Below are 144,179 nucleotides of genomic sequence, written 5' to 3'. Positions count from 1 at the left end.
GCATTCAGATGACCCTCATACTAGAAGATGATAGTTGCATCAGAGAGACTGCTGACTCTCCATGTCTTAAGACATTCCTGTGAAGCCTACTCACCCTCACTCCTCTGAAGTGGCCTGTTCTCTACAATTACGTTATCATCTCCATGCTTCAACCTATTTTCATAATTTTTCCAGAACCCTAATCTCAGTCAGATGTTAGCAGATTTTATTATTAAAATGATATAAAATAAAATCTGGATGACAGGGTATATCTGTATGATTTAAGTAGTCTATTCAGTTTAAATAAGTACTTAGTCACTTAAGTAAAACTTAAGCACTTAGATCCGGGGCTCTTCCCCAACTCACACATTTCCTGGTCCCCAAGAGGACCAGGAACCAGAAGCTTGCTTCCTTATTACAGATATACATTACTATGAGTTTAAAAACAATTGGAATTGATTGAGTTCCCAAGATATTGAAGTAGAAAGACACTTAGCTTACCTTTTCTCATGAGCACACCAAAATTACAACTATTTACAGAACAACTATTCATGAAAAAGGCCAGAACCTACCAGAAATGATCTTCTACAACTAAAGAGATAAAGAAGAAACCACAATGAGATGGGTAAGAGGGGCAGAGTTGTGGTATAGTCAAAACCCAAAACCCCCAACTGGGCAACACATAGATGGGAGAATAATTACCATTGCACAGGTTCTTCCCAAGAAGTGACTGGTCTGAACCCTACATCAGTCTCCCCAGCCTGGGGGTCCTGTGCCAGGAAGATGAGCCCCAGAATGTTTGGTTTTGAAGGTCAGCAGAGCTTACTTTTGGGAGACCCAGAGGGCTGGGGGAAAGAGAGATTCCACTCATAAAGGGTGCACACAAAATCACACACTCTGGGACCCAGAATAGAAGCAGTAATTTGAAAGGAGCCTGGGTCAGACCTACCTGTTGATCTTAGAGTGTCTCCTGGAGGGATAGAAGGCAACTGGAGCTTACCCTGGGGACCTAGACACTGGTCGCAGCCATTTTGGGGAACTCATTCTACCATGTGGACACGGGTGCTGGCAAGCGCCATTTTGAAATCATCCCTCTAGCCTATTAGCCTCAGGACAAAGCCCCATCCCTGTCCACGAGCCTGTAGGCACCAGGACTGGGATGCCTCAGGCCAAGCAATTAACTAGGCTGGGACATAGCTCTCCCAATGAGCAGACAGACTGTCTTAAGATCCCCTGAGCCCACAGTCACCCCTGGCCATGGCCCTGCCCACCAGAGAGCCCAGGACCTGACCCCACATGCCCTGGGCCCTGGCCATGCCTACCAAACCTGATCTAGCTTCAGTACTAGCCTCACCTATCACCAGTCCCAGGACAACCACAGCCCCACAGCCTGCAATGACTGCACCCATCCCAACCACCAACAGGCCAGCACCCAGCTGGTCCACAGCCTTGGTCACCAACAGGCTAACACAAGCTTCAGGGCAACCTGGACCCCCATAGCTAGCTCTTCAGGAACTACCCCAAACCACCAGCAATCCAATACCACCTCTGAGATCTCTGGACCCTGCAGCCAGACTCCAAGACCTAGCTCTGCCAGCCAATGTAACAGCCCGAGCCTCAGGACCCGGCTTCACCCACTGGTAAGCAGGTACCAGATCCAGGATCTTCTGGACCCCAACTCTGCCTACCAGTGAACCAGCACTAGCCCCAGGGACCCCTCATGACCCTTCCCCACCAACCAGTGGCCAGCAGCCTCCACACAAGGCAGGGCTTGGCAACAAACCAAACTGGAGGCCAACCCCACCTGTCAGACCACCTGCTGTAGTTAGCCCAACACAACCGAAGGACCCACATGGCCCACATAAGGACAGTAGCACAATAATAATAGGAGAATTTAATATCCCATTACATCAATGGACAGATCATCCAGACAGAAAAATTAATAAGGAAACACTGACCTTAAATGACACATTAGGCCAGATAGACATAATAGAAATATATAGCACATTCCTTCCAAAAACAGCAGAATACACATTCTTTTCAAGTGCACATGGAACATCCTCTGGGATAGATCACATGCTAAGCCACAAAAGAAGCCTTGGTAAATTTAAGAAAATTGAAAACACATCTAGCATCTTTTCTGGCAAAAACACCATGAGGCTGGAAATCACCTACAAGAAAAAAACTTCAAAAAACACAATATGCTAAAGAGTATGCTGCTAAACAACCAATGGATCACTGAAGAAATAAAAAAAAATACTTGGAGACAAATGAAAACAAAAACACAATGATCCAAAATCTATGTGATTCAGCAAAAGCAGTTCAAATAGGGAAGTTTATAGCTGTATAAGTTTACCTTAGGAAACAAGAAAAATCTCAAATAAACAACCTAACTTTACACCTAAAAGAACTAGAAAGAGAAGAACAAACAAAACCCAAAGTTAGTAGAAAGAAATCATAAAGATCAGAGTAGAAATAAATGAAATAGAAACAACAACAAAAAAGAAAAGATCAATGAAACTAAAAGCTGATTCTTTGAAAAGGTAAACAAAATTGATAAGCCTTTAGCCAGACTCACCACAACAAAAAGACAATAAGATCAGAAATGAAAAAGCAAAAGTTAAAACTGACACCACAGAAATACAAAGATCATAAAAGACTACTATGAACAGCTATATGCCAATAAAATGGACAACCTAGAAGAAATGGACAAATTCTTAGAAAGGCACAACCTCCCAAGACTGAACCAGGAAGAAATATAAAATATGAACAGACCGAATACCAGTAATGAAATTGAATTGGTAATTTTAAAACTCCCAACACAGAAGTCCAGGACCAGATGGCTCCACAAGTGAATTCTACCAAACATTTAGAGAAGATTTAACACTTATGTTTCTGAAACTATTCCAAAAAATTGCAGAGGATGGAATGCTTCTGAATTCATTCTATGAGACCAGCATCACCCTGTTACCAAAACCAGACAAAGCTATCACACACACACAAAATTACAGGCCAATATCAGTGATGAACATAGATACAAAAATCTTCAACAAAAGATGTTAGCAAACCAATTCTAACAATACATTAAAAGGATCATACACCATGATCAAGTGGGATTTATCCCAGGGATGCAAGTATTTTTCAATATCTGCAAATCAATCAGTGTGATACACCACATTAACAAATTGAAGAATAAAAACCATATGATCATCTAAGTAGATGCAGAAAAGTTTTTGACAAAACTTAACACCCATTTGTGAAAAAATCTCTCCAGAACATAGACGTAAAGGGAGCATACCTCAACATAATAAAGGCCACATATGACAAACCCACAGCTAACATCATACTCAATGGTGAAAAGCTGAAAGCATTTCCTCTAAGATCAGGAAGAAGTCAAGGATGCCCATTTTTGCCACTTCTATTCAACATAGTATTGGGAGTCCCAGCACAGTAATCAGGCAAGAAAAAGAAATAAAAGGAATCCAAATTGGAAAGGAAGAAGTAAAACCATCACTGTTTGCAGATGATGTGATACTATCAATAGAAAATCCTGAAGAGGCCACCAAAAAATGACCAGAGCTTATCAATGAATTTGATAAAGTTGCAGAATACAAAATTAATACACAGAAATCTCTTGCATTTCTATACATTAACAATGAACTATGAGAAAGAGAAAATAAGGGGAAAATCCCATTTATAGTTGCATCAAAAAGAATAAAATACCTAGGAATAAACTACCTAGGGAGGCAAAAGACCTGTACTCATAAAACTATAAGACACTGATGAAAGAAACTGAAGATGACACAAACAGAAAGACACATTGTGTTCATGAACTGGAAGAATTAATATTGTTAAAATGATTATACTATCCAAGGCAATCTACAGATTCAATGTAATCCCTATTAAAGTATCAATGGCAGTTTTCACAGAACTAGAACAAAGTTTTTAAAAATTTGTATGCAAATACAAAAGACCCTGAATAGCCAAAACAATCTTGAGAAAGAAGAACAGAGCTGGAGGAATCATGCTCCATGACTTCAGACTATCCTACAAAGCTACAGTAATCAAAATATTATGATACTGGCACAAAAACAGGCACATAGATCAGTGGAACAGAATGTAGAACCCAGAAATAAACCTACACATTTATGGTCAATTAATCTATGACAAAGTAGGCAAGAATATACAATGTCTCTTCAATAAGTGGTGCTAGAAAAACTGGACAGCTACACATAAAAAAATGAAATTAGAACACTTTCTCACACCATATACAAAAATAAACTCAAAATGGTTTAAAGGCCTAAATGTAAGACTGGAAATCATAAAACTCCTAGAAGAAAACATAAGCAGAACATCCTTTGATATAAATCATAGCAATATTTTTTATATCTGTCTCCTAAGGCAGAGGAAACAAAAGCAAAAATAAACAAATGAGACCTAATTAAACTTAAAAGCTTTTGCACAGCAAAGGAAACCATTGACAAAATGAAAAGATAACCTACTGAACGGGAGAAAATATTTGAAAATTACATGACTTATAAGGGGTTAATATCTAAAATACATAAATAGCTCTTAAAACTCATCAAAAAACAAACAACCTGATTTAAAAATGGGCAGAAGACCTGAATAGACTTTTTTCCAAAGAAGACATACAGATGGCACATGAAAAGATGCTCAGCATCACTAATCATCAGTTTTTTTTGCAAATCAAAACCACAGTAAGATATCATCTCACACTTGTCATAATGGCTATCATCAAAAAGACCACAAATAACAAATGTTGGCAAGGATATGGAGAAAAGGGAACCCTTATACACTGTCGGGGGGGGGGATTTGGTTTAGCCACTGTGGAAAACAGTATGGAAGGGTCTCAAAGAACTAAAAATAGAACTACCATATGATTCAGCAATTACACTCCTGGGCATATGTCCAGAGAAACAAAAACACTAATTTGAAAAGTTATATGCATCCCAATGTTCATAGCAGTACAGTAACCAAGATATGGAAGCAATCTAAGTGTCCATCAACAGAAGAATAGATAAAGAATAAGATATATATATATATATATATATATATATATATATATATATATATATATATATATACACAACTGAATACTACTCAACCATAGAAAGGAAAAATATTTGCCATTTGTAGCAACATGGATGGACCTGGGGGGTATTATGCTTAGTGAAATATGTCAGATAGAGAAAGAAAAATACTGTATGTTATCACTTATACATGGAATCTAAAAAACAAAATGAACTATTGATTATAACAAAAAAGAAACAGACTCACAGATACAGAGAGCAAACTAGTGATTACCAGTGGAGAGAAAGACGTGGGGAGGGGCAAAATAGGAAAAGGGGATTAAGAGGTACAAACCACTATGTATAAAGTAAATAAGCAACAAGGTTATATTGTAAAGCACAGGTAATATAGCCAATATTTTCTAACTCTAAATGGAGTATAATCTATAAAAACTTTGAATCGCTATGTGGTACATCTGAAATAATATAATATTCTAAACCAACTACACCTCAATAAAAACAAAACAAAACAAAACAAAACCCTCCTGAACTTCTTGAATGCCAGGGAGAAACACTATTAGAGAATAAAATCTAATGAAGATAAAGTTTTAACTAGTGAGGAAAATATCTTTGTAAAGAGATTATACCAAATTTAATTCTTTCTTTCTTCCTTTCTTTCTTTCTTTCTTTTTTTTTTTTTGCGGTACACGGGCCTCTCACTGTTGTGGCTTCTCCCATTGTGGAGCACAGACTCCAGACGTGCAGGCTCAGAGGCCATGGCTCATGGGCCGAGCCGCTTTGTGGCATGTGGGATCTTCCCAGACAGGGACACGAACCTGTGTCCCCTGCATCAGCAGGCGGACTCTCAACCACTGCGCCACCAGGGAAGCCCCCAAATTTAATTCTTAATGAATTGAATTAAGTCTTTCTTAAGTGAGAATCATTAACTTAAATTATGAAATTAGTTGTGTAAAATCACTTTTTGATCAGAGCATAAAAATAATATATAAAATGATAGAGTGTATAGCATGCAGTTTGGTTACAATGGATTGTACAGCTGCTTCCCCAAGTTGTTTTGCACTGCATTCTGAGGATAACTACATATTGGCTTGGATGGAACTCTGAAAAGAAATGGAAACTCATTCCTATAAAAGGACTACAATTTCCAAGAAAAGTAGTTTGAGTGATTTCCAGTAAATCTTGGGAGAAAACAGAGCAGGGAATATAATCTTAAAATATAATGGGATGGGACACAGGCTTTCAGTAAAGAGGTGGGAAAGTATACTTTTCAAAAAAGAATTCTTTATAAATCCACAAGCTGTGGGGAAAGCAACTTTGAGAATATTTGAAATAAAAAGGATAGAAAACAAATGCTCTAATTGTTGGAGCATATTATGGTCACCTGGATGGATTAAGGGTACAGAGAAGTTATCTTCCATCTCAGAGATTGAATAGAGGAGGAAGAGACTTGAGCTATCCATATAGATGCTGAAAATCTCACCATCTAAGAACAACAACAGGAAATTTCTCGGTTTTATGACTTGCAAACTAAGTCTGTCCACAGGGGAATGCCAATCCATCATCCCTCCATTCATTTACTCACTTAACACCTACTGCGTGCCTACTTTGCTTCAGTAACTGGGAATGTAAGAATAAATAAGAAGAAGCCTCTGAAATTTAACGTAACAAAATATTGCGGCAAGTACACAAATAGAGGTATGCAACAAGTGGCATAAGAGAGCTCTGCAGGATGGGGTCTATGAAGCAGACCACGTGAACACAGAAGAAGGCCAGCTAGGTTGGGACCTGAGAGACAGGGATGCAGGTGTGAAGGAAAAGCATGCTGCCAGAAGAAATCGCATCTCAGAAGCAGAGAGAAGTTTGGTATGGCTGGAACCTCTTAAAGATGGGGTCCTGTAAGACAGGTGGCTGAAGAGGTGAGCATGTGAATTTGAGAAATGAGAAACTCATCCAGTTAGTTAAGAAAAATGCAGCATAATCGGATTTGAATTTTAAGAGGTTTACACAGACTCTAGTGTGAAAAATATATTGGAGGAGAGCAAGACGGGGCTGGTGAGTCATATTGACTTCATTTTCTTTAGTCAAGGTTGCAGAATTGCTAGATCAGGGAAGTCCAGTAGACAAAATGTTTTTAGATTTCATCATGGTATTTTGATGAGCTCTCTTGTCAACAAGTTCTAGAAAGTTCAAGTTCTACTGGATGATAGTACAATTAAGTAGATTAATCTACCTTTCCAGTCTTTTCTTTCCTTGCTCCCCTACACCTCCTCATGCTCCAGTCATTAAATTCCTCATTGATCACTGTACACACCCTGTATGTTCCGACCTCATTGCCTTTGTTCACGATGTTCTCTCCACCTGGAGTGACATCCTTTGATCTCCTAAGCATTGAAACTCTGTCCATTGTTCGGTAGGCCACCTCCCTAATACATGTATTTGTACTTGCCTTATGATCCTTTCCTTATTCTATCTTACATTACAGTCATTTAGTAACTATCTAATACTCCCTACCACATTTTAATGTACTTGAGGGCAGAAATTTTTTCATATTCCTTGACATCATGATAATGAAGCTTATACTAGTACCAACAACAACATCTTCAGTGTTTTTCTGCCAGACTCTATAAAAAACTCCTTTTCATCTTTATTTCTAAGTAGCAGTTTAATATACTAGTTAAAAGCAAAAATATAGCAGTCACCCAGACCCAAGTTAGCTCCTGGCTGTAACACTTATTGACTGTGTGACTTGGGGCAAGTTATGTAACCTCTCGAGCTTAAATTATTTTCTCATCTGTAAACTCTTAAGGTGGTTCTGATGATTGAAGTAGACTAGTCTTTCAAAGGCATTTAGGGGAATTCCCTGGTGGTCTAGTGGATAGGACCTGGTGCTTTCACTGCAGTGGCCTGGGTTTAATCCCTGGTCAGGAAACCCATAAACCACGCAAAAAAAAAAAAAAAAAAAAAAAAAAAAAGTGAAATAAGAGAAAATAAAATAAAAGGCATTTAGTACAATGCTTACCACTTAACAAGAGCTCAGAATACAAATGATCTTTGTGATATCACTGCTAAACCCATTACACAGATACTAGGGAGTCACAAAGATGCACGTGGACTCCTTTCAGGGAGCTCACAATTTAGTGGAGACCAAAACTTGTCAATGACGTTTAATTTTGATAAATACTTATCCTGAATCTAGGAAAATATGAAAATGGCAAAAAAACATTATGAACATTTCACATTCAGATGGTTATTACAGGAAATACTCCATAATGATGAAATCATTTTCCTAATATGACACATTTAGATTATTCCATGTAGTACATTAATATTTTACACAAAAATTGTAATTACCCATACAATTTTTTTAAATGATGGGAAAGAATCATCATGGGAATATATCAAGGAAGAAAGGATAAAAGATGTTGAGAATTTTTTAAAAAGCTCTTTGTTGTAGTAAACAACTGTACTTTTCACCCATTAACTTCCTCTCTTTAAGTAAGACATTTAGAGTTAAGGGAAGTCACTGAATCTTGGAGCTCGGGAAGAGCCCTCCTACACTATGCTTCCACATGGAGATAAAAGAAGGATTGTTTTCATGGGACTGGGTTTTACTCCTTTATTCAAAAATTATATTTTCTTGGAAATATTTTGATAGTTAAGAATTGACTGCAGTTTCAGTCTCTTTTGTGATGACTTTGCAATTTCTTTGTAGAATGGTTCAGAAAAAAGATTGGAATTCTTCCTAGGTGAATTGTTGATAGAACCACATCTCTTCCTTAGTTCTTGTCCTTCCTCTGATGAAAATAAAAAGAGGTATTCTATGAGATATTTGAACCACAAAACAATGAGATAAACTCACAAATAAAATCCATCTTAAGAATAAACCAAAAAAAAAAAAAAAAAGAATAAACCAGAAGTCCATGAATGCAATATTTCAACCCTAACGTAACATAAAGAGAGGGCAGGCCGAAAGAAAAAAGCCAATGGGGATGGGTTTTCTTTATCTATCTTATAATAGTTTTTCTTTTATAAAAGTAATAAAAGAATAGGTGTTGGGGGGGAATTGGTGGGAAGATAAGACACGTATGCCTGGTGCTGAATAAAAGACGGTTTATACCCAGTACATTGTAGTAATTGTTCAAGAACAGTTCAGCCATGTAAAAATATGGCCCTGTAATACTGCCAAGGTCAATCAAACTCATAGTTATTGACTCAGAAATAACTGGCCTTACAGGATACCATTGCTTAAAGCCTGCTAGAATTTATACCCCCAGTTATTAGCATTTGGAAGATATATTTGAATTCTGAGAAATTAATTGTACAAAAATTATAATAAAAAACTCATCCCTTTATTTTTCCTGGTGGATAAGACTTTAAAGAGATGCCATAAAAATCTAAAGTAGCTACCTAGTCACTCTATCACAGCACCATTATTTTCATTATTTGAATAGTAGTTATTGCTATCTGATATTTTTCTAGTTTACATATTTATTTGTTTTGGCTTTATTTTCCTAATAGAATTTAATCCCCATAAGAATAGATATCAGGCTTTTTATTCACTGCTTCTTGAACAAATTAATTAAATATTGACTCTTTCATAAATAATAATCTGCAGAGAGTTACCCATTAAATTTCAAATCCATATACCTCAAAACCAACAATCATAGTGTCCATGTTTGAATAAGTAAAAAATATGTTGAAGAGTATGTTTATTATTATCTCATTTATGCAAAAGAATAAAACAGTTCTTTTTTCAGAAAGGAACCATTTGCATGTGTGTATTATATGTTGAAAATAATGCAAGTATATAAAGAAAAAACTTGCATGTCTAAAAAGTTTTTTAAATTACTGAATTATAAACCATTTTTTCTTCCAGAGAATCAGATTTGGGAAGTTTTACATCTTTTAGACTTCTGCTTTACTTGATTTTGTTATAAGGAACAGGCATTATGTTCATAATTTATAAAAGAAAAAAATAGAGTCATGAGTTCAGATCCTGTAATACAGTTACTTTGGAGACAACTATTGGACCAAGTTAGAATCTGAATTCAAAACGAATTATGATTTTGGTTTTTCTCACTCATTCCCTCTGTGTTTCTGTTACTAGAGTAATGAAATCCCTCCCAGATTTCAGCTCCTATCCCCAACCCACCCCAGTAATATATTTTCCAACCACCTTTCTACCCATTACCATCCACCCTATTAAGATTTTTCTGCCCAATAACATTTCTAGGCTGAGCCAACTTTCAGGCTGTAGTAGATAGCAAAGGAACAATCCTGAGGGACGGGATTAAAAAGATTGAAGATAGTTGGAAGAGGTAGGCTGGGGAAAGAGAGAAGAGCTCTAAAATTTCTTCTGCTTCTTACCTTCCCCCCTAAGCAGAGCACTTAAATGTCTCTGTACACAGATGCAGGCAATATGTCTTAGAGCTAGAAATACTGGAGTGTCAAGTATCCCCACCTCTGAGCTGGCATTTTGCCTACTCGTCCATGAAGTCTCTCATTTGGTATTTTCTGAAGCCTTCTTGGAGATTGAAGGTCATAAATGTGCATGATTAATTGCCTATGTTGAAACCAAAAATAATGTTTCCAGAAAATTCAGAATACAGGGTGAAGCAAGATCCCAGTGGGTGACAGCAGAAATCTCTGTTAGGGAGCCTGACAGTGATGGCTGAAGAAAGATTGTGCTCACTGGGGCAACCTAATAAACATTTCTGGTAGGTAGAATAACAAAAGGATAAGACTAGACGATAGGAATCTGTTACAGATTGTGAAAGACACCTGATAAATTAAAAAGGACACAGGCTATGGGACAGAACCTTAGGTAAGAGAAGAGGAATATGTAAAGCAATTGTCAAGAGAATTTCACAACTTAGCTTCTATATAAAATTAACCCATTGTGATGGGAATGTAGAAGCAGTATGGTGTCTTCCCTATATATAGATCCTTATAGGTATCTACCGCCTATGGGTAAGAACAAATGATTTGTTATTTCCCTCTTCTGGTTTATAAACTGTAATTGCCTCCCTTGGGATTGCAACCGTGTGCACACAAAAACTTGCACTAAATATATTGCAGCAGTTCCGCCCAGAATCAAGTAAAGAGAGCCCAGTGTTTGCTTCATTTGAGGCCATACACTCTTGAAGACCTGCTTCTCACTGTTGAAGACCACCCTACACATTTGGAACAGTGATTGCTAGTCCAGAATACTGCAGCCATTCCACTTCTTCAGTTGTGAGGTTGGCCAAAGGTGGTTCATTTCTGGTTCATAACACCAGAAATTGCTGTTATACAGATACAGACAGTTTCCAAGTACAAGCTAGTTGCCAGGGGCTGGGGAAGATCCAGTCCTGATGTTTACTAGTTCCTGGGCCTTGGTCTCCCATCCCTCCTCCTCCTCAGTGACCTACCCAAGGGAGGAGTAGCTGATCTTGACCTCTTTCCCCACACCATCCAGATTTGTCATACACCCCCCCTTTCTCAAGAGGCAACTTTCAGTGATGTAGCCAAGATGATATACCCTTCTAAGGGAGCTTCTCAAGTAAATCCAAGGTACCATATTTCTACCTTTCTAAATCAGGCTACAGTCTGTTGCTCTAAGGTGATTTTTTAAAAAAATCGTGGTCTAAACTATGTAGTCTCTGGCACTTCTCTCTCTAAAAAAAGGAAAAACACAAATTTTATTTCTGATTGGTCACTAGTGGGTAGAGGACCCCTGTGCATGTGTAACTTCTGCTTTCAAAATTAGAAATAGTGTGGCAAGGTACAAATCACTATCTTTAGATGTTTTGAAAACCTCAGGGCTTCATGATTCTCTGCAAATCAGAACTTTGTACTCATAAAGACTCTTTTGGATGTAAATGACAGAAATATAACAGCATCTATCAAAAGCAAAAAGCTCATTTATTAGCTTACCTAACAGAATTCCAAGTAGGCCTATGTGGTGTTGTCAGGGGTCTCTCATTCTACATCTCAGATCTGCATGAGTCACTTTTTCATTAAGTATTGACCTCAGGTTCTCGCCATGTGGCAGGAAAGGTTGTCAAGCCCATACCCTTACAGGGTATGAGTCAAAAGAAAGAGAGATATACATATATATATTTGAAGTCTTATTCCCATGTATTGAATTGCATGAGTGTTTGGCTTGGCTGTGCTTGGATCACACGCATGCACCCTGTAAATCACTGTAAATAGGGGATTGGGGTTCCATGACTACCCAAGTCTGATTATAATTCCCTTTCGGATGGAGGCAAGTCATGATTGGCAGTTCAGGACAGCCACAGAAACACATGGAAAGAGGAGAGGTATTTCCTCAATGACAAAAGAAAAGCTGAGTTTAAAATCATACTGAGAAAATGTTGTTGCATTGGATCTCCTTAAGCCTGTGACTGGCTGAGTTTGCAAGGTTCTACTGAGAGCCATTGTCTATCCTGTCCTGTACATGGCTTAATCAGGTACTCAGCTAAGCATGAAAGACTCAGTACAAACCTTTGACCTCACGTCCACAGATTTGAACTGGGTCTTTGGGTTAAACTGAAGACTTGTTTGATAAAATGTGCTGTCACTGATGAAAATTGGAATGTCAGTAATAGCCTTATTGACTTTGGTGCCAGAGCATAGGATCTGAAAAGTCATTTGTTCTGCAGTCTTTTAGAAGGACAGAGGCCAGGTAATATGATCTTCTTCTATGGTGGTATTACTGGAAAAAGGATTGGACTTTTGTTCTAGTTTCATTTTCTGCTAATATGTAGTTGTGGCTGAGGGCAGTTTACTTCACCTCGGAACTTGGTTTTCTAATGTGTTAAAGGAGGTGGTTAGACTTCCGTGGTAGCGCAGTGGTTGACAGTCCACCTGCCAATGCAGGGGACATGGGTTAGAGCCTTGGTCTGGGAAGATCCCACATGCCACGGAGTAGCTGGGCCCGTGAGCCACAACTACTGAGCCTGCGTGCCACAAGTACTGAAGCCCGTGCGCCTAGAGCCCAGGCTCCGCAACAAGAGAAGCCACCACAATGAGAAGCCCGGGCACTGCAATGAAGAGTAGCCCCCACTGGCCTCAGCTAGAGAAAGCTTGTGAGCAACAGCAAAGACCAAATGCAGCCAATAAATAAATAAATGTATTAAAAAAAAAAAAAGGTGGTGGTTATGCTGGTTGATCTCCAACATTTTTGAGCTTTCACCTCTGAATTTCTAAGATTTAACTTTTTTCATTGTTTTCCTTCCGACACATGGGTTGGAAAAGATGAGACCAGGGTAAGAGGTGGGCAAGTCATTGTACTAGACAATTGGAAAAGATGTCTAAAAGATCATTAAAAGACAGGGTTATCTTTTATTTTAGTTTCTCTAAAAAGATATCAACTCCAAATGCCATTCTTTGCTTTTGGATTTCAAAAAATCACTCACTTATTTTAAGGAATATTTAAAAGGACTTTATAGAAGTCCAATGAAGCAACTTCAAAAATAAATTAGAAAAAGAGACTTGAATTATAACAAGTAAATTCAATAACTGGACCTTGTTTTGACCCTGGTTTGAACAAAATGGCTGTAAAATATATATTTTTCACAATTTGAATATGGCTTAACTATTAGATGGTATTAAGGAATTACAATTATAATTTTCTTAAAAGTGATAATAATATAGGTATATTGCAAATTATGGGAGAAAGTGGGAAGTTGGCCTTATTTTTCAGTGATGTACAGTTAAATATTTAGGGTTATATGTCATGATAGCTGTGATTCACTTACAAATACTTGAGCAAAAGAAAAAATATTGAAATCAAATGTGACAAAATATTAGCAATGATAAATCTCAATGAAGTTTCTATGGCTATTTCATATGCTATTCTCTCAGTTTTTCTGTAAGCTTGAAAATTAAAAAAAAAAAAACTGGAGACGATTGATTGCCCTTTAAAGTTTCAAGCTGTGCCTACCTTATATTTTTATTTTGAATACAGTTCAAGTTTTCAGATTTCCCAGGTGAAACAGCACTTTAATGCCTTTAAGTCAGCTAAAATACGGCTCCTGGATTTTCAATTTTAGCAGTAAGTTATAAGGTAGCAAAGTGGCAGTCTGTTTCTTAGGAAATAATGACCTTAGAATCTTTAATATTAAACACACCGCCACATACACATAGATAGCTGAATCCTTGTAGTTTTTGTTAATTGTATAGATGAGGCTGACTGATGTAGTGGCTATGCATTCAGACCCTGAAGCCAATTGCCTGGGTTGGGATCCTCTTTGCCCTGCCACTTATCACCTATATTTTGTTATAGGAAAGCCAGGAAAGGTCAAGGTCAATGTTCAAGGAGAAAAACACCTCTTCATTTCAAGTGATGAAAATTTGTTTGCCCTAGTGTGAACAGCACTGTGATAGAGAGATTTTTAAAAACAGAAAGGACAGTATGGAACCGTGGTGTCTCTCCCATCTTAGTAATTTCCCATAACAAGTGGCTTAAAGTTTTCTCAAAAACCTAGAAAACTAGCACAGGGGAAAAAAATGTTTCTCAAGAGTCTCCAAAAATAACTACATTTTCCCAACAATTTTAGGCTGGAAAGATATTTGATAGAAGCTTCATGGTACTTGGCAAACATATTAAAATGATTGTGTGGTTGTTATTACAACATATCCTGCAATTGTTTATAATCAAGTAAGACTACTTCATTAGCTTATGTACCTATTACAAGTTCTTATTGAAAAATAAGGACTTGATCTCTTTGTAATGTGTTAGTTTCCCATTATTTCTGACCTTGTAAAATTAAATATTGCCCAAGAATATGAAAAAAAAATTTTCAATGGAGCTACATCATTATCTTTTTGCTTTCTGGACCTTATTATGAAAATTCAAGGCTATTCAGATTTACCTAATAAAACTTTAGAGAAACTTCCAGAGACTTGGGTTTCATATTTGTGGTCAGTTTTATTTAATAATGATGTCTGCATTTTAACCAAAGTAAGTCTTTTTCTTCTTAGCAAGGTAAGCAGTGGATGACTTCTCTATTGAAGAGTCTTCTGGAACCTTCGACTCCTCTGCCATACCAAACCTAATTCTTTGCACATCACAAAGAACCATTTAAAATAATGTGTATGGATGTTAACCAGACTTCTTGTGGAGATTATTTGGCCATATATACAAATATGAAACCATTATGTTGTACACCTGAAACTAATATAATATTATAATTCAATTACACCCTAATAAAAATAATTTGTATAATTGAAATTGGTGTATTGCTAGAATCTACATGAAGAAATTTTTTAGCGTCTTGGGGCAACTACAAGAAGCTAAGCCCTTCAAGTTCTTTTGTTAAGGAGAAACCAGGTAAAAGAGACTAAGTGACTTAGACTTGAGTCTGTTATCCTTCTGAATTTAACTTAAATCAGGGAAATTTGTTCCTCACAGGGAGCTGTCGATATCCCTTTGGAGAACAAGGTCATTTCACTTAAATCACATCACTCTCTTTGCAAACAAGTCCAGCTGCAGTGTGGCACAAAAGAGGAGATGTCCAGGCAGGAAGGCTCCTTTTGGTCCCAGAGACTCAGTATCTGGTTAGGGTGGAGGAAATGGCTCTTTAACTATGTGGTACACAGCTTTGCTGAGGGCAGAGAAGAGGTCTGGATTCCATCTTCAAAATGGTCATCATGAGCATTTTTTTTTTTTTTTCAGTACGCTGGCCTCTCACTGTTGTGGCCTCTCCCGTTGCGGAGCACAGGCTCTGGATGCGCAGGCTCAGCAGCCATGGCTCACGGGCCCAGCCGCTCCGCAGCATGTGGGATCTTCCCGGACCAGGGCACGAACCCGTGTCCCCTGCATCGGCAGGCGGACTCTTAAGCACTGCGCCACCAGGGAAGCACCCATGAGCATTTTTTTAATAAACAGTATCAAGTTAAGTTAACATGCATACTGGAGCTTCCTAGTAAGTAAAAGTCATGCTGATAATTATGATGAATAAGTCTTATTTACCATTTTCAACTTCTGCTATCACTCTCTTCTAACAACTTCTAAGTTTTCATTTTTTCTGCTCCAGTTTTAGTACTGAGAAAAGTACCTAAATCTTGAAAGTATCTATCTAGCACTATAGAGAGAGGTATGTACACAGTTACGCTGCCAAATACTGGGTCTTTCTAGCTCTCTTTTTCAGCTCCTTGTGATATCATTTTGAACCATCACTACCTACAATATCTACATATTTACCAAAAAAAAAAAATCTACTATACCTGTAAACTTACATGCTTACAAATATTGTGTATTATCATTATTAGCAGATTGTGAATTTGTACCATTTCCTCAATTTCTTTAGGCTCATTTGCTTTCTCTCAATTCTGGCCCTAACTGGCTATGGAAGAAATGTTCAAACCTAGTGAAAATGTGAAATAGCCCTGGATCCAGGTCAGCTTTTACGGGTTGGCTTTCTGTGCCTGTGAGGTCGAACTCGCCCAAACATTTGTTTGGCAGCCCAAGAGCCCTACAGGGAGTGTGACTACGGCCTACACTCTCCAGTGGTGAAGCAGGCAAATTTGGACACTGCAGCTGTCTGCTCCTGAAGACAGCTGGAAATAACCCAGTCTGATAGGATCAGCTGTCAGATGCAGGGCCGAGCTGCTGCGTGTAAACAGCATGCTATCTCCGAGACTCTGAGACAGTGAAACAGACGGCTCCAGGCTCAAGCTGCCCTCAAAATAGCAGTGAAGACACTTCACAGGCAGTCTTGCCCAAGTAGAATGAGAATCACAGGCTTTCGGGCCTGAAAATCCCCGTAGAGTTCACGTCACAGGTCTCTTGTTTTGCAGATTAAAAACAACAACAACAAAAACAAAAACCCGTGGCCAGGAAGACAGGGAGATGTGTGATATTCATAACTGTCACATATGTACCCATGGATATGTAACTAAGCCCTTTAGGGGTCCATGTAGATTCATGTATCATTTGATTGTGCTTAAGTTAGTACATGTGTTTTCTTCCAAAGAGCTAACTCTGTAGATCAACAAAAGTTCCTAAGATTTAGCCTTAGATATAAAAGTAAATATTTGGATTCACCCTCAATCCAAATACACCCTCAGGAGAAGTGATGTCACCAGTTATGTGGTTCCTTCTTGACAGCCTTTGTCTGGGACCAGGCACTGAAACTACAAAGACAAAAGGCACTGTGATCCAAGGGTGTTCACAGTCTAGTGTCAGAAATAGATACATGAGCAAATAATTAAGAGAAGTTACAACACAGAGTCATATAGGAGATTTATACGAGGTGCAATATTAGCATATGAAAAAGAAGCAGTGGGTGGGTAGAAAATCTAGTAAGGCAGTGCAGAAAAACTCATATTTAAGTTAAATCTCTATAGTAACTTTTGAATCCTGGAGAGGAGAGTGGGAAAGATGTAGTGAGGGTAAGGGAGGAAGTGGTGCAGAGAGAAAATTTTAGGCAAGAAGGAGGAGTATTTTATTTAATGTGAATCAGCGTCTGAGTCACCATTTTCTCTCTCATTCTTCTAGTCTACTGTCTAATGCAATTAAAATTTGTGTAAACGACTGTTATAAGGGCCTCCTTTGGAGCAATACTCATAAACTTCATGGTTGCATTTTCCTTCTTTCTTAGGAACCCTTATATCTTATTTCTTGGTTTGTATTTGTGTTCTATTTGATTGATTGATGTTGCCAGAAATATGACCATACAATGGACAAGAGGCATTATGGGTTGGAGGTGACCAGATATCAGCTGGTGTTAATTCTTAAACTAGGGGGAACATTGGGAAATTGGGAAATCATAAAAATCATCCAGAGCAGAAAGACTTTCACTATGATCTCAGATTAAAAGTAAACAAAGAGACAAGACATTCACAAAAAATAAAATAAGAAGGACTAAGCACACATTTTCAAAGTTCAAGTTTTTTGGAGTCAAAGACAGCCAAATTAAGGCAATATGATATCATTGTTTGCTTACAAATTGGCTGGGCTTTAAAAAAATCAAGATGGTAAAGGAAAATAGGTACTTTCACTTATTTCTGGTGGGAGCGAAAATTAGTAAAATTGACATAGTAGCATAGTATCCTGGCAGACAATTTCTCTCTCTCTCTCCCTCTCTCTCTCTGTATATATATATATATATATATATATATATATATATATATACACATACATATATATACACACATACATATATATAACATATAAACAAGTACATACATATGTATGCATATTTTGTATGTATATATATTTTAAAATAAAATATGTATGTATTATATAAATATATAATATATACTTTGTCAAATTACCTTTAAGTTTTATAAGCCCACAAACCCTTATCCCAAGAAGGTAATATGTATGCACTTAGACTATGATATAAAGATGTTCATGGCAGAGGTGTTTTTTAATAACCCCCCCACCAAATGGAGTAAACTAATACTTGGTAATGGGGTACACTTTTAATATCTTATGATATGTCCAGATAATAGAATACAATATAGCCATTAAATACGAGGTTCTTCTAGAAATCATAAGGATTAAGATAGTAGACATAAAGTACTTAATAGTAGACATAAAGAACAGGGCCCAGGGCTTCCCTGGTGGCGCAGTGGTTGAGAGACCACCTGCCGATGCAGGGGACATGGGTTCGTGCCCCGGTCCGGGAAGATCCCACATGCCGCGCGGAGCGGCTGGGCCCGTGAGCCATGGCCACTGAGGCTGTGCGTCCGGAGCCTGTGCTCCGCAACGGGAGAGGCCACAACAGTGAGAGGCCCGCGTACCGCAAAAAAAAAAAAAAAAAAAAGGGCCCAGTATCTAATAAATGCTCATTCCATGTTAACTTTTTCATTATTGTTAGTAGTAGTACTACTACTATTATTATCATATCTTAAGGTGAGGTGAGATGTTCCTATATGTAAAATGAAAAAAGTTACAAAACAGTATGTAAATTATGATACCTATTAAATATGTACACATATGTATTTCCATATATACATATACATGTATATGTGTATACCTTTGTTTATTTGTTTATTTATGCACTTAGCAAAAAGATGGAGCATGTATTAGTTTGCTAAGCTGCCATAACAAAGTACCACAGACTGGGTGGTTTAAACAACAGAAGTTTATTGTCTCTCAGTTCTGGAGGCTAGAGGTCCAAAATCAAAGTGTCAGCATGATTGGTTCTTTCTGAGGGCTGTGAAGGAAGAGTCTGTTCCAGGCCTCTCTCCTTGGCTTGTGGAGGACTGTCTTTTCCCAGTGTCTCCTGACATAGTCTTCCCTCTATGCATGATTGTGTCCAAATATTCCCTATTTATAAGGACACCAGTCATGTTGGATTAGGGCCACACTAATGACCTCACTTTAAGTTGATTACCTCTGTAAAAGCTCTATCTCCAAATAAGGGCACATTCTGAGGGACTGGGATTAGAACCTCAGTGTTGAATAGGGGGGGTAGAATACAAGTCAACCTATAATAGAGAGTATGTACATTAGTAATTCTGGAATTGTAGGTGACATTTATTTTACTCTTTTTGCTTACCTGTTATTTTGTACGATGGACTATTACCATTAATTAAATTTTAAAATATTATTTTTTAAAAATTACATGCTTCAGAAAGCCAGATAGCCTGTTTAAATTTTTAAATGAAAATACTTTTAATTCTCTGTACTTCTCTATTCATTTTTAATATCACCTCCATTTCTACTGGATGGTTAATATTCCTTATGCAAAGGTGAAATTTGGAGACAAACTCTGGATATTCAAATTATGTGTGCTTTATATACTAGAGGTGCTATGGAGTTCAAGGGTACTATTTTCCTTTTGAGTTTTTGTTTCACTGTAAGTTCCTAAACTGCATTGATTTACGGTAAAATAGAATTGCTATGTAGCTTCAAAGTATTGTCATTTTGGAGGGATGCTTACTCACTTGTCAGTTTCAGACCTTATCAAATCTAAAGCCAGTATTGCACATTTTTCCTGAATGGTGTGCATCACTATTAAGTAGGAATCCTGTGTTGAAAAAGTTAGAGCAGAGGTAAAACATGTTTTATACACTAGATAGGCTTCTGAGTAATCAATCACTGTTATAGACATCAGATTATACTTAAATGCAGCAGGATAACTTGTCCTTCTGTGAAACAAAGAATGAATTTGTAAAACAACCAAGTTATAATTAATCTGTGTATATATTTAAACTTTAGTGCTGAATTGGACTTTTTGGAAGACAAGGGTGTGTCTTACACACATAAAATTGCTGGAATTAGAACATGCTACGCAAAGATGAAAAGTTTATATGAGAAGAGCTTACACTCAAAAATTGTTTTGAAATCTATTGTTTGAAAGTGCTAGTCACTTGACTTTGAGCTTCACTGTTCATTTACAGGTAGGGTGCTCTGTCAAATTAATTCATTGTTCATGGTTAATATATATTATCTACATATTATGTTAGGTGGCTCGTATGGCTAATGCTTGCTTAACCAGACATAATTGCTGGTCCAGTTTCATGAAATAAATCAGATACCAAAAAAAAAATTCAGGTTCTTTACTAATATTCCCGGTGATGCTATAGAATTGCAAAATAAATTAAGAAGAATAAATTACTGAAGAAGGGTTGGTGGCTAATACCTCGGAGGGTAAGAAAATTATTACTCATTATGTTAAGTAATGTCTTATATCAGCATGTAAATAACTTAAGTGATTGCTTGGAAAGAAAACTACTCCAAAGAGAAAGTTAATGTATCTGATTTGTTTATTTATTCATCTAATTTAGAGCTGAAAGATTTTTGGACTGATACTATATATGAAAATGTGTCACTAAAATTTATTAGTGCTCAGAGCAAGGGACATTACTTATAAATATAGATTTAAATAGTTGCATGCTTGGTTATCTCTGTTAAGTTAAATCAGATAAGATACCTAATACATAATTCTCCATTGTATGTTAGAAGAGAGTCTACCCATCTCCCTGTCTCTGTCAGTTTGTAGCTTGGATGGGAAATTAAAAGTTAATTTGGTCTTTGTCCTTTTCTCTTTTTCTTATCAGCAGTGCCTGGGAGGCACGGTGAAGTATACTGAAAGTGACCTTCAGTTTACTCATATCATCTTGACACAAGTGAGCCAGGCTCTACACTTGTAATTTTCATTATTAGCCACAAGAAGAGGAGTTTCTCTCAGTAGGAAATACACAACATCCAAAAGTATATAGGTATTTTATATATCTCTTGTATGATTGCTTAAAGAGGGCTGTAAGAGTAGAGAATCAATAGAGAAGGTGATTTGTGAAGGAGGGAAAATTATAGCTGAAACTGCCACCCTGCAGAGGGTGAAGTGATTTACCCAAGGTTAGAAGCAGAACTTCTCTTTAGGGGCACAGTCCAAACTAGAACCCAGGGGTCCTGGTTTCCGGCACAGAATGCCTTCCCTGATTCCTTCCTGCCTGAGTCAATGGAAAAGCAAATGAGTTTTCTTTTTTCCCCAAATCGGTCAAGACAACTGGTTTAGAAACTGCATATCCACATGTCAGTGGGTCATGTTATTTCTTTACCTCTGCCCTATTCATATTTTTGTCTCTCTCAACTGAAATAAAAAAGCACAGCTTGTAAGGACAGAAAATGGCTCCATGTCAACTTTCCCCCTGTAAATTATTTTTATGAGCACGCCAACCAAGGGAATCTCTAAAACACATGATTGCTTTTGGCATCTAACCAACCTTTCTCTTTTTCCCCCCATTTTATGGGTAAAAAAAGACTTTTTCTGGTCATTCTTCTCAGACGGGGTCCTTGAAACTTCTGTAATGTATAATGTAAATACATCAACTGGCAAAGAAAAAAAAAAAGTAGCCCAATGAAAGTAGTCATCTGGGACTTCAGGCTCCTGAAATCTATTTCTTATATATATGTAGCATGTGCCTTACGACTATTCCTGCATCACTTTTCACTCCTCAGTGAAAAGCTGATTTTAGAAGAATGTCCTGGTTAAGAGTTGCTACATTAAAAATGTTAGAACTACAAGTCTCTTGCATTATGTCTGAATAGGTAGGTAGGGCTGCTAATGACTTTGTTGAGTGTTTGGTGAAAGGTGCTATGTCAAGGTCTTAACTGGGATTTACTGGGTAACCACTATGTGTTCAGTCAACACTGTGCAGGACATCTGAATTCAGCAAAGGACACAGAGCTGCAGGCTGTGCCCTTGGGAACCTTCTTTATAAACATGCCAGAGCAGAGACAGTGACCTCATGCTTCCCAGGGTACATCTTCCCTGGGTTGTCCTGAAGTCACCTCAAACTCAACATGTCCAAAATAGAACGCAAGCCTTCTCACACATTCGTGGGGTCACATCATTCCTCCATTTGCTCAGACTAGAAATCACATTTTCATGCCAGTGGGTCTGTGTTGTCTCCTATATCGATACCTTCCATTTCTCTCCTGACATTATTACCTTGGTGTAGGCTGGTGTCACCCCTTGCTCTGACTTTTGTAATGGCTTCAGGGATGGTCTCTGCAAATGCAGACTCTCCCTCACCAGCCCACCTTCATTGCTATTAAAGGGATAACTTCCTAAAACATACTATTATGTTAACCACCTTCCCTAAAACCTTCAGTGGCTCCTTGCAGCCTACAGAATAAATTCTAAAAGTTCTCAGCCTTGAATGCAAAGCACTTCCTTAATAGGGGCCCAGTATGCCTTTTTCAGGCTCACCTAAAACTAGATCATTAATGAAATACATCAATTTCCTCCAAATATGCTCTATATTCTTCAGCCTCAAAGTCTTTTCTCATACGATCCCCCTAATAGAATTCTTTACCCAGTTGAACCACCTTTTAAGATCCTACCAAACTTTTGTAATATTCTTGGGGATACAGAGTAAGTGCCAACATGTGGGTTGCCTTGGGCCACCCCAAGATGGAACCAGAGCCGGTGCCCCTCATTCACATATACAATCAAATCATAAAATGTGTAAAGATTAGAGGGTATGATATGGGAATGGTTGGCTGGATATCCGCAGGCAAGACTACCTTACAATGTGACATATTTTGAAGACAGACTCAAATTGTAGGCCTGACCCATGCATCAGTTGTATTATAGAGAAAAACCACACAAAGAATGTATTACTGTAACCAGGGAGGAGAGTCAAGGGGGATGGGAGGGCAGATATAGATGGTAAACTGAAGATCTTCAGTGTGATCTTTGTTTTACAATTAAGGAGAGATGTTTAGTAAGAGTTTCGTTTTAGTACTCAAAACTCATCACGGTATAGGATGGTTAGATTTATAGAGCAAATTGAACTTTCTGTTTTCTTATACTTTATGTTGTTTCTTCCAAATATATTTATCAAAGCACACTTTAAGGGAGGGGTGGGAAATGCCAGTTACACAAGAATATCTATCCTCTGCCCGACTGAAGAAATTGTTCAAACAGAATGCGTTCTTTCATAAGCACTGCTTCCTAACTCAGCCAGGGTCAGTAAAGTCTTAGGTTATTAGTTATGTAATCCCTAGTTCCTCAAAGTGCAGTTTTGATTTGAACACACGGTTTCAATTAGTTGCTTCAGGTTTTGCCTCTAGATAGATCTCATTTTTAGAATCAAGACAGGCTCAGATAATCATAGCATTTTAGAACCATTCCTGATTTTGCAAATAACACACCTGACTTCTCAGAGGTAGCTTTATCACAACCACAGCTCCAAGCCCAGGGCTCTCTACAAAAAACCATTTGTAGGTTGAATCATGTTTTCCAAAAAGATATGCTGAAGTCCTAACTCATGGTATCTGCGAATGTGACCTTATTTGGAAATGGTTTTTACAGACATGATAAAGATGGAAATTAAGGTGAGGTCATCTTGGAGTAGGTGGGCCCTTAATCCGAGAGGACTGGAGTCCTTTTAAGAAGAGACACGAGATGAGACAGACATACAGGGAAAACACCACATGACCACAGAGGCAAGCTAGAAAGAGGCAAGGAAGGATTCCACCCAGAGTTTCAGAGGAAGCATGGCCCTCTTAACTGCTTGATTTTGAACTTCTACCTTCCAGAACTGTGACAGAATATACATCTGTTGTTTTAAACCACCTGGTTTGTGGTACTTTGTTACAAGCAGATCTCGAAAACTAATACACCACTCTCTCTCTTCTGATGGCTCATTTTAATTTGTATTATATTCTCTTGAGACTCTCAAAACAAAACGACTTGGGTGGCAACTGGGTGCCAGACACTGCCTTGAACTTGATGAAATCATCAAAGCCCCAACCCACATGCTGGTCCTGATGTTCATCTCTTTTGACCTTTGGGGACATTATTATTCACTATGTCACATTGTCTTATGTCTGCCAGCATGTTTAGTCAAATGAGCACTTTAAATTTTGCTCCCCGGATGCCTCTACAAGCTGTAGCATGTTACGGCAGTACATGGGGTCTACCTCTCCAAGTTGCTATTACTATAGTGACATGAAAATTTTATAAGTATAATAGTACTGGCTAACGTTTATTTAATACTAATTCAATGCCCAGAACTGTGCAGATGCTTCCATACCTTGTCTTATTCAATTCCTGAAAAAAGATTCTGAAGATGCTACCATTATCTATGCCCATTTTACAGATAATAGAAGCTGAGGTACAGAAAGGTTAAATAACTAGTCCAGGGTCATATGGCAAGAAAACAATGGAGCTGGGATTTCAAGCTACATCCAAGAGACTCTAAGGTCCATGGATTCCCCTCGATACTATAGTGTAGACAACGACCTTAAACTGTTTACCTTAGAAATTCACCTTGGAAACCCCCCAAATTTCTTAAAAGTCCCTTCAGAATTTAGCTCCAATCTCTCTTCTAGCCTCATCTCTTGTCATCAGGCCCTACCGCACACACACACACACACACACACACACACAAACACACACACACACAAACACACATACACATACACATACCATAGGAGGATTTTCGTATTCCCTGGAACACAAAGGCTCTTTCACCCCTCTGTTTCCTACATTTTCTTCTCTTGACCCCCGATGCCCATCTCCCATGCCCTATGCACATTATGAATATCTCCCCACACCTCATGACCGGAAGAAATATCAGCCTCTCTGAGTCCCCAAAATCCCATAGGTAGTTGTGCCCTTTCTACAACACTTATTCAAGCATATTTTCTGACACTGGGCTGGGACTACGGTGAGGCTCATGAGTCACCCATGCACAACAGTTGAGGAGACACTTGCTGTTGGGGTCTAGGGGCAGAATAATTAGTGGGATATTAATTTGTATTCATTCCCTCAATATGGTATCTCCTGGAGCAGATTCTGTTGTGCTGGGGGCAGAGGAAATACAGAAGAGGGAGAGAGAGGAGATTATCCTCCCAGGCAAGGAAGAGAGTGGAGTTGGGTTGGTCTTATGGGCAGCAGGACCCAGGCAGACCCGACTCTTAGTGGAGCCCTGCAAGGTAGCAGGACCACAGCGTGTGGGGAGAGCTATCCATTTATCTAGGAAACTGGTTTTAGGCATCAGGCTCCTGTGTTCACTAGGAACCACCGGCCCATGTGTGTCATGGAAGTAGTGGGGCTTCCAGACCTCAAGGAACCAGCAGGGCTTGGACCACAGGCATCCCGGAATAGTCGATGTGGACCCCAGATTTTAGAGGGTCTCCTCACATGCTCTGGGCTATGAAAAATCACAGAACCTTTGCATGACACAGGAGCAAAGCAGGAAAGGACCCTCAGTAATGACTGAGATTGAACTTCCCAGATGCCCTGCAGGATGAGAGCTTAGAGTGGCATTTAATCTCCTTTCAAGAAAATAAAGACAAATAACATGTATTGCACACACATTTCAGTTTGTGAGCCATGATTCATACCCAAAACATTTGTTTTCGTGACTGTCTCTATTACTGGACCATGAGCTTCTCCAGGGTAAAAACTCATATCCTTTTGTCTTTGCACTTCTCAGCCTTTGCATGGTGCCTGTTACAAAGCAGGCCCTAAACAAATACCTGCTGAATGGCTGAATGAATAATGAATCACTCAATCAAGCAGTTAATCGGTCTCTAAGGGCTCTTCATGCCATTTTATTCTATGAAGGAAATGAAAAAGTACCAGATCATCCTATTCAATCTTTTATTTCAGAATGGAGCTGAGGTCCAGCCCTCCCCACCAGAAAAAAAAAAAAGAGAAAAAAGAAAAAAGAAAAAAAAAAAAAAAAAGCCAAAGGTAGAGGGAGGAGGGAGAAGGAAAGGATGGTTGCTAACTTGTAAAGCCTTCCTCCTTCTTTAGGTTTTTGAGTCAGGAGGATGAATGAGTGAATTTTCTTCCTCTTTTATTTCGTGTAGCACTAGCTTCCTCCAGGAAATGTGAGAAAACCAAGAGTTAAGCTGAGTACCTACCTCTGAGAATTTGATCAAGGACTGTGGGAAGCCATCAGAGGATGTTGTTAGGGAAACAGTGGTGCCCTTTGGTTTTCTTCACGTGTACTGAAAACTCAGAGCTTTACTAACTGGTTTTTCCAGGTGTGTTCATTCTGGAAGGCCATGACCTGGATAATTTGGCCGAGGGAACTTATGCTCATGATTGTGTAGTTACCTGGTTTCCAGGCACCAAGGACGAGAGGACTCAAAATAATATTCTATGATAGTCAACATTCACAGAGTTTTATGTGATTCCTTTTATGTGCAATTGTTGGGACTTCTCTCCAGAAAATTATATCTAAGAGCCAAATATCTGGAAAATATTCTCGGAGACAATCAGGAAACATGAACAAGCAAACCAAACCTGTCATGGAGTAAGTAAGCCATCAGATTGCTCCCCTTTCTCTTCCAAACCCCTTGAGACAATGCCCCACTACAATGAAGTAAGTTGGTAATTTGATAAAATTACCAGCGTGCGTCACAGGAAGCACTGGTTTCCCAAATTGCCTTAGGAACACTGGCTTTTCATTTTTGCCTTTCCTAGGGCTCCTAAGAGAGCCCTTTTCCTCTCCTATCCAGCCTGGTTTAGCTCTTAATTAAATTCTTTTCTCTTAGGCAAACAAACAGGCTGGCTGTTCATTACCAGTTACAAAGATTCTATCATCTTATTAACCATCTGTAAGAGCAAAAGCATCTTGTCTCTCCCAAGAGGGAAGACATGGAAGCCGGGAACCTCCATCACCCGAGGGCTATTTGGTGGCTTCCCTCTTCCTTCCACACCCCTTTTGGAGGTAAGAGTCATCCCATCCTTGCTCCTTTTAAGTTCCACTGGAGTCCAAAAGATTAGGCAATGGGCATGACTGCAGTGCTCCAGCCCTACCCAGGGGTCAGGGCTCACAGCCAGCCTCTTCACAAGAGGTCACTGTGGCTGGCTGTTCCCAGGCAGCTCAGGCTGAAGCTGTCTGATCTCAGACACACAAGGGCAAAGCCCCAGGGGTCTGTCTTTGTTGGCTGTAGGGCCAGTTTGGCCTGGTGACCAGGTGGATGTTCTGATGACCGGGCAGCTCTCCTCTCTCACATCTGGGTTCAAGTCTGGAGACACAGATTTTGAATTCAAGAGAAGCAGACTTTAGAAACCAAAAGAGAATTAGAGAGAAAAATGCTCTAAACTTTACAGACTAGGAAAAACAATTTTGCCTCTATAAGAATATGTTCTTGATTTCTGATAGAAATACTGCATATTCATTACATTTGTGAGCCAAATACTGACCCGAACATGGCTTTTAATGATAGTGTTAGGACTAAACCTATAATCCTATATCAAGGAATAAAGTTAAGTGAAATTATATAAAAATAAAACTAGTGTCTCTAACCTTAAAATCTTCCTGATGGTTAGGGTTCACTTTAGAAGTTCAACAGCAGTTGGTCTACCTTCATGACCTCCTCTAGATGAGCCTGCTTTCCCTCAAGTGTTAGCAATCATGATGTGTTAAATTTGTTTCTCCTACTTTATTTCTAGGCTTTTCATTTTGTCTAATTATGCGTTTTAAAACTGCACATTGATTGTGAATCTATCTTACTTGATTCTTGACATACCCTGTGTTTTTAAATAGACATTTTGAAAATGTAAGGTTTTATTTACAACGTAAGTTTGGGCAAATTCACCCGCGCATTCAGTTTGAAAGGAGCCTAATCAATTGATTATCTAACTTCCATCACTTCCTCACCATCTTAAGACTCTTAAGTCATGTGGGGAGAGTCTGAAATTGTTTTGTGCTCAAAGCACTTTTTATTTTTTTGTAAAATATTCTTTGGTGCTGATGCACTTCCTTAATATTATCTATAGTAAGATATGCACCAATACCCTGACATAAGTGTGCTTCCAGACAACTTAGAACTTGTCATTTTATTCCATTTTATTCTTTAGTTGCTCCTAGAATCCATTTCAAACGAAAGAGTAAAAGCTATCATATAAATAGGTTAGGTAAGGGGAAAGGAAGACAGAAATGCTTACAAGTTGCAAACAGGAAAAAGAAATTAGGACAACAGGGCTTCGGAAAGGCTGCAAACACATTCGTAAACAAACAAAGACTGCCCTGGAGCAACCGTCATGTTTGTCTTTGCTCTGATGGTGCAATGTGGTCTAGTGGTCTGACCAACTGGGAATCCAGTGCCTGGGTTCTCAGTTTTTTGCTTCAGACTTACTGTTCTGTACTGAATGGCCTTGGACTGGATGGTCTTGGACAGGGTTTCTTGATCTGAGAGATAGGCAGATTTCCCAGCTGAGAGGCTCAATGTTTATAAGCGGAAAGGTTGCTGAGGGGTGAAGATTATTGTTACAAGTAAAGCAAGGCTGTCACAGATGAACCATCAATGCAAAATATTTTATTTTTACTTGTGCATTTGGAAGCAAACTCCAATCTTCTCTGCCCTGTACAGTGTGTTTGTTTGTTGAGGTCCCTGATAATCTAGGCCATTTGGAAAGGGGTGGGGAGTGTGTGTGAGAACAAAAAGAATTACCTATTGGCAGTCCTTGGTATTTTCTGTGATGTGCACCTCCTTCTCTCCCCATCCCCAGCACTGATCTCTTTTTCTTTACTTAAGAATTTATATTGCAGTGTAAGATTTTATAATTAGCATGACTAGTTATTTGTATTTTTCTCCAAATGATTGCATATTTGCATATTATAAAGAAAGATATTCAAACATATCTTAAGTTCTCTTTAAAGGAAACCATGTTTAAAGAAAGCCCCACTTCTATTAAAATTCCATACTCCTTGGAGTGGTTCGGTTTAGTCCAGCTGCTGATCCATGAAATCCATAAATAGTTAAAAGCCTCCAGCCCGTGGTAAAGAGGAATAAAATAGACTTATCTCATGACCCCAAAACACATCAAAAACTGCAAAATAATTAACTTTTTACTTGGTGTTTCAACAAAATATTAGAGAGTGAGAATTTTGTTATTTCCGAATTGGGTTTTCATTTCAATGTTGGAATCAAATAAACTTGGAAATAATTATGCCTTCTTTGATTTCAAAGTGCAGGCTTTAATAAGAAAATTACTGCTTTTGTTTTTTAAATCATGTAATCGCTCAAGAGGAATGGCTTCAAAATTATTGCTATTAAGCCTTATGAACAAGTTACAAAATATAAAAGCTAATTCTTTAAAATATTCCATGCTTAGTAGGTTTTTGTTGTTGTTGTTGTTTTCTTTAATGTTGAGCATTGTTTTTTTTTAGAGCTCATTGCTGGCTTACAGAGTCTAGAAAAATGGTCTGAACCAATAGTAACTTTTTTTCCTCTTCCTTCTTCCTTCTCTTCCCCTTCCTTCCCACCATTTATTTTTTCTCTCCCTTTCCTCCTAACTTTTTTGCCCCCAAACATGTTTCAGTGCCTGCTGCGTACCTGGCACATTGATGTTGAGTGCCTTGGATTTAAAGGTGAAAATAACGCAGGTTCTTCTGAGAGCAGTTCAGGGAGACCTAGGACAGCAAACCCCACTTACCTATGCCAGAAAGTACTGAGATCCCAGGCCAGACACAGAGACAACCGGGATACAGGAGAGAGCTTCTCAGAGGAGGTGAGCTTTGAACTGACACTAAAAGACAGGTAGTGATTAGTTAGGGACTTGAAGAGTATGAATGATGAAAACAGCATACACAAAAGCACAGAAAGAGAAAGCAGACTGATAACATCTAATGTATTGTGAGGTGGAGGGGAAGGGGTAGACGAGTGAGAGGAAGAGATAAATCTGGAATCTGAGGCAGGGGCGGGGGCTTTCCATGTCTGGCTCTGAAATTTGAATTTATTCCTGTGGGTACATGGGAGCCACTGAAGGTAGTTAGCTAGAAGAATGTCATGACCAGATTTACATTTTAGAAAGGTCACCCTGGCGTCCTTCTAGAGGTCTCGAGGGGATAGGGGTTGAAATTAAGGGCTTCTGGGACATACCGTGTCATACGAATGTGAATTTTCTTTCAGGATCATCCAGGTCCATGCATGGATTCATGCAGCGAGCCTTTAATTAAACACCTATTTTCCACGAGGCCCTCAGCTCAGCACTGTGGTGAAGACAAAAAGAGTTAAGACAGAGTCACTGAAAAGCTCTCAGCATCCCTCCTGAGTACCATGTTTTGGTAAAGCAAGCTTGCTGCTGCCTGAATCTCACCAGTGAACTCCCATGCATCATCTAAAACACCCATTTTGTGTATAGCTTAATTCCACTATTATAAAAATTCCCTTTCTTCTGTTTTGGAATGCAACAACTCCAATAAGTTTAATAACATCTATTCTTCCTCTTTCTTAAGAAATATTTTCAGTGACAATGACATCTCCCCTTGTACTAACCATTTACAAAAACAGTAACAAAATAAAGAGCAAAACTTCAGGCTTGTAAATCTGCACAATTCCCTCATCTAGGTGGATGAATTTCCTTCATTTCCAAGAGCGTTCAAAGTGCTACAAGTTAACTTAAAAGAAAAAGAAGCTGGTTGAACGTTCTCACTCTAATTCCACTTGTAGGAAATAAAGAAGGATAGAAATTAACACCTATCTCAGTGGGGTGTTCTGAGAAATCACTGTGTGAAAAGGTAGAGTGTGATCTCAATCAAAAGCTTCTGCAATAAGATTTTGGAACCAAATATAACCCCTATAAGTAGACTTGGCTTATAAGTGGAAACAATCGATCTTACAGTTAAATTTCTGGGGCTTTTGAGAAAAGAAAATCCAAAATAATCTTCATTCATATCTTACACTAATTTCTTGAGGTTTTAGAAATTATAACACTTGAGTATTATACAATCTCTTCTAAGGGCACTTGTATGAAAAAATTCCATTTTCAAAAATTAGAAAAACTTTTTATAATGAAATAGTTTAAGGGAAAAATGAAAAAAAATTGGAAGCACAGGTAGTACTGGAAATAGACCACAAGCTGAACAAAATGGATATCATACAAGGAGCAACAATAGAAAGCTAAATGCAGAAATTGTAGCTTGTATATTAATAATGCAAGAACCATATACATTTATTCATAATAATTGACTGAAGATAATTTGCTGTGGAATGATTGAACCAGAACTAATTGTTGCCCTGTGCATTTTATTTTAACACCATAACCTGATATTATAAAGATTTTCATACTAAAATTTAATGTGGTCAAAATTCAAGCAGTATTAATGTCTGATTATATATTCATACAATAAATGTATTATGGATACTATGAACAAACTGAATACAAAACACTTTTGAAATGGTGTTTGACAAAATATATATGTGTATATGTATACCAATTGGTATACATATATATATATATATATATATATACACCAATTACATAACAAATATTTCAAATCATTTTGGGTCACAAATTTCTATTAGAAGAAGTTTACTCTATGAGGAAAATAGGATTCTGTTTATTTCTTGGAAGAAAGCTTCAAAAATAATAATGGAGCCTGAAGAATCTATAAACATAATATGAAGAGGAGCCTGACAGCTCTTGAGGATACTTCAAACACCTTGAATTTTATTTACTTAACCCACCCACCAGGACAGGGAACATTCATTGCTTTCCAGCTTCTTTTCCACAGGAGATTTGGTGCCACAGGACAAGTGGAACCAAGACAATGCTAAGAACGGAAAATAAAAATCAAGGAAACGGTAGAAACATAAAACCACTGGTGCTGTTCTTGGTATCTAGACACCTGAACTCAAATCTTGCCAGCACTAATAACTAGCTGCCAGACTTTGAAAATGGCAGTCACTTACTCTGGACCTCGAGTTACTTACCTGTTAAAGGTAGGTAATAATATTTGCCCTACACGTTTCACCAATCGTGAATAACAAAGAAAAACAGTGAGATAAGAAACCTATAAGTGCATCTCAAATTGTAAGGTGCTGAAACTTTGCCGGGTAATAAGTACTATTCTTCCTGGATCCTTCTCTCTCCTTCAGTGGTTTCTTTTCTTAGGTACTGAGAAGACACAGGCTTGTTCAAGAATAACTCATCCAGAACATTGTTGAAACAAATATTTCAAAAACAATTCTTTAATCATTAGAAGAGACATTTTAGCCCGGTTGAGAAAGATATCTCTTGGATAGTAGTCTATTCAGATATTAGTCTATTCAGATATTCACGGTTAAGTATGGCCCTTTTCCCATGTTCCAGAAGGCTCAAAGGTTTGTCATTTCAGTAAATCTATAAACCGGTAATTTCTGTTTTATAGAGTTACACTTTATGGTTTGTGGTCTTTGACACCTGCAATGCTGATCTCATATATTACAGGCTCCTTGAGCATACAAACTTTCTGTTAGATCAGGCCTTCCAATGTCTACCCTAGAGCCACTAGTGTTATATTAAAACTGAACACTGATGAAATGGCACTCAACTTAAAAGCTTTGCTCAGTTCAGGTCAGTGCAATTCATCAAACATTTATTTAGGGTTAATTCTGAACTGGGCACTGTTCTAGGTACAGGGCTATTCAACAAGGATTTAGATATAATGTGGGCCCTCCAGGACTCTCACTGTCTATGAGATACTATCCAACTCCACGGGATGGCATTTGGGTTTTAAAAAGAAAATCTGTTGCCAATCTAATAAACTAACCAGGTAAAAAGACAGTTTTTAAATAATGGAGAAATTTAATATGGCTAACGATTAGATGGTACTTAATTAACATCAATTTTGTTTGTGATAATGGCATTGTGATTAGGGTAAGACAATGCCCATTTTTTTAGAGATACATAATGAAGTCAGGAGAGATGAACTGATATATGCCTGAGTATACTTTTTAAAAAACTCAGGAAGAAATGAAAAGAAAACAAGGGAGATGAAACAAATGTACCCAAATTTTGAGAATCATTAAATCTAGGTGACAGGCATTTGAGAAATTATTTATTATTCTTTTTCCTTTTATGAATGTTTGGAATCTTTCACATTAAACGCATTTAAAAAATTGGTTACCCAAGCTTCTTGTCTTTTTTGTTCTCCCCCTTTACCTAGGATAAGCCCTAGTATTTTCAGCATGGGCTGCACACTGGAATGTGCATCTCAAGTGGTATGTTGTGTCTCCAGTCCAGCGTCCTATTCAAGGTCACCCTTGAAGGTCTCAGGTCGCCTCTGCTGAGAAGCCTTTGTTTAGTGGCTCAGACAAAACCGATGATTTCCCCTAGCTCTGGGCACTCCTAGAACTTGACTCATGGTTCTGTTATGGTATTAGAACTATTTCTTGTTCTTTTCTCCTGCTGGAGTGGAAACTCCTTTAGATTAAGCATGTATCTTCATTGGCTTTCTTTCCCTTTACTTATCATGGGGTCTGACACAGAGTCTGCTCTCCATCAAATACGGACCTTAAAAGTGTCTGTGAAATGGGAGAGTTATCAGTCTTCCCAGGACCTAGTGCATACATAACACACAGTCATTTTGTAACCTCAGTAACGATAACTCCAAAAGTACATTTGGGCAGCTAACCTGTGCAAATTATACTTTGACTGTAGAAATATGGACTTACGCAAAACTTAAGTGTATTTGTTTAGCATAACCTAGTTACTGGAGCAATTTAGGAAGCCCCCTCATTCATTTCAGGTATGAGGCATTTGACTTGACCCGAGCCAGCAGGGACTCATTTTGGAGAACACTGCATAACTAGGTCTCATTTTGGTGCAACGCACACTATTACTATCCACAAAGTGCTTTTGATTTACCAGTAAATCTTTTGACAAAGCTCTTCTCCCTTCAGGGAAGTGTGGATGGCGGTGTTGGTGGTGCAGGACAGAGAAGCAAAAAAAGAGATGCTCTCAAAGGAGTAAAATTCTTCTGTGCTGTTATAATGTGATCTAATTAGATTAAGGAGATTTGCTCTTTATATTTACTTTCACAGAGATTGATTCTACAAATTTTTGTAAAAATGTTCTAGGGGCAAAACAAACATGTGACACTTTCGAGAGGTGAGCTCTCTGTATAAATTTAGACTTTGCTAAAATGACTAGTTATCATGTGATCCAATCTTAATGGGCTTTTAAAAATCAGCAAGAAAAATATATTTTATGAGCTTAACTTGGTTGTTAGAGCCCAATCTTTGTACATGATTTACTTGGGCACGTGGCATGTGTTTTGAAAAATCAACCTTCTTTGGGAATTGTGCTCTTAAGATATTTGTTCAGAGATGTTCAAGCTGTCAGTTACAAGATGCTTGAACCAGAAATGGGACAGTCTGGGTAAAGTGCAGCTGTTATGTAGCCTTTCTGTGTGTGTATGTTTGACAGTTGTGGTCAAGTATATAGGTGTCATCTCCCTCAAGTAATCATTACCATCTATTACCTCAGCTCATCTTAGAGTTCATAATAGTGTTATTTCTCTTAGGAGCAAGTTGAGAGTATAAAGTTAAGCTTAATATAGGCTTGTTAGCAGGGCTTTTTTTGGTTGTTCTTTTCTGTAGTCTAACCATGTGTGCTTGTCCAAAGAAGGTTAGACAGTATTTTATAGTATTTGATCCCAAATTGCGATTTCCAACTTTGCTTGTTTCCTTTTTTCCTTTGCCTACACTGCATCTCCTTTGTTTCTTTTTTTTCTTTTCTTTTTTTTTTTTTTTTTTTTTTTGCGGTACATGGGCCTCTCACCGTTGCGGCCTCTCCCGTTGCGGAGCACAGGCTCCGCACGCGCAGGCTCAGCGGCCATGGTTCACGGGGCCCAGCCACTCCGCGGCATGTGGGATCCTCCCGGACCGGGGCACGAACCCGTGTCCCTTGCATCGGCAGGCGGACTCCCAACCACTGCACCACCAGGGAAGACCTCCTTTGTTTCTTTAATCTTCAAAGTAATGATGGTGGCTGATGACATTTGATAAAGAATTGACCTTTTATGGAACAATTTTTTAAAGGAGGATTTTTAAAATTATTATTATAAAACCCAAGGAAAATTACACTATATACATAATTTTTTTTCCAGGCAAAAGCCATTAGTCATGATCAAGAATTCCTTCATACTAAAGACTGAACACGCATAATAAATATACTTGGGGGTTAATTTGCTTTAGGGTAGGAATGAAGCCTTGAGCTCCTGGATGGAATAATGTACCTTTGAGTTTGGAGTCCTTGAGCACCACTATGGGTGTAAGGCAGTTGAATCCTTTTGTTGCATTTAAGCCCCATTTTCTCAGGAATATAAACTGTATATTTGTTATGAGACTTATTTATGGATTTGAATAGTAGGTAATCTTGATTATTCAAATCACTCTTCCTTACTTTTATGGGAAGTACTGTTGGCTGTGCTCTACTTGGTTATGTAAGTTGTGGAATTAAACAGCAGAATTAGCAGTCACACTCTCCGTTCATGAATAGCATTCTTTTAATAACCATGCATTTAGACCCAGATAGACAGGAGTTTAAATTATTGTTCAAGTTTCTTTTATTGAACAGAATAACATGGAGTGCTCTTTCAAAATTCAATGAAAATCTTAGGAAATATGCTCTCTCTTTTTTATTTATAATTTTATTTATTTGTTTTTATTTTTTGGCTACGTTGGGTCTTCACTGCTGCGCACAGGCTTTCTCTAGTTGTGGCGAGCGGGGATTACTCTTTGTTGCAGTGTGTGCGCTTCTCACTGTGGTGACTTCTCTTGCTGTGGAGCACAGGCTCTAGGTGTGCAGGCTTCAGTAGCTGTGACATGCGGGCTCAGTACTTGTGGCTCGTGGGCTCTAGAGTACAGGCTCAGTGGTTGTGGCACTCGGTCTTATTTGCTCTGGGACATGTGGGATCTTCCAAGACCAGGGCTCGAACCTATGTCCCCTGCACTGGCAGGTGGATTCTTAACCACTGTGCCACCAGGGAAGTCCAGGAAGTATGGTATTAATATATGATGTAAACTCTGTGTATGGCATCCTTGAGACTATGCAATGAAAATAGTGACAAGTAAACAATAAACCAATGATCAATCAATTTAGCAAAACCAGAAAGCTGAAAGCATTTGATGAAACACAACTCCACCAAGAAACTGTGAAGTGCTGACAGAACTCTTATATAAACTTCAATGCTGGAAAGGCAGTTGTCATAGCTGTTCCTGGAAATCTTTTTGAGGTTTCCAGGATGTGTTACCACTAATTTTTTTTTTTTAAATCACCTACTATATTGTGCAACCTGTAACTAGCATTGACTAATTTATATTTTGTTTCCTCTTAAGGCTGACTCAGGTTCAGTTCTTCTCAAAGAGGTTCAATGGAGCAGCAGGTAGGAGTCCTATGCAAAGAAGCTTCTAGATGCAGGGCAGAGCACAGCCTCAGGAAGGTCACACGGGTCAAGCTGATTACCTCCTCCAGCTCTGGCAAGCAGGGGCTCAGCTGGGTTACCCAAGTTCACAGGAGTTATTGACACTCAGCTGCAGCTCTCACTCATTACTGATCTGCAGGAGACTGTCTGGGCCTCAGGTTAACTCTTCCCTGCCCTGTTTCAAGATTGCAGTGAGATCAAAAAAGAAATTGTAACTTCATCTCAGCTTATTCCTGGTTGTATTGAAGAAATGAACCTTTTAAACCAATACCTAATATACCTCTGACAAGGGAAGGGAAGGATCCATTTAATCATTTTAAAGGTGCTGGATAAAACATAAGTAAATATGTTTGTCCCATCTTTGTTCATTATGCAGTGAATGTTTATTTCTGGGGAGGGTGGAGGTAGGATATGTTTTACCCTCTTATCAAGAAGAATTTCCACTTTATCTTTAATAAAGAAAGCTCCATATGATTTTGAAAAAGATAATAGCGGCATTGGTAATTCTGTGTCACTTAAAAGTGAATGTTTCCCCCGAGTGGCTCATGTAAAACAATCTCAGGGAAAAACTTCATACCTCATCATCCAAGACGTGAAGTTTCGGGGAAGTTTGGAATCTCTCTGTTAGGTTACAGACTAGGAGCTCTGTGCTAAGCCAGTTCCTTCAGGCTCTGATCTCCTGCTGACACAATATGGTCTTCTAGAAGTGACTTAACCTGTCTGTCTCTACAAACTCATCTGTAAATTGAGAATAACAGTTAATTAATCCATGAAGCATGTCTTTCTGGTAGCAATGGGAAGACTGCCTTACCGTTCAATCCTAGGGCCTCTAAATCAACTTTATCACTGGTAGCCCTCTGTTCACCAGCATTCTACTGGCCATGGAACACATGTTATACTAAATCCTTGGTTCTCTGTTATTCCTAATTACTCCTGCAAATGGTTGAGGATCTATATACAACTGAGGCCTATTTTCATTCAACTACTATATTTAACAAAAAAGTATTAAGCTTCCTTTAAGGGCCAAGCATTTGTAAGGGCAAAGCCCTACCCTTAAGGAGCATATTGTTAGCCAGAAGACACAGTGTTACAACACAATGAAGTCAATTCTAGAAAATCCAAATGAATGATTCAGACTCCAGGTGGATTGGGGGAGTTAGGAGTTATCCAGTCTGATTTCTAACTCTGTCAGATGACCTAGCTAACTGCCAAATCTACACTTGACCTGAGGAAATACAAAAGACTACTTATATAGATTTTCTATCTTTCTGTAACATTTGACGTTGTTGACCATTCTCTCTATTATGGAAGTTCTGGGAGCTGTGTCAGTTTTAGTGTTTGAATTTAGTGTGAATGAAGTAATTTGGGTGATGCTAGTCCTGAATAATTATTAGCTTTCTACATTTCTATCCCCAGACTCTTTCACTTGATTTCAGTCACCCCCCCAAGGCTTTAACCATTTTCCAAATCTTTAACAATACCCAGCCATCTTTTGAGCTTCAGCTCCGTCTTTGCATTTGCCTGCTCTGTATTTCCCCTCCTGTATCCCAGCAGCATTTTTAACTTAACAAGTCTGCAGCAACATGTTTCCCCAAATAAGCTGCTTCTTCTGACTTCCCTTTTGCTGCATATAGAGTGATCATTCACCCAGTTAATTAACCTCTCAACTTCAGATTTATCTTGGATTTCTCCTTCAGCTTGACCCACACAATTTCTCTCCCATCAATAGCTCATAAATCTGATTTTCAGACTTTCCTTAATTTATTTGTACACTCCTGTGATCAGGCAGTCTTCTTAAAACAAAACTATCATTCTTTCACTCATCTGTCACACCCTTAAAGACCACAAGGTAAACTCCAAACTCCTGAATGTTACATGTAGACTTTTATAATTTGGTACCCATTTGCCTTTTGTCAGCCTTATCACTAATGATACCCTCCACTGTCTTTATAACCATTCTCCAAAGTTATTCCACCCCTGAAATGCTCTGTATAGTACCGCCTCCTCCCAACTCCACTTGCCTTCTCTATAATCAATATTCTATACTTCTTCAAGAACTCGTTCAGATGGCCATGAAACTGTCACTGATTCCTCTTTCAAATAATCTATCTTCTGATATGTAGCTTTTAAGTTCTATTTTTCTTAAGGAACTTAACATTTACTATGTTATAAAACAAAATTCAACTGAGTAAATTTTAAAGATCTTTTTGGGTTTTTTCAATGATCCACAATTGGGCAGAATTCCATCTAGCAAATAGAAAGGAGCTCTGAGGAACTGAAAGACTTTTATAGGCAGAAGTGGGTGGAAGTTACTAGCAAAGAGTAGATTATTTGTGGCAAGGTCACCTTCCTTTAGGAGATGGCAGGAGTTTATCAGAAAGAATACCTCACTTGTGCTGACCAGGTCATTTCAGAATGACTGGTTTAATATTCCACTCCTGGGAGAGGGTGAAACTGTAATTAAGTTAGGTATTAAGTCCTGATTTGGTGATGTGGACTTAGCACAAGTGACTCCATTTAGGACCTCTTGTCTCTTTTATTTTTTTATTTTTGTAGTACATGGGCCTCTCACTCTTGTGGCCTCTCCTGTTGCAGAGCACAGGCTCCGGCTGCGCAGGCTCAGCAGCCATGGCTCACGGGCCCAGCTGCTCCGGGGCATGTGGGATCCTCCCAGACCGGGGCACAAACCCATGTCCCCTGCATCGGCAGGCGGACTCTCAACCACTGCGCCACCAGGGAAGCCCTCTTGTCTCTTTTTTAAACAACTATCAGGACCATAACTACTTATTAATTCACCTTACTTCTAAGTTCTATGAAGACAGAGGAGATCGTGTCTTTTTGATGTTCGAGTCTTCCTCAGCACCTAGCACAATGCTTTGTAAATAATCGGTAGTTAATAATATCTACTGTAAAAACAATATGAGGGAATTCCCTGGTGGCGCAGTGGTTGAGAATCCGCCTGCCAATGCAGGGGACATAGGTTCGATCCCTGGTCCAGGAAGATCTTACATGCTGCAGAGCAACTAAGCTCGTGCGCCACAACTACTGAGCCTGTGCTCTAGAACCTGTGAGCCACAACTCCTGAACCCACATGCCACAACTACTGAAGCCTGCATGCCTAGAGCCCGTGCTCCTCAACAAGAGAAGCCACCGCAATGAGAAGCCTGCGCACCTCAACGAAGAGTAGCCCCCGCTCACCGCAACTAGAGAAAGCCTGTGCTCAGCAACGAAGACCCAACACAGCAAAAAATAAATAAATAAAATAAACAATTTTTTAAAAAATTAAAAAAAAATATGAATAAAATAGAATTAAAGGCTACCTTTTCCTTAGTAATTTGAAATATTAAAAAATTCTGAACAACAAAACTGTATAAAATTCATTTTAGTTCTTCATTTCCCGCATTCAAATTTCCTCAAGAGGGTCAAGAAAAATCTAAATTTATTTTTTGACCTATAGAGTTAAGGACAACAGATGGCTTATAAATGAGGATGGAAATTTAAATGTGAAAAGTTAATAATGTCAAGAGTGAATATCCCATTGGATTGCAAGTAGAATGGGAAAAATCAAATAGGATAATCAGACCATTCTCATTTGACTCTCAATAACTAGCAGTAACAAAGTTCTGCTCAGGAATATTAATAGCAATGTTCAAGCAGGACTTTCTATGATTTGATCTATGCAAAAAAAAAAAAAAAAAACTAAGAGAAACAAATGAAATAGCAAAAGTTTCTGGAAAACATGGATAATTTATTATCATATTATGGTGAGACAATTAACAAATTAAATATTAATAAGTTAAACTGTAAAATGAAAATGTTTTATATCTTTATATATATAAAGAAAGACTAGTTTGTGTGGCTTGTGGTAGAGGGTATGAGAAGGATATGAAGTTATTGAAGAGGATACAAAACTGCCTTTTCTAAAAAGAACAGGGACAAATTTGGCAATATGGTAAAATCACTGTTGTGAAAAATACTGTAGAAAGACCTACTACATAGATGCACATTTTTCATATCTGAAAAGAGAAAAGAAGAAAATTGAATTTTGTCTAATAGCTGCTTTTAACCTCTAGGGTTGGGTCTGTCACTCCTCAGTCTTTAGAAATGCATTCTTTTTCTGCCAATGCTTTTAACATAAAATTGTGGGATTCCTATTGGGTATTTTTCTTCCTCTGGAAGTTAACTTTTTATTATTGCTTCTATTCAGAAATGAAGAGTTCCTATTTAAAACTGTTAGAGATCGACATAGAGGTGTGAGATAGTGGTACTTATCATGACTCCATGACATGACTTTCCCATGATGGCACTGAACCATTGTTTGTAGTGTCTGGTTGTTTTCTCTCCTATACTTTCACCTGCAGTCTGACCCATGATTTTTCTCAACAGGGGTGACCTCAGAGGAGGCTGATCTGTCTGCCCTCTGATTTCCTAGAAGATGATAATCATGCTGCAATTGAAATTATGCTTCAAGGTAACTTGAAGTCATCACTTTCTGGACTGCTTGTAGTCACCTCAGTGATGATAAATGCACCTTTAGGTTACATCTTGGAAATCTGGCATCACCCATTCTTCCTACATCTTCATTTCAGCACAGTCAAGTTACAATAAGCATGGCTTCAATGCTGGTATGCAGGAGACTTAATATTAAATCACCTGTGAGCAATTTGTGTTTCAACAAGCCCTCCTGGTGATTTTGAAACATGCTAAGTTTGAGAGCCACTGTTTTAGGTAATTAACAATAAGTGCTGGAACAGACAATCCCCAAATCTCACAACAAAGGCTTATTTCTTACTCACACCACAGTCCAATATGGGAAAGATAGGCACCCTGTGTCTTGCAGCTAAGACATCTTGAAAACTTAGCTTCCAAATTGCTGAGGGAGGGAAAGAAATATGAAAGGTTGCTTGGGAAGGGTTTATGGGTCAAGCTTGGGATTGGCTTACATCACATCTGCCCACATCTTTTCTGCTGGAGTCTAGTCACTTAATTGCAACATCCAACCAGGAAGGGTGGGAAATGTAGAGGAGCACGTGGTTATTTGTGAGAGTTAACAGTTGGCCACAAGCAGGAGCAGAGAAACGTTATATCAATATTACATCCACCAGCAGATAAGTTGTTCTGACTTTTTGTTTTATTATTTTTTTAGCATCCATGGACCCCTGGCACTGAACCATTGCTTTGAAAGCCATCTTCCAAGTTGTATTTGACACTAGTACTAGAATAGGGTCTCTTTATTCCTTCCTGAGCTTTATCTCTGAATCAGTTTGTGACCAGGCTAGAGCCAGGTAAGACATAAACATAGACATTGACATACATAGAATAGACAAACAGACATAAAAACAAAAGGGCTGATTCAAACAGTACTGAAGGGTAGAAATGAAAGAGCATTATCTCTCAAACTACACTCTTCCCACACCCTTGATCCCATTTCCCCAGAGGTACCAATTTTGAACCACATGTGGTTCTTCTGATGTTTAACTTCATAACTCTCAATGGGATCATAAACTCCAATCTTACAGAGGACAAGCAGGTAAAGTAAACAAATAAAGCAGGGCGTAAGGAACACAGGTGGAGGATTGGGGAATGTGGCCAACGGTGTAGCACAGGCTCCATCTAAGGGAAACCTGTTTGTCAGCTCTGGCCAATTGCTCCCACGCAGGAATGCAACTTCAGTGTTGCTAGATGCTTCTTCCACTATTTTTTCCCAGAAAAACTGGAAATATGAATGTTTGGGTTAAGTTTTTAAATTTTTATAAACATTATATAGGAAATAAGCAAAAAAAGATCTCTTTTGCAGAATTAGCTTGTGGGCTACCAATTTGCAATTCCTGCACTAAACCATATATTCATACCTCAATTTTACATTAACACCCATGTTTAACAATTGTAACCCACCAAATTTACAACTTAAAATATCTCTCTACTTTTTCATATGGAAAGTGATGAATGTGCTGCTATACTCTCTCTTTATTTCCGGTTGATTTTCACCCCCTTAATTTTTGATTAGTCACGTCATTACCAAACTTTGTGTTTATTCATCAAAGTTGACATTCATTAGCTCCTTATGTCCCATTATTAAGATAAGAAAATTAGTTCTTCTCCATGTCTTTCCTCCTCCTTTTCCTGATATTTACTTGGCTCTGTTAGCTGTGCCATTATTTTTACATTGACCAGATTCATACTATTTAAATTGTGTATGACCATTATAATTTATTTATTTTATTTATTTTTTTACATCTTTATTGGAGTATAATTGTGAAGCAATGGTGTGTTAGTTTCTGCTTTATAACAAAGTAAATCAATTATACATATACATACATCCCCATATCTCCTCCCTCTTGCATCTCCCTCATACCCTCCCTATCCCACCCCTCTAGGTGGTCACAAAGCACTGAGCTGATCTACCTGTGCTATGCAGCTTCTTCCCACTAGCTATTTTACATTTGGTAGTATATATAATTCCATGCCAATCTCTCACTTTATCTCAGCTTACCCTTCCGCCTCCCAGTGTCCTCAAGTCCATTCTCTAGGTCTGTGTCTTTATTCCTGTCCTGCCCCTAGGTTCTTCAGACCCCCCCCTTTTTTTTTTTTAGATTCCATATATATGTGTTAGCATATGGTACTTGTTTTTCTCTTTCTGACTTACTTCGCTATGTATGACAGACTCTAAGTCCATCCACCTCACTATGAATAACTCAATTTCATTTCTTTTTATGGCTGAGTAATATTCCATTGTGTATAGGTACCACATCTTCTTTATCCATTCATCTGTCGATGGACACTTAGGTTGCTTAAATGTCCTGGCTGTTGTAAATAGAGCTGCAATGAACATTGTGGTACATGACTCTTTTTGTATTATGGTTTTCTCATGGTATATGCCCAATAGTGGGATTGCTGGGTCATATGGTAGCTCTATTTTGAGTTTTTTAAGAAACTTCCATACTGTTCTCCATAGTGGCTGTATCAATTTACATTCCCAGCAACAGTGGAAGAGGGTTTCCTTTTCTCCACACCCTCTCCAGCATGTATCATTTGTAGATTTTTTGATGATGGCCATTCTGACTGGTGTGAGGTGATAGTTCATTGTAGTTTTGATTTGCATTTCTCTAATAATTAGTGATTTTGAGCATCCTTTCATGGGTTTGTTGGATATCTGTTTATCTTCTTTGGAGAAATGTCTATTTAGGTCTTCTGCCCATTTTTGGATTGGGTTGTTTGTGTTTTTGATATTGAGCTGCATGAGCTCCTTGTAAATTTTGGAGATTAATCCTTTGTCAGTTGCCTCATTTATTAATATTTTCACTTATTCTGAAGCTTGCCTTTTCATCTTGTTTATGGTTTCCTTTGCTCTGAAAAAGCTTTTAAGTTTCATTAGGTCCCATTTGTATATTTTTGTTTTTATTTCCATTTCTCTAAGAGGTGGGTCAAAAGGGATCTTCCTGTGATTTATGTCACAGAGTGTTCTGCCTATGTGTTTCTTTGAGAGTTTTATAGTGTCTGGCCTTACATTTAGTTCCTTAATGCATTTTGAGTCTATTTTTGAGTATGGTGTTAGGGAGTGTTCCAATTTCATGCTTTTACATGTAGCTGTCCAGTTTTCCCATCACCACTTACTGAAGAGGCTGTCTTTTCTCCATTGTATATTCTTGCCTCCTTTATCAAAAATAAAGTGACCTTATGTGCGTGGGTTTATTTGTGGGCTTTCTATCCTGTTCCATTGACCTATATTTCTGTTTTTTGCCAGTACCATATTGTCTTGACTACTATAGCTTTGTAGTATAGTTTGAAGTCCGGGAGCCTAATTTCTCCAGATTTGTTTTTCCTTCTCAAGTTTGCTTTGACTATTTGGGGTCTTTTGTGTTTCCATACAAATTGTGAAATTTTTTGTTCTAGTTCTGTGAAAAATGCCATTGGTAGCTTGATAAGGATTGCATTGAATGTGTAGATTGCTTTGGGTAGTAGAGTCATTTGCAAAATGTTGATTCTTCCAATCCAAGAACATGTTATATCTCTCCATCTGTTTGTATCATCTTTAATTTCTTTCATCAGTGTCTTATAGTTTTCTGCATACAGGTCTTCTGTCTCCTTAGGTAGGTTTATTCCTAGGTATTTTATTCTTTTTGTGGTAGTGGTAAATGGGAGTGTTTCCTTAATTTCTCTTTCAGGTTTTTCATCATTAGTGCATAGGACTACAAGAGATTTCTGTGCATTAATTTTGTATCCTGCTACTTTACCAAATTCATTGATTAGCTCTAGTAGTTTTCTGGTAACATCTTTAGGATTCTCTATGTATAGTATCATGTCATCTGCAAACAGTGACAGCTTTACTTCTTCTTTTCTGATTTGGATTCCTTTTATTTCTTTTTCTTCTCTGATTGCTGTGGTTAAAACTTCCAAAACTATGTTGAATAATAGTGGTAAGAGTGGACAACCTTGTCCTGTCCCTGATCCTAGAGGAAATGGTTTCAGTTTTTTACCATTGAGAATGATGTTGGCTGTGGATTTGTCATATATTGCCTTTATTATGTTGAGGTAAGTTCCCTCTGTGCCTACTTTCTAGAGGGTTTTTATCATAAATGGGTGCTGAATTTTGTCGAAAGCTTTTTCTGCATCTATTGAGATGATCATATGGTTTTTATCCTTCAGTTTGTTAATATGGTGTATCATATTGGTTGATTTGTGTATATTGAAGAATCCTTGCATTCCTGGGATAAACGCCACTTGATCATGGTGTATGATCCTTTTAGTGTGCTGCTGGATTCTGTATGCTAGTATTTTGTTGAGGATTTTTACATCTATGTTCATCAGTGATATTGGCCTATAGTTTTCTTTCTTTGTGACATCTTTGGTTTTAATGTCAGGGTGATGGTGACCTCGTAGAATGAGTTTGGGAGTGTTCCTTCCTCTGCTATATTTTGGAAGAGTTTGAGAAGGATAGGTGTTAACTCTTCTCTAAATGTTTGATAGAGTTCGGCTGTGAAGCCATCTGGTCCTGGGCTTTTGTTTGTTGCAAGATTTTTAATCACAGTTTGAATTTCCGTGCTTGTGATTGGTCTGTTTCTATTTTCTATTTATTCATGATTCAGTCTCGGAAGGTTGAGCTTTTCTAAAAATTTGTCCATTTCTTGCAGGTTGTCCACTTTATCGGCATATAGTTGCTTATAGTAATCTCTCATGATCATTTGTATTTCTGCAGGGTCAGTTGTTACTTCTCCTTTTTCATTTCTAATTCTACTGATTTGAGCCTTCTCCCTTTTGTTCTTGATGAGTCTGGCTAGTGGTTTATCAATTTTGTTTATTTTCTCAAAGGACCAGCTTTTACTTTTATTGCTCTTTGCTATTTTTTCCTTCATTTCTTTTTTTTCATTTATTTCTGATCTGATCTTTATGATTTCTTCTGCTAACTTTGGGGTTTTTTTTTTGTTGTTGTTCTTCTTTCTCTAATTGCTTTAGGTGAAAGGTTACGTTGTTTATTTGAGATGTTTCTTGTTTCTTGTGGTAAGAGTGTATTGCTATAAACTTCCCTCTTAGAAGTGCTTTTTCTGCATCCCATAGGTTTTGGGTTATTGTGTTTTCATTGTCATTTGTTTCTAGGTATTTTTTGATTTCCTCTTTGATTTCTTCAGTGACCTCTTAGTTCCTTACTAGTGTATTGTTTAGCCTCCATGTATTTGTATTTTTTACAGATTTTCCTGTAATTGATATCTAGTCTCATAGCATTGTGGTTGGAAAAGATACTTGATATGATTTCAATTTTCTTAAAGTTACCAAGGCTTGATTTGTGAGCCAAGATATGATCTCTCCTGGAGAATGTTCCATGAGCACTTGAGAAGAAAGTGTATTCTGTTGTTTTTGAAAGGAATGTCCTATAAATATCAATTAAGTCTATCTTGTTTAATGTATCATTTAATGCTTGTGCTTCCTTATATATTTTCATTTTGGATGACCTGTCCATTGGTGAAAGTGGGGTGTTAAAGTCCCCTACTATGATTGTGTTACTGTCGATTTCCCCTTTTATGGTTGTGAGCATTTGCCTTATGTATTGAGGTGTTCCTATGTTAGGTGCATAAATATTTACAATAGTTTTATCTTCTTCTTGGATTGATCCCTTGATCATTATGTAGTGTCCTTCTTTGTCTCTTGTAATAGTCTTTATTTTAAAGTCTATTTTGTCTGATATGAGAATTGCTATGCCAGCTTTCTTTTGATTTCCATTTGCATGGAATATCTTTTTCCATCCCCTCACTTTCAGTCTGTATGTGTTCCTAGGTCTGAAGTGGGTCTCTTGTAGACAGCATATATACAGGTCTTGTTTTTGTATCCATTCAGCCAGTCTATGTCTTTTGGTTGGAGCATTTAATCCATTTACATTTAAGGTAATTATCAATATGTATGTTCCTATTCCCATTTTCTTAACTGTTTTGGGTTTTGTTATTGTAGGTCTTTTCCTTCTGTTGTGTTTCTTGCCTAGAGAAGTTCCTTTAGCATTTGTTGTAAAGCTGGTTTGGTGGTGCTGAATTTTCTTAGCTTTCGCTTGTCTGTTAAGGTTTTAATTTCTCCATTGAATCTGAATGAGATCCTTGCTGGGTAGAGTAATCTTGGTTGTAGATTTTTCCCTTTCATCACTTTAAATGTGTCCTGCCACTCCCTTCCGGCTTGTAGTTACTGTTGAAAGATCAGCTGTTAACTTTATGGTGATTCCCTTCTATGTTACTTGTTGCTTTTCCCTTGCTGCTTTTAATATTTTTTCTTTGTATTTAATTTTTGATAGTTTGATTAATATGTGTCTTGGCATGTTTCTCCTTGGATTTATCCTGTATGGGACTCTATGCACTTCCTGGACTTGTTTGACTATTTCCTTTCCCATATTAGGGAAGTTTTCAAATATAATCTCTTCAAATATTTTCTCATTCCCTCTCTTTTCTCTTCTTCTGGGACCCCTATATTTCGAATGTTGGTGCGTTTAATGTTGTCCCAGAGGTCTGTGAGACTGTCCTCAATTCTTTTCATTCTTTTTTCTTTATTCTGCTCTGTGGAAGTTATTTCCACTATTTTATCTTCCAAGTCACTTATCCGTTCTTCTGCCTCAGTTATTCTGCTACTGATTCCTTCTAGAGAATTTTTAATCTCATTTATTGTGTATTGTTCATCATTGTTTGTTTGCTCATTATTTCTTCTAGGTCCTTGTTAAATGTTTCTTGTATTTTCTCCATCCTATTTCCAAGATTTTGGATCATCTTTACTATCATTAGTCTGAATTCTTTTTCAGGTAGACTGCTTATTTCCTCTTCGTTTGCTTGCTCTGGGTTTTCTTTACCTTGCTCCTTCATCTGCTGTGTGTTTCTCTGTCTTCTCATTTTTCTTAACTTACTGTGTTTGGGGTCTCCTTTTCACAGCCTGTGCAAGTTTGTAGTTCCCTTTGTTTTTGGTGTCTGCCCCCAGTAGCTAATGTTGATTCAGTGGGCTGTGGCAGTTTCCTGGTGGAGGGGACTAGTGCCTGTGTTTTGGTGGGTGAAGATGGATCTTGTCTTTCTGGTGGCAGGACCGCATCTGGTGGTGTGTTTTGGGGTGTCTGTGACCTTATTATGATTTTAAGCAGCCTTTCTGCTAATGGGTGGGGTTGTGTTCCTGTCTTGCTAGTTGTTTGGCATAGGGTGTGCAGCACTGTAATTTGCTGGTCATTGAGTGGAGCTGGGTCTTAGAGTTGAGATGGAGATCTCTGATAGAGCTTTCACTGTTTGATATTATGTGGAGCCAAGAGGTCTCTTGTCAACCAATGTCCTGAACTCAGCTCTCCCACCTCAGAGGCACAGGCCTGGTACCCAGCCAGAGCACCAAGACCCTGTCAGTCACAAGGTTATTTGGTCAGTAGAAGATAGAATGTGGAATCCAGACATTGTATCTTCTAGATGGAGGTGATGGTAAAGAGGTCCCCAGTGTCTTTTTCATTCACCCCCTTTTCAGCTTCCTTCTCTTACCATTAAAATTAAGTATATATTTAGCACTTTATCTATATTTTATATTCTAAAATTCAGAACAAATAAATGTTTTCAATATTATAATTACAGTAATTATTAATCACCATAGAACTAGGTAGAATATTATAATCCTACTTCACTAAACCTTGTCCACGTGTCAAGTGACACTCCAAGAGTGGAAGTTATGGAGCTCTCTTTCCTTCCACACCACGAGGAGCTCAAAATCATCCCACACTGCACTTTTCTTCATATTTGGTCAATGCTTCGTCATGTAAGTCTTTGCTTTTTGATGAGTTTCCAATCTTCTTTCAATTGTCTTTTTTGGAAGAAGCAGCTTAGGCTTTTATTTTAGCCTCAGGATAATCCTGCCTTTTAAGTATACTATATGTGGAGGTTAATCCATTTGTTCTTGAAAACATTGTGGTTAGAACCCTCGATATTTGCATTTCAGTTTTGACCATTTTTCTTCTCACATGCCACAGAGCCCACTCCTCTTGGGTACACTCTTTCTTAGATCCTATGGCTTCTCTTTCTTCAATGCCTTTTTTGTTGGTTTGAAGAGAAACCACAATTTTTTTAAAGAAGTGGTAAGTAAAGATAACTCATTGTGTGTTTGAAAATGTCTTTATTTTATACCCTCACATTTTTGTTACCCTCAGACTGAGAACTCTAAAGGAGATATCTAGTTCTTGTTGGTGTCTAGATATGAATCTCTCATCATGTACCCAGTTGGCATTTGGGCATTTCTATAACTCCCATGACTTTGCTTCTCCTCCTTCCCCTCTGACTTCTCCCATTTTCTCCTGCTGAATTTATGTTTCTTTTTTTTTTTTTCTTTTTCGGGACTTTCAGATAGGAATATTGACACTCCTGATCAATTCTCCGTGTCTCTTAATTTTTCTTTAATATATATATTAAAGTAATGATATATTAAATATATATAATATAAAGTATCCTATATTAAAGTTATAATTATATTTTATATAAATTAATTGTTTTCTTTTATATTTATGTAAATATATTTTATACATATATAAATTTATATATAAAGTTATATATATTAATTACATATATATTTAATTAAACAAGGTCATTAGACTGAGGTGGTTTTAACACCTTGGTGGCCTCTGTAAGCAAACCAAAACCTAAGCCAGAGTCAATGCTCTCGAATCTGAGAAAAGGAAACTTGAGAACAGTTAATGACAAACATCCAACTAGGCTTTCCCAAATAAGGCAACTCCTTAAGGTATAGCCAATCAAATAATTTCTTTGCTCTACTTTTCTGTCTTCTCTATGAAGGCCTTTCCCCAGCTTGTCAGTGGAGTGTTCTTAACTCCTTTCTGTCTGGTGCTGCCCAGATTGAATTGATGTTTGCCCAAATAAAGTCTTGTAAACTATAATGTGGTCAGTTTATCCTTTAACATATATACTTAATCTTTAGGGGTCTGGCTTTATGTTCTCGATTAAGATTATTTTTACTCATATTATACCACTTTAATAAATTTCTAAAAATTTGCCAGTCATATCTAATTTCCAAGAATGCTCATTTTCTAATTGCTCCTTTTTCACAGTAATTTCTTCCTGAATGTGAGATTTTTTTTGTGGACAACATTTTTTTAAATTAATTTATTTAATTTATTTACTTTTGGCTGCATTGGGTCTTCATTGCTGTGCATGGGCTTTCTCTATTTGCAGCGAGCGGAGGCTACTCTTTGTTGTGGTGCATGGGCTTCTCATTGTGGTGGCTCCTCTTGTTGTGGAGCATGGGCTCTAGATGCATGGGCTTCATTAGTTGTGGCGCACGGGCTCAGTAGCTGTGGCGCATGGGCTTAGTTGTTCTGTGGCACATGGGAGCTTCCTGGACCAGGGCTCAAACCCGTGTCCCCTGCATTAGCAGGAGGATTCTTAACCACTGTGCCACCAGGGAAGCCCCTGTGTGTAACATACTTTTGAATGTCTCTGAAGAGACGAATTATAATTCTGTTTAGTAAATTATTTGTGTTCTCTGTTATCACTTGTTCTATTTGTTCATCTTATTACTTTTTTTGACCCTCTAGTTTTCTTCAAGTGAATGACATTCTTTTGTTGTCTACTTAATGTTGTGAATAAAAGACTCCATTAATGAGTGTAAATAACAGGGATGGGTTTTCTCTGACAGGAACTGCATGTGTAAAGAACAGCAGATGCACTTTACTGTGTAGAGGAGAGGGGTAGGCAGGCAGACCTTCTCCTCCCCACTCCTAGAAAAAAAAGTAATGAGAATTAGGGGAGTAACTCCCACTGAAGACTCTAGTTCTCTCTTTTTTTTTTATTTTTCTTTTTGCGGTATGCGGGCCTCTCACTGTTGTGGCCTCTCCCGTTGCAGAGCATAGTCTCTGGACGCACAGGCTCAGCGGCCATGGCTCACGGGCCCAGCTGCTCCACGGCATGTAGAATCCTCCCGGATGGGGGCACAAACCCGCATCCCCTTCATCGGCAGGCAGACTCTCAACCACTGCGCCACCAGGGAAGCCTCACTAGTTCTCTCTTGTCAGAGTTAGTTTCCATAGAAAGTATTTCCCTGACGACTGTCTCTTGATTGTCCTATGGCTGTATAATCTCAGATGTAATCCCAACCTCTGTGTGCCTTGTTCCATGGAGCAGAAACCTTATTTCTCAGCTTCCCTTGACAATTGGCCAGGTTCAGCCAATGGGAAGCACAGGGAGAAGACTGGAGTGAGGGAAGAAGAGAGAAGCCAGGGTAGTTCTCCCTGTCTTGTGTCCCAGGCCACATCAGTGTCTTGGGCTGCATTTCGAGAAGTGTAGTGTTTCCTCCATACCTCTCCTGCCAATCCATCCTTTCCTCTGTGGTCTCAGTTTCTATTGGGCAGGCTTACCACTGTTTCATCTGATGCTGAACAGCTGTGACTTTGAGCTCTGGTAACACTAAATGTCCTTTGGTCCCTCTAGCCCTTAGGGGTGATAGAAGCTTACTGCTATTGCTAATCTTTGGGTTGCATCACCATGTCAAGTCCTCGGACATCCCCAGTTCTCCCCATCATTAGGATAACACATTCTCAATAGTGATTGGTTTCTTCTGGTTTGGGATACCTATAAAGGTTTTTGTTTTCCCAGTTGGACCCTGTCTGACACCGTTCCACTGCCCATTCCTTCTCTTTAATTTGCTGATTCTTAGCTTCGAGTTTCTCCATATTTTCTCCTAGAAGAAGGGTCTTCCCTGAATTGACACATTCTTCAGTGAGTGTACATTCTGTTGAGTGTATGATTTCCTCCATCCTAAGGGTGCACTTCCTTGTGACCCCCATCTGCTTTCATTTTCTTCTTTGTCCACCCTCTTACCCTCCATCATCTCCTTTTATGATGTTGTTATATTCTCTTTTGAACACTTTTTTGAACACTTTTCTTTTGAACACTTATTCTCTTTTGAACACTTTTACTGTCATTTCAATGGCATTTTGGAAGAAGAAGAAGATGAATGTGTACACTCAGTTTATTGCCTAGTCACAGGAGTTTTTGGTCAGCTACTTTTGAGGGGTTGTCTTAAGAAAAAAGGAAACTTGGCAAATTTTGAGAGTGATTTTATTTCTACAAATGTATTTATATTAAAAAACAATGAGTCAAAAAGAAACGAAATTGAGCTGTTTGTGATGAGGTGGATAGACCTAGAGTCTGTCATACAGAGTGAAGTAAGTCAGAAAGAGAAAGGCAACTACTGTATGCTGACACATATATGTGGAATTTAAGAAAAAAAATGTCATGAGGAACATAGGGGTAAGGCGGGAATAAAGACACAGACCTGCTGGAGAGTGGACTTGAGGATGTGGGGAGGGGGAAGGGTAAGCTGTGACAAAGCGAAAGAGAGGCATGGACATATATACACTACCAAACGTAAGGTAGATAGCTAGTGGGAAGCAGCCGCATGCACAGGGAGATCAGATCGGTGCTTTGTGACCGCCTGGAGGGGTGGGATAAGGAGGGTGGGAGGGAGACGCAAAAGGGAGGGGATATGGGAACATATGTATATGTATAACTGATTAAATTTGTTATAAAGCAGAAGAAAAAAACAATGAGTCAATAAATGTTATTTCTGTCTTTAAAGGCTGCAGGCTAATTATTTTGAACTAGGCAATATTAGGGAAGAATTTGGTAAGCATTTTCTGATTTACCCATTCATCCACGTCCAATTACATCCTTAGATCAGCGGCTCCTCCAATGTGGCGTTTCTGTGTATTGGAGACTGCTCTCTCGAGGTTACAGGGTCTAATCATTTATTCTGTGAACACACCAAAATTATTCGATTTGCTAATTTGGTCCTGCAGTGATATGGGTATGTCCCTTTCATTTAACTGTTCTGTTATGACCCAAACATGACTATAATGTAATAAGAAAAGACATTTCCTCTGCTGATTTTCTTTAGTTTTAGTTACATTGAGCTGAAAGCATATCTCTATTTGGGAAAGTGGAGATAATTACATAACAGTCAGGTAAGGTGTGGATTCAATCATCTGTAGTGATTTTATAGTGGCTAGGAAATAATGGTCTAAATTTTTAGGATTGAATCTACCACAAATTCTTGAGAAATCGACTCCTCAATATTGTGTTTTGAATATCTAATAAAAACATAACATACAGACACTCTGACTGGCTTAAATGTAAGGAAAAATATGGATAAGAATATGTGTGAAATGGACAATTATTGGGGTATCTGCTCAATTGACACTCCACCCCTTCTCTGAGAAATTCACCCCTACATATCTCTAGCTTCTTTTTGTTTGTTGCAAGACCTTTGTCTATTGCAAAAGTAGTAGACTTTGACTACTACTATTGAATTGTCCAGAGTTTACACCTGATCACACTGAGCCAATCAGATTCCTTCTCCAAGGAATTGATACTCAGAGTCATCTAGTTCATCTCTAAACATGGCTAGAGATGTACAACATGAAAAAAGTCCCTGGATGTTGGACAGCTACCCATCTCCCACCATGTAGAAACAGAAACAGATAACAAAGAAGAATGATGGAAACAGGCAGAGAATCATTGAGATGAAAGACTATGTACAGAAAGGTTGAGAGAAGTTTTGAGAGAGAGAGACAGAGATAAAGGGAGAGAGAGATTGAGAGTCACTGCCAGGGTTTCTAACAGCTTTTATTAATGATTCCAATCCCTTTAAAGGTATGGAGTTGATGAGACACTCTTCAATTCCTATAGCAAAATCTCCTTTTTGCTTAAGCTGGGCTGAAATGGTCTGCTACTTGCCACCAAAGAGCCTAAAATAAAACAGAACACACAGCAGAATGGAGAGACTGTTTACTGCCAAGTGCATGAATAGAAGAGATGCAAAGACTGTTGGGTTTACATCTGTGGAAAAAGAACGAATTAGCTGTGTTTAACTATTTTGCTTTGATTCTGAGTTGGGTTCCACTGATATTTTTTTTTCTTTATTAATACATAAGAAATGCCTCTTCAATAATTCTCATAATAAGTCTTCAGCAAGCACCTAATTCCTGAATGTTTAGAAGATTTACTTCATTTGGTTAAAGTGCTATAAAGTTGTTATATTTTCTGTAATATAAATCAGCTTTGATAAAAACAGGGAGTTTTGATAAAACTCATTAAATAAATTTGAATGAGCTTTGTAGAATCTAGCACAATGTCTGGTAAATTGTATAGAAGCTTGTTAAAAGTTAGCTCGTGCTCCCTTCCTTTCTTAAACTAAAAACAAAATTTCATTGACACATTGTTTCATTTACTCAGGAGACATTTGAATACCAAGAACCATACCAAGTCCTGGGGCTATAGAAACCTTAAACTCAGGGGAAAAATCCAGTTAGAAATGCAGAGGAGACACACTGAGACAAATATTTTCAGTACTACCTGCTAAGGACTGTAATAGAGGGATGACTAGAAATCTACAGGGGCACAGAGAAGGAGCAACTGCTTGGCTGTCAAGGCAATGGTGGCAAAGATGTCAGTTCTGCCCTCAAAGAAATTCTTTAAATTCTATAGCCCTCAATTTATTACTTGTAGCATGAGGTTTATAAGGATTTTCTCCTTTGTTTTTGTCATGGTTAAAGGAGGTTACAAAAAAAATAGTACTTCAGGAGTACCAGTATTATCTGCAGAAGTTAAGGAAAAGCCACAACAAAGAGGTGAGATATAAACTGAGTCAAAAAATGTTTAGTTAGAGGTACAAGTTTTCCCAGGGAAAGGTATTGTAGAAAGAGAAAACAATACATATAAGAGAATGTCCTACCCAGGTCCTGGGTAACTTGTCTTCAAGCAGTAGGGAAAAACTTTTGTGTGGACCAGTAGAGAATGTTTTGGAAAGGAGTGGTTGGAGAAACCGGTTGGGGCTCAGTTTGGAAGAGCCATCTGTGGAGATGGAATTTTATTCTGTAGGTATTTAAGAAGTCACCAGAAGTTTTAAAACATGAACATGGTAATCTGGGGGAGGAAAACTGTTTTCCTTCTTCTTATCTTAGGTTCATTGGCTGATACCTTGTAAATCAGACTCACAAAAGCCGATTAATAAGAGAATAACAGACAGAAGTTTTTAACATGTGCATATTACATACACATAGAAGTACTCAGTGATGATTAACACATAAGGGTGATTAGAACTTGGGCTTAAATGTCACCTTAAGGAAAGAATAATAAATTTTTAGAGAAATGGTAAGACAGAGGAAAAGGACATTGAGTATCTGGGGGCAAATTATGAAGATAAATATATGGGGGAAACTAATGGAAGATAAGGACTATTTAGTAAAAATTTGTTACATAGGTTTCTCTGGTGCTGTCTCTGGACTGATAAGGGTCTAGAGTTGTCTCTGGTGATTAACTTCTGTCTTTCTGGTAGAGAGGGGAGGGGAGACACCTTTACAAATTTATGTCCTGCTTAGACAAATAGGGGGAGGGTAGAGAGCTTTTTCTTAATTGTCTTTAGCTCAAAATAATCATTATGCCAAAGTGGCATATTCTGTTACAATTTGACAATCAAATTTGTTTTTAGCATGATAAGCTGCAGGATTTGTGGAGAAAGCACTAAAAGGAGGAAGGGAAGAAGTCCAGTATGGAATTAAGATAATAATGCGTCTATACTTTGTGTTTGTTTCTTAGGGACCATTCATTCTCAAGACTGCAAAGGCTAATGATGATTGCTGTGGGAAAATGAAACAGAGCAGGACTCTGTGGAACCCCCCGCCCCAGTACAAATCCTTTCCATGTCCCTGTTTCTTGTTTGTAGGAAATAGGTCTCATTCAGTCTCCTTGACCTTTCCTGAGTTCCAAAGTGTGGATTCAAACAGTTGTTAATCAGGAAAGAGAGAGAATGCAGAAACAAGGGAGAAGCAGTCAAGAAACAATAGTACAATCATGGGGGCCTCCCTGGTGGCGCAGTGGTTGAGAGTCCGCCTGCCGATGCAGGGGACACGGGTTCGTGCCCCGATCCCGGAGGATCCCACATGCCGCGGAGCGGCTGGGCCCGCGAGCCATGGCCGCGGGGCCTGTGTGTCCGGAGCCTGTGCTCCGCAACGGGAGAGGCCACAGCAGTGAGAGGCCCGCGTACAGAAAAAAAAAAAAAAAAAATAGTACAATCATGGGGCAGGGTCCTGGTTCCTCCTCAAGGAATATACATAACAATATCTTTGAATTCTTCTGCAGGAACTAAGGCCCCCACCCAAGTGAAGGATGGTAACTTCAGACTGGGTACAAGATTCCTGGAGTACCACTCTGTTACCTCACAACCAACAAATCAGAAGACAGTCACACACCCTGCAGCCCTCATCCCAGATTTTGTCTATAAAAACTCGTCCCCCAAAAACCATCAGGGACTTCCGGTTTTTTTTTTTTTTTTTTTTTTTTTTTGAGCATGAACTGCACATTCTCCTTGCTTGGCCTTGCAATAAACCTTTCTCTGCTCCAAATTCCAGCGTTTAGGTTTGTTTGGCCTCACTGTGTTTTGGGCACATGAACTTGTGTTTGGTAACAAAAATATTCCCTTCTCAAAAATGTTCATGGATCTAAAGATTATCTTGAAGACAGAGAAGCAGAAACCTGTGGGATAAAATATAAAGCAAGAAAGAGAAATATTAAGTATTTTTAAATATGTAGGAAAATTATAATACAGATGGATAATGTTACTCAATGAATGTGAAGCAGGAAGAGGGCAGGGCACAACTTTTAAAAGAATGACAGCCGGGTTTCTCTGGTGGTGCGGTGGTTGAGAGTCCGCCTGCTGATGCAGGGGACACGGGTTCGTGCCCCGGTCTGGGAAGATCTCACATGCCATGGAGTGGCTGGGCCCGTGAGCCATGGCTGCTGAGCCTGCGTGTCCGGAGCCTGTGCTCTGCAACGGGAGAGGCCACAATAGTGAGAGGCCTGTGTACCACAAAAATAAATAAATAAATAAATAAATAAAGAATGACAGCCATTGAAGACATGACATAAACTGGTTAGAACCAACTAGGTCCAAGATGGCAGACGAGTCAACTTCCACTAGACCTTGAGCCTCAGTATACACTCGTTGTAATACATCAACAAGCTAAATGACATACTCACAGGCACCATGACAGTTCTGAGGCTGACCATAAAAGGCCAAAAAATGGGCATTGGCCCAATTCCTGGAAATCCCCACTCCTTCCCCAAAATAGCTGGAATACTCCTCCTACTCATTAGCCTATGAAATTACTCACCCCAGTAAAAACTGACAATCCCATACCCTGGTGCCTCTTGCCTTCTTGGATGGCACACACTCTGCCTATGGAGTGTGTATCTCCCTGAATAAACCTTCTTTCACTTTATTATGGCTTGTTCTTGAATTCTTTCCTACACGAAGCCAAGAACCTACACTTCATGGCTGTCCCAGGGAATCACCTGAGACCTGGGATGTGACCTTCCTCTCATGCTCCACTTTCTTTTCCCGCAACAAATGCAGCTGTTTAAGGCTGATTGAACAGATTCATTGATTGCTGCTTGGTGGAGCCTAGTGCTTAAAGCTATTTAGCCAACAGTGAGCACCAGTACACTACTATAACTATTTGTATCTGTAAATTTTCTTCCCACACTTTATAATAAATCTTAGTCATGCACTTAACTTAGGTAATGGTTATAAAACCATGGGCCATGTGGTCCAGTCTCAGAGTTATAGACTTGGAACCAAAATATTATTTCCAAATAGCTAAACTTCTCTCCTTCTATTTCTAGAATGCCACAAAGAGAACACAGGCCCAATGTATTGCCTCTTAAATCCCTTTTTGCTCTTGTTTCACACACTGTAGTTGCTCCCATGCTTCTTAATTCCAAAACTCTCTGAGACTCTTTCCCCTGACCCAGTCTGAGTACTATTTCTTTTGTGGTTGTTTGGTTGGATTTTTGTTTCTTTTTTATTCCCACCACTTTCCTTTTGAGTTTGCGTCACAGAAGATCAGAGAAACCAATCTGCAAAGGAAGATTCTCAGTAGACAGCCAGGGATGGGAAGAAACTAAGAGAGCAATGGCAAATCCTCTTTAGCAAGCAGGGCGAGGGGAATGGCTGGACCATTCATGTATGAGTGAGGTATCTCTAACAGCAAATTGGGCCAGGGTGAACAAAATATGAGAAAAGGGTATACTAAAGAAGAGGGAAAAGGTGAAATATGGGAAAAGTTGGAATATATAAGTCTGATCTTTGGTCTGATAAACTATGCCCCATTCTGGTTTTCACACTGTAATGAGAGTGAAGATAGAGTCTGAGGTATCTATTACATTTTCTCTCAGACATTTGAATAGACTGTGATTTATTTTTCTTAAGTTCTTAGATGGGGAAATGGGTAAGGACAAGTTATAAGTAATAATGAAATAATAGTTAATGTTTACTGGATACTTACTAAGGGCCAGTTATTTTAGAAACATTATCTCATTTAGTTCTCACAGATACCTATGAGATATATTCTGTATTCTCTACTTTATAGGTAAAGAATTTTAGAAAGTTTGAATAACTTGCTCAAGTTGGTGGAGCCAAAATTTGAACACAGGTGTTTTTAGTCTAGAGTTCATAATTTAACCACTGGATTGAGAACGTGCTATAACATTTTCCTTCCACATTAAATCCCTAGAAGGGATGGAGGGGAGAGTAAGAGACTTTATAAAACACATTAAATTGAAGTTCTTGTCTTACCTCATGATACTTCCTCTGAATTTTTAGTTTTTATAAAAACGAGAAAAATTCTCACGAATATGAAAATTAGCTAATCTTAGAGAGAAAGATCTTTACTAATGGTTAATAGAATTAACTAGCAATAATAGCATCTATGGGAGGAAATGACTTTAACACTATTTTTCAAATAAACAAGTATGCTTTGAACACCAGTTGTGTCCTATTTTGGAAGTCAAACAAGAAGTATAAAACTTTGATCTTGTATGTGAAATAATTGCCTGGGGTACATATCAAATGCTTGGTTTTACTCCAAGAAAACCTCAGAGTCTGGTTAAAGTGAAGTATTTTAAACATGTTTCTTAGGATAACAGCCCAGGTTTTAGGGCTCTTCCTAGTCATTTGGAGAAGGGACTGTCACAATAAGAACATCATCTTCAGGACTAACTCATGAAGTATTAATTTGCCCTTACAAATGTCAACTTTTCTTCTTACTGTAAAATACTAAATTAACCATCACATGCAACTTTCAGTACTCAATATACTACATTGGAAGTCATCTACACATCAGAATATACAGTTTGAAAGTGATTAATGAAGCATCACTTTATTATAAGATAACAGTTTTGTCCATAGCCACACATTTTTGTTATTTTACAGTCTTGGTGCTTCTTGTGTATTTTTAATGGAATAATTTTACAAAATGAAAGTCTAAATCTTGGGAGTGACTCTTTGGTTTAGAAGGGAAAATTGGATCTTGCTAAAGTTGAGATGTATAGTCGTTAGTCCTACTGCAGTATATCTTGAAAAGACAACAGAATTACATCTCAAAATTTATATTGTTGTTCTGTATTATGTAAACTTTCCACATTCTGCATGGTGGCTGGTACAGTCCAGAGAAGAAGGAAACCAAAGATGATAACATTTTAATAATATTAAGTCATATGAATTTATTTTTGATACAGTTCACATGGAATGAAATACATAATCTTATTTGAGCTAATTGAAATCACATGCCAAAAATGGAAATATGATCCATTGTCTTTAATATGTCCAGCTGCCATTTAATACCAAAAATATCTCACAATTAACTTGATTACTTATATATGGTATATTGTGTCTAGTGGCCATCAAATGGAGTAATATATTTTAAAATATTCTGTGAATTACAAAGCATCCTAAAATGTAAGTTTTCATAATAATAGCTGTCTTTCACCAATGTATTTTAAAAAAATAACGTGGCACATATCTAATATGTTTTATTGTGAACCTCCATTTGGCTATTTTGTTAATGACTGATTCCAAATTATTGGCCCTGTCAAATCTATTGTGCTATAAATTTCAGAATAAAAATATGAAATGAAATAAACTAGACCTAAAGTTGAGACACTTCATTTTTTTTTCTAGAAAAGTAGTAGTTAAAATTTTAGACAAAAACTGTTTAAAATGCATTTGATACATATTTAAAGATAATGTCTTAAGTAATTAATGCCTCATTTTGGTCTCTGCAGATATATGGAATACAATGTTAAGAAACTGTCGGCACTTGAATCTTAATGTCATCATTTTCAGATTCAACTTCTAAAGAATATAATCACTTCTAAGCACAACACACAGAAAATGGCACTAGTGGGTTAGGTCTTGACTGTATGCAACAAACAATGAAATTGACACCTTGGGCCTTATATGGAGACAAGCACACTTTCATTGCTCTGAAATATGTCAAATTCTTATTAACGCAATTTAAATTTACAAGTCTGTTTCCAAACACAGTTAGGTTTGCCAGATTTCATGGCCCATATTTCTTTAACCCTGCCAGATAAGCCTATTTATCTTTCTCTTGCTTCACCCTCACCCACAGGTTTCTTCCAGTTCTACAATCTGGTTGAAATCTTGTTGTCAGGGCATTCTGACCCTTGTGACCCAGTCCTGAGCATCCTGACCTTAGTGATCTGACCTCTTTGTGAAGAGACTTTTCACCTTTGGATCCCAATCTTTCAGGACAGTCATGAGGCACTTCACAAATGAATTCTGATACCTGCTGATTTTACAACCCCTGGGTGAAGATCATTAGGCTCCAGGTGGGCAGTATTTTTGCTCAATTAATAACATTCCAGCTGCGTCATTTTCTAAGAGGAAGAACAGCTATATTGCTCTGAATGCAACTCCTGACTATTTGTAATTCTCCACTTACAGGAACTTCTCCTGTCCTTAAATTCAAGGACTTAGTTAAAGGGGTAAGCAAACCCAGTGGGAAGCCCTCTTTGATGTGCAGGAGCTCAGATATGCAAAAGTCTTGATCAGCAAATGCTTGAAAAGTGCTGACTCTTCTCCCTTTTGGGATTGGCCATTAACTCACTTCTAGGCTTCTCAAGTAAAGATGTTTCTCTGGTTGCTTCAACTTCAGTCAATAAGTGGCTTTTCGTCAGCAAGAGTAAATAATACTCCAAAAAAGTTGCCAAAGTGAACTCATTTAGCATCAGCTCATTAGCATGATGTAAGGGACAGCCCTCTGGTATCCACATGGACTTCCTGGTCTACTGCAGTCTTTTTTATTTGTTCTCTCTGCCTTCAAGTCTCTTCCTGCTTCAAAAAGACCTTAGATACAACTGCATGAAAAATTTACAATACTCACTTTATTTCATGACTCAAGAGTTTTCACTGGGATCCATGTCCCATCTTAGTGACTCTGCCTGTTGTTCAACATCTTACCACCATTATGTCTCAACATCGTTATTTTGTCAACGTCCTTCCATATACTTCAATGTTATTTATCTGCTCCTGGTATCATTGTTTCTTCCTTCAGTATTTTTTTCCTCCAGTCTATGACTTCTGTTTTCATTAACACCTTTAAATTTTAAAGGCCCCTTCCTCCAGAAACTTTGCTGGGGTTTACCTACATCTGACCCATTGCTCTTCTAGTCATTATATCCTCAACATGGATATACAAAATTTTACTCTATTATATTTAAGCTATTCTTAGTAATAATGACAATACTAGTAACAACTGTTTTCCAAGTCTTACTGCATTTCCTCACATATCACTTTTTATCATAGCAATAAGCCTCTAAGATAGATAGTATATTCATTTTATAGAGGAAAAACTGAAGCTTAAGGAAATTTCATAAGGTCACCTGGGTAGTAAGTACCAGGGCTGGATGTGAACACAGATTTGTCTAATAGCAAACATAGCCACTTAATTACTCTGTTATGCTCCTGGACACTCAAACACCTAAGCCTTATTAAGTAAGCACTTAGTAAGGATCAGACTCCACAGCTAAGTGCTAGAGACAATAAAACCATAGTTCCTGCCTGCCTCTATGGATGTATTTGGAGCAAAGAGATAGATGGTAAGATGTGCAGAACTGCCTTGAGTAAATAAGGAGAACTCACCAGAAGAAGTGACAGAGTTAAATCTGAAGTGGGGAAGAAGGAACTTGCCAGGCCGACAAAGAAGGACTGACTTTCCGGGTGGAAAGAGGTATAGATACCAAGGTGGAGAAGCAAGAAGGATCTTGATGCACTTGAGAATGCAGTCCCACAGGTCAGGATTAGTTGGAGAGGAGGTTTCAGAGGCTGGGAGGCTCATATCCCAAAGGACTTGTATAAAAAGGCGGAGGGGGTTGGAATTTATCCTCTAACGGTTGGATTTGTCATCCATTCTCCTCGCGTGATTTTCCCTCCTGATTGAATCCAAAAGGTTTTGATGACAGGGTCATTATCTCAATTGTTTGTATTCCCACACTGATGTTCCTCCAGGCAGAAAGGGACTCATCTGTCCTTTGGAGGCCTTGGATTTCTTGCTGTTTTTTCTTCGTGTAGACCTGGAACTGTCAGGAAGCAGTGAATACCCTTATTCTGGGAAGTGTGGGTCCTGAACCTGTGGAGTCCCTATTCCTTATTCCAAAAAGAAGTTAAGTGACTCTTGTTCAAAGGGTGTGATGCTTATGGAACCTGTATTAAAGTTGTGATCAGGATTAAAAAGAGAGAGAGGCCTGACTATGGCTTTAATATAGGGAATTGGCCTAGAGAAGGTAAAACAGAAACACATAGTAAGAAATAGAAGTGGAGTGTAGAGAAGGGAGGGCATCATAATCAACACTTATCAGCTTTGCCTTGATGAGGAGCCCTGTTTTTATTACCATGAAAATAAGATCACTCCTCTGCACTGTCACTGTGAAAAAAAAAAAAAAAAAGACTTCAAGTAGAAGGTGATCTAAGCTTTTAAAAGTGAGAAAACAATCAGAAAAAATTTCAGGAGTTGAATCAGTAATTCTGTGAAGGGAAGTTTCATGTGAGTGTGTTTTTACGTCCGTAAGAGAGGTATTATCCCTTCTTGCTAATGAAAAAAATGGGTGGTCTTAAAGCTATTTATGGCCATGCAGTTTGGGCCCCTGCTGTTGTAACTGTGAGAAGAGTTGCTTAGTGCTGTGTGTTCTGTAGGGGATTATTAAAAGGACCTAGAAGAGATGGAATCTGTAGCATTATAGAATGCACCTTGACCATCCATCTTGCATGGGATGAAGGGGTTTTTGGTATTCAACTTCCTGGAAGGCTTGATGTAGAAAATGTGCCAATTGTCCTCTTTTACTTTAGAGTTTCAAAACAGTTCTATTTAGTGATCCAAACTTGGTAGATGGGGCTTCCCTGGTGGCACAGTGGTTGAGAGTCCGCCTGCCGATGCAGGGGACACGGGTTCGTGCCCTGGTCCAGGAAGATCCCACATGCTGCGGAGCGGCTAGGCCCGTGAGCCATGGCCGCTGAGCCTGCGCATCCGGAGCCTGTGCTCCACAACGGGAGAAGCCACAACAGTGAGAGGCCCACGTACCGCAAAAAAAAAAAAAAAAAAAAAAAAAAAAAAAAAAAAAAAACTTGGTAGATGGAAAAAGAGGGAATTGATGTTCTAAATCATAGAAAAACAAAATAGCTATGTAGAATTTCTTCAATGACAAAATCATATACAAAGGCTTAAACTTCAATAAATGAAAATATGGAAAGCAAATGTTTAAAAGATATAGTCTGTTTGAATTCAAATACTTATTCTACTTCTCAATACTCATATGACCTTGGGAACAGGCCTTTGTTTCTTCATCTATAAAAGAGCAGTAAACATGGCATCTACCTCATGGGTTCTTGTGAGAATTAAACTCATTGTATGCATAAAGCACTTGGATCACAGGGCGTCCTCACTAAATGTTAACAATTATTTTTATTCCTTTTAAGTTTATAAACCTCTTTCAAGAGTATAAAGATTTACCAAAGAGATGTCATTTGAGTGTGTTATACAATTGTTTTCAAGATAGTTAAGATGATAATTTGAACAGATTTATGTATTTAGTGTTTTAGTAACTGTAGACATTGGTACCAGGTGTCCGAATCTCTCTCTCTCTCTTTATGTGTATGTGTGTATATATATATATATATATATATATATATATATATATATGAATATATCTGTATTCTTCTGCCTCCTGTCTTACCCCCAATGCAAGCTGTAGCATGTATAAAATGGGAGGAGGGGGCTGACCACTACACTGTTAAAATTTAACACGCACACACACGCACACACATTCTAAAACATTTCTCAGCACATGGCACTCTTCCCATCATCCTTACTTTCCCTGCATCTATAGACTCAGGAAAAACTGGGGATAGGGAACACTTCACTTTTGACTTACTGCCTAAAGTTTGAGAATAAATGTTCTGGAATCTTAAGTAAGGTTTAACTAATGTTAAGTAACCACAGTTTCATGAGCTCTGTTTATAATATCTATTAGCATTTAAACACACAGACTGCAAATTCCAATTCTTTATAGTAAATTATTTTTTTCTTTTAATTGGACTCTTTTAGTGGCGGATGGAATGCCAGTGTCAAAAAAAGCAATAAGTCATGTCTCTAGGCTTCATCCTTAAGACCTTTCCACCAGGCTCATCAAGATTATGCACTGTTGATTCAATCAACAGGAAATAGGACATGCTCATTTTCCTATTAAAGGCCCAAAGAAAATGTGTCTTGTTATCTGGCAGAGGCAGATTCCTGTGCTGGGTTTAATTTCTGTATTTCTGCATGATTTGCCTCTGGGTCACCTCCTCTTAAAATGTCCCAAGGATGAATATTTGCCTCAAAGTCCTCTACTAGTGTCCCCAGCAGGAACCTCAGCCCTTTAAACAGGGCACTTTCCACAGACACTGCTAACTTCAGAAGGAGCTGCTTTTACATGTCTCATGAATATGGTCTCCCTGCTTCAAGCTCTCCTCTCTGACCTTTGTCCTCTTTAGCGGAGTTCAATTGTCTCCCACATACATTTAAGCTAATGATAGAAGTGTTAAGCAAAAGGTGAAAAAAGGGGCAAATGGATTCATCATGAAAATGTTCTGTGCCATAAAAAACTCCATTCACCAAGATGCCATTCACAGTGGGTAGTAAATTTATGAAACTCATTGCCTCAAGATATTATATGGGCAATTATATATAAATAGGTTCAAGAAGGACTATGGCAGGTTATTTAACAAAATTGGGATGCCAGAGGTAGAAGTGGCAAGCTCATCCCTTACCTTCGGGAACATCGTGGAGGCAGGTGAACATTGCTTAGTGCCTCAGCCAGAGAGGTGCTCAACTGGGGTGTATTAGTTTCCTGTGGCTGCTATAACAAATTACTGCAAACTTGGTGGCTTAAAAACAACAGAAATGTATTCTCTCACACTCTGGAGGCCAGAAGTCTGAAATCCAAGGGTTTGCAGGGCACACTCCCTCCAGGGGTTCTGGGGAAGAATCGAGTCGTCTTCCATCTTCCCATGCCTACCCTGGTACTCACATCTCTGCTTCTGTTTTCACAGCACCTTCTCACCTGTGTGTCTGTCTTATAAAGGTATATACAATTATATTTATAATCTAGGATAAGCTCCTCCTCTGTGATTCTTCATTACATCTTTTGCTATATAAGGCAATACTCACTCTTTTGCCATATTATGTAATATTCACAGGTCCCAAGGATTAGGAGGTGGACATATCTTCTTGAGAGCCACCACAGGGAGGAATCATCATTCTAAGTGCACTAGGGTTTGTATTATTCCTCCTTTGTTTCAAGAGTCAGAGGGCTACTCCAGCCTAATCACTTAATTCTTATCACGAGACTACCAACTGTAACTTTCTTAATTTCTGCATTCCATACATCATTATTGAGCACTAGTTCTGCTGGATATTTAAAAGAAAACAAGGGTAGCCAAATATGTTTGAGAAACAGTAAATATAGAACAACTTCAATGAGACTTCTCAGAGGCTTACTATGTCTATCATCTTTTTGATGTTCTAAAAAGACCATATACTAAGCTCATTTTCCAGACTCTTTTAACTACAAAGTGTATGTTCCCTAGCATACACTTTGAGAAACTATGCTCTAACATTAATACGTTTAAGAATAACATTCAATCAAACTCCATTGTTGTTTTTCCTGTGAGGACCAAATGTCGGTCCATGGTGCTCCTTGTCATATTTACAGGTTATAATTTTCTCATAATTACTTGAATTATTACAAGGGAAGCCTAGTTGTTCTCTGACTTAACAAGTTCCCTCTGGATCTGAGCAGATTTTCTTTCTTTTAGGTTTACAGGAGAGTCAATAACTTTCCCTAGAGCTATCCAGCTACTATAATCTAAACATACATACAGTCCAAGAAAAACTTTACATAGGCTTCTGTGATTTTGCTGGCTCACTCTGAGTAGAAAGTGAATGCTGCCTTCAAGAAAGTCCTATGTGCTCATCTTGACTCTTTCATCTCAGGCTGCCAAATTTATCTTTTAGAGACTGAGCAGGTCTTAAAAAGAACACTACACCTATTCCCTTAACATCTTTTCATTTTTCTCTTGGACTCAGGTAAGAGAAGAGGAATGTTACTATATCACAATAGGTTGATATATTTTTAAGTCTTTGAATGTTCTTTTATTTTTAAAAGTTTTTTAAAAAAATAAATGCTTTTATATTTTCTTCACCTGGTCACTCAATAAACATTTATTGAGTCTTCTGATGTGCCAGCTCCTGTGGTAGATTTGAGATGGGGAAGGAGCATGAATCTGGATGACACTCTTCCTGCCTTAAATGCATTCTCAGTTAGGTGGAAGGCATGCAGTGTGAGAAGAATCTATCTATTATGAAACATGTTTGAAAAGCAGTGTGAGAAACATGGGATAGCAGTGAAGAGGAGAGAAAGACAAACTCTGCTTGGGAAAGTTTTGCAAAAGTAACATTTACACTGGGTTTTGAAGAATGAATAGAAGTTTATTTACTGTGGGAAAGTATACTCCAGGATGGAAAAAACAACAAACGTAAGGGAACAAAATCAGAACTGTATCTGGTGTACTTGGGGACTGGAGAGAAGTATAGAGTTACTAGGCAGAGGTAAAAAGGGATATAGCACTGGAAAGAGAGAGGTTGAAGACATAGGCTTGTGTCGAATTGGGGAGGATTCTGAATTGCCCTGCCAGGAAGCTTGGACATTCTTTTACAGGAAATTGGGAACCTTTGAAGGGTTTCATACAAAGGGGTGACCTGATGAGATTTTGATTTTAGAAAGATAATTCTGGAAGTCAGGAGACATGGAAGATTTCTTTTTAAGGGAAGAACCTGTTAGATTACTAGTAAGGAAACAATAATAATCTGTTTAAAAGGTGAAGAGGGCCAGAACTAAGGCAGTGGTATCTGAGATAGAAGTAGCATGATTTATTGACAATTTGATTGATTGTCCAGTGAATGAGGGAGGGGCTGATGTTGACTCCAAGGCTTTTGTTTTATTGGGTCAGTTGGGCGGTCGTGAAGATAACAAGCAGGACAAGCAAGAACAGGAATTGCTTTGGGGTGGGTTTGCGGGTGGGAGTGCGTTGGGAAAGACTAGCTTGTAAATAGGGAGGGAAATACACAATCATCTGTGGCAGAGACTGGGGGTTGCCTCACTCAGCCTCCATTTCACCCAGTTTCAGTGCGACCTGCTGTCCTATATCCTATGCTACTACAATGTAGTACTGCTCAAGATCTACATTTCCCAGCTCCCCACCCCACCATGGCTACCCATCACATAGCCACTCCTGAGATTTGGAAGGTGGAGGTGGACATCCCAAGACGGATACCACGCTCCTGTTACTTCAGCTGTTGCCACTGGTAAGCATGACCTTGGGTGTTTGTTTCTTCTGTGGCAGCTGCAGTAGAGTTTCCAGTGTCCAGTCTTTAGTTTGACAGTGTTGAAAGACAGTGTCAAGGACACTCATTTTGCTGGCAGAGGTTATAGAAGAAGAGGTGGCATGGTGGTTCCGGAGCTAGCAGCTTCCTGCTTCTCCAGTCTCCTGATTAGGACAGAGGCGTGTCTGTCTCCCATGGATGTAGTTCCAGAGTATTGTTCCACAATTCCTTTTTTTGGCCATGCCACACAGCTTGCGGGATCTCAGTCCCCCGACCAGAGGTGGAACCCAGGCTCTTGGCAGTGAAAGTGCAGAGTCCTAACCACTGGACCACCAGGGAATTCCTTTTCCACAGTTCTTAAAGCACCAAAATCTTCTCTTCTTAGACTAGCTGGAATGGTTTCAGTTTCCTATACCTGATCCCTGACCAATTCACCTTCAAATGGAAAAAAAAAATTTATTAGAGAATTCTGTAAATATTGTTCTCTTTATAAAATCATTAAGTATGTGTGACTTTATGTTTATGGCTACTACTGACACTGTTAGATTATGAAGGACAATCTTCATAATCTCCACTGTGAGATTATGAAGGACATGACCTTGTCATAAACACCTTTGAATGTCCAGTGCCTAGAACAGTGCTTTGCACTTGGTGGTGGCCAATAAATTTGTTAGGTTTCATTGCATTTAATTGAATTGACTGAACAATTTGTGCTTCTCCTAATAGTGTCATATAATACATTTGACAATCTCCCTGACTCTGATAGTTGTTTTATATGATAAATTGCCCATATTGTTAGTATCTAAAAATGCTTTGATCTTAAATTTCTTCAGAATTCTCAAATACATGCCATCTGGCTTCAGTGACTCATGGAAATTTAATGTCTTGAGTTGTATTCACCACCTGTTATTTCTTTTTTTATATTTATGCTAGTGAATCATATTTGCTTTCAATGAAAAGTAATTCTTTAGTAAAAATTCTACATTTATCCTGTCAGGGATGATCACAGATTGAGTAATACAGAGAAACAATTCAACCTTCCTTAATCCTTAACTACTCCTGTCCTCTCCAGGGAGGATGTGATTACATTTTGAGTTCTTCAGCAATTACCAGACAGGGATCACTTTCAATCCTCAGACTATTCTGGTAGAGGAGTGGCTTTTCTCCTCTATATTTTGTCTGAATTTGGTAGTCTTCGTCTCTCTTGCATTTCAGCAGTATTCATATTTAGTGTTCTATGCCAATGTTACTGTCTCTTCCATATGTTGTATTTCTTCTTATGGACACATGATTTTAATACTTTCAATGGTATGGGGTCTTTAAAAGTTCCCTACACATTCCTGTATAATAAATCAACCATAGGACATATGAGGTTGGGGCATAGATACTCCTTCCTGTACCTATCAGGATACCTTTGGTACCAATTCAAACTGGCTAAAAGATAAGTGGAGTAGTAGTACTGAGAGAAGCCTTCAGGTATAGTTTAAATAGAATACTTGTTCCATTTCCTTGTGATTTTCCTGGTTCTGCCTCCTTTGTGTTGGTTTCATATATAGGCTGGCTTTTCCATAGTTGCAAGACAGCCATCAACAATAACAGGAGCTGTATGCTGGTATGCTGCCTTGTCACATCCATTGAACAAAATTCCTAAGCTTTGCTCTCTCATGGGACCACCCTTTAATAGGGAGGATGAGTTCATCTCTGGAACAACTGCATGAGCTGTACTTCATGAGTATTATCCAATGAGGGAAATTTGAATGGATTTGGGGAAGGAAACTATGACATCTCTTCTTCCTATGGCCCAGTTTGCCATGGTCTGAATTAGACTCCAGGGGGTCAATTGGGCAATTTCCCCATATCCTTAAGGTCAGAATAACTTTTAGTATATATTGTTGCATCATCTTTACTGTATACATTTTTCCTGTTTCCTCGGTTAACAGTGCAAAGCTTAAGGGCAGATTTTATCTCTTTTATCCCTTTATTATTGATGCTGACCAGTTACTACAGGAGTCTCCTCACTCTAGGAAGCAAATACATGTTCATTCTCTGTCTATATGTCATTCTGATTAAATGGCCTTAGAATAATGTAACTTTTAGATTTATATAATACTTTTTTTTTTTGGCTGCATCCCACACAGCATGTGGGATCTTAGTTCCCTGACCATGGATCGAATCCACGCTCCCTGCAGTGGAAGCATGGAATCTGAACCACTGGACTGCCAGGGAAGTCCCTGTAAAATTCTTGACTTAGGCTTTTCCTCTTGGGTCATACTGAGCCAGAACTACTTAATCAGTCAATTATTAAACACATATTAAGTCCTACTGTATGCCAGCTATTTGGTGGGTGCTTGGATGGAGGAGATAGCAAGGAGTTTAATACAGGTAGTGTCCCATTAAAATATTTTAAGGCAAAGGTAAAGGGAAGATAGCTATCTCTCAGGCCTGCACGTCTTCTCCTATCACTTTTGGAATTCTCCTTACTCTCTGGTGCTCTTCCCAGGTTCTCAGTGCTACTGTGTGTGTTGTCTCACGTCGTTGGCTTTCTACTGCTGCAGCTCACCAGCTCTGGGAGGGCTCCTCTATCTGTTCATCAAACCATTATGAAACACCTATGAGGATCTCGGGATGAACTGAAGTGCACGACTTGCCTTTGGAACTCCACAGTCTCGTGAAAGGTTTACATGCAAATAGTAATGTGGTGTGTGCCAGGATAGCACAGATAACATCAGAGCTAATCCAAGCTCCCAGAACAGGGTAGTCAAGGAAGTTTTCCCTGAGACAGTGATTCTTATGAATTGAAAAAAAAAAGAAGAGTCAAAGTCAGCCAGGTGAAAAGGCATTGCCTCAGAGGGAGCAACATGGCCAGAGGTCATGTGAAAGACCCTAGAAGTTAAGGTATTATGGTACTGTATAGTAGAGTATAAATACATATCTTTTGGGCTTCCCTGGTGGCGCAGTGGTTGAGAGTCCGCCTGCCGATGCAGGGGACACGGGTTCGTGCCCCGATCCCGGAAGATCCCACATGCCGTGGAGCGGCTGGGCCCGCGAGCCGTGGCCGCGGAGCCTGTGTGTCCGGAGCCTGTGCTCCGCAACGGGAGAGGCCACAGCAGTGAGAGGCCCGCATACAGCAAAAAAAAAAAAAAAAAAAAAAAAAAAAATACATATCTTTTTTATTTTCCCCCAATTTTTTCCTTGTGATGAGAACTTTTAAGATCTACTCTCTTAGCAACTTTCAAATAGACAATCCAGTATTATTAACTATAGTCACATGATGTACATTACATCCCAATGACTTATTTATTTTATAATTGGAAATTTGTACCTTTAGAACCCCGTTCACCCATTTCACCAATCCCCCAAACCCTGCCTCTGGCAACCACCAACCAATCAGTTCTCAGTATCTATGATTTTTTTTTCTTAGATTCCACATATAAGTGAGATCACATGGTATTTGTCTAATACTGATACACTTCTGTACTTGGATCATTTAATGTATGTGAGAAGTTGATAAGAACAGCCTCATTCTTCATATTCTGATTCAAGGGTTCTGGCTAAAGTTTTGGTGATTCTTAAATCACTAGATGACCCCAAGGAGAACAATTTTCGTAATGAATATATGAGACAGCGGTAATCAAAAAAAAAAAAAAAAAAAAAAAAAAGCTTGGGTGTATCTTTCTGCTCAGTAGGAAGAGGAATTTTGCCTCTAGAGCCAGACCTACATGAGAGGAAGCTGATTAAAGCAACTCCTTGCCTGGAGTGACTGGAGAGCATCTCTCAGCAAAACACCTTCCCAGTGGGGTCTCTGCTCCTTTCTATCTGGCCACAAGTTCTCAACAGTTAACTCACTAAGTGGTGAGGTCAATAAAAGTGGGGCATCCTCTTGTATAGACAGTCTTGGTGATAATGCAGCCCGGCCTGAAGAGCGTATTAGCCTAGATTAGCTTATTATCTATGAGATGAACTTCAGAACCGTTTCCGTTCAGTGGAGAAAAGAGAATGAGATCACAGGGTACAAGGTGAGACAGGGCTGGGACAGCAGCAGCTAGGCACCCCAGGAGGAAAAACTCATTCAGATGGTGTCAGTTCTGCTGTCTCTTCTGTGGTTGCTTGCATCCTGAGGTCCTGACTTCTCTTTTCCTACTTCTAGTTCTTCCTCTGTTGCGGTAAGCAGAGTTAATGTGGTTCCTCCTCCAAGACATCCTCATTTTCATTCCTAGAACCTGTGATTGTGTTACCTTACATGGCAAAAGGGCCATTGTTAATGCAACTTAAGTTGAGGATTTTCAGATGGAGGATTATCCTGGATTTTCTGGGTGAACCCAATGTAATTACAAGCATCCTTATAAGTGAAAGAGGGAGGTAGGCAAGTCAGAGAAGGAGAGCTGTTGACAGAAGTAGAAATGTGACACAGCCAGGATCCAGGGAATGTGGGCGGCCTATAGAAGCTGGAAAAGTCTCCCTTAGAACCTTTAGAAAGAACGCAGTTCTACCAGCACCTCGATTTTAGCTCCATAAGACCTATTACAGACTTCTGACTTCCAGAACTGTAAGAAATAAATGTATGTTGTTATAAGTCACTGAGTTTGCGGTAGTTTGTTACAGCAGCTGTAGGAAATGAATACACCTCTCTTCACTTGATACCTGTGACCCATGGGGCCACCCCTTCCCCCATGCACCACCATCCTCCACCATCAAGTCTGTTCAGAGTCTCTGATTCAGTGATTGATGCTGGGATACTGTCTTAGGGTCAAAGCTGTACCAGAGCTAGAAGTGGAATGCAAGCGACATCTCAAGAAAAAGTAAGAGGAACAGAGGGCCTGTGGTCATCAAGTCTGGGACACACCACCAGCAAAGTATCAGAAAGAAGGAGAGGCGCATCGCCAGAAAAGAACACTAACCACTGCGTGCAGGAATGGAGAAGCTAGGATGGGGTGTGGGGCACGGACAGCCAAGAACATTTCAGTGTGACTGAGAGAAGTGTTTTTTGTTGGGTTCCATAACCTGTGACCCAGTTATGAAGGTACAGGGATATTATCCCTCACTGTTATAACATCTTTAGGTGAATGCTTTCAACAAGCAGAAAATGAAAAGAATCAAGAAATGAGAGCTTAAGGAGACAATTATGTCTCTATATATACACAAACATATTTTTGTTTTAATAATTGATGGAGGCTCACATTATACCCAAAAGCGCCTATTGAAATATATTTTAAAAACTTTATTTCCCATTTGAAAATGACACAGACCTAAACTCTACAAAAGATCAGCTAAAATGACTTGAATTAGTCCCATAAATACTGTAAAAGATTTTCTTTTGCTTTTTAAAAATATGTGCTTTGATTTTTAAAAAATGTCTTTGGATTTTAAAGCATTTCTCAAGGGTGTACAATAACACATCACTTTTAAAGAACTTTTATCTTTATTAACTCCTCACCACCACCTTAAAAGGTAGCTTGGGAAAGCACGATTGTCACCATTTTGCAGGAAACTGAGGTCCAGAGAGGTTACGTGACTTCCCGGAAGACAAAAACTTGTGGGGTGGTGAAACTTAAATTGTAACAGATATCATTACCTAGTATTACCTCATTAAATCCTCACAGCATGAGATGAAGCAATAAATGGTATATTATTTCATTTTAGTATTGGGGAAATTAAAGCCAAATTGGTGAAACAGCATTGCTAGCAAAATACAGCAACGTGAAAGAGTCTGTATCTAACTGCCTTTTTCATTCCTAAGTACCTGAGATGTCAAAGCTTTTCTTCCCTTTTAAGACACAGTTTGTAAGATGCCTCCTCTCTTCTTCCAGAACTAAATCCCAATTAAAATGCTGATCGAGGATTCAGAAAGGGAGTTCAGTGGCCTCTGCTCAGCTGCAAGGCCCACAAAATTACCAAGGAGACAGGCTCTGGGACATTGCCTGGATGGTCCTTCCCCTGATTAATTGCACTAACTGCCGTGTCCCTTTCACAAGCACTGACTCTGCAGATGATGGGAGTTTCTGAAGTCATTCAGGACACGGTCAAGTGAGGAGGCTGGGGTGAGGCCTGAGGTAGACAGTGAGCATGGACGGTGCTTTGTGTCAAAAACTGGAAGGGAGAGATTCCACTCGTTCACAGGCAGTTGTTCCTTGGGTTACCACAGATCCTATTAAAAAGAATATCAATTCAAGAAGCCAGTTCTTCCTCAAGTCCTCAAGTTGGGCCCCCTCCCTGAGAGAAAATGGAGGGGCCCCGTATGGCGCCACCTCAGCACTTAACAAACCGCATTCCTTGGAACACTGTTCCTGCTAGGGGGCCTGGGAAAGGGAATCCTGTGGTAAAATAGGTTAAAAAATTCTACCACTATTTCCTCACTGTTTAGAGTCCAAAATGTACCAAAATATGTGGAAAGCTTTGTTTTGTTGTGAAGAAACCTTTTCCAAACTTACTGAATCATAGAACACCCACCCCCTGCCGCCATATAAAAACAAATATAAACATAATGTGGGAAACTTTTCCTTAATTCATCATTAGGGTTTTTTACTCTAAAAAAAATTTTTAGTAGGATTTCAGAAGAAAGATGATAAGGCAAAAAGGAGAAGGGGTGAGATTCTTGAGATTCTATTGCTCCCTAGGAATGAAAAATCATAAAATCTCTCCAGGCCTTACATTGTCATTCTGTAAGATATGTAACATTTTCCTCAACTCACAGTGTTGAGAATTTTGAAGTTCTAATCAAACTTTACGGAAGTGATATAAAATTAAACAATTAGAACACTTTAAGCTATTGAGAAGGAAAGTGAGACAAGATTATTTTTCAGAAATGACTTTAGTAAACAGTATCTAATGCTTTGCACACTTAAAAGACCAGATCAGATAATCAACGAGGACCTACTGTATGGCACAGGGAACTCTACTCAGTATTCTGTAATAACCTATATGGGAAAAGAATCTGAAAAAGAATGGATATATGTATATGTATAACTGAACCACTTTGCTGTACACCTGAAATTAACATGACATTGTAAATCAACTCTACCCCAATATAAAATAAAAATTAAACTAAAAAAAATAAATAAAAGGCCAGATCATAGTAGTCTTCATGTTTTCTTCAAATCTTTGGTAGAAGTTAGCATTTTAATCCCCTACATTAGGTTGTGTATAGAATTTAGAGAGAAAACCGGCATTTTTTAATAGCTAAAAAAAAGACCCCTGAAGGATGAATGATGTGAAAACCATGAGAATATAGACAGTTTGTTTTCTCACAACCTAAATACATTGAGTTACTTTACAAAGGCCAGTCTCATGAGAGAAGCAAAAATGTATTTACTTAACTGCTATATATAGGATAACATGGAAAATATATTTCTTGGGACACTGAGCTGCCTGCCAAAGATTGTCTGCATATGTCTACCATTATTCAAATTAGGTAGTTTAAAAAATAACAAGTAGTTTAGAAGAACAAGTAATTCAGTAAGATTATACTCTTAATTTACATCTTTTGATACTTTCCTCCCATCTCATTTGCTGGGGGTTAAGGAAGGCACGGTGTGTGAAGAAAGCTTGTGTATACTTTATTGTTTTTGAAAGACTACTTTATTCGCTAGATATTTTAACACTCACCCTGAATTAATACTAGATAGAAATATGCAATAAACACATCCATATTTGCTTTGTATTATGTTGAAGTATTTAAAATAAACCCTTTAAGACACAGACTCAGAAAGTTTGAGGGTAATATTTTTGTTCAGGTTTAATTGTAGAAATGTAATATAGAATGTGTTAATTGAAACTTTTCTTTTCAACTTCTAGTGCTTCCCAAATGCTAACAGGATGAAATGAGAATCCCATGCCTTTCCATTTAAGATCCACCACAATCTGTTTTCTCCCTTAGTTCCCGTGGGTCTGAAGGATCTAGGCTTTGTTCCAGCCAGCATCCCTGGGCCATATATTCCTCCTGTCTCCACTGCTGTGCCCATGGCTCTCCTCTCCAATCTCACCTCTAGCCATCTGAAATCCATTACTATTATTAGAGGTCAAAACATTTGCCTCAGGTCACCAAGCAAGGAATGGAAAAAGCTACAATTCAAAACCAGGCACTGGTTTGTAAAGGCCATAGTCAACCACTCCACTGAATTTCTGAAATGTTAAAAGGGTTTTTACCATTTCTAAAATGCTGAAATGCTAATAGATCTGGACTTGAATCCTCGTTCTGTGTTTCTGATCTGGGTGACTTTGAGGTAGATATTTGATGTCTCTAATCATTATGAAACAGGAATTATAATAAACCTTCACACAAAGATTTCTGAAAAGGTTAAATAAGATGATTAGCAGTTGGTTCAGTCATTGGTCTGGACTGTAGTGAGTACCCAGAAAATGTCAGCAGTTATTTTTACATCCTTATAGTGTCATATATATATATATATATATATATATATATATATATATATATATGTTATATAGTGATATATATATATCAGATTCCTTCCTTCCTTCCTTCCTTCCTTCCTTCCTTCCTTCCTTCCTCCCTCCCTCCTGCCTCCCTCCCTCCCTCCCCCCTCTCTCTCTTCCTTTCTTTCTTTCTTTCTTTCTCTCTTTCTTCTACTCTCCCCAACAGATTGTATGAATCTTGAGGGGCAGAAAAATTTTTTATTCATTTTGTTAAATCTGCCTAGAGTTCCAAGAACAGTTCTTGAGCTTGACGGGTGCTAAATATGTATTTTTGATTGATTGGTATTAAATCGTCCTTTATTCTTTGTGTTAAAAGTTTCTGGTTGCTTATTAAGAACACTACCATTAAAGACTTATGTAATATAATAGCTACTTATCCTGTTATAGAATGGATACTTCTCAATAACATAGACATTTTAAGTAATCCTTTGGTATTTAGTTAACATCCAGTAAATATTTTTAAATGTATCTTTCTTTGACAAATAAGATAGCTTAACAGCTTTTATGTTTTAGATCTTCAGTCTTTATTTATGCCACAGGAAGCGTTTTTTTTTTTCTCTGTAAATACTTTAATATCAGTATTCCGTATGTACAGGTTCTTTTTTTTTTTCTTTTTCTATTTTTTTTATTAGTTTCTGCTTTATAACAAAGTGAATCAGTCATACATATACATCTGTTCCCACATCCCTTCCCTCATGCATCTCCCTCCCTCCCACCCTCCCCATCCCACCCCTCCAGGCGGTCACAAAGCACCGAGCTGATCTCCCTGTGCTCTGCGGCTGCTTCCCACTATCTATCTACCTTACGTTTGGTAGTGTATATATGTCCATGCCTCTCTTTCGCTTTGTCACAGCTTACCCTTCCCCCTCCCCATATCCTCAAGTCCATTCTCAAGTAGGTCTGTGTCTTTATTCCCGTTTTACCCCTAGGTTCTTCATGACATTTTTTTTCTTATATTCCATATATATGTGTTAGCATACGGTATTTGTCTTTCTCTTTCTGACTTACTTCACTCTGTATGACAGACTCTAGGTCTATCCACCTCATTACAAATAGCTCAGTTTCGTTTCTTTTTATGGCTGAGTAATATTCCATTGTATATATGTGCCACATCTTCTTTATCCATTCATCCAATGATGGACACAGGTTGTTTCCAGCTCCGGGCTATCCACAGGAAGTGTTTTGATAATATTTTCTCCTAACAGAGCTGGTATGGTAAATTAATTTAGTATTCACATGGATAGATACCACATGCACTTTTCTAGGTGTTTCACTGTCCCTTAGCTTTAGCTAATGGACACTTAAAGCCTTGCTGATTTTTTCCCCAAAGACTCATTGTCATCTATAACATTCTTGAATAATTGGGCTTTAAGTGGAAGTTAACAGGGTTGACTACTTGCAGAAATATTTGTACTAGTTTAAATCTGAAATTTGTATAACCCTTAAGATATCAAGTTTTGAAATTCTCCTCTAAAAAGTTGAAAGTTAATATGTGACTTTCATATTATTTCATTTCATAAAATGACTTGGGTTTTGTTATTAGAAGTTATTTATAGAAGTCCTACTTTATAAAAATACTATTCGGTATCACTGTAGTTTTTACATTAAAACAATAACAACAACAACACCTGGAACCTAAAAACTGCTGCCAGAATAAATAAAATATATCACTAAGACTTTTCAAGAGGATTTATTTTAAGATATGCTCATTTCAAAGTCACCACTTCATATCCCCTCTAAAGCCATTTCCCTTTCTTTAGATCAGCATGTCCATGTTGACAATGATTGTCTAAGAATAGGCTGACAATCATTTGTAAAGTATAGTCTTTCATGTATTCAACTTAAAAAAAAAAATCTAAGTCAGGATTTCCTGCAGTGGTGACTGGCTTTGGGTAGAGAAGGATTGGACTGTTTCCCCACCATGTAGCCCTTCTCCACTCTGGGAGTGTTTCTAGCTAATGGTAGGTGAATGAATGATGGTGGGTGGGAGAGAGAAGAAGGCAGGAGAATATTTACAACTAATGTCTACCAATTCACAGGAAATATATATTTTTTCTCTTCTTTGTTTTAGGAGGAATGGCCCACCAGACTCCAAGAGCAAAATATCAGTAACCACAGATTTGTCATCTCTTATATCATCTTCTCTAATACCCACAGCAAGCCTTGTGAATTTGTTAGGATTACCCTCATTTTACAGATGATGAAACTAAAACTAAAAGAAGTTAGTTTACAAAGATCACACATGAGTCAATGAAAGAATTATGACTTTAATGGTGGTCTTTGACTTTAAGAGTGATGTCCTTTCTACTCTGCATATTACCTGAGCTTGTCCATAGAAGTGGAAAATAAAACCATTGGCAAATTAATGAATACAACCTTAATGGTATTAATAATTGTAATTGTGCTACATTATAATAATGTCCTAACAGACAAGCAGTATACCTAAATGGCTGAAGTTAGCATGACTTCTAAACATAGCCATGTTTAGTATTTTTGGCACTTGGAGGAAAGAAAAAAAAAAACAGAGCAGATTAAGAAGCTCCTAAGATTTCTTTCTGGATCTGTCACTCACTGTCTGAATTTGGGAAACTGAAGGCTACAAAATTTCATTTTTCCACCTTCTTATCAGAGTCTATTGATTGTAAAGTCTATGCATTGCAAAGTAAGCTGGAGCATGGGCTCAATTCTTTTAGGACAGCTTAGTTAAATCAGAGAGCACTTGCCTGCACCCATTACTCAGTTTTAGCTAAGGATCTTTCTTTTTGGTGTTCTGGTAGTGTTTTGCTCTTAATCCGTAAGGAAAGTGAAAAATGTCCAGACTTTGTGGAGAACAGGTCAACCAGAGTTGTTGCTAAGAAAGATCAGAAAGAGCTTTGCTTTGACAAATTAACATCTCGATTTCTGTGCCTCCACCCTCCTCCCTACACACATGTTAAGTCCTCCTTGATCTCCCTTTTCTAGATCCTTTAGTGAGAACTAGAGCCTTCCTCTTGTTCTTTAAACACTGCCCTGAAGCATCCAAAAATTCTTTCAATTCCCAAACTATTTTAACTTCAAAGAAACACCCCCATCCCTTAATACAGACCCAGATTCAGCATACATTTTTTTTTTTTTTTTTTTTGCGGTACGTGGGGCTCTCACTGCTGTGGTCTCTCCCGTTGCGGAGCACAGGCTCCAGACACGCAGGTTCAGTGGCTATGGCTCATGGGCCCAGCCGCTCTGCGGCATATGGGATCCTCCCGGACCGGGGCATGAACCCGTGTCCCCTGCATCGGCAGGCGGACTCTCAACCACTGCGCCACCAGCAAAGCCCCATACATTTTTGGTAAAGAGCGATAGTAAATGTTTTCACCTCTGGGGGCCAGATGGTCTCTGTCACAAATACTCAATATGCAAATTGTAGTATGAAAGCAGTCAATCAATATGTAAACAAATAAGCATGGCTGTTTCTTTCTTTTCTTTTGGCTGTGTTTCAATAAAACTTTTTTGAAACAAATGCAAATACATTTGGCTCAGGAACCATAGTTCGATGACCCCTGATACAGACTATCTCCCTCATTACACTGTGTTCTAGAGTCAAAGAAACAAAGAGGAAAAAAATTAAAACTGGCATCTGGTCTTTATTTAGTCAATATCTGAGCACGAACAAATGCTAAGTCCTAAGCCCCATGCTGCAGATTCAGTGGTGAATAACGCAGAGTTGGATTCTGGATTCATGCTCCTTCCTTTCCTTTTCCCAGGCAAAGAGCAGGATTATCTTGGCACAGGATGGCAATATCCTAAATTAGTAATTCATTTATTTTGCAATAGTATACATGCTCTGCCAACAAAGCCTTGAGTAAACTTACAAACTAAACAAGGTTACCTATCCACATCCCTTCTCAATCTTATCTTGTGCCTTATTTCTCACCTCCCATTCAACATCCTTGCTCTATTGCTGTGCGTCTTCCCTCTCCTTCCTCTACATTCCACACTCTTCCTCCTCCATGTTCTCCCTTCCCTACAATTTTCTTGATCTATTCGACACAAACACAATGTCCTTAGAGTCTTGAACTTCACAAATTAAACTTACTAACACCGTGGTATAAAGAATGCAGATTTTCTTGTTTAAAAGGCCAGCTTGTGAACCCTAATTCCACTGTAGCTGGCCATAAAGTAAGTATGATCAAGTGTGCATCTCCACACTTTGCCTAAACTGTCAGAGTTTAAACCCATCTTTTCCGGGCTCAGTAGAAATTAAGCTGAATCCTGAATAAGGAGAGCCTCCAGCAGTGTTTTCAGTTTTCTGGAAGAAGAGAGAAAAGAGAGCAGAGGTGCTTATTATGGGAGGTACAGGCAGTCCAGGTCCTACCTTGCTGTGCCAGCTCTAACAGAAGGTATGTGACAGATTAATTTAGGCTGGTGCACACCTTACTGGGAAGTAGGCACTAATATAGGAAAGTGGGATTAAATATTTAAGTATGTCAAAATAAAAATTTGAATCATCCCCGCCCCCTTCTCATTTCTTCTGTCCTAAGTTTTTGAAGGTGGCTTTTGTCTGGAGGTCTAGGTAGTCAACTCTGACTCATTTGTAAATTCGAATGCCTTTTGGACTACAGTCTAAGTATTGGGCAACTGATGACTGGGTTATTTTAGATGAGAAATAAAAATTTAAGTGAATATTTATGAGTGAATAGAAAAATATAACAAGAAATTTTTGTTCATAGAAAAAGGAGGTGAGGTTCTGTACTAGTCTGAAAAGAAAAAGCAATGGTAATGGTTGAAAAGGACAGAGGAATAATGATGTATATAAAACAAGGAAGGAAGTCTGTAAAATTCAATCAATTTCTATAGGCTTGTTTGGTACAAAATATCAGGGAATCTTGGAGTAGCTCTGCATTTCAACAAACATAATGGATCTTGGCCTTCTGGTTACTCCAGTGCATTTATTTTCTCTAGAGAGTTGTTTTTATAGCCCAAGGAACTGGTCTAAAAAGAGATGGGGTTACTTAATAAGTGATGATTTGGGCTTCCCTGGTGGCTCAGTGGTTGAGAATCCACCTGCTGATGCAGGGAACATGGGTTCGTGCCCCGGTCCGGGAAGATTCCACATGCCACGGAGCGGCTGGGCCCGTGAGCCATGGCCACTGAGCCTGCACGTCCAGAGCCTGTGCTCTGCAACGGGAGAGGCCACCACAGTGAGAGCCCCACGTACCGCAAAAAAAAAAAAAAAAAAAAAAAAAGTGATGATTTACTCTTTAGTCCTGGAAGGGCTATAATGGCTTGGAAGTCTAATCTGTACCTGGCTTTACCTGAATGGATTCATCTCTTGCTAAACATGTTCTTTGGACAGCAATGAAATGACTGGGCTAATTATGATGTCAGTTGACACAGGTGGTTTAAAGGCATCTTAAAGTTGGATTCAGACCAGTTGCAGCAAAATGGGGACCATATTGAAAATAAAAATAGAAATTCATCAGGATCTTCTCTCCAGAGGTGCAGGGGCTCTCATCTCTTCTCCTTTCTAATATCCACCTCATTTTTCCTCACTATGTGAATAAGGGTTACTGGCCATTTTTGTGCTATCGATGCCCTTGGACCTTTGAAAAAAATTATGGAATCCTTCTCAGAAAATGATTCCAATGTATAAAATACACTATATAGGATTAAGCAGGAAATGAAATATATTAAAACATAATTATAAAATATTAATTTTAAATTTTATTTTTTTAATTTAAATGCTTGCAATGTATTAATATATATGTTTCTTTACAATATAGTCAGTTAGAAGATCTGGCAGTGTGTCAATAACTACTGTAATTCCAAAATATGTATAAATTTTTTAGGGTTCTGATATAAAAAATATTTGTAAGTTTTACTGGAAATAAAATCATAGTTACTGCTAATATTACTGCTGTTTTGCCTAAATTCATATTATAGCTAGAGGCCAGTGAAAATCAATGTAATTTTTTCCCTTCCAAGTTAATGAGCTCCTTGAATTTTATCCTGGGATCAGTACTACCTGGGCTCAGGTTAAGAAATGCTTCTATTTTCTGTCTTCCTTTTTATCTCTGTAGAAATCGGGAATTGATGGACTAGCCTAACAACAGCTGTACGTTCCCAGATCCAGAGCCCCCAACAATGGTCATATGTCTAACAGTCCCAATGCCAAATCCCTTGGAGAGTTAATGTGATGGAAAGGGGCCAGATATCCATTCCTATTCCCCAAAACAATGGAAGAGTGGATGCAAAACATACGGTAAGGCAAGCATATCCTTGGTCCACTCTTTTGGGGAACAAGGACCAAGAGACTTTTCAAAGATAGGATATGTATAAAGCAGACATCTCAAAAAGAACATTTACAAATACAGGTTTGAGACCTTTAAAAGCAATTGAAAATTCCTTTACACTGCTTTACAAATATAATGAAGGATTTCTTCTGAGGGTGAAGAGTCATCACTGCTCATAGGGAAGAAAAGCTGTCTGTGTACAAATAAAAGTATAGGTATTTTAAGTATGATATGACACTGTTCAATGGAACTTTCTGTTGTGATGAAACTGTTCTCCGTCTGCAGTGTCCGGTATGGTAGCCACTAGTCGCATGCAACTATTGAGCAATTGAAGTAATGCTAATGTGATCCAGGGAGTGAATTTTAAATTTTATTTAATTTTAAGTAGTTAAATTTTAAATTTATATAGCTATATGTGGTTAGTGGCAACTGGGATGGATAGACAGGTATAACCTGTTAAATAGTGCATCTCCATCACTTTCCTATAAACACGACACTCCAGCCAAACCAGCAGAGAACTCCTACCCTTCTGCTGCTGACCTTTGCTGTGGCTGTTTCCCAGCCAGGCACACACTCATGGTTTCTATTTCTTTAGGTCATTCCATACTTTATATGCCTAACTCATATCCCACTTCCTCTGGAAGGCTTCTATTTCCAGCCTAGCCTCTGAAGGCATCTATTGCTATATCAGTAATTGGGATAAATCATATGCAACTTTGTTTTGATATTTATCTTTTTAAAAATGTTTAGAGGGCTTCCCTGGTGGCACAGTGGCTGAGAGTCCACCTGCCGGTGCAGGGGATACAGGTTTGTGCCCTGGTCCGAGAAGATCCTACATGTCACGGAGCGGCTGGGCCCGTGAGCCATGGCCGCTGAACCTGCACGCCCGGAGCCTGTGCTCCGCAGCGGGGGAGGCCACAACAGTGAGAGGCCTGCATACCACACACAAAAAATTAAATAAATAATAAATAAATAAATAAAAAATGTTTAGAGTTTACCTTCAAGTGGAGTATAGGCCTTTCTAGAGGAAGAAACAATTTCTCACATCTCTTTAAGTAATATCTAATCTTTGTATAAAAGTGTTCAATGCAATTTTGTTAAAGATGAGCTCATCAGATGCTTTGGAGAAGCAGATGATGAAAATAAAAACATAAATCCACTAGAGCAAGGATGCCTGAAAGTAGAGAATCACTATGTAGAAAGAGATCACTGAAATATTTTAGAGTGAAGAGAGACCAATAACTCATTTGGTGTTGTATTTAGGCAAATAAAATATTCTCCTTTCATGGATGAGACAACAAAGTTCTAACAACACTGAATAATTTAACCAAGGTCATATGCCAGTGATGGATGGAAGGGAAACTTGAACAAAGATCTCTGACATTTAGTAGTGTCTCCAGAGCAGGATGCTAGAAAGACTGGGGAACTCTGAAGAAGAAAGATAGAGGGGTCAATAGAAAGAATAGGATAGAGAAAGAGAGATTCATGAAAAAAAAATACAAGAGAAGGTTTATAATGGATATCCTTGGTCTGCTCACATCACCAAAAAGCTAAGAGGTAATTTCCACAAAGTTAAAGAAATTCAAAATATCCTTCTAATTTTAAAAACTCCTAAGTTACCTGACTAGATTGAATGAACACAGAAATCCAGGAGTAACAACTAGATATGCTTAAGATATCCTTCCATGCTCGATGGTCTCTTTCATCTGATGGAGCCTTGGGGTGCATGTTGCACTGCACATTTGCATGCCAGACTGCAGTGAACTGAGTGTGGTTGGGAAACCTTGCCACAGGAGAAAATATTGACAGCATTTCCTATAAGATTTTGACATGAAAATTAGAGAAAGTGTTAGAAAAAAAAATTGTCAGCATTAGGCATGCAGCTCATCAAAGAGAAATCACACTTCTTCCTATCTTCTAGGCAATAGCAGCATCATAGACAGAAGATAAAATTCAACATTGCATAAGCATTAGTACAATCATCCCCATATACCCACTGGACTCATTTCTACAACTACATCAAAGCTATCCTATCAGATATGACCAATTTCTTTTCATAGAATAGAGATAGCTAAGAGACAGAAGAAGAAAACTCTAAGGGAGATGAGTAGATAGATACATGTTTCGAGAAAGGAGACTCAAGAATCAAATAATTGTGCTATGGATGCCCTTGATTCGTTAAGAATACCCATAGGCTAAACAAAGCACTGATTAAAACATTTAGACTAAGGTATGGTTACTACACAAAGTCATTCTCAACCTTTAAATTGGGAGAATATGCTCAGTAATCCCTGAATGTAGCCAGTATTTGAATATTCTTACTGAATGCCTACAACATTGTACTAAGACCCCCAAATAGTAAGGCTACTTTCACATGATGCCAAAGCCAGTGGGGTTTTCATGTGTTGCAGCCTATTTTTGCTCCTTCATAATAGATTGGGCAATTTTCAAGTCATTCCATAAGCATTTGATAAAATGTCCAATCATCCTTGATGTGGATATGTCTGAAAAGCCAGATTTCAAAACCAAAAGAATATCTTGGGGCAGAATATACTTAAATGGATATGAAATGCCTTCATCTACCAAAAAGAGCCATTATTTAAGAGAAACCAACCTATGGATAGAATTGATGGAGAATAATTTCCAACAGAGAGACAATGGAGAGTGAATATGTTAGAGAAAAAGTAAAATTAAAAATGTGACCAACTGAGGTGATCATGCCTGTGTACTGCAAATCTGGTGCTGTGCTTTTAGGATGAGCATTAGGATCATTTTGATAAAAGTATTAGTAACATGCATTATGTGCTTATAATAAGTGCCAAAGTACTTTGCTAAATCTTTTAAGGATTATTACATTTAATCCCTGAAATGATCTTAAATAGGGATTATTTCTATTATTATTTTATAGATGATGAAACTGAGGCAAAATAATTAAGTTGTCCATAATGTATGGGAAAGAATGGGGCTAGGATTCAAAACCTGATAGGCTTACTCTAAGTATTCTTAACCACCATGCTATAATTTATATCTTGAATACATCAATACAATAATCCAATTTTTATCAAACTTAAATAATATACAAAGCCTTATTAGAGGAAAAAAATCGTGTGAGATTCTCCATTTTGAGAAACACTACTTCAACACCTAAAGTCATGTTCTATGAAAGAAGCCATTATGGACCGAAAATTTGTATCCTCCCCCAGATTCGTGTATTGAAGCTCCAACCTCCAGTGTGGCTGTATTTGGAGATAAAATCTCTAAGGAAGTAACTGAGGTTAATTAAATGAGGTCTTAAGGGTGGAGCCCTCATCCAATATGGTTAGTTATAGTAAAAGACACCACAGGGAGAAGGCCAGCTGCAAGTAAGGCGACCTCTTAGCAGAAATCCAATGGGCCAGCACCTTAATCTTAAACTTCTAGTTTCCAGAACAATGAGAAAATAAATTTCTGTTGTTTAAGCCACCCAGCCTGTGGTATTTTGTTAAGACAGCTGAGCTGACTAAAACGTAAGCTTTAAATTTGAAATTTTTCCTTCAAACAAGGAGTTAAGTGTTTAAAACCTGAAAAATGATTTTTAAAGATAGCCACTGAAATGCAAATATAAAATTAAAAACTTTTCACAGAACTCATACCCTTTTCCCCTTTAAAAAACATGTCCTTGAATTCCAGTGTTTGTGAATCTTCCAAAGGGCAAAACCTGGGCTAACCATTACCACAAATCTTGTCAGTAAGTGTTTCATATTATTTTGCCTACATTCAAAAATTAATATAGACCAATTATTTGTAAGTAATGAAGTAAAGAAGTGCAGTATGCACATCATTTTTGAATGTTTCAGATAGGAATCCTCTCTCCTTAGGAAAACAGAACAAAGTTCTTATGAAGAATGGAGTGTCATATTTAGTTAAAATAAAGATAAATTCAGAGAACAATTTTTAAAGTGTAAATTTCCCTTTCAGTTTGCACAGATAGATGAATATATAGTTACTGCATCATCCACTAGAATATTCGATTTCCTCATTAAATGGAGATGATGTTAACGTTGTATATAAGTGGCCATTATGAACATCAAAGGAGGTAATCCATGTGAAGCCTTGAAAACTAAGTTCTATTGAAATGTCAGGTCAATCATTATTATTAAGTTGTTTTCTCTAAGTGACCAATATCACATTTTGAATTTAAATCATGTGGTAGTTTACTGAAAGGAAATCATAACCATGTGAGTTTAGAAAACAAATGTAACACTTCCTGAATGCCCATGCCTAGTATTTTTACTTTACGGAGCATGGTATTAAGTATGGCTTAGTGACAAAACCATCCATAATAAATGAATTTTGTTAAAGGTCTAATAGAATATCATAAACCAGCCTGACAAAGGATCTGTGCTATGGTAAAGTGGATTGTAGAATTTATAATAGTTATAATAGTGTCATAGTTTAATGCGGCAGATTTCTGCAGAAAGAAGATATTTAATTTCACTTCAACTTGCAAATAGCAAGCACCTGCCATGCGGAAGGCACTGTGCTGGCATCTGAGTCACAGTGACAAAATGGTTATGTATCTGCTGTTGGTTGTTTTATATGATGAGATATGGTGGTGGCAGAGAGGTGGTTTTTGTAGAGGCATTTAGATCAAAGGTCCCAGGTAACTGGCCTGAAGCATTGGTTGAAGGGAATAAATTCAGAGAACAAGATGGAAAGTTTAAAGAAAATAGTGGAATATTATCCTTATATACTGACTTAAGGGACAATATTGGATTGTCAATCACAGGCCCATTCTTTTTTTTTTTAACATCTTTATTGGAGTATAATTGCTTTACCATGGTGTGTTAGTTTCTGCTTTATAACAAAGTGAATTAGCTATACATATACATATATCTCCATATCTCTTCCGTCTTGCGTCTCCCTCCCTCCCACCCTCCCTATCTCACTCCTCTAGGTGGTCACAAAGCACCGAACTGATTTCCCTGTGCTATGCGGCTGCTTCCCACTAGCTATCTATTTTACGTTTGGTAAGTGTCCATCATCGGATGAATGGATAAAGAAGATGTGGCACATATATACAATGGAATATTACTCAGCCATAAAAAAAATGAAATTGAGCTATTTGTAATGAGGTGGATAGACCTAGAGTCTGTCATACAGAGTGAAGTAAGTCAGAAAGAGAAAGACAAATACCATATGCTGACACATATATATGGAATTTAAGAAAAAAAAATGTCATGAAGAACCTGGGGTAAAACAGGAATAAAGACACAGACCTACTTGAGAATGGACTTGAGGATAGGGGGAGGGGGAAGGGTAAGCTGTGACAACGTGAGAGAGTGGCATGGACATGTATACACAGGCCCATTCTTTACATATACAGTTCATGCAGCAAGCAGTGATCTTTGCTTTCTGGTTCCTGATACGCAAAGCACCCAGTATCAATAATGATGCACTGACGATCTAACAGAAGAGCCATTTACAAACATTTTTCTTTTCTTCCTTAATGCTGAGTCTAAGGGGTATGTTAAATCTGGCTCTTGTGCAACTATTCCAGGTTTTCTGCAAAAAAGGAAGGAAATTCTTTTCAATGGGAAGAGAAATGAAAGAAAAACAAATTTAAAAATGATTTTTGCTTAGGTATGTGTAACTTCTGTATTGTCATCTTTTTTTACAGCCGGAACACATGCTTTGTTTTTAGGATCCTATCATCAGCAGGCTGTTTTGAAGGTCTTGAAAGTCTTCAAAGTTCTGATGGCTGGTTTTTGTGCATTTTTGACTTCCAGGTTAATGGGGAGAGTGCCTGAATGGGCTGTTTCATCCACCATTGCCATGGTTTTCAATCAAAGTGCATTAAATTGCATCAAGCAGATCTAAGTGAGTAAATATATTCTCCAAATTAAAAAAAAAAAAACTCATAAGGTTGGTTGATTTCAAAATACTGAGTGCCCTAAATCCATAATTATAATGAAACCTACCAGTTTTTTGTTTTGTTTTGTTTACAACTTTATTGGAGTATAATTGCTTCACAATGGTGTGTTAGTTTCTGCTTTATAACAAAACGAATCAGTTATACATATACATCTGTTCCCATATCTCTTCCCTCTTGCATCTCCCTCCCTCCAACCCTCCCTATCCCACCCCTCCAGGCAGTCACAAAGCACTGAGCTGATCACCCTGTGCTATGCGGTTGGTTCCCACTAGCTATCTACCTTACGTTTGGTAGTGTATATATGTCCATGCCTCTCTCTTGCTTTGTCACAGCTTACCCTTCCCCCTCCCCCTATCCTCAAGTCCATTCTCAAGTAGGTCTGTGTCTTTATTCCTGTTTTACCCCAGGTTCTTCATGACATTTTTTTTTCTTAAATTCCATATATATGTGTCAGCATATGGTATTTGTCTTTCTCTTTCTGACTTACTTCACTCTGTATGACAGACTCTAGGTCTATCCACCTCATTACAAATAGCTCAATTTCATTTTTTTATGGCTGAGTAATATTCCATTGTATATATGTGCCACATCTTCTTTATCCATTCATCCGATGATGGACACTTAGGTTGTTTCCATCTCTGGGCTATTGTAAATAGAGCTGCAATGAACATTTTGGTACATGACTCTTTTTGAATTATGGTTTTTTCAGGGTATATGCCCAGTAGTGGGATTGCTGGGTTATATGGTAGTTCTATTTATAGTTTTTTAAGGAACCTCCATACTGTTCTCCATAGTGGCTGTACCAATTCACATTCCCACCAGCAGTGCAAGAGTGTTCCCTTTTCTCCACACACTCTCCAGCATTTATTGTTTCTAGATTTTTTGATGATGGCCATTCTGACTGGTGTGAGATGATATCTCATTGTAGTTTTGATTTTTATTCTCTAATGAATAATGATGTTGAGCATTCTTTCATGTGTTTGTTGGCAGTCTGTATATCTTCTTTGGAGAAATGTCTATTTAGAAACCTACCAGTTTTGTTAAATGAAAGAGTTAATGACGTAGGGTTCTTATGCCAGGAAAGGGTGGAAAAAAAAGTTTTTTTTTTCTATATCTGTCAATTGAAAATATGTGGTGTTGTAGCTGAAACATGAATATTTTAAAGTAACAGCAAATGCCTGTAATTCTTCTTGGCTAGCGGCTCCAGGCATGTCCTTTACTGGCAATGAACCACATGCAGGGAGAGGCTATCTCACCGTGCCAAGGAGTTAATTATACTCACTTGACTCTCAGGACTTAAGTATCTTTATTATAAGCCCCCCACCTCCCGTTTTTGCATAAAGTGGAGCAAATCTCATTCCTCATCAAATCGTTTTGTTTTGAGCAGGGACCATTTTCATTTTTCTCTTTTTATTCATGAGTAAATGTTTGTAAAATCAAATCAAAGAATAATAACGTTCTAATTTATGTTCCTTTTGCACTTTCATATTTTTTTCCTGGGGTTCATAGTGTAAACACAGCCCCAAACCCAGGGGGGCACAATTCCCAGCAGTGCAATGGAGTTGGCCACTGGGTTCTCCAAACTATCTTTAGTTTATAGAGTTTATACATTAAAGAAAATAAATGCAATTGAGAATGCCTAATGGAACTTTCTGGCACATGCTACAGGAGGATACTTAAATATAGTATGATAAAAAATTAAAACCGATTTATCAAAATGACAAAACATTTGGTAATTTGGAACACTCTTAATGTCCATTTAAAGTGCAATGGTCAGTAATTTATTCCATTTTGGAGATTTCAAGTTATCAGCATTTAGTGCAATTTATAGCTCATGCTTAATTTTGCTATTATTTACTTTAGCAAATGGGAGAGTCTTACTTTGCAAAAAAAAGTGCTGATTCTCAACTTGTGGAGTACCCCAGTGTAGCAGATTCGGTGTGGAAAACAAGTTGACAGCTTGCTACCACCAAAGTCAAGTTTTAAATTTATTTTATGTAAGCTTTTAGATGTGTGGCTCTCATACTTAAGTATCTTGAAGAACCAAGGGAACTTATTAAAAATGCAAATTCCTGCCTTCTAGCCCCAGGGATTCTGATCAAAAGGTTTGGAATGGGGCCAAGTAATCTGCACTGATTTTTAACAATCACCCATAAATGATTCTGTTTCTAGGATACATTTTGGTAAATACTTTTTGAGAGAGAAAAATCTGTGCTTTTTGTACACAATGCCATTTTATATATGAACTACTGATTAGTAGTACAGGAATCCTAAAACTAATTAAGGTGTTGATTAGATTCGATTTTGGGGATTTACAAGATCTGTTAAAAATTCAGTTTGGAAAATTGTTCCATTTTGTATTGACATTATAAATTGTGTCACTAAGACCAAACCAAATTAATCAAATCAATAGTTCATTTAAAAGGCTCTCGTATACATTCAAAGCTATAAATGTTAAATGTGTAAGGTGTATTTTCTTCTATTAAATAATACAGTTCATGGGGAAATACAGATAGTGAAACATATCATCAGAAAATTAACTATAACAAGCAGCTAATATTCATATACACTGCAAAGAATAAGTTGATTTATTGAAAATGATATTCTGTTGGGTTCCAAAGACTTCCTAAAGTATATGGCTTTAGGGTAAGCACAATGCTGAGGTCTCATTCTGGTCATGTATTGAGATAATTATTATGGAACAGAAACCTCACTGTGGATATTCCAGTTTTAGAAATGAACATATTCTAAATAATGTCATTTAAAATGATAACTCCATTTTTTTCCATTAAAGAGCTAGAGCCGGTGTCATTATAAAAGAATGGTTTGCACAGTAAAGGAGATAATCCATGTCCTTTTCACAGATAAGAGTGAAGGTCCAGTGAGCCTCCTGAAGACATTTATTCAATCTTGAAATATCTCCCCAAACAGAAAAGTTGCTTTTAAAGGAATGCTAGAAGTCAAGCAGTAGATACCATCTTAGATGTGAAATGACGTTCTAAGCGGAAATTACAAGAAGATTTCTCCATGGTCCTGTATATTCCAGAGAGCGTACAGGAGAATCAACTGATTACAGGCAAAAATGAAATATCACACATGACCTCAGGACATGACAATGTACATAGACCATTTACAGAATGAGCAAACAAATGAGGTTCCAGGAAAGGCAAGGCAGAAGAAGAAATAAATCCACGCATCGTCCAGGTTTAAAGCCTCAGAGCAAAGGTTTATCTCCGGCTGTTGGCAGATTTTGGCAGAGAAGACAGTTCCTGGGTGATGAGTGACAAGCTGAAGGAAAGAAGAAAGTGACAGGCAACTTCTAAGGAATTTGCGGCCCAAGGCATTCCTGGTCCCTGAAGATGATAGTGACTATGACAGGGACCTTTAGCGGTTTCATTTTTTCTGATGTGCTTTTCTGAATTTTAAGAACCCAGAGCAGAAGAACAAGAAAATTCAGTTAAGACCTAGTTTTACATCCATTATCCAGGCAAAAGGCCACAGAATCAAACCTACTGAGGCTGTTTATGTTTGCCAAATGAACTATTTGAAATATTAAAATGACATCAATACAGATTTCTGGAGAAGCTCACTGACATTAATGGCAGTGCCAAAAATGTAACGCAAACTTCTAAACATTTGTCATATTTAGGAAGTTCCATTTTTCAGTTCATTTCCACAGAGCAGGAGAAAGGAAGCGTAAATTACTGTGGTAATAAGGGAAGGAAACCAAAATTTAACGAAGGCTTATCGTGGGCTTCACATTGTGCTATGTACTTTATATATCATCTCATTTGGTAAGTTTATGATAAATGTGAACTGTGTTAAAGATGAAAGAGTTAGCAACATGTGGCCTACAGACATTTTAGGGACTTAATAATGAACACACCATCTCAAGTGACTTTAATAGTTCATTTTACTGAGTGTTGAAACGAAAAGTCATCTTCAAACCAACCAACCCCGAGAGCAGTCTGCAAATACATTCATATGCAAACCCTTGTACATGTTCATCTGTACACCTTTCTGGAGACCTACACAACTTTAGTTAAAAGCCTTGGAAAAACAAAAATGACTTGGAATATTTTCTATAACTGTCATTGTGACAAGGATGTGAGGAGGGTGAGGACAAATCATACAACCACACACAGTGTAGGGTTTTTTTTTGTTGTTTTGTTTCATTTGTTTTGTTTTTAAATATTTTTTTGATGTGGACCATTTATTTTTAAAGTCTTTATTGAATTTGTTACAATATTGCCTCTGATTTTTTAAAAAATATTTATTTATTTAATTTATTTATTTTTAGCTGTGTTGGGTCTTCGTTTCTGTGTGAGGGCTTTCTTTAGTTGCGGCAAGCAGGGGCCACTCTTCATCACGGTGCGTGGGCCTCTCACTATCACGGCCCAGACCAGGGCTCGAACCCGTGTCCCCTGCATCGGCAGGCAGACTCTCAACCACTGCGCCACCAGGGAAGCCCCCTTGCCTCTGATTTTTATGTTTTGGTTTTTTGGCCATGAGGCATGTGGGATCTCAGCTCCCCGACCAGGGATCCAACCTGTACCCCCTGCATTGGAAGGTGAAGTCTTAATCACTGGCTTGCCAGGGAGGTCCCCAGTGTAGGTTTTATTTGGGAAACTTGCAAGTCAAAGGTTGACAAGACGTGGCATACACCTCCATTCTCTCATCATTCTGTAGAGAAGCGTTCCAGGGCCTGGCAGTGCAGCTGGATTCACAGTAGTTTGTATCCTGCTACTCTACTTCTTATAGTGTAAGCAGAGGATGGCCCTACCAGTGGCTGTCCTGGCCTGGGATCCCCTGAAGGCACAGCTTCAAAAATTTGTTTGAGTAGCGTATTTTGGAGTGATCCCATAGGGGCAGGACAAGGGACAAGCAGAGAGATACCTAGAAGTTGGAGGGAAAATGACCCTGGGTGAGTTATCCACTTGGTCCCTGCTATGGCTAATAAGTTGCTCAATACTATGAAACAGTCTGAGAATCCAAGTAACACATGTCTCAGGATCATCTGCTTAAAGAAAAAAAAAAAGGGAGGAATTATTTGCCCATTGGCTTCTGTCTCCCTATGGCCAAGAACTGTCCCATTAATTTACCCTAGAATTCCTATCACGCTGGTTCTCCTTGTGTCAGAGAAGCTCTTGAATAAGATTAAGGGACTCATATCCTAGGCCTGAGGGAAGGTACCGTGGGCTGCACCTGTAGGGACCTGAGCAAAGCTCATGCTGGAATAACTAATGATGTTTTGGTAAGTTTATGATATATGTATATTTCCCTTATGGTGGAAGACTAAACATTTTGGACTCAGCTACTAGCGGGTTGGATGCTGCTGTTACAGGTTAGCTCAGGGGCTTAGGGAACCTGTGGAAAGTTGTAACATCTTCTGCTGGGCAAGGGGAGCCAATCACCCCATGGAAATTGGGGTTTGAAACACAGCTTTTCCTGCTGGGGTGAATGTGAGACCCCAATACAATGTGTACTTCACTGTCAGGTAATGAAGAAAGGGTACCTGGCATTGCCTTTGGAATTCCTGGTTGACACTCCACCGTCAGGTTTGCATATTTAGTGTGTAAATTCATTCTAATAATAATAGTTTTTTTAAAATGATGAGCACTTTTTAAATGTGGTGTTTTTGTTTGTCTGTTTGTTTGTTTGTTTGTTTGTGGTATGCAGGCCTCTCACTGCTGTGGCCTCTCCCGTTGTGGAGCACAGGCTCTGGACGCGCAGGCCCAGCAGTCATGGCTCACGGGCCCAGCCGCTCCGCAGCATGTGGGATCTTCCCTGACCGGGGCACAAACCCGTGTCCCCTGCATCGGCAGGCGGACTCTCAAGCACTGTGCCACCAGGGAAGCCCTACTTTTGTTTTTTTTTAAAAGACCCATAATTTCCTTTCTTGTTCTTGTACTTCCTATCACTCTGCTTAAAGCACTTTTGGGGATTTTCTTGTGATGTAAAGCCAGTCCAATTTATTTGTTCAACATAACTTTGTTTAAAATACTTTGTCTCCCTGCTCACTTGGCTTCCCCTTTTCCAGCTCTATGGATAACCAGGCTTAATTAATCTAGTCACTCCTAAACTCCTATAACTTCTTATAGATTAACTTCTGTTAATCATATAAGTTGATGGAGTCCAAACATTTTATTTAATAAAGAGGTCACATCTGTTGAACGTCACTTATGGCAGTTACAAAAAGGAGGCATCCATCCTTCCATTTCTTCTTTCAACAAATGACAGGAGGATTTGCATAGATATGCACAGAATGCTATCCTCTGTGTTGTGGGATATCATAAAATGTAAAAGACCTGGGCGTTCAAAATATGCAAACTAATTTTGCTAAGCCCATTTTGTCAGGTAATTTTGGTGTGGGAAATAACCAGTGGGAAAGCAAGTGGGGAAAGAAAAATAAATAGTAAGATTCTGAACAGACGTTCAACACAGCAGGAGATAGTGTTTCAGACCTGAGATCCAGCTTGTAAAAAGAAAGTGTGTAGGGGCTTGCATTTTGAGAGGAACCCCAGATGGGAAAAGATTATACTTTGTGGCAAAGACACAACAGAGAGACCTAAATGAAATCATGGCTACTTTCCTGATGGAAGCACAGAGACGAATTTGGGCTTAGGAAACCCATTAGCAGATGACATGCCCTGGGGGCAGTACTTGGCCACTGCCCAGGCACTTGTGGTGTACTGTAGCGTATAAGACTCTGAATTGCCTTTTTATTTAGCATCTTTTGTGTAGAAAATTATTTATGCTGCAGTCTCATTGTTTTCCAAAGTTTCAGAAAACCAGCTATTTATTAGGTTAGAGTAATTGCATAAAAATATAAAATCAGCAACCAGCAAAAATCATTTTTAGAATTTCTTTGTTTTTAATTAAACCTAAAATTAATGTTATAAAACCCACAAGAGTAAAATAAAATTTATTTTGATAGTAAAATGGATTTTCAAATGCTTTCAAGTGCTTTGGGGATTAAAGTGCAATAAGACTTGAAGTCATGTCATCCTGTACCCTGGAAAGGTCTTAATGCCATGTGTAAAATTTGGGAGGGTTCTGAACAAGCAAAACAAAGCAGTAGAAAATACACTTATCCACTGTGCAATAAGAGAATATTAGACTGTCATTCGAAATACAGTTCCTTGCAGCCATACAGGAATACAGTTCCCATTCATTGGACAAGTTAAGTGCCAAAAGGGATTTTGCAAGAATCAAATCACCTGTGAGCTGGGTCGAAAATCAGGAGGTTGCTGCATAGGTAAAGAATGTGGCAAAAATAATATCTACATGAAAGCATCTTGAGAGTCAGCAGTTCAGACTTTCAGAGAAGTCCAGAGAACAGGATAAGAAAATGATTTCTATGTTGGACCATGGGTGTAAAATGATAATTTGTCAAACTGCTTACTAGGTGAAAAAAAAAAAAAGAGACATTCTCAGGACAAGGTCATGGAACCTATCAGGAATGTTACCAGGCCAAGTGACATTATGGGGTGACCCACTGTTCTGAGTGTTTTTCTTAAACCCCGCCATTGAAATTAACACCTTCATTCTCTGTGTTGTATTTTATTTATAGTGGTTATCTCTCTCTGAAGATGTTGTGGATATTTACTTGTTGACTTGTTGATCATTTGTTTCCTCCTCTTTTTTTTTTTTTTTTTTTTTGTGGTACGCAGGCCTCTCACTGTTGTGGCCTCTCCCGTTGCGGAGCACAGGCTCCGGACGTGCAGGCTCAGCGGCCATGGCTCACAGGCGCAGCCGCTCTGCGGCATGTGGGATCTTCCCGGACCAGGGCATGAACCCGTGTCCCCTGCATCGGCAGGTGGACTCAACCACTGCGCCACCAGGGAAGCCCCTCCTCCTCTTTGAACGTGAGTTTTGTGCTGGTCACCCCGTATCTCCAGCCTGTGAACAGTGCCTGACACATTGCAGTACTCCACAACTGCTAAACAACTAAATAAAAATGAAAACGAATGAATGAAAATTTTGCAGTAACAATCTTGCCACACCATCATTGTTGCATGGTGTACACAAATGAATGGTAATGTAGGATGCTTTTGTTGATTGAAGCTCAGATGCCCTCAGCAGGTAGACAGCTTGAGAGCAAAAGCACTGTGAAAATAGCTCACATTTGCAAGGGTACACAGTGAATTTGAATTCATCTCGCTGGTATAAGAAGGATGCAGTATTAAATATATTTTGGCATAGGCTTTAAAAAATAACAGCCTTAATAGATTGACATATTAATACTTTTGGTTGTTATCTCCTTTCTCCCAAAGAGAATTCAGTTAGGGTTAGGGTTAGGGTTAGGGTTAGGAAAAGTCCCACCATGTTGGACAAAATAGTGTTCAAACTCCATGTCCAATTTTTCAGAAACAGTAGCCTGAGGTTTCCTTATTTTTCCTGGTGCAGTTACCACAGAATTGATATGGTATATTCTTTTTTTGCCTCGCCCTGCAGCTCGCAGGATCTTAGTCCCCAGACCAGGGATCAAACCCAGGCCCCGGCAGTGAAAGTGCCAAGTCCTAACCACTGGACCTCCAGGGAATTCCCACTATGGTATATTCTTAAATATACAACCTTTCTCTAAAAAGAGGACTATTTCTATATTACTCATTTTTTTTAAAAAAAATGTTCAACTTCCAGGGATTTCTTAGATCTTAAAAGTATTTTGCACCCAAGCTCATTTGTTCCATCAATCCCTGACTCCCCTTCAAAGCACCTTATGTCTCTCCCTCTCCTTTTACCTCCTTGAATCAGAACTGATGTTTTTTATCTAACCTGTTATGGACAAGATATGAATTGCATGAGGGCAAAGACATTTTCTGTTTCATTCCCTGGCTAGCCTTCAGTGACATGGTGAATGAGGTAACAACAATGGCAATTTTCAGATAAATGAAGGAGAAGCTAGTGGGCTGTTTTAAGTAGTACTTCCAGGGTTATCTGTATTTTGGAGGATTCAAGAGTGATTCTTGAGGGCATGTTTAAAAATCAGTTTTTGCTACTAGTTTGTTTTAGTGGGATGATATGCTTTTTAAAAATTTAATTTTAATTCTGATTACATATTTAAAAGTAAACTGTTGCTAAAAGGTTTATAGCAGTGTCCCTTTCCCCACTCCACCCCACCACTAGCACCTTCACCATAGCAATCTCCCTTTAGAGACAAGAAATGCCATCTCTCTTAGCTGCTCTGGTACTTAGCTCTTTACTTCTAACTACTGTCTAGATTGCTTTATTTTGATTATTAACTTTAAACATTATCCAACTCTATCGCAGTTTGGTGACACATCCATAGTTAGTGTTATCATCTTCATGACTAGTGTAAATACTATCCATTGTTGAACCAAGTAGAAAGCTCTATTTATATTGATTTTTTAATAGTATTTTCCCATGGAATTAATAAGTGCAATCTTTTTTTCTGTTTCCTTAATTTACGTACAAATTATGGCTGAGTCATTATACATCTTCTGATAGCTATGTAAAACATTGCCTCATTCAAATTCGCGTACAGTCAATTTTATCTGTTAATCTGTCAATTTCTTCTTCACCTTTATTTCCCCTGAAAACATCCCTTTCCAGGTCTTCTGTCCAATCTGGAATGTCTCTTCTCTGTGAGAAGGTTTCTGCCCAGCTGTCATCTTGATTTTTGATCTCTCCATTTTGGATTTGTTTCCTGATCCTAAGTCTTCCTATTTCTTGACTTATCCCTTGTTATGGATGAAATATATCATTAACTTCTGGAGAAACAGTACAGAAGGTAATTTTTTTGAGACACGGCTTTTCTTAAAATTTCCATATTTCATTTTTACAAATGGTTGATAGTGTATTTGGATATAAACTACTAGAATGAATATTATACACATTAAGAATTTGAAATGCACTGTGCCGCTGTCCTCATGCCTTCTGCATTGCTGTTAGAAAGCAAAGCAATTATTTTTCATGATCTTTTGTATGTGCCCCTTGTTTTTCCTCTGGAGGTTCTCCTTTTTATTCTCTCTCTCTCTTTTTTTTTTTTTTTTTTTTTTTTTGTTTATAGCTTTAGGTACTTGGTGGTAGGTCTTTTCAATCTGGAGACTTACATCCTTCAGTGGTGGGGAATTTTCTGGTTTTCTCTTTGTAACTCTTGTTAGTAAGAGGTTGGACCTCTTTGCTTAATTTTTTTTCTTTCATCTTTTCTCTCCTATTGGTTATCTCTTTGTATCTTTGATCTTCCAACTCTTTTGTAGAACTTTTATTTGGGTGATCTTTTTATGCTCTAATTTCTGTTTCTTGTTCCATGAATATTTCTTTGTATACATTTAGTCTTGTTCCATGGGTTCAGTACCTCATTTACCCTCCAAGGATATTAATTACAATGGTTTTTTGCTCCCTAAATTTGTTTTGGTTCTTTTCTCATTTTAATTTTAGAAGCTTTCAGTTCTTTGGTTTTGTTTCTGATTAAGATCAAGCCCCTAAAATTTGAATAGGAAGTTCTTTGGGTGTGGGCTGCATTTATGCAAGGCTGAACCTCCTGTGTTTACCATGACTGACCAGTCAGCTTCTGTGTTGTGAAACCCCCAAATGTCTGCATTCCTACTGGGGTTTTCTGTGAGGCAGTACATTTTCTCTTATAACTATCTAGGGGGAATTAACATGTCTACCAGATTTCCAGAATTTTGTGGGAAAGGAAGGCTCAGGGTCCACAGTTTAGTAAGCCAGCTTTAGCTTAATTCTATTTTTTTCCCCCTCAGTTTGGTACCTTGCTGTCTTCTGTGCCTCACCCCTGCAGGTGTGTTGGAAGTAGAATAGTCATCAGAAGGTACTCAGAGTGAGTGGGAACTGGGGATGTGGGGCTAATCGCTCCCTATGTGGTTTTTCAAATATTTTCCCGATATCTTCAAATTGTTCCCTGTAATTCCAACTTCTGAGCTTTTCCAGGGTTGTCAGGGGCCAAATGCATTAGTAAATCCATCTTCAAGACTTACTTCCTCCATTGTTCTAAATTATTTTTCTGTTTACTTCAATCTTCAAACACAGTGGCTTGGGATTATAGGTTTATTCTAAATTTTTTTAAAAGGTATTCAAATTTGTTTGTTTTCATTTATTTGCTTTTGTTTTGTTTTCCTGGATTTTAAGGGGTTGAGTTTTGAGACGAGAGGGGATGGAAATGTCTTGACTCCACCAACTTAAAATCACAAATCTGATGATCAGCTTTTGAGGGATAGGTTCTCATTGTTGTAAAAATTGTGAACATTTAGTTTTAAACAGAATAACAATTTATTAATTAGTGCTGACAAAATTATTGTGAAGTAAAGTAGAATATATCCCTTGGTTGCTGAAAGCAACGTTGTCCTACTAGGAGAGTCAACTTGGGAAACCAAGTAAAGATCTAAACATTTCCGGTGGGTATTGGTTTAGAGTAGAGAAAGTTAAGGGATCATTCTGATAAATGTTATCACATTATCCTAGGCTAATGCCATGCTCCACATGTAAGTACATGTCGGCCAAGATAAACAGAATGTTTATATGAGGCAGGTAGGAAACTCTCATCACTGGATAGTTCTTATAATACACAGACAGATTTCTATCCTTCTTTCTCTATTCTTCCTGCAGATAACTGAAATGTTAAAACAAAACATTTTACAATTATTTGGGTGAAAAAGGAAAAAACCTTTACTGGGTGCCCACTCTGGTATACAGTAGTGTGGCTTATACATTATTATCATTTCATTATTCTTTGCCAGATATTTGTTACATTTTAAATTTATGTATTTTTAGTGAGATTTCAAGGCAGTACCTGATTTCTGGATAAAATTTAAGAGATTCCCATCCTTTACTTGAATCATTTCCTAGGAAGAGTTTTACACGTGGGTAACTATCTTCATTTTATAATGATTTCTATAGCTTTTATTTTTTTATAGTTTTTATTTTAATTGTTGATTTTTCTCTGGATTTGTTCATAAATCTGTGCAGCAATCTTTTGTTTACTCAGTCATACAATGAGTGCATACTCAACATTATACAAAATTGCCATTGCTTATTTCTCCCACAAAAACAAGGGACATGAAATCTTTCTATCTGATGGGATCTTAAGAAAGTGTCAGAGTCCAAAACTAAACAGAAACCCTCACTCAAGTTTGGTGAAAAGCCAAAAAAAAAAAAAAAAAAAAAGGAACAATTTAAATTGTAATGTGAAAACACATACACACACAATGACAACAGAAATATACATTTCTAATCCCTGCACATTCTTCTACTCCCTGGACAGAACTGCAGCGACAATGAAGAGTTTTTCAAGGCTGGATGCTGTTCCTCATTTTGCTCCTGCTCGTGAGGTGAGCCAGACTGGCAGAAAGAGAAGGTGGGACTGATTCCAAAGTGTTAGTTCTTAGCCAGTCACTGGCGTCACAAGCCCTTAGGGTGAGTTTGAACCACAGATGCACGTTAGATGTTCATCTCTGTGTTAAAAAAAGATTTTGTGAAAATAGCGGCTGGTCCTGAGCCCAGCAAGCATGGAGAGGAAGAATGATAAGTTATCCATTTCTAGAAAATTTATAAATATAGGAATTGCTTAACACAGACTACTGACCTTGAATTCCCTTCTTATGAGTATGCTTGTAATTCTGAAAGCAGCCCCAGAAGGCTGGAGAACAACTCACAGAGTGGCTATAAATAAACAGTGCTCTAAAAGTTACAGTAGTCCAAAGGGTAAAGTCAGATGCTTCACTTCAGTATTGGAATGAAATGCTGAAGAGGTCGGGTGCTGAGCAGCCACAGCTTTGTCTGAACCCTGTGGGGTGTGTGGATGTGTCCATGTGAGTCCACACACTCATATGTGTGCATGCACAACCCATGTACATGTACTTTGAAAGTACAGTTGACCCTCGAATAATGTGGGGTTAGGGGCACTGACCTTCCACACAGTGGAAAAGCTGCCTATAACTTTGTAGTCAGTGCTCCATGTCTGCGATTTTTCATCCATGGATTCAACCAACTGGAGAGCGCATAGTTCTGTGGTAGGCTGTTATTGAAAACAATCCGCATATAAGTGGACTTGCGCAGTTCAAACCCCTGTCGTTCAAGGGTCAACTGTACTCACTTGTGTGTGCATTCCGTAGTAGATAATGCCTATTTAAGAGCATGGTACAACTTGAATGGAAATAACAATGACGTTGTTTCTAAAATCATTCCAATGTTCCTATGTTTTTCAAAAATGGTAATAACAATACTTAATAAAATAACGTTGGACCAATGTATTTTCATTCAAGTATGATGCTAATGAGATTAAGACTGGTTGGTGAGGAAAAACATTCAGTTCCCTACTGAGACTGAGTTAACCTCAAAATGTAGGAAAAATATAATATAAACTCAACCTATTTCCTAAAGAGTTGGCAATAACATCTTCATACATAGTGATTTTTCAATATTTAAAAAGCGGTGACCTGGATCTCACATGTCTCATTATTAAGTAGTCATAGGAGACCAAATACTTGGACATAATGCAAACATTAGCAGTAAGAGTAAATTGATGAGTTTCCTTTTTCATCCCAGTTTCAATGCTGGATTTGTAACACTGTCTTCCTTCCATTTTATGTTTTCATTTCTTTTATTTATCTCCATCCCTTTCTTCCCTTCTCCTGGCCACCACCTCCTCTCAGTCATTTTATGAAATAAATTGTAGCATGAAGAGCATCTTTAAGAAAGTATATCCTATGGCCTTTCTTAAGGTAATTCAGACTTGTACTTGGCCAAAAAAGAACTGTATGCTAAATTTATGTATGTTCCCGGAGACAGAGAGAAACTATTTTTTCTCTCTCCCCTTCATGAGACATTTAAACAAGTGGGTAACAGGTGCCGCATGCCTGGAACACACTGTACTCCGAATATTCTTGTAAGAAGCTGTTCACTCGGGGGAGAGCATTTCATTTCTAAGTCTTAGTGAACACCACCTGTGCTTGGTCAGTCGTTGATGGGTTACACCCTTGGTGATGAAAAGGAATTTTATTGGGATATGGATGGAATTCTTTCTCCAAATACTTGGTGAGGGAGCTGATAAATTACTTTACACCTACCAAGTTGGATAATATCTGTACGTCCTTTGGGACAAGATATTTCACCCACATTTTGAATGGAAAGAACAATGCAAGATCAAGCAATGTACTATGTATTGGCCTCATTTGGAAAAATAAAGTGTTTGATTTTACTCATATAAAATACAAAGCTTGCTTGTGCCAAGATTGTGATACTCAGGTAGGAAAAGAAAAGAAAATTTGAGAGAGAAAGAAGAAAATATTGTTTAGTAGGATTAACGGGCAAATTTCCATGTTTTTTGCATTAACCTCAGAATTAGCAGCTAGATCTCATGGACTTGGCCTAATAAAGACAATTTACACAGTGCTATGGATAAGAAAAGAGCCCCAGAGACAATATTTGCAAGCCATAAATTACTAATACATATGTACTTATGATGAATAAATTATTTTGCAATACGATGAGCATGATACTGCTTTGAAGAGAAAAACAAATCTAGGTTTCTGAAGGAGGATTATCTCTATCAGCCCTTTAGGATACATATTTTTCCTTGAGTCATTTTCATTGCCTAGAGTTTTAAGTATCCTAACAGTTAGAAATGATGTACTTGTTCATAGAGAGCATTCTCCTAACTCCCCCAGGCAGAGAAAAACTGTGATTTAAGCCAGTGTTAGATGAATTTCCCAGGCATGATGAGGTGCTCTTATGCTCCACACCCTCATCCTACCCCATCTCAATGTATGTGAATCACTGTCTAGCTTCAAAAGCATAGTGCTGCTGTTTATCAGTTTAGAGGTGAAATGCTTTTGCAAGAATGAGAACTACCCTGTAGTTCATATGAGGTTTAGTGTCCCAGGTTAAATTCTCTATGTCTACATGCTAGCTTTTAATGATTCTGTATGACAACAGCATAGATTTTGAGCTGGGAATTATTTGGAAAACTAGGTGATATGGGGAAATCTGTTCTGGTGATACCAGGTCAACATATAACATCAGAAGTTGTTGAGATCTGAAGTGGAACACTCCAGGCGAGATCCCAATAGCGTTGCAGTTTATATTTTAAAATGTGTATTTCCAGTGGTCTGGAGGAAATTTCCAGTTGAATATTTCATCACATCTAACACTACATTCATCTCCCTTTCAACTTAGACCTCTTTCCTTGTTTGTGTATTTCATTTTGTTGGGGATATTGTTATTCTGTTTTTCAGGACAAGAATTTAGGAATGTGGGTCTCATCTTTGCTGCTTCTCACCATCATTCTCTATGTCTCACCTTCCATCAAGTCTTTTCCAAAGATAATTTGGACCTAGCTTTCTTCTCTGCATGCAGTTAGCGTGTTAGCTGTGCTGGGCTTTCAAAACCCACCAGCTGTCCACCTCCATTCCCCAACTCACAGTCTCTGCCTTCCTTGGGCCTCTCTTTCCTATCCATACACTTTGTGAAGGGTTAATTCTGGAACTTTCTGTATACTCTTCTTGCCTGAAACGTCCTTCTGGTTTCCCAGATCTGACCATTTCCTTTTGATATAAATTCCTTTCTAATGCAATCTAGATATCATGGTTTAATCACTTAAATGCACTTTCACCAGCACCCTCAATTTCTTTTGTATTTTGTCTCTCTGTAGGCATTATCCACTGCCAGCCACCATCATGGTAATACATAACCAAAGATGAATAGACCCATTCATTTTATTTATAACTATCTTTTTTCTTTACTATTTGTCCTTGGTCCTGAACATTAAAATTCTACAAGGGGGCTGAACAGTATGACCACACCTTATTCTAAACCTACTGGGCCCTCAGTACCACTGGGTAATTCTTTCTCTCATGTGTGATTACAGTTTTTTTATATTTCCTGTTTTACCTCCCTTTTCACAGTGCTTGTTTCACTTCCATCTCTCTAATAACCCACAGCAGTTGACTCTGTCTGATTCTTCAAATGAAAGAGTGGACATTGTGAACTGCTCAGCTATCTCCCTGGCACGTGACCTCTGGCCATTGATCCATCCTCATCCATATTCCTTTCTGTCTTAGAGCACAGTATCCCCTGGCCATCTCTCTAAGACATCCTTCCCCCTATCTAGGATCTTGATCATCATTTAACCCCTCTTTTTGTAGATATTCTACATTTCTTTTTTTTTCCTCCATCCCTCCTCCAGAGTATATTGATAAGCCTCCCTTACCCTCAAATATTTTTTATTTTATTTCCACATCCTCTTCAAACCACTTCCTAATGCCTTTTTCAATTTGTGGTTAATCTTCTGGGAAAGGGGGTGGTGTGAGGGAGAAGACCACACTTACTGAGTCTAGTTTTCCAAATTTCACACAGTTCTTAAGTTATTACAATCTGGCTTCCTTTCTTATTACCCTACTGCTATTGTTTTCCCTTTAGCCACAAATGACATTCTCAACGCCAAATCCTATTTTCTCACATTACTCGATTTTTCTATAAAATTTGGTGCTCTATATTATTTTCCCCATGGATTCTAGGGTATTAATAATATCTGCTAGTTCCTATCCATGTCCTGTCTTTCCTCCTTCCATTTGGCCCACACATTGCATTTTAGAGTTTGTTTCCTCAGTATGAAAAGGGTATTCTCCTTGATATCCTTCTCTTTTCTTTAGAGTCCCTAAATTATCTTATCTTTATCCAAAGTTTTATCTTATATCCCAAACTATATTTCCCTGTGCAGCTGACTTCCAATCTCTATGCCCACGCCTCTCACCATTTCTTTCTCTTCAGTCCCTTATGATCTTTATCTTTAAAAAACAAAAACAGGGCCTCCCTGGTGGCGCAGTGGTTGAGAGTCCGCCTGCCGATGCAGGGGATACGGGTTCGTGCCCCGGTCTGGGAGGATCCCATATGCCGCAGAGCGGCTGGGCCCGTGAGCCATGGCCGCTGAGCCATGGCCGCTGAGCCTGCACGTCCGGAGCCTGCGGATCCGGAGCCTGTGCTCCGCAACGGGAGAGGCCACAACAGTGAGAGGCCCGCATACCGGGAAAAAAAAAAAAAAAAAAAAAAAAACTCCTCATATCATCACCTCATTTAAATATCCCTGGTGTCCATAGGATAAAAGTCAAACTCTTTAGTCGGAGGTAAAGCCCATTAGCATCTGAACTTTCATCTTCTAGTCATGCCTGCATATTCTGTTCTCCAGCCACATTGGAATTCTTACTATAATCTTTCCTTTTGCCATATTTGTGTATTATTAGCTACTCCCCTCTATCCTAGCTCAAACTCTGAAAAAAAAAAGTTTCATGACCATGGATAAGGTTGTATCATCCAGATCTTGAAAAATACTAATATCTGGCTATTCTGAGATTATCTTGTCACTGCCCTGGGGCAAGGCCGCATCCTGAGAGAATCAGCTATGTTTCCCTCCCACTGAAAAAGAATAAAAGTGATCACTGTCAAGCATCCTGGGGAAATCTTCAATACGGAATAAGCATAAGATGCATCTTTGAACTGAGGGTTGGAGAAACGTCTTTCTTTCTCAGGCCCAGGGAGTTCCGGGTATGGGATTGACCTGGCTTCCTAGGTTGAGTTTCCACAACACAGATTCTGATGTGAAAAGATTTATGCAAAAGTGGTTTATTAAGGGGAAATTGGAAAGGGCACAGGAAAGGCAGGATATGTGAAGGGAAAAGCCAACCAATGGTATGGTTTCAGGTGAGGTCCTAGCCTGGGCTTGATCCTGTGGGTAGATCTGGGGTGTAAACTGTGCTTCACACATTACCCTGCCTTTAGGGGAGGGACCTGGAATTTAGTCCACTTGCAGTAGCAGTAGCTCATATTCTCCTTGGGCTTCAAGACCCAGGAACCATGTCCCAACTTAAAGGAACTCTTTCCTAAGCTCCCCCAGACTCACTTTCTCTCTTCTCTGTGTTTAAAGAGCACTCAACTACTTTTATTATGGAATTTGCTACACTGGACTGTGGTGGTCTGGTTCAGTGTCTGTCTGACCTCAGAAAACTCCTTCAGGAAAGGAATTGTTACTCATCTCTGCTCTTTAGCATTTAGCATAGTTTGCAGCAAATATTACAGTCTTAATAAATGTTAGTTGAGTGAATGAAATACCTAGAACCATGGTTTCATCCTTTTGGGGGGCAAAAACATCTCTAAGAAATATCTCTATGAAACTTCTTCCCAGAAAAATGCACAAACACTCAGAATCTTGTATACACTAATCTAGAAGAATTTCTCAAAACAGCAAAACAAACAAACAAAAACCCCCCAAAACAAATTAAAAAACCACAACATTGTTATTAGGACAAAGCATGTTCTTCAAACTCGAGATTAATAGTAAAGATCCCCCAAAATTTTGAAACCCTGGTATGTTCCAGTTTTTATGGTAAACTAATGAGAAACTTGAAATCAATCCAAACATTAAGAATTTATGAGCTCACTCCCAACTTACATGCACCAACTACTTTGGAGGAAGTTCATGGGAATTGCATGGGAATTGTGAAGTGAGCCACTGATGGAAACTAAGCAAGAAAACAGAAGAGAAGCAAGTGAAGAAACTTTTTAATGAACAAAGAAAAGAAGCAGAGCAGGCAAGTCTGGCCCTGAAAATGATTCATGGGGAAGGGCCCTATTTTCCCCCAGTTCCTAATCCCACTCTCAGCCACCTCATTTGACCACTAAATAAGTTATGTCTAAGTTTTCTTAGCCAGATGTAGACAAAACCTCCTCCGTCATAGATTCTATCTTTTCCAAGTGCCCCGGGAACTCCACATCCCATTTCATTTCTCTAGTCTTAAAAATGTTTTTACTCTCTAGATTTTGGCTACACAGCCAGTGACATTGACATCATTTATTTAAGTAAAGGAAACAACTTCCACTGTTCACGTTCAATGCATTATTATTGCCAGTTTAGAGATTTTTGAGTCACTTGGTACTCCATTGTGTTTCTACATTTGATGAAAGTGTAATGAAATATTTTGTATATATTAAGGTCCAGTGAGTAATTATTGATTAGCTGTTTGTTGATTGAGAACAGACTTTAATGAAAGAGGTATCAATTTATACATTTTATTTCTAATTTTGAGATATTTAAATCTTGTTCTCTCTTTTACTTTTCTGAACAGATCACCCTGTAATTTCACCTTGGAATTTAAGACGACCCTCAGCTAAACACGTGAGGGGGAATTCGGGAGCATCCAGATAGAATCAAATTTTAGTAGACAATTATTTAAAGGTGAACTGAAAATATAATCTATCAAATAATAGCCACACTTCTCCTGGCTACAAAAACTCATTGCTTCTGTTGCACCATGGCCATAAAGTTCTAATATATGTATCAAGAGATGGAAGTAAAAAAATTCAGGTGTGAAATCATATGTGTTTGAAAGTTTCTTTAAACTTATCCACAGAAATTAAATCAAAACTGATTCTTTACTATTAAGTGTTGTTAATGTGTGTGCTCTTTTCATATATATTTATTTGAAATATATTAAAAATTTAAATTTCTGATTCTTTATGATAAAATAGCACGTTTCCTTGATTTAAAGACTCTCAAATGTTTCTAAAACTGGGATGCAGCTTCCAACCTACATGGACGTGTAATCTAAAAGTTGTCTTGAAATTGATGGTGTGTTGTTCAATTGATGGACTCTTATAATGGAGGAGATGAATAAATGAATAAGATTCTGTTTAGTCTTCCAAAAACATTTCTCAGAGATGAGTAATTTGAATTGATATTCTACAGTTTCTAAATTCTCTATACAGTTTCCTCTTTTTAGTCTTCCATCTGAACTAATTTGTTCACGGAATAATTAGTTAGGGCTTTCTGAGAATGGGAAAGAATAAGATATATTTGGTTTTCTAAGCCTGAAAGAAATATCCATTCATTATCAGTGAATCAATGGCAGATGTCCCTTTGCCACTGGTTTACACATCAGCTTTAGGAACTCACCTTTATACCTGGTAATGTTACCATATGGATTTGGACTGAAGCATTCAAACAAAAGTGTCCGAGCAATATCAAGACCCTTTTTGCACCTGGCTGCACTTTTTCCCCACACATCAATCTATTTGCATTAGAACTGGCCAAAGGATTTGTCTCATTAAACTGTATTCAACTGAAAGTATTTTACCAATGATGAAAAATAAAATGTCATGTCAAAGTTACTTAAAAGGTGATGGGGGGGAATGAAAGTCATTTCATGAAACAATGTGAAAAATGAAAAAGCTCTCTTTGATCATAGTTCATAATTGAAGGTTATTTCCATTTACAAGGTAGTTATTTTGGCAATTAAATCTACTCAAAAGTTTTATCTCTAAAAAAATTAATTGTATGTTGAAAAAGTGAATTGGGATAATGTACTCTGTAAAGGTTAAAAGAGGTTATTCCAAATGTTATTTCAGTAACATTAGATTTATTATCATATGCAGAAACTTTTAAGATATTAAAAAAGTATAATATGCTAAAAATGTTTTCTATATGGAAAAATATATTCTTTCATCTTATTAGTAAGAATTGTCCTGAGTTCACATATTTATTACACCAAACTGCTAATTTAAACTGATTTTTCTAAGAGTGATACCAGTCTATGCTGCTTTGTATCATGTTGTTTATAAACCCCCCTTGATTTAATGACTAGATTATAAATTCTTGAGGGTACTTATTATTGTTCATATTTTTAAACATCTATATATACATATGTATATACACATATATGTCTGACATATAATAAACAGCATATATTTAAAATATATAATTTGATAAGTTGTTCCTCAACTCGCTGATCCTCTCTTCACTTTTTTCCAGTATGTTTTTCTCTGTTTCATTTTGAATAGTTTCTATTGCTATGTCTCCAAGTTTACTAGTCTTCTCTTCTGTAGCATCTAATCTGAAGTAAATCCCATCCAGTGTATTTTTCATCTCACACATTGTAGTTTTCAAGAGAACACCTCTAGACTTTCAATTTGGATCTTTTAAATATCTTTTATGCCTCCACTTAACATTTTAAACATATGGAATATAATCATAATTGTTTAATACCCTCATTTATTAATTTTAACATCTGCATTGGTTCTGAGTCAGTTTCAACTGATTGAACTTCATTATGGGTTGTATTTTCATACTTTGTATGCTGGTCATCTTTGATTGGTTCCCAGACATTGTGGATTTTACTATATTTAATGCTGGCTATTTTTGTATTCCTATAAATGTTCTTGAATTTTGTTCTGGGTTGTGGTTAAGTTACTTAGAAACAATTTCACTTTTTTCACATCTTGTTTTTAAGAATTGTTAAGTGGGAACAGAGTAACATTTACTAGGACAAATTCTCCACTACTGAGAAAGATCCTTCCCAGTTTTCTACCCAATGCCCATGAATTATGTGGTTTTCTAGAATGGCTGATTGGGACATGTACCATTCCAGGCCATTTCAGATGATTCTTTTCCTAGCCTCAGGCAGTTTCTGTCCATGCCTGTGCTGATCAGTACTTTGTGGAATACTACTTGAGAGGAACTCCCTACAGATTTCTGGATTTTTTTTCTTTGTACATCTCTCTCCTCTTCAGTACTCTGTCTAGTGAACTCTAGCTACCTTGGTCTCCCCAGACTCTCAGTTCTACCTCTTCATCTCAGAGAGTCTGCCAGGCTCCTTCTGCACTTCCCTTCCCTGTTCTGTAGCCTGAAAATTCTCTCAAAGCAGTAAACTGGGGGCAACCATGGGGCTCATCCTTCTAAGATCACTTCCTTTGTTGCCTGATGTTCAGGGTCTTGAAAACCATTGTTTCAAATATTTTGTCTCTCTCTCACTCTCACTCTCTCTTCTTTTGTTTTGGTTGTTTTAGGTGGAAGGGTGAATTCAGTATATATATATATATATATATATATATATATATATATATATATATATAAAATATATTGTATATACATAAGTATTATTATGTTTTAATTCAGGTAAATCTCAACTATCTGGAACTTTTTGGGAAAAATGTTATTACAGGCTTTCCAATCCTGTAAGAAATACTCATGTATTATATGATCTTGATATTGTTTGAAAGTTTTGTTTGAGTACTTCAGTATGACTTCATATGGCAACATTTCCAGGTATGAAGGTGGTTTACTATATTATATATAAATAATCACTTCTTCTCTGTGCCAAACCTCTATTCCCAGTGTATTCTGTGAAGGGATTGAAATTGATGTATTACTTTTATCAGAAGAACTTTAGTGATTTTGAAGTTTATTCAGAATTTCTTTCCTATACTCTCAATCATCTTTTTACTCAATTCTCATACCCAAAGGTCCTGAATCCCTTTTACAACAGTAGCAGAAGAATTTATTAAGTTTTGCCAATTTTAGGGCATGGTTTTATGGGTCATCCATATACTTGTTCTAAGAACATGAGGACTATTGGAATGGAAAAAAAACATTGAAAATAAATTGGAAAACATTTCAGTCATTTAAAAAAATGGGCTCTTTATGCAAATTATTTCCCTGTGCCACATACAAAAGATATCTTTAATAAGATGCTTGGTCTTGAGAATCACTGTTAAAGGATACAAAAAGTATTCTTTCTCAAGAGTGGTTAAATGTGGCTTCTAAGGTTTGATAATAAAAGCAGGACTATTCATGCATAATAGAATCAGAATTTTCTATTTTTTTTAAGGCACGCTTTCTTTTGCTATTCTGGACAGGTGTTTCCATAGTGCAATTTAAACTGCAAAAAAGGCTCATAATTGCCAACACCTAATTTAACATTCTGAAGCTAATCATAAAACAACCTCCCCTTTCACAGGAGAGACAAAGTCTCAGCTGGACTTTAAATCCTGATTATATGACAAGTCTCCAATTGAAATTTTAGCTATCAACCAAGTGACCTTCAATGACCACAAGCTGGGAAGCTTAGTAACTAATCTAAACAGATCTCTAGGCAAAACCCTCACCCAGCATTGGTTTCCAGACTCTTACATTATTCACCTCATGAAAAAAAGACAAGCATAATATGAAAAGCAAATGATTGCAGCAACCTTCAACCTTCAATTCTTGAAAGACCAAAGGCAAGCTTTGAAAATATTCCTATAACCCTACTTCTCGTGTGAGAGTTTAGGACACTGATAAAATATTTATATTATCAGTCTACACATAGCAGTCAGTAATTTTTCTGCCTTTAAGAAAGTGTTATTTCAAAGAAATATTGTTCACATTAAAATAAAAGAAATCCTACAGTCATAGCTACTTGCAGATTGTAATAAAGTCACGCTTAATTTGTTTACTTTCCATAATCCTTTTCAGCAAATTTCAGTTTGAGGGAAGCTTAACTATTAATTATTTTGTGTGAAGTTTTCCTTCCCTTCATAACAAAATTCGCCTATAACAATTTTTTTTATCTTTACAAGACTTCTTTTCCAACTTCATTACAAAAAAATTCTGACATAGTGGCATACAATGCAGCTAGATGAGAAGCATCTCATTCCTGTCCTTAAGTAAGATTGGTAAACAAACTGGCTCTTAATTCCCAAACCGTAAATTTCTTGAGGGTGATCCTCTTTTTAAAACAAGTTCATATTCTCCATGGTGACTACAAAGCTGACACAAACATTTGTTGAATGAATGCAGGACTTTACTAATATAATGAATGAAAGAATTGATTTTCTCTATGACTATGGTGATTATGCCCCTGAGGATTTTTTCCTGATTTATAACTTTATGTCTACAAAATTTTGCCAAAGGCATATGATTAAATCACACTTAATTATACATTTAACAATTTGTCTATCCTATACTGAATTCAATAGTATTTTATAAAACAAAACAGAAAATTCCTCAAAAAAATCTGTGTCAGGTAAAGCAATATATTTGTAAGTTTTGTTTGGTACACTCAACCTTTTTCTCATACAGATTTTACAATAAGAGATTTATAAAAAGTTCTATACAATAATATTATAAGAATAAATTAAAAGAAAGAAAGTTAAGAAAAAAGGAAGAAGCAAACATGTCAACCATAAAGGCTAACTCAGTGGGTACAATTGTACATAAAAACTGGCTGCATGGTTTTGTCAGCCAAGACAAAAAAAAAAAAAAAGAAAAAAGAGAAACACAATGGATTACATAACTCACCAATAGAAAAGAAGAAAATTTACTACTTTCTAAAAGAAGGCACATTTTTTTCCTGGTACTAAACTCAGAGCAAGTCCTCATGTGAGTCTTAGGTAGGGAACACTGAATAATTTAATGGAAAATGTCCTTATACCAATTTCACAGCAAATGCAGAAATGGGCCTCATGTGGCTCCTTCCTGTAAAGGTCTTCAATAAAAGTCAAAGGTGTAATATTAGAGCACTAGGGAAGAAGACATTTCTGAGAAGGACCCAGTGAGTCAGATACCAGCATGTGTTCAATCCTGATTCAAAGGTAGAACTTAGAGTGCTGGGAGAGTGAAATGCTGAAACTGGTTATTTGTTGATATTTCTTTTTGGTTAGGAGCTGGAGAGCAGAAGAATCCTTAAAGTAACACTCAGGTGAGGGCCTTGGTTGAGGTTTTTATGTCTATGGTTAAAAATCAACTAGTAATGTTAAGAATCCACATCAATAGGTGAAAAGCTAATCTATAATTTAAAAATTCAGGCCCCTAACCAAGGCTGTGGTCTGTGTCACCTCACTCCATAATACGTTGGAATGAGAGGGTGCTATTCAGTATTGCTGAGCTTCTCCATCTTTTTCATCAAGCAACTTCTAATGACAGGATCAAGTTAAACTTTTACCACTAGGATTAGGAATAAATTCCCAAAGATCTGTGCCCTAAGTAGACAATCACTTTAAAACCTCAACTTGAGATTTCAAAATGCACATACTATTTTATTATTCCATAAAATACTCTTTTTATTTTAATATAAAAATAATGACAGGGCTTCTCTGGTGGTGCAGTGGTTAAGAGTCCGTCTGCCAATGCAGGGGACATGGGTTCATGCCCCGGTCCACATGCTGTGGAGCAGCTGGGCCTGTGAGCCATGGCCACTGAGCCTGCGCATCCGGAGTGTGCTCTGCAACGGGAGAGGCCATGGCAGTGAGAGGCCCGTGTACCGCAAAAATAATAATAATAATAATAATAATGACAATGTCAATAAGACATGACACCATAAAACTCCTAGAAGAGAACATAGGCAAAACATTCTCTGACATAGATCATACCAATGTTTTCTTAGGTCAGTCTTCAAATGCAATAGAAACAAAAGCAAAAATAAACAAATGGGACCTAATCAAACTTACAAGCTTCCGTACAATAAAGGAAGCCATAAACAAAACGAAAGACAACATACAGACTGGGAAAAATTATTTGCAAATGGTGCAACCAACAAGGGCTTAAAAATAATGACAACATCAAATGCAATGAGGATGTGTAGCAACAAAGACTCTCATTCACTGTCGATGGGAATGCAAAAGGGTACAGATACTTTGGAAGATGGTTTGGAGTTTACTTAGAAAAATTAACATACTATTACCATACAATCCAGCAATCAAACTCTTTGGTATTTAACTCAAAGGAGGTGAAAACTTATGTCCACCCAAAAACTTGCACAGAGATGTTTATAGGAGATTTATTCATAATAGCCAAAAGTTGGAAGCAATCAAGATGTCCTTCAGTAGGTGAATGGATAAATGAACTGTGATGCATCCAGACAATGGAATATTATTCAGCACTAAAAAGATAACTTGTGTTATCAAGCCATGAAAAGACATGGAGGAATCTTAAATGCATATTACCAAGTAAAAGAGGCCAATCTGAAAAGGCTATCTACTGTATGATTCCAACTATATGATATTCTGTAAAAGACAATACTAGGGAGACAGTAAAGAGATCACTGGTTGCCAGGGGTCAAGGGAGAGAGGGATGAATAGGTAGAGCACAGGGGATTTTTAAGACCATGAAACTACTCTGTATGACACTATAATGGTATATATATGTCATTCTACATTTATCCAAACACATAGAATCTACAACACCAAGAGTGAACCCTAATACAAACTAGGGACTTTGGGTGATAATGATGTGTTTCAATGTAGAGTCATCATCTGTAACAAACATACCCCTCTGGTGGGGGATGTTAGTAATAGGGGAGGCTATGTATGTGTGGAGGAAGGGACTATATGGGAGATTTCTGTACCTTACGCTCAAATTTGCTATGAAGCTAAAACTGCTCTAAAAAATAAAGTCTATTTAAAATCTGCTTTAAATAAACTCTGAGAAGACAAGCCTTGCTTATAGATCAGCTTTGAGTGCTGCTTGGACCACCTCTCCAAAAGTAAGCCTAATCCAGTTTGAGTAGCACAGCCAGAGACAGGCAGGGTGGTTGTAACCTGAAAAATTGTTAACGTATGCTACCACGTACCCACTATAGCCCTAAGTGAATCCAGTTAATGTTTTTGTGGAAAGCTGAATTCTGAACAGCATGGTCTCCTGAGGGTTTGCTGGAAATATCAGTAAAGGATAACTTAAACAATTGACCTGCTGTGGGAACTCAAATGATTCCCACAGCTTGAATGTCCATCAAGGGAAATAACTTCACATTTCTTCAGACACAATACTGAATCCCTCTTCCCTGATAATAGGTAAATTACTCAGACTTTGGTCTTTGGGGGTCAAAATAATATAAAACTTGTGCTGTGAGTTTTGTCATTCAAAACTAATAAAATGATAACTAACACACACAGCTCGTGGTATGTGTAGATTTTATACATATTAACTCATTTAATCCTTATAATCACCTATGAGGTGAATTCTATCATTATGTCCACTTTGCAAAAGTAGAATTTGGGACCCAGAGAACCTAAATAACTTGCCAATGGTCACACAGCTAGTCAGTGGATGAACAGGGACTTGAACCAGTCAGCTTGACTTCAGAGTCTTTCTTTTAACAACTATGCTAAAATGACTGGAGATTATTCTATTTCAAATCTTTGTGTTCTATAAATCTGAATTACTTCAAGTCTGTATGTGTTCTAGAACTATCCTTGGAGATGTATCTGGGCCAAAGTAGTCTCAAGTACAGACTGTAGAGAAGCTACCATTCCCATTCTCTCTTGGCATTCTGCTTTACTTTTTCCATTTCAGTGACGTTTTCGGAGTTCATGGACTTTTTCTCCATAGCAAATTTACCTCAGGCATATCCCATCATGCCCTCTGAAACACATCCCTTGTCTCCATGATACTTTTTCTGCTTTAACTCCATTTTTAACCTGTTCAATTACTCAGTTCTTTCCAGTGCCTACTCTGAGAGGAAATCTTGGGTCAGCTCCTTTTTCACCTCAGACCATACCATAATTTCTAGCCAGCCTTGTGTTTGGTGCTCTGATCTGATCTAGTCAGCAGTGGCTAGGTGAACTGGTATCTCGTGTCTGGAAAACAGTACTATTCAAGGAGCAACGATGCCAGTGGGGTGCTGCCCTTATGAAAGGTGTGTGCATGTGACAGGCTTTCTCAGACTTGGTCTGTCCACTCTAAAGTTGAAAGAGATGTTGTATTGTTCTTTTGCACTTTCTTAAAGAACTTAGCTCATTCAATAAGTACTTGTCCTTCCTTTATCAAATATATCTTGGCAGGCCACTATTAATTTGTTTGTATTATAAAGAGGTGACATGTTTTCAATGGGTATTCTGGCTTGTTCGGGCCCCCAGAGTTCTTAATCAGTACAAAAATGTCCCTGGATTGCAGTGGATGAACACTTGGAAACATTTTTAAATATTGGTATTCTTGCATTAGTCAATGTGAGCTTTTACGCTGGCTCACTCCTTATATACTCAGTTTCTAATTTACAAAAACAAAGCAACGCTCTTTTTTTGTTTCATAAATTTTTCCCACTTTCCAGGCAGCTACGATTTTGCTTTCTTCCTCTCTGGTTATACCCAGAGTTCATGAGGACCATCCCTACAGTATTATCTTAGACTGTCTTAGTTTATGTTGGTGTCACACCATCATTGTCACTGGCCTCTCCCCCTCCTCCAGCACCACTACTGCTTTCAAATGCTCAGTGTCCTGCTAGGGTTTTGCTGTTTAACCATTTCACATCCACTTAGGTATGTTCTAACTTCGTATAGAAATGACATTGCATTTGTAGACAGCCAAATCAGTCATAAGAATGAGATGAGTGGTTTTATCTCATACCTACTAGAAAAATTCCCTGTGCTTTGGAAGCAAAGACTTTTTCACAGCTGTTTTTCTTTTGTTTGTGTTAATGGAATTTTAGTTTCAAGCAATGAAAAAAAAAATTAAAGGTGCATGCTGAAATCTGAAACTGTGTTTTTTTCAGAGGATGTTATGCAATTATACTTTTCTTTACCAAAACCTCACATTAAGAGGATTAACTTTTATAAAAAAAAAATGTTGTTAAAAGTCCTGGAAGCTACAGACTTGAGGGCAAAAGCTACTTCTTTAATAGGAAGAAAAATATATAAACTGGTATCAGATTTCCAGCAAGAGCAATGCTTATTTTACTAATATATTGGGTGTACAATACTGTATGGGAATACTACTGTATTTCTTTAGAGAAAGATACTTCTTTTCCTTGCAAAGCTTTAAAAGTGTTCTTCTTTGTCTTGTCATTTCAGACCATTTTTATTATATTAAACCTTTTTAATTATGTAATTTTGAAACAGCAAACTGTAAAAACAATAACGAGATGATGTTGTGTGTTATTCACTTGATTAGTTGATTACCTTGTATTGCTGCCTTGCTGAAACTTTTATAAACTACTTTTATAATCTCAAGATTTCAAAGGCCATAGTGTTTCACAATGAATCCTTGATATGCATCTACATATATATATATATATATATATATATGACACATATATACTTATAACTACTTGTATAATTACATATACAATTAATTATATATTATGTATTGTATATAATATATATTATAACTAAAACATACATCTTCTCTCTTTTGTGGTGCTGAATATTTCTTGTTGTTTTACTTGCAAGTTTTTATTTTAGTACTTACTAGCTTGTATAATGTAATCAATATTTGCCAAAATATTGCAACTTCAAGGGTATTACTGATATTTTATGTGGTCAAGGCAAAATTATATTTAAAATTAAAAACATTTTGGAAATTCTGGCATATATAATACATTTTAACAATGAATTAAATATTAATAGTTTAAAAAAATACATCACTTTTGAAATGGGATCCTGTAAGTGAAATCACACACATCACAGTACTAGTTTATAATAGGGTGACCTCATTTTAATTATCTTCAGAATATGAACTAAGCCATCATAGATGATCTTTTTAAGAGTGAGCCTAAGAAAGATGGAAAACACTTTTGTAGACTCTGAGTAAAGGGATGTGGTCATTTAGAAATGCGTCATTAAAGACTTAATCCCAGTGACAATATGGGAAGGCAATTCCACAGACATTTTCCAGAAGACATACAGAAGATGTGAGGTCAGGAAGGAGGAAAGAGGTTTAAAGCAAGGCACATCTGTGATGGTTAAGAACAATCAGAAGCCATAACATAAAGAAGACAAAAGGGGGAATGTGTTTCAGTCGACCCCAAGGCCATCTGGCTCAACAGAGTTTAAATATTGAGCAAGTGTCCTTTCAAAGACTTCTTTTTTCTCTCTCTGACCTCAGCTACCAGAAAACTACAGTTTATACAAAGTCAACCTTTCTGTGGAATCCTCGTTAATCCAGAAGTGATATATATTTGAAAAATTTCCAATTGACATTAGTCTTAACTTTCTACTTAGTGGATTCTCAATGTCCAAGACAATTTATGGTTCACTAAAATTAAGCAGAGATTGTAATCTTATTGTCTATTTAATTAAGAAAATTTTGTGATTTTTCCAAAAACAGTCAGTGATCATTTGAACTCCTGAGTGAATGGTTAAAACAAATACACTCCTGAGGGTTGTTATTAATATTCAGGATGAAAACTAAAATGTGTTATTTTTTAATCTATGAAGAAAAAAGGTCCATTTTCCTTGGGAGGAAAAACTCCAATTCTTATTTTGGTAAAAATAGTGTGAACTAACATATGAGAACAACTTTTAAAAAAATATCTAATAGATTTACTTATTTGTTTATTTTTAAATTTAATTTTATTTATTTTTTTTCGGTACCCGGGCCTCTCACTTTTGTGGCTTCTCCCGTTGCGGAGCACAGGCTCTGGACGTGCAGGCTCAGCGGCCATGGCTTATGGGCCCAGCCGCTCCGCGACATGTGGGATCCTCCCGGACTGGGGCATGAACCTGTGTCCCCTGCATCGGCAGGCAGACTCTCAACCACTGTGCCACAAGGGAAGCCCTAGATTTATTTTTTAGTATGGTTTTAGATTTACTGAGTAATTGAGTAGATAATACAAAGAATTCCATATACTCCTCCCATCCCTCACAGTTTTCTCTATTAGTAACATCTTGCATTAGTGTAGTATATTTGTTATAGGTAAATGAGTATTGATACATTATTTTTCAGTATAGCCCATCCTTTTTATTAATGGTCACACTTTGTGTTGTAGAGTTCCATGGTTTTGACAAAGGTAAAATGTAAAATGTATTCATTACAATTTCATACAGAATATTTTCACCATCCTAAAAATTCCCTGTGCTTCACATATTCATCCCTTCCATCCCTTCGAACACCTGGCAACCACTTACCTTCTTACTGTCTCCATAGTTTTACCTTTTCTAGAATGTCATGTCATTGGAATCATACGGCACGTAGCCTTTTCAGACTGGCTTCTTTAACTTAGCGATATACATGTAAGGCTTCTCCATGTCTTTTCTTGGCTTAATAGCTCATTTCTTTTTATCACTGAATGATTTTTTACATATGCAAAATTTCCATGACCAAATATAGGACTGAAAAGTAAGGATACTTAGAAATGTATCTTTAAGTAAAATTGAATATTAAAAAAATTGTTTATTTCAGGTGCACAGTTTTCAACAATAACTAGGCTCAATTCCTTTTTTTTTTTTTTTTTTTTGTGGTATGCGGGCCTCTCACTCTTGTGGCCTCTCCCATTGCGGAGCACAGGCTCCGGACGCGCAGGCTCATCGGCCATGGCTCACGGGCCCAGCCGCTCCGCGGCACGTGGGATCTTCCCAGACCAGGGCACGAACCCGTGTCCCCTGCATCAGCAGGCAGACTCTCAACCACTGCGCCACCAGGGAAGCCCTCAATTCCTTTTATTCTGTAAAATGTATTAGCCTCATTTATATTTTTCAACAGAACTAACTTGCCTTTAAGTCATATTCAATTCCTTTCTTACCCATCTGTAATACTTGGACCATCTGTTCAATAGGCTCATATACCCATTAACCAGAAGAGCTGGCCGATAATCGATGTTTCACGTATCCCCAACGTCATGAGAATTGGTCCTCCTCCCCTGTCCTTCCAAATTGCTTCCTTCTTTTCCCTGAACACCCCTGACTTAGATGTTAATAATTTAATTTATCAGATTTTTTTTTTTTTTTTGGTGCAGGCTGAGTAACTATGAAATTATGGAACATTTCTCTGTGGCTGCTTGTCTGCGTCTCATCTTATCTGTGGTTTATAATTGGTCGTTTCTGGAGTCCTCTACAAATATAAATTTCCATTGGAATGAAAACACATGCAAGTAAACAAACAAAAGGAGTTAGGAAAGCGTCTGGATTTTTCATTGGCTCTGATGTCTATTTATATCTTTTCCAATATGGACTCAAATCATGATTACTTAACTGAACATTTTGACCTGAAATAAAAACAAGTTTTAAAAATAATCTATTTTTCATGTGCTTACGATCTAAACCATATGACAGGAGTAGTTTCTGTTTTCATTAATAGGAACCAGGCCATTGTGCAAGTATTTCTTTAACATATGTTTGAGGCCACTGGAATGATCTAGGCAAGACTGCTTTATAACCATAATAGACTGGAATAAATTTAGTATACTAGAAAATATAATTGGATAGGATAATTAAAAGTACATCTTTCTTCTAAATAATTTGCTTAAACAGAAAGACGTCTTGTAAAATGGCTTAGATCCGTTATTTTTGGTCAGCTTCCCTTTTCTAGGAACCATATTGAATGCAGTTTTAGAAATAAAGCTATTTAAACAAAATCAATTAAAACGATATTAAGAAGGTCACGCACACATTTATAAAAATCAAATGATCAATTAATTAAAAAGCACAACCCATTAGTAACATTTGAAGCTTAGAATTTCCATGGCAACAGTTTAAAAAATTTAACAGCACACATTTTATTTACTTTGCAAAAGTGATATATCCAGTGAAACAGGCTGATGACCTAACACAGGGTGGATGTGTAGTCGTATGTTTGAGCTAGTACATTGAGAAGATTGGCAGAGAAAATAAAGACTTGAAGTCACAGCATATTCATGTAACGGTCATGGCTATTACATTGGGAAAATGCACATAATGCTAAATAATCTACTTATATGTGTTTTACAGGTTTATAAATTTCCACATTGCTGCATATCCAAACATCTGTTATTTTTACAAATATGAAATCACCTCCACAATATTACACTTGTTCCATTTCTTTGGGTTGATTTTTGGGGATGCTGCATTCTCATTCTCATCTTTGGCATTATTTTTAACAACATAATCTCCCCGGCCACCACCAAGGCTTTTTCAAGTCTTTCTCACACCCTGTCTGTTTTTAATTCCTTTGTAGGCATTGTAAGTAGTGAAATAATAGTTTCATCCACTTATTTATCTTTTTTTCCCTTGATTTCAGTTATGCTGGGTGTTAGATTATTTTCCTCCTACCCCAGACAACTGCAAACTCTGCTTGTATTCAGATTTTATCTGACCATAATTCATGGCAATCAAGTGTACAAATAATTCAACATATGTATGTCTACAACATACATTCTAAATATTGTTTGTTTAATGGTAATAAAAGTGAATATCAACAAATCAATGATGTCTTAATTGTGGAAAAATCATCAATGTAAGGATATGTAATTTGTTTGAAAGTCCGGGATCTCAGGAGGCATGAGTTATGGTGGAGATATTATGAATATAAATGAAATTATAGCAAACAACATGAGGCTATGAATAATCAGTGCTTAGAAAGAGGTGCAGACGAAAGAGGTAGAGGAGGGAAGAAGGGGAGAGACCATTTAGCACTGGATGATCAGGGTAGGTCTTGACAAAGGAAGTAGGGTTTGGTCTGGGTCCTGAAGGATGGATGAGATTTAAGTGGCAGGAAGGAAGAAGGAGAAGGGCTTCCCAGCAATGAGAAGAGAGTGAACAAAGGCAGAGAAAAAGTGTGAAAGTTCAAGGTGTAATGGGGACCCTGAAGGGACAGGAGCAGAAAGTTCATGTAAGGCCCTAGTGAGAAATAAGTTTACCAAGACAGACTGAGGTCAGATTTTGACAGATTCTCCATTTCAGGCTAAATAGTCCTGGTTATGGGCACCAGACAATCATTTTGTGGGTTCTCAGCAGGAGAATGGGTGCTCTTTGGACAGATTAATCTGACAGTAGTAGGCAAGCCACCCTGCAGGGGAGGCTGGAGGCAGGGAGACCAGTTAGTGGAACTATGAAAGTCAAGAAGGGAAAATTATTGGATGGGAGGTTAGATGGAGATGGTCTAGCAATGATTAGCATTAGAAATGTTGGATTTGATGTGAATGTCAAGCAGTCAGTTGAATGGAAATACTCATTTGAAAATTGTTTTAGCAGAAAGAATTTAGATTTAGGAGTCATTCCTGTTAGGAAAGTTTGACTAAATTCCTCTGCTTCCTTAGAGGTCTGAAATTAAACCATTGAAGAGAATGAACCATCAAATAGATGGTGGCTTTGAGGGAGAAAAAAATATGAAGAACAAAAATTGGAGAGAAGACTGAGGAGTGAATCTTGGGGACCTGTACATTCTCTTGGGAAGAGGAATCTTAAAAAGAAATAAAGTAGTTGATAGAAAAGTAGGTGGACCAGAAGAATGGAGCTTTGTAGAAGCTAGGGGAAAGAGATTGATTAACCCAGTTTATACTAATATCTGCCTCTCAGAGATTAAGGTAGAACATTTGTTTAGTCATGATTTTTCACTGCATTGTTCGCACATCACTAAGAAATGCTTCATGTAACTGACTCTACTCCTCATCTACCAACAAGTATCAACCTACCCTGTGAGCTGTTGCAGGGTGATTTACACTGTGAATAAGACCTAGAAAACTTGTTTTCCTTATGCTTGTGGAGCTGCTCAGTCAAGACATTCAGAGCCATACCACATGGAATGAAAAACTCTCGAGCCAAGTTTTCTTCTCTTTCTTTGTTTGCTAATTCCAGAAATCAGCTATTAATCACAGAGAATACCATAAAACATCAGATCTTTTTAAATCCCTAAATCCAAAATGATTAAAATTTTGCTGAGGTAACTTGCTGTCAGCGTATGCCCAGATATAGATGTTGCTTCTGATAAAAGGGTAAGAAATCCGTTCAGCTCTGCATAAAGAGATTGCTCTTGGCACACCAGATTGATGCACCTGTGTGCACTAGCCTAGAGGGAAAAGGTAGGAAAAGGAAGTAGATTTGGATTTTGCTGTACTGGAGACTGTGCCATATGATTACTGGGACTGGCCCCATTTGTTAGGCCCAGAATAGTAACCACTGTAATAAACCATCAGACATTGGAGTGCAAGGTACAATACTAGCTCAGGGTCAGTTGCTTCTTGGAATAATATATTCAACCCTTGGGTTAAAGGTAAGGGGAAAAATCGCTGAGTTTATATTACCATCACCTCGCCCTGGTGAGTTAGAAGACTGGATGAATGTTGTTACTGGGCATCTCTCCTGCTAACGTTGCTGAATCCAGATGAGAACTTGGGAGACTTGTTACATAATGAGTGCAGCCCAGCTGGGAGACTCCTGGACCAGTTCCAGTCCTCCTTCTGCCTCTGGCTTAGCTGTGTGATCCTGAATAAGTCACTATTTTGCCTTCGACTTTCTCAGGAAAGAAAGAGACGTGTCTAATCCACAATAAAACACAGGAGGATTCTTTTAAAAATTGGGGAGCACTGTGGGAATGGGCAGTTATAAAAATTGCTCCTGGATCTAGGAAATGCATATTTATTTTCCTCTAGGTTAATTTCAGATTGTTTGCTAAATATTATATATATATATATAAATTTGAAAGACATCTTCAAGCAGAAATTTGCCATTCCTGGAAAATGAAAGTGATTCCAAACTTAGAATCACACTGCAACCTGATTTCTCACCCTATTCTTTCTCACCATATTCCCATAGCTTCCTACATGGGCTTTTCCTGATCTTCACTTTTTTTGTCTTGTTCCTTCCTCCCTCCCTCCTACTCTCTTTCCCTCCCTCTCTCTCTCCCTCTTTCTCTCTCTATCTCCCTCTCTCTCTCATTCTGTTGTAGAATAGTGAGTAGTTTCTAACTTCACACCAAAGGGATTCTTTGTTTTACCTGAATCACACACACACACACACACACACACACACACACATTCTTTGGGGTAAATTCTGAAGAGCAGAAGTCACTGTGTAATTTTATGAAAGGCAGTTTCAGCAAAGACTGGTTTGAGTCGAGTGAGTATCATACAAGAATTGCTTGAGATTTAGTTTGGGAACTGAAAACTGGTAGAAGAAGAATAACAATGTCTTAGAGCATATCTAGATTCGGAAAGGACTTTTTTCAGTAACTGGCAGTTACTAATAATGCTGCAAATGGAGGATGGGCATGTTAGTTTGGAATATAATAAATAGTAGAAGATATCAACTTCCAAAAAAAATCTGTATAAATCTGCTTACTACAAGCATTAGCAGAACTAATAGAGATTTGGGAACTTTGAAGGAAGTGTGTTCATTCCTAAGTAGTAGGATCTACATTCATGCAGAAGAACATAAGTTAGAGAGAGTTACAGTTGTGGGATTTATTGAATATTAAGCAAACTTGAATATAAGATGATCCCTCTTTTTCCAAAGCAAAGATCCTAAAGGGAATTTTTTTGTGTGTTTGTTTATTTGTTTGTTTTGCTTTGTTTGCCAACTTGAACATACATATTTTTAGGTATGTAGTTTAAAGAGCTATTTATGAAATTTAACTATTTTATTTGGTTATACACAATTTTAAAATCACATATAATATTAAACAATACAGGGATTAACAAACGTCACTATTTTTCATGCTCTCATTCTGTGAAGCACCTATATTAAAACTCCTCACTTGCATGAATACTTTGTAACTCCTGAATATTGTGAAAGTATTTTCTGAAAATATCCTTTAGATGTCAGTGTCTTTATTATAACTGGAACCACTTTTTGAGTTTTCTAAAGTACTTATCACCTTCCCTTCCACCTACAGCTCTTTCACAATTTGTGGGTAAGATGATCACTGGAGGGCTTCCCTGGTGGCGCAGTGGTTGAGAGTCTGCATGCCGATGCAGGGGACACAGGTTCGTGCCCCGGTCCAGGAAGATCCCACATGCCGCGGAGCAGCTGGGCCCGTGAGCCATGGCCGTTGAGCTTGCGTGTCCGGAGCCTGTGCTCCGCAACGGGAGAGGCCACAACAGTGAGAGGTCTGCGTACTGCAAGAAAAAAAAAGATGATCACTGGAAATTTGACACCAAGCAACAAATATCCATTTGGTAGTCTCATTTCAACAACTTAGTAATTACTACTTTACTTATTAAAGTGATACACAAAAGATGTGTTTACATCAAAACCTGTGATTATCAGGTCATACTCGAGAAATCATTATTAAGAACGTATAAATGGATTTGCCACCTTTTAAAAATTTAATCCCATCATAAATTTGAGTGATTTGGCATTAGTGTATCTTTCTCAAATAGAATTTTGTTATTAATATAATGGGACAGGGCTTCCCTGGTGGTGCAGTGGTTGAGAGTCCGCCTGCCGATGCAGGGGACACGGGTTCTTGCCCCGGTCCAGGAAGATCCCATATGCCGTGGAGCGGCTGGGCCCGTGAGTTGTGGCCGCTGAGCCTGCGCGTCCGGAGCCTGTGCTCCGCAACGGGAGAGGCCACAACAGTGAGAGGTCCGTGTACCACAAAAAACCAAACAAACAAAAAAATAATAGGACACTATACAATATGAGAAATTCTGTAAGGTGACTTTCTTGTTTCTGAAGGATAATTTTGAAACAAAGAACTCACCTGATATTTAAACACATATGGTACTTGTGCTTTTTAATGATTAGGTCAATTGAGAGTAATGTAACGGCAATATTTCTGCAATACATTCTGAAGTATATATCCTCTTTTTGGTAGGCAATTTCATTCTCTGTGGCCCTTCAGCTAACATTGCCATAGGGTGGGGAACAGTGAGTACCCAAGACTGAATAAGAAAGAGCATAAAGAAACTCCTACCAGCTGGGAGAGGAAGTGGAAAGATCTTCTGATCCCAGAAAATGGTAAAGAAGAAGCTGAGAGTGAGATGCACATTATGGCAGGAGTAAGATATGGGTACTCTCTTTCTCCCACCATTTGGTTAAAACCCAAAAGCAGAAGAGCATAGACAGATTTTGGGTGGCCCCAGACATATCCTGGGGGAGATAGAAAGTCTCTGAGAGAAGCTGTCTCTCTGGAGCCACATTCAATATGGTACCAGACATTAGAATAGAAAAAGTCAAGGGATGTGATCTGGAGGAAAGCTTTACAGAGCTCTGTGCACTTCAGGTGAGAGTAAGAGACAGCAACTGAGAGTTCCATGTGGAAATGACAAAGAGCTGAGGGAATCTGAGAACCTCTGGTCAGGAGGAGGAGACTGTAGCACATGGGAACTTCATAACTGGAAGTTCTGGCTACACAGACTTCAGCAGTGGGTAATCAATACCATACTCAATGATCTATCCAGTCAGCACCAGCCATAACCTAGTCTAGTCATTGCCAGGTGCTCAGGAGAAAGGTCAGACAGTACATTGCAACAGAATGAAGCAAAAACACTTGGGGAGGAGTACATATACCTACAGCCCCACTCCCTCCATTGTAAATCTTGGGAATCCTTCACTTAGATTGGAGGTTGGCAACAAAGGAAGGAGGCTACATTTCTTGAGAGTAAACCTGCTTGGTAGGATTTAAATTTTGGATGTGCTGAATATTTGTTTACCTAACAAAAGTAAGTTAACCTAAAGAGACTTTTAAACAGAAAAAAAAAGTTACTTGTCATTGACAAGTTTCAATATTTTCCCTACTGCCTGTGGGAAATGGATCTTCTGATCAAAGTATGATCTATTTTAGAAATAGAGAAAGTACTTTATATTTTGCATGTCTGAACTATAGAGTTTAAATGCTCCAAACTAACTTATATATTGAGGTACCAGTCAGGATAGTTTAGGTTATGTTGCAGTAACAAACAACCCCCAAATCTCAGTACCTTAAAACAACAAACAAAGGTAGATTTCTCACTCATGCTACATGCATAAGAGTTGGCAGAGACTTCTATTTATTGCAGTTACTCAGAGAGAAATCGAGACTGATGGAGAGTGGCCCATCTGAACTAACTGTGATGGGAAAAAAAGAGAGCGTGTCTTAAAGATGTTAAAACGTTTGAAGTGATGTATTCATTCTGCTCAAATTTTAGTGGCCAAAGCAAGTCACATGATCATGTCTAACATCAAGGATGCATAGAAGTACAATTTTACTCCATGCCCTTGAGAAGAACCAGAAATAGTTGGTGTACAGTGCTGATAGCCACCATAATTTGTAAGCCCTTTGTAACTTTCTGAATTATAGTTGCAACATAGAAAATCATCTGACCAGGACCAGATGAGAGAAATAGAAAAGATACCAGTGACTAAAACTTCAGCATAACTAATATATTCTTTACAATGTGTGCCACCATTTTCTCACATTTCTTAAAATAGTAGCATCCGTATTGCTCAGAGTTCAGTCAAACCAAGACAGTTTACTCCAGATCAGGGGTTGGCAAACTTTTGTGTAAAAGGCCAGATAATAAATATTTTAAACTTTGTGGGCCATATGGCCTCTGTCACAAATACTTAATTCTGCTGCTGTAGTGCAAAAGCAGTTATCGCTAATATGCAAATGTGTGGGAATGGTATGTTCCTATACAACTTTATTTAAGGACACTGAAATTTGAATCTTGTATAATTTTCACATGTCACAGAATATCATTTTTCTTTTGATTTTTTTCCCAACCAGTTAAAAATGTGAAAACCATTTTTAGCTTGCAGACGGTACAAAAACAGACGGTGGGCTGGACTTGGGGTAATAAGGAATCTTCTAAAGAGAATTGAGAATGTATAAAATCATTGAAAGGAATGGAGGAACAGTTCTAACCTTAACAACCAGGAACAACTAGTAGCTTCAGAGATGAGCCTGCCTTTGCCTTTAGCAGGTGAACCGCTATCAGGGATGCAGGAAGCTGAAAACTTATTAATCTGCTGCTAATAGTGCTGACTTCCCAGGCTGCAGTCTGGGCTACTCTGCCATGATCCAGAAATATGCCACTGCTGCTCTAGGAAGTGCTGAGTCAGGAATCCACCCACTACACTGGGAGGGCTCTGCTATAGCTGCCACCTCGGTCTTGATCTTTGCCAGCAAAGTATATGCCTCAAACTTGGCTTTTTCCTACATTTGATTCAGTTCTTAAACATTCCCACAAGTGTATGATGGAAACTAAATCATGTCCTAGCCCCCAAAGAGTCTGAGAAATGCTTTGTAGCTTTCCAGCTCCTGCATGTTAACAGTGGTAGAACGGAGGTTGGGCAAAGCAATGAAAGGTATCATACATAGCCTAATATAAGGGAGACAGACTCAGTTAAGATGACTTCAGCATTTCCAAAACCTTCTGTGAGCACTTAGGAAAATAAAGTCCTTTGTATAACTCCCACCATATAGCAGGAAGATAAAAATAATTTTATCCATGCTTCCTGCCCACCAGGGCTACAGCCCCAAAACAATCACGTATTCTATGACACTGACCTGGGAACTTCCCACAGTTACACAAAGAGATGTGTGTATTCATGTTCATGGCAGCGCTGTTGGAAATAGCAGCAAAAAGTATTGTCCAGAGAGAATAAGGTAAACGTTTTAGTACAGACATGTTAGAAAGCAATGAAAAGATATGGCTGTAGATACTAGCTTGGAAAGAGTTCTGAGACACATTGTAAACAAAGTGAGTTAAGAAATAGTTTATGAAGTATGATCCTACCTTTTGAAAGATAAGAATTTTTTAAATGCATTATTACATTTACTGCTTTGTTCTGATTTTAAATATAACCCAAAGATGTAAATATATTTCATAGAATTATAAAAAATAGAAAGCTAGGGTTCTCTATAATCCTAATCTCCTGACATCACTGCTATCGATTTTTTGGTGTGCATATTCCTTTCTTCTGTATACATACAAAATTTAGATTGCATTTTAAAATAAATTTTGTTTTGTTTAAGACGCATATTTTTATTTTTAGAACTAAGATTTGTTGTGTCAGGGACCTACTACTCAGGGATCTTGGTGGCACTCTGAATTTCATTTTTCTACTAAAAAAGCCATAGGAGACCATTGATTCCTTCATAGATATAATTTCTATGTGTTAACATAAAGGACTAACTTGTTTCATAAATTTGGGTTTAATGGTTCCATCTTACAAAATTTTCAATCATAATCCATTTCAGAGACTGTTATTTTCCCCAAGTACTGCAAAATGTTGTTATTTTCAGTGCAAATATGCTGTTTAATCAATCTGAGACAGGCAAGGTACTTGCAAACATTAAACATAAATTGATAATGTATCTCTGAGAAGTACTGCATTCCACTAGGCCCTCCTTGAACACTTGTGTAAGTCTCACATTGTAAGATTTCCAGACAAAATACTTCATTTTCCTATTGCTGTACAAAAAGATAATTTACTTAAAATAAGAGTAGGAGCAATTTCAATCATTACTTAATATTTAATGAGAGCATCTCCATCATGGTTTCTCCTCATGTATATGGGTCCATCATTGTTACCCATGAAATAAGCTATAAAATTTATGTTTATCAGAGCTGTTACAACAACACATTTTTATTTTCTACTTAAGCAAAATATACATTGATGAGTAAGTTACATCTGGAACTAACTGGACAAACATGGTGTTCGATAGCAATTAAGTTTAGAGGTAATAAGGCATTTAAAGTAATTAGTTATAGTTAAACCTCACTAATTCTGAGTAAATATAAGAAAAAGGAAACAAAATGGAAAAAGGCTGAACTGTAGAATGCATTTAAGCAGGGGTTTTCAAATCATTTGATCTTAGGATTTCTTTATACTCTTCAAAATTATTGAGAATGTCAGAGTAGTCCTGCCAAGTAAAATACAGGATGCCTGCTTAAATTTGAATTTCAGATAAACAGTGAATAATTATTAGTATAAGTTATGTCCCAAATACTACATGGGACATATGTATATTAACAATTATTCCATGTTTATCTGAAATCCAAATTTACCGCACGTCCTGTAGTTTTATTAGCTAAATCTGGCAACCCTACCCCATTTTGTTCATGTGGATATTTACAATACTATAAATTAAAACTGAAGAATTTAAAAATAGGTGTGTATCCATTAATTCATTTTAAGGTATAGACCTATTACATAACAATTTTTATAAAAAATAACTACATTTTCCTAAAAAAAATGAGAGGAATTGTTTTACATTTTAGGGGGACCAATCTCTTTAATATCTAGCTTAATGTAGATTCTCATACTTGCTTCTGCATTGAATCTGTTGCAGTATGTTGTTCTGGTTAAAGTATATGAAGAAAATATGGCCTTCCTCAGCTATGTAGTTTAGAAAAAGGAAGACTATTTTAATGCCTTTTCAGATAATTGTGGATATCTTCTTTGATCTACACCCAAAATCCACAACTGGTAGTTTCTTAAAGATTGGTTACAGTAAGGAATCTGAGACCACGCCAGTGAATATTGCATACAGTCACATTGAAACCATTGGTCTGTCTATCTCTTGAATGGATCTTCTGTCCCTGCTTGATTTATAACATCATGGGCATTGGCCATTTGAGAAATAATTGGTTTACTGATTTATGTAATTCTTTCAAATGATCTTTATATAATATTAAAAATATCACATATGTTAATAGGATTAACAATCTCATCAGTGGAGTCTTAAGTATTGAAAGGTGTCAAGCTCAAGTTGGTAAATCTACATTTTCCAAAATACTAATTTTTGCTTGGAAGTTCAAAGTTTATCATTGACAACAGATGCTAACAGTTCTTTTTTCTTGAAGTAACAGACTTATTTTGTTTATTTTCAAGAAAACCTCTCTGCCAAATACTCAAGTCTGAATAATCATAGTCAGTCATTTTCTCAAGTAGAGATTATGTTCCATTAAAAAAGCCCCTAGTTCAGCTTGCAATACAAACATCATTTTCCTCAAGGTTGCCATTATATTTTGGCAGAAGTGCTTTCATGTGTACTTCCAACTTTCATCACACACAATGCTTAAAAATATGTGTATTCAAAGATAGAGATTTAATTAAATTAATGCTTAATCAAAGAGATTGTCTTTTCCCCATGCATGTGTAGCAGTGATGACTACAATGATTACTAGTACAGTCTGGTGCTCTTGCCTTGGTTCATGCTAAGGTGCCAGAACCACTGCTTTCTCAACATCATTTCAAATGTCAGCACAGTGAAAGAGCAAATGGCTTCATAGTATTATTACAAAAGTAGTTTTGACCTTTTGGACCCCGTGAAAAATCTTGGGAACCCCAGAGGTCTGCATACCAGGCTTTGAAAACTGCTGCTTTAAAATTTTTTTGCATTGTTTTCAAGAGTACATTAAAGAGCAAGTAGTTATAGTCAAAGCCACCAATATGTATATGTACAATAATTCATTGACTAAGCCAACATATCTTCTTAAACATTTTCCATACAGATACCCTTATTTTCTGTAGCTCCAATTTATCATCTCTTTTGGTTGCCATACCAACTTCTCATTTTCTCCCCTTGCACACCAATAATTCTGTCCACTAGTATCTGTGTCCAAAGTGAAATCATATATGAGTGCAAGGAAAAATCACAACAGCTACATGGAGAGGTCTTGGTTTGTTTGGAGTTATACACAATTTAACGTTAGCCATACCCCAATGCCATAGCAACATGGCTCCTGCCAACCTTCTAGCATCATGTCTTATCATTTTCTTGCTTAAAGCTTGTGATGTGGCCTTGTTGTCCTGATAAGACATAAATCCCTTAGCCAGGTGAAGAGTTTCCTCACACCTTGGTTACAATCTAGCCTCTCTCTTTTTTAACCTTTCCTGTCAACCCTACACACACACACACACACACACACACGCACACAATTCAGCCCCACAACTTGTTATTTCCTAAAAATACATTATACTTGCAAGTTTCCATGCTTTGTACATGTTTGTTTCTCTGTCTCGAATGTTTCCTCCAAACCCTCATTTCCCTGGAAATTTCTCCCCCAAAAGTCTTTATTAATAATGCATCTTCTCAAGAATGCCATCCAGGAATTCCTTATCAAAAATGTCACCCCCTTCAACATTTTATTTCCTTCTTCTCTGCTTTGTTTTTCATTCTCACCTCTTACATGCAATGTATATTATTTATCTTGACTAATTTATGTCTCACCCACTGGAATGTGCATACATACCATGAGGGCAGAGATTTTTGCCTGTGTTGCCCACAATTATATTTTCTGTACCTACTAGTACTTTCCAAGTATTTCTATGTGCTCAATAAGTATTTGTTGGATGAATAAATGATGTCAAATAGCGCTGCCTCTGTTAGCTACCTTCACCTCAGTACAACTAATTTAATCACATATTTTCCTCACTATTTTTATGCAACATATAGCACTACACCATTTACCACTTTGTTTTGGGCTTATTTATTTTAAAATGTAACATTTCTATCAGACTATGAACATGTAGAATAATTTGGACTTTGCCTAAAATAGGATGCCTAACACAAGCAGCTATTTTAAATAAAATTACTATTGAATGCCTTTTACAATGTGATTTAGAACTACTATTTCCACTGAAACAAATAGAATATGTAAATACCCCTTTCTGTGTTCAAACACCATTGATATTAACTGAGCCGTCACAAACAAAAAATTTTCCAGGGATGTTGTCTTTGATGCTGGAGGCCACCGCTGTTTTAGCCACCCTCCTTCTGGTATTCCTCCTGCTCTCTTTCTCACTCCATGAAAGATATTTTGATCTCAATCAGTTCGTAGTGCTATTTGTAGCCTAATCTCGAATTTATTTAAGGGATAGCTCTTTCTCCTTTAAAGAAAATTCAGACACCAGCCACCCTGAGAAAGAGATAGTTGTCGGGATCTTTCCTTAACCAATGAAATCATACTGTACAAAGGTTCTTCCTGAGGCTGAATCTGATTTATTCAATTTGTTAGTCACAATAAAATGCCTATCCACATTATAGTTAAAAAATAGAATTGAGAATTTCACCTGACAGAGCAAAAATATATCCTCATGGTTCAGATATTTGGTTACCACAAACTCTCCAGAATGTAGGGAATCTAATGCAGAGTTGAGTGTAGGAGTGGGGAGAGGCCGGGTGCAGAAGGGAGCAGCTGGATGGGCAGTTTGGGGACCCAGTAGGTTCCTGGGGTCTGAGAGGGGCCTGAGGAGGTGAAAGGGCAGTGGGAAGAGTTCAGAGACCAGCAGCCCGAGGCCAAAGGTCAGACCCCTGGCCTTTCATTTTAACATGTGTCTGTGGGAAAGGGTCTGCAATGAAGATTGAACTAAAGGGTTTGCTCTCCACCTTGATCCTCGTTATAGAAATGGGAGAAATGATAGTGAAAAAGAGGAAAGTGAAAATTTGAGTCTTGACAGTATAAAATTGATAGTCATTTATGTAAACTCTGTGTATTTTGTTGGCTTATCATATGACAATAACCATGTGCCTGTTATTAAATGTGATTTATTAGCCATTAGATTAGAATTGCTCATGCTTTCAGAGTCTTCTGTTAACAAGCAACATTATAATCTGTCTACAAATTTAATAATAGGTGAGTTGTCACAAAAGGACTCCTACTTCATTCCCTACACTAGATAAAATTTTGTTTGAATTTTATAATGTCTGGTAAATGTTCCTGGCTGACCTGTCTGATCTTGCTGATTACAGCTTTAAGTTTCAGTAATTCAAGTCTTTGAAAATATTTACATACTTATGTCTAAGTGATTTCTAAGGCATTTTCTGCAGAAACAAAATATGATCTATAATATGACCTTCGTTATCCACTGCATAATCTGAAATTGAAGATAGGAGGCTTCAACTTCCAAATATTTCCCATGCATGCTATAACTTTTACCATCAGAAATGTGTGGAGTAAAATGTAAATTCTGTAGTCACTGCTGATCTTGGCATAGTGTGTGATAATGCTATTTAAATTCCTTATCAAGGGAATGAATGTAGCCTCATCATTGACTCTAGATAATGTTTAAAAAAAAGGTGCTCACATTTTCAGAGACCAGCTTTCAACTGCTGGGATAACAGCAGTTGGTGGGATAACAATGATTGAGTTCATTGGTCCATCAAGCTGTATCATTCTGTCTGAAGCAGCTTTTCATTTGCATATTGACAAAAAGGACGACCTTCTCTTCTGACCTTTTAACCCCAACCAAGCTAATCCTGCCTTTATTCCAAAAAGGGAGTGGGGGTGGTCCTACTGCTTCAATTGTTTTCCAAATTTAAGACCAGGGCCCTTGCCATTTAAAAAAAGTGAAGATTATTAATACAATGAATTATTAACAATGAAGGATTCCACAAAATATTTAACATGATATGTTGTGCTGTATAAAAGCTATTAAAATCAATTGTCATAAAAGTAAAAGAAGTATATGAACATCATTGATCATCAAATCAATAAACAGTAAAATGAAATGGTTATAAATAGAGCCTTGCCTTTTACTAAATCAAACAGGCTTGATTTTTTTTTGTCCAACAGCCCTCTGAGACTACTGAACCCAGACATAAACTGGCTGGAGATCTTGTAGTTTGAGAATAAAAGGCAAAAATCTCTCCCATCCATCCCTGACTATCTAACCTTTGGAGGTGATAATCTGAAATAAGACAAAATGTCCCAGAAGAGATGTATCTGGAGGTCATCTCAGTTGGAGACTGAAGGTCACTTCCAACAAAGCAATCAAATATCTAATAAAACCTGAAGATCACATCTTTGGCATATAGGCAATCAGAATAAACTAGATAAGAGTGAAAGAACTTGGAATCCTTTTATCTGTAGTAAGAGAAACATAGCCACTGAATGTTATTCCTTCTCTAAACATCAGTGTGGAGTTTAGCAAATGCTCATTAAGGCTGAGTTTGCTAAATAACAAATTTATGCATCGAGATTGCATCAATTTATAAAGTGGGAAAAGAAAGTTGTCTTATTATCTGTCATTGAAAAGGTAAATTTTAACGAAAATGCTGTAAACTTCCCTCATTATTTTGATTAATTTGACTTTCAGATTGGCTCTACAAAGATCACTTCTTCTATAATTATAGAAGAAAATGGAGTCCTATTAATGGATATATCAATGAGTATTTATCAGATAATGTGGAAATAGGTAAATGCATTTTAATTTATTCAATTCAATACTTTTATATTAGAAACAAATATAAATTTGCTCTTTAAAAAGTCTTATATTGTTTCTAGCTTTGGATATTTGATAAATGCAAATATGTTGTTTACATGTGTTGACAATTTAGAGACTTGATTTGAAATAGTATAGAAAAATTCAAAGTAAAGCTGTGAATAAAAGATGATTTAAAATATTTGTTACATATATTACTCATATAAACAAACTCAGTAGGTAACCCATATTTTATTTTTTCTTTGCCAGTCACTGAATTTTTAAATCATGTTATATAGACTGCCTTTAAAGTAGAAGTCATTATAAAACATTATTATAAAACGAAGAAAACCCTTTAAATTAAATTCTATCTTAACTTTCCCATAACGTCCTACTTTTGAGTCAAAACCTCACTCAGAATTGAATTTCTGGAAAATCTTTAATAGCAATTTTGATTAAGCCCCCTGCCCCAAATTTTCATAATACTAACTTATATTTATTAATATGTACTATTTGTAGTCTTTTTTGCCCTCCCTGAGATAGTTTATGTCTTCCCTTTTTTTTCTGTATTTCATTGAAATATCTACTTGAATAAGTCTTTTTGAGCAGTTTAGTTATTACTAGATATTTTTTGAGACCACATTAACAAATTAAAACTAGTAAAGTGATATTTACTAAATTCCTACCTAAGGGACTTGAACCATACACTTCCATGTGAAAGAGAATAAAATTACTTTTGCATTATAACATTCACAAGCTCTTATTGCCACTTTAAAAGTGTTGATTAACTAGTTGATCTTTATTCTGGAGCTTTCTGGAAAGTAGATGAATGATGTGGACTTTTAAGTCTTCTTCACTTTTTTCTTGGGAGTTACCACTTAATACAATCATGGAAAGAGAATATTTTTATACAGGTAATTATGCTCATATACCATTGAACCTAATTCCTGGGAATTGAATCACAATCATTTTTTTTCATATAAATATTATATTTGTTCAAGATATTGGAATTTGAGAAGAACAAAATTTGGTGAAATATAATTTATACTTAAAATACATTCCTTATTGTGCTGATAATGGAAAAGTAGGAGAGTTTCCTCTTCTTGCTAAAATCGTGAGAATTCTAGTTATACACCCTGCTCATTATGTGCCTTTGTTATTAAACTGTGATTACTGAAGAACTTGTGTTTGAAGCAGGGCACTTTATAATGTGAATAGCAATTGGTATTACATGTGTCCTGTCTTTGATTTTGATCCCAATCCCTCTGAGGATGGGGCTGTGTTATGAACAAATAGATTCAGAATTCAACATCCTAATGCAGTAAAAACTTAATCACATTCGTGTAAGATGGAGATGTTCCAAGAACTTTATGATCAGTTATGTGGAAGTTTGAGTTCTTGGCTGTAATATCCAGGACACTCTGCAGAACAGAGCAGCAGACAGATCATCTCTCTGTAGAATTCATTGTCAGGAACTGGAACATTATTAGTTGGATAGTGACACCAAGTTCTGATCTTGCACAAAACTGAAGCAATTTCCTCAGCACGATGTGGCATTTCCATGAGTCTATCTTTAAGATTCATTCTGTAGCATCAAGATGAGACTGGATGAGGTACTTTATGAAAAGCCAAAAAAAAAGGAAAAAAAATTGTGTTGAAAAAATTTAAACATACACGAAAAGTATAGAATTGCATTGTAACACTCATATACCCACCATCTAGATTCTACAGTTAACATTTTTTATAGTTGCTTTATTATCTGTCTACGCATATTTCTATTCTTCTATCCATATTTTTAATCTATGTTATTTTTATGCATTTCAAAATAAGTTGCACATATCAGCACATATGCCCATTAGCCATGTCAACATGCATTTCACTAAAGTTTTATACTTTTCTACCATTTTTCTCTTCTGATGTAAAAGTTACTTACAATAAGATGCATAAATCTTTAAGCTTATTTTTTTAATTTTTTATTTTATTTTATTTTTGCGGTATGCGGGCCTCTCACTCTTGTGGCCTCTCCCGTTGTGGAGCACAGGCTCCGGACGCGCAGGCTCAGTGGCCATGGCTCACGGGCCTAGCTGCTCTGTGGCATGTGGGATCTTCCTGGACTGGGGAACGAACCCTTGTCCCCTGCATCGGCAGGCGGACTCTCAACCACTGCACCACCAGGGAAGCCCTGAATATTAATTTTAACATTATGACTTTAATCCATTTGATTATTATTTACCTAATAATACTTTGTCCATTTTCCTTTCAACTTTTTAAATTTTACTATTTTCTTGTAAGTGTACTCTTAAAAACATATTATATTCAGATGCTTTTATTTCTTTTTTTTAAAATTTCAAAACCGAGTGTTTATTTTTTAATGGGTGAGTTTAATTCACTTATATTTTTGCCATAATCATATATTTACTCTTTCTTCTGTTATTTATGCTTCCTAGTGATTATCTTAATTTTCTTTCTTTTTTTAATCTTTTACTAAATATCTTTCTTTTGTTGAGTTTATCACATGGCATACTCTACTTATTGCTCCCGGAAAGGTCCTCCTTTGTTTTGTTTTATTTTCCCTTTCAAAACTTTCATCATTGATCCCTACTTTTTCTTTGCAGCCCCACAATGACTCTAATGTCTATGATATATGTTTTTGCATAAGCATGTATTTTTGAATTAGAAAGGGATATTTTATGCATGCTAAGTTTTATGTAGTGTGTAGTATCATTTATGTGCATGCATGTGCTTTAATTTACATAAATGGCATATCTAATTATCTTTCTTACCTTTTTCTAAAACACATTTTAAAAAATGTATTTATCTTGCTCTATGTACATTTGCTTCTGAAAGCTGCATGTTATTCCATGATAACTGCCAAAATTGAAATATCTGTCATATAGTGATGATACAAACAAATCCACAAACAATTCTTGTTCTTCTCTCGTAGACTTGTAGGAGAAATTTTACGGTATGCTTCCAGAAATGAAATTGCTAGGTCATAGTGATCACATACCCTTCATTTTGATGAGTATCATCATTTCATTTAGTGAATACAGTTCTCCAGAATGTCTATGCCTGTTTACATAACTAGCGGCAGTGCATAAGGGTTCTAGTTTCCCCACATTCTGACCAATGTTTGGTTTTATCTGTGTTCTTGTTGCCAATCTGATAATCAGGTGCTCTTTCCTTTTTTATTTTGTTTGAATTTTCGTGAATACTAAAAAGTTTGAAAATTTCTTCAAACACTTGTTAGCTATTTAGGTTTATCCTTTTGTGCATATTCTATATACTTTGTCCATTTTTTTTCTAATGTTTCTGTTTTTTTGTTGTTGTTGTTAAGTTGTTGGAGTTTTTTCAATATTTTAGACTAGGTAATAATCCCTTAATAATTTAGGATTTTAAACATGTCTTCTCCCAGTCTACCACCAGTATGTTAACTTCTTTCATCTATATCATTGCACAGAATCCATCAGTTTCGGGTGTTATGGGTTTTGTGGTTTGTGTTTTGTGGCTCCAGTTTAAGAAACTTTTCTCCATCCAAAGATCACAATCATAATATCTTAATAATCTACTATTCCCATTCTAGCTGACCTAAGACTTGTAAGTTTTGATCTCCATGAAGTTTGCTTTTCTCTGTAAAGTAAACCAGTTTTCCCAAAGCCATCACTAAATAAGCCACCCTTTCTCCATTGACATTGCCACCTTTACTAGGTGCATGTTTGCTCACTATTCACTTCCATTTGTTGTCTGTTCTGAGCCAACACTTAGTAGTAGTCTTATGTCTTTAAAGTACACCTTACTATCTGGTGGGGCAATAAATCCCAGTTTGCTTCCCCTCCCGCCCCAATATTGCCTCAGGTCCTAATTTCATTTAGAATTACATATGAATATAGAATAAGTTTGTTGAATTTCTCAAAAAATTTTGGTAGAGTTTTGTTGAGAATTGTATGGGACTTGTAGATTAATTTGGGGAAAACTCACACCTTTAAAATACTGTCATCTTATCCATATACATGGCCATTCTCTCCATTTATCTTCTTTATGTCTTCTTATAGCTTAACTCATTTCTTTAAAGGTATGTGGATTCTTTTTAGTTTAATTCTTAGATGGAGATTTGTTAATATGGTGAATTGTATTTTCTTTATTTTTAAAATTTTCTTAACTGGTTATTTCTAGTTTAGAAAAATGTTACTGAATTTGAAAGCTGTTCATTCATCTGATCTCTTACTTAATCTGTCACTAGATTTTATAGCTTATTGATTCTTTGGGGTTTTCTGTGTAGTTGATCATACATCATCTGTATGTAATAACATTTTTCCCTACCAATACTTATATCTCTATTTTGTGTGTGTGACAATGTAATGTGAAAATATCTATTGCTATGTGTAACAGTACAGATGTGAGTCAATTCCTTTTCTTATTTTGGTCTTCCAGATATTGTATGGAAGTTTTGTGCCTTAAGGTGATGTCTGCTCTTAGATTTGGTATGATGCTTTTATCAAGTTAAAGGTATTCTTTTCTATACTGAGTATCTGAGAATTCATATCAGACATAGAGTGAAATTTATCAAATAATCTTTCTGCATCTATTGGAATAGTCATGTGAATATACCTTCTTTAATATATTAATATGCTGAGTTACACTGACATATTTTTCTGATGTTAAAATATCTCTGCCTTCCTAGGATAAACCTTATTTATCATGATATATTAATACTGTTATTATTATTTATCTCTGGATTATATTTAGCTATTACTTTAGGACTTTGCATCTTTGCCTAGAGTTATGGCTCATATCTTTTTTTTTTTTTTTGTACTGTCATTATCTGGTTTTGAAATCAAGGTTACACTAGTCTTTTAAAATGACTTGGTCAATGTTTCCTTCCTTATTTTCTGAAAGAATTTATAATAAAATATGGATTATATGTGCCTTGCAATGATAGGTACCTTACAATTTTGAACAGAGTAGAACTCCCTCATTTAGGGGCTCTTTGTTTTAGTGAGGGGAGAGGTGAGTTGATAGATTATTTTGAAATTTAATTGTTATTAATCAATTCAAGGTTATATTATTTTTTGCTAGTTTTTACATCTTATGCAAAAATTTATCTACCATGTAATTTTCAAATGTGTTACTTTCTAGTTCTTGATAGCATTATATTCTATTTTAAATTGCTAGTTTTTATGTAGTTATTTCTTCTTTATCATTCTTATTTTGAGTTGTAGCCTCTCCATGTCTTCTCCATCGCCTAGGGGTAAATTCCTACAAAGAAACCAGCTTCTGGTGTTATTTTCCTCTTTCTCTCTCTCTCTTTTGGTTTGTTTTGATTTCATAGTTTTCTGTCTCTTTCTTCCTGTTTTATTGATATAGACTGTTGCTTTTTCTGAATTGTTCAGCTAACCATTTACTTAATCAATTTTTAATCATTATTGCTTTATGATAATTTACTTAGTATTAAATTTTCATTTAATGACTACTTTGTCTTTGTTCTGTATCTTTTTTTTTTTTTTTGACATTTTCTTCTATGCATTTAAAAAACATCTGATTCCTGACCTGGAGAACCAACGTTTCTGTGTTTCGATGAAACAAGAATTTGTTCAAGCAGGCTGGCCTGTTCACTATGGAGCCATGTAGCTCTTCCCAGAAAGCTGTGTATCCTGGCACTAAAGATCTACACAGCAGACAGATGAGCAGGCCTGAGTCCTGGTTTATTCGAAACTCCACAGTCAGCTGAGAGCTTTGGAGCTGGCTGCTGGATTGCCAAAGAGCATGAGTCTCCTCTGAGACCTGCAGCCAACATGCCTGACCCAGCACTTTGGAATTGCTTTAGTTTGGGGTATTTTTAATATACAGTTACTACTTGTTCATTATAGAAATCTTGGAAAATACTTATGAAATAATAATACATATGTGTATGGGTATATCTCACCCATAAATCCTTCATTTAATTAACTACTATCAACAAAAACCCTCTAGATTTTTGAGGGTTTATTTGCTGTTTCTTTCTTCATTTTACATACAATAATGAAACAAACTCGCCTGTGCTACCACTGAGGTACCTTTGAAGTTTCTCAAATGAATTTGCCTTTCTTTCCCCTCTAGAAGTAACAACAACCCTGAATTTTATGTTGGTCAATGCCTTGACTAGTTTTACTTTATAATTTTGCCACATACATATATAGTTTTTTTTAACCCTAATATATTATAAATGAATCCCATCCTGTCCTTCTGTGAGAATCTGCCTTTTGCTTTTAGAGTTTCATCCACTGACATTTTCTTTTTCTTTAGCTCTGACAATCAATTCTATTCTATTTATCTATCTTCCTATCTATCTGCCTACTACCTACCTACCTACCTATCACTGTGTATCATTCGATCTCACCTCTCCATCATCACCACTGTCAGCCTGGGCCAAGCCACCAGCACCTCTCTGCTGCCTTTGGCAATAACCTCTGTACTGCCCTTGTTGCTTCCACAGGTCCTCCACCACAGCCTATCTCAACTCAGAGGCCAGCATGAGTCTGTCTAAATGTGAGTCAGATAACTTTCATTTTCTACTCAAAACCTTTCTATGGGGCTTCCCTGGTGGCGCAGTGGTTGAGAGTCCGCCTGCCGATGCAGGGGACATGGGTTCGTGCCCCAGTCCGGGAAGATCCCACATGCTGCGGAGCAGCTGGGCTTGTGAGCCATGGCCACTGAGCCTGCGCGTCTGGAGCCTGTGCTCCGCAACGGGAGAGGCCACAACAGTGAGAGGCCCGCGTACCACAAAAAACAAACAAACAAAGAAACAAACAAAAACCTTTCTATGGATTCTCATCTCATTCAGAGTAAAAGACAAAAATCTTTACAATAATTTCTCAGACCAGATGTAATCTGAACCCCTCATAGCTTCTCTAACAGCGTTGCCTTGTACTCTCCCTTTGCCCACCAGCCAGGTGACCTCTCTCTCTCCCTTTTTTTTTTTTTGTCCATGCCACGTGGTATGTGGGATCTTAGCTCCCAGACCAGGGATCAAACCCATGCCCCCTGCAGTGGAAGCAAGGAGTCTTAACCACTGGACTGCCAGAGAAGTCCTGGTGACCTCTCTTTTTTACTGATTAGGCCAGGTTTGTTTCCCTGAGCACCTTTGCACTTCCGTTCTCTCTTCCTGGAGTGCTCTTCCAATGCTATCATAAGGATTTATTTGCTCACCTTCTCATTTGAGCTTTGACGTAAGTTTCAACTACTCATTGTAAACCAAACCCAACACCCCTTAACTCCTTCCTTGATTTATTATTTTTCCATAGCACTTATCACTCCTAATATGCCATATACTTTTCTTATTTGTTTTATTTATTGTATGTTTCCCAAAGGACAGTTAATAGACACAATAAAGATTTGCTTAAGTAATGAGCAAATTATAATTACTAACTATTAGATCAATTTCTGCCATCTTATTTCATGTTTTCTCCTCACCTTACTTTCTTTTTTACCTTTTCATACTTTTAATAAATAGTTTTTTTCTATTGGATTGAAAATTATACATTCCATTGATATTCTTCTCTTGTTTTTTCCCTAACATTTTTGTATATGAATTTCCTAGGCTTATCAATCTCTATCACTTCCCCAACATAAGAGAAAAACCTCAGCATGACCTTATACCTCTCTGGTCTCCTTCCTCTCCCCATTGGTCCTAATTTTACCATGTTAGAATCATCTGGAATTTTAGCTATGAGTATATTACATTGACAGAAGTGAACTTTGTTTAGTTTTTTACTCACTTAAGTTTTTACATATTTTTAGTGTCCTCTTGAATTTCTCTTTTTATTGAAATATTTCCTCCAAAAATGTTTCCATGGAAAGTTTTTGTGGGCCTGACAATGCCTTTTTGTATGTTCATCTTTCAATAATAATTTAGCTGGATAAAACATTCTAAGTTCAATGTTCTCTTCATTCAATTCATTGCAGTAATACTCCAGTATCTTCTTGGATTAATGGTACTATTGAACAATCTGATGGTTATTGTTCCCTGTCCATTTGTAGGTAAATTGCTCTTTTTGTACCTGAAAATGTTCTTAGAATTTTCTCTTCATCTTTATTGTGTACTCTGATATGTCTAATAGTAAGGTTTTGTATTTTTAAAAAAAGTCATTTTAAAAAAATTCCATAGGCCTTTTCAACTTAATGTGTTTTCTCATCTTTAATTCTTACTATTACTGATTGTCAATCATTTGACAATTTGATTCCTCATTTGCATTTCTGCTTCTGGAAATTGACATTTTTCTTCCTCTTCTTCTTCTTGCTTAACTTTATAGTTTTGCTGTGCCCCTTCCTGCTTCCTTCTGAGGTAGGTTTTTGACAGTATCTTTCATTTTTCTAGTTTCTTCTTCCCTGAATGTTCTCTGCTATTTATGAGACTCATTGAATTTTTATTTACACTATTTTTCACACCCATTTTTTCAACTTTGTTCTTCTTTATAACTTACATGTTATTAATATCTCCCTACCTATATCTCTTTTAAAGATGTTTATTATTTTTATTTTAAGTTCTTGTGGTACTTTTGTTAACTAATTCTTTTTTCTCTGTATCATTCAATTTTCATTTTTGTTTTTATTTATTTATTTATTATTTTTTTAAATCTAGTAACACAATTGTGCTTCTCAAATGCTTTGTGAGGTTTTTTTCTACTGGGGTTACCTGTAGTGTGACCAGCAATGCTCCTCTATGTAGGGATTGAGAAATTAAAATCCAAGTGGAAGCCTTTGTCCCCTACTGGTAGTTTTAGATATCAATGGGAAGAGAGCCATTGGATTCACAATCTGGATTTGATCATTACCATTTTTTATCCCCATCATAGACCTGTCCTCAAAGAACTTTCCTGAACCTCTTCCCTGGACCCCTATAAAAGCAAGCTCAGAGGCAAGTATACTTGCTATGGTTATTATCCAATTATTTCTGGGTTCTAGAGCAACTCTGATTCCATTCCATTCCCAAGCTAGAGCTGAGCTAGTACTGCTGAGTTGGGTGCTATACTGCCATGGAAATTGTGAGGAAACAAAAGGAGCAGAACTAAAGTGCTCTCCCTTACTTTATCAACTGTCTTGGTAGTTGACCCTTCTACCTCTGGGTTCAA

The sequence above is a fragment of the Mesoplodon densirostris genome, chromosome 5 (genome assembly GCF_025265405.1).
Source record: "Mesoplodon densirostris isolate mMesDen1 chromosome 5, mMesDen1 primary haplotype, whole genome shotgun sequence".
NCBI classification, from domain to species: Eukaryota; Metazoa; Chordata; class Mammalia; order Artiodactyla; family Ziphiidae; genus Mesoplodon; species Mesoplodon densirostris.
The sequence above is the reverse complement of the archived record's forward strand: the minus strand, read 5'-3'. Positions refer to the sequence as shown.